At 46.6% G+C, this 135,444-nt stretch overlaps 10 protein-coding genes across 27 annotated transcripts; 3 read left to right on the forward strand and 7 right to left on the reverse strand.

The window, feature by feature from the left end:
- Positions 1-9,922: 9,922 nt before the first annotated feature.
- On the reverse strand, positions 9,923-61,290 carry kif21b (kinesin family member 21B). Of its 9 annotated transcripts, none has more exons than XM_076014161.1 (35): positions 60,461-61,290; positions 37,955-38,177; positions 37,455-37,637; positions 36,444-36,593; positions 35,172-35,306; positions 34,404-34,583; positions 34,151-34,266; positions 33,476-33,671; positions 32,295-32,484; positions 32,070-32,133; positions 30,608-30,838; positions 29,887-30,025; positions 29,649-29,793; positions 29,261-29,449; positions 28,984-29,183; positions 28,794-28,901; positions 28,385-28,701; positions 27,603-27,786; positions 27,232-27,435; positions 27,021-27,122; positions 26,563-26,728; positions 26,386-26,446; positions 26,238-26,286; positions 25,625-25,869; positions 24,941-25,009; positions 24,650-24,760; positions 21,611-21,649; positions 18,292-18,428; positions 17,483-17,663; positions 17,080-17,244; positions 16,606-16,723; positions 16,353-16,523; positions 11,415-11,614; positions 10,738-10,878; positions 9,923-10,037 (listed from the first exon to the last, which is right to left on the reverse strand). In XM_076014161.1, exons 1-34 carry the CDS (start codon positions 60,499-60,501, stop codon positions 10,779-10,781), a joined length of 5,109 nt encoding a protein of 1,702 aa, XP_075870276.1. In that variant the 5' UTR covers positions 60,502-61,290; the 3' UTR covers positions 9,923-10,037; positions 10,738-10,778. The 9 variants fall into 9 exon arrangements, with proteins under 9 accessions (XP_075870276.1, XP_075870274.1, XP_075870275.1 ...); XM_076014159.1 differs by having other exon boundaries at positions 27,603-27,816; XM_076014160.1 differs by having other exon boundaries at positions 34,404-34,586; positions 60,461-61,289.
- A 6,310-nt stretch (positions 61,291-67,600) lies between these two features.
- On the forward strand, positions 67,601-70,347 carry lhfpl5a (LHFPL tetraspan subfamily member 5a). Its single transcript, XM_076014184.1, has 3 exons — positions 67,601-68,042; positions 69,055-69,291; positions 69,998-70,347. The coding sequence occupies exons 1-3, from the start codon at positions 67,640-67,642 to the stop codon at positions 70,006-70,008; spliced, it is 651 nt and encodes a 216-aa protein (XP_075870299.1). The 5' UTR covers positions 67,601-67,639; the 3' UTR covers positions 70,009-70,347.
- A 123-nt stretch (positions 70,348-70,470) lies between these two features.
- On the reverse strand, positions 70,471-87,761 carry srpk1b (SRSF protein kinase 1b). Of its 9 annotated transcripts, none has more exons than XM_076014170.1 (17): positions 87,410-87,761; positions 87,140-87,206; positions 85,691-85,745; positions 78,101-78,228; positions 77,485-77,593; positions 77,177-77,264; positions 76,991-77,078; positions 76,079-76,185; positions 75,537-75,702; positions 74,974-74,999; positions 74,629-74,878; positions 73,714-74,220; positions 73,197-73,291; positions 72,986-73,093; positions 72,683-72,752; positions 72,286-72,378; positions 70,471-71,870 (listed from the first exon to the last, which is right to left on the reverse strand). In XM_076014170.1, exons 2-17 carry the CDS (start codon positions 87,150-87,152, stop codon positions 71,686-71,688), a joined length of 2,088 nt encoding a protein of 695 aa, XP_075870285.1. In that variant the 5' UTR covers positions 87,153-87,206; positions 87,410-87,761; the 3' UTR covers positions 70,471-71,685. The 9 variants fall into 9 exon arrangements, with proteins under 9 accessions (XP_075870285.1, XP_075870294.1, XP_075870289.1 ...); XM_076014179.1 differs by having other exon boundaries at positions 73,714-73,987; positions 74,036-74,220; positions 87,140-87,761; XM_076014174.1 differs by having other exon boundaries at positions 73,714-73,996; positions 74,036-74,220; positions 87,140-87,761.
- Positions 87,762-88,219: 458 nt separating this feature from the next.
- mapk14b (mitogen-activated protein kinase 14b) lies at positions 88,220-103,764 on the reverse strand. Of its 2 annotated transcripts, none has more exons than XM_076014180.1 (12): positions 103,634-103,764; positions 98,500-98,629; positions 95,535-95,593; positions 94,314-94,425; positions 94,152-94,181; positions 93,609-93,656; positions 93,406-93,520; positions 92,870-92,941; positions 91,232-91,311; positions 90,689-90,767; positions 90,259-90,432; positions 88,220-90,179 (listed from the first exon to the last, which is right to left on the reverse strand). In XM_076014180.1, the coding sequence occupies exons 1-12, from the start codon at positions 103,750-103,752 to the stop codon at positions 90,133-90,135; spliced, it is 1,065 nt and encodes a 354-aa protein (XP_075870295.1). In that variant the 5' UTR covers positions 103,753-103,764; the 3' UTR covers positions 88,220-90,132. The 2 variants fall into 2 exon arrangements, with proteins under 2 accessions (XP_075870295.1, XP_075870296.1); XM_076014181.1 differs by lacking the exon at positions 91,232-91,311 and adding an exon at positions 91,702-91,781.
- Positions 103,765-103,873: 109 nt separating this feature from the next.
- tmem167b (transmembrane protein 167B) lies at positions 103,874-107,782 on the reverse strand. Its single transcript, XM_076014187.1, has 3 exons — positions 107,629-107,782; positions 106,854-106,985; positions 103,874-106,105 (listed from the first exon to the last, which is right to left on the reverse strand). The coding sequence occupies exons 1-3, from the start codon at positions 107,636-107,638 to the stop codon at positions 106,023-106,025; spliced, it is 225 nt and encodes a 74-aa protein (XP_075870302.1). The 5' UTR covers positions 107,639-107,782; the 3' UTR covers positions 103,874-106,022.
- Positions 107,783-107,908: 126 nt separating this feature from the next.
- LOC142880338 (protein FAM107B) lies at positions 107,909-110,982 on the forward strand. The gene is made up of 6 exons (XM_076014185.1): positions 107,909-108,026; positions 108,899-109,094; positions 109,541-109,574; positions 109,772-109,916; positions 110,461-110,605; positions 110,719-110,982. The coding sequence occupies exons 1-6, from the start codon at positions 108,022-108,024 to the stop codon at positions 110,815-110,817; spliced, it is 624 nt and encodes a 207-aa protein (XP_075870300.1). The 5' UTR covers positions 107,909-108,021; the 3' UTR covers positions 110,818-110,982.
- Positions 110,983-112,211: 1,229 nt separating this feature from the next.
- b3galt6 (UDP-Gal:betaGal beta 1,3-galactosyltransferase polypeptide 6) lies at positions 112,212-114,428 on the reverse strand. Its single transcript, XM_076014182.1, has 2 exons — positions 114,141-114,428; positions 112,212-113,747 (listed from the first exon to the last, which is right to left on the reverse strand). Exon 2 carries the CDS (start codon positions 113,735-113,737, stop codon positions 112,721-112,723), a length of 1,017 nt encoding a protein of 338 aa, XP_075870297.1. The 5' UTR covers positions 113,738-113,747; positions 114,141-114,428; the 3' UTR covers positions 112,212-112,720.
- Positions 114,429-114,531: 103 nt separating this feature from the next.
- Positions 114,532-121,372, forward strand: dnajc16l (DnaJ (Hsp40) homolog, subfamily C, member 16 like). Its single transcript, XM_076014168.1, has 15 exons — positions 114,532-115,263; positions 115,418-115,484; positions 115,626-115,771; positions 116,296-116,471; positions 116,720-116,904; positions 117,141-117,245; positions 117,396-117,554; positions 117,641-117,771; positions 117,915-118,092; positions 118,278-118,460; positions 118,567-118,643; positions 118,724-118,804; positions 118,948-119,037; positions 119,228-119,398; positions 119,826-121,372. Exons 1-15 carry the CDS (start codon positions 115,079-115,081, stop codon positions 120,286-120,288), a joined length of 2,397 nt encoding a protein of 798 aa, XP_075870283.1. The 5' UTR covers positions 114,532-115,078; the 3' UTR covers positions 120,289-121,372.
- A 355-nt stretch (positions 121,373-121,727) lies between these two features.
- On the reverse strand, positions 121,728-124,706 carry LOC142880340 (cytidine deaminase-like). The gene is made up of 4 exons (XM_076014186.1): positions 124,463-124,706; positions 123,654-123,765; positions 122,699-122,756; positions 121,728-122,147 (listed from the first exon to the last, which is right to left on the reverse strand). Exons 1-4 carry the CDS (start codon positions 124,635-124,637, stop codon positions 122,016-122,018), a joined length of 477 nt encoding a protein of 158 aa, XP_075870301.1. The 5' UTR covers positions 124,638-124,706; the 3' UTR covers positions 121,728-122,015.
- Positions 124,707-124,891: 185 nt separating this feature from the next.
- Positions 124,892-128,143, reverse strand: LOC142880336 (anionic trypsin-like). Its single transcript, XM_076014183.1, has 6 exons — positions 128,042-128,143; positions 127,553-127,612; positions 127,275-127,425; positions 126,596-126,737; positions 125,421-125,678; positions 124,892-125,305 (listed from the first exon to the last, which is right to left on the reverse strand). The coding sequence occupies exons 2-6, from the start codon at positions 127,602-127,604 to the stop codon at positions 125,156-125,158; spliced, it is 753 nt and encodes a 250-aa protein (XP_075870298.1). The 5' UTR covers positions 127,605-127,612; positions 128,042-128,143; the 3' UTR covers positions 124,892-125,155.
- Positions 128,144-135,444: the final 7,301 nt, after the last annotated feature.

The following is a 135,444-nucleotide window of genomic DNA, read 5'->3' on the forward strand; positions in this document are numbered from 1 at the left end:
GTGAATGGCTGCTCCCAGGTCGCCAAACACACAGACAGAAGGAGCCACATCGAGGAAAACAACACCCACATTCATGCCATTATGTGTGGGGGAGCGACGGCGACACGGGTGGCTGATTGACTGGCTGACGGCCTGTTGCTCGCTCGGCGTGCACGCCAACGGTGGGTTCGCTCGAATAGGTGGGCGGTGGATTAAAGTGCGCTGCGAAAACACCGGCACACGTTGGGCGGATACTAACTTCGAAGTTAAAAAGGGGGGGGGCGGTGTGGGAGACAATAAAAATGTAAAATGAACTCTTTTTATCAATGTCTTCCAGGACTGTCGAGACATTCTGTGCAGAGATTGCATGTACTTCCCATGTAGGTTTCCTCCAGACTCTCCAGCTTCCTCCCACAGGCCACAGGAAGGCGCATCAAGTGAAACGGCAACTGTGAATTGTCAATGAGAGTGTGTGTGTGTGTGTGTGTGTGTGTGGTTGTCTGTGTTGGCCCTCCGCTGAAGTGGTGATTTCTCCACGCTGTAACCCAGCTTTCACCCCAAGACAGCTGGGATAGTAGGCTCTAGTGTAATGCTAGAAAATGAGTGGGTGGGTGGATAGGTGGATGGATGGATGACACCTGAGCGCCCCAGAAATCTATCAACTCTTCACCTCTATTGCATCATCCACATTTCAAAAAGCTCAAGCAAAAACGCACAACTCTGGATGTCACCCCTCTGTGACATCACAGAGCGACCGCGTTCTGAACCCTTTGTGTGTGTGTTTGCACGCATACCTTACCGTTCGCCCACAGGGAGGCTCAGATTCAGCAGCTGAGGTTCAGGCGGATGTAACGTGGCTCCGCCCACGTTCACACGATCCTTGGTGCTCTGCAAGAGAAGGTGGAATTCTGCTGAACCACTCTGGTACTTCACAAGTCAGGTGGTGCTCCGGTCCTCTGATGCCGAACTCATATTTTTTTCTTTTCCTTCAAAACATGTCCAAAGGTCCAACAAAGCATCGGTTTTAGCAGGAGGCTCCAAACAGAGGGTGGTTATATGTTTCTTGCTGCTCATCAGCACAAAGTGTTGGCTCCTATAAAGCAGAGAGAGAAAAAAAAAAAAAGCTTTGGTCAGGGGGCGTGTCTGTTTCGCCATCAAGTGCAGAAGATGAGAGTGAGGAGCAGGAGGAGAAGGCAAAGTTTCCATCAAGGACATTTTAAAGAAGCCAAGAGACGCTGTTCCGCTCACTGGCCATTATTTCACCTCCTAAAGCCGCTTTGATACCAACTCCATAAAATTTATCTTGGTTAAGTGCTGCCCATAAATGCTGCGGGCACTTTCCAGTTACACCAACTCAGGGAACAACAAAAGGCGTGAAAGGCCTCCAGTCGTAGAAACACGGCAACAGACTAAAAGGTGTCCGAGTCGCCAGGAGGAAGCGGGAGCGCCGCAGTGGATTTAAGAAGTCAGGAAGCCATGAAAACTGGCAGACCGACTGGAAGTGGAGCAGATGCTGGCGAAACGGGGAACACAGGTGGTGGAGACGGTGAATCGGTGAAGCAGCAGACGGTGATAGCGGCAGCAGCCGGCCAGATGTTCCCTCCTCACAGCTCGCACGCAGAGCTGGGGCTCGACTGCACGGCAGAACCTGCAGTACAGACACACAACTCAGCTCAGCTCAACTCAAGTTCGATACTTGGCCATTTGTTGAAGGGTGTACATTGCAATTACTGTTATTTTGTTATGATTAAAACACACAGCCGTTTAAGTGCAGTACGCTGATTCACTTGTTCGTCCTTCTTTAGCTGAGCTCAGGTCTGAGCAGACAACATTTTGTTGTTTCTTGTTTGAAAGCTATTCCATCCGATTGTGCCTTTACATTTCCTTTCCTCTCGTTCCTCTTTATCATCTTATAGTTGCTTTAAGAAAAACTTTTTGTCTCACAACACTCCACCTATTACGAGCTGGATAATGTTTGACAGGGCGGCTGTGATAACGGCTCGAAAGTCCAACCGCATGCGTTTCTTTCTTGTCTGATCAACCTTCACACCTCACACACCTGCTCCTCACTGTGAGTCACGCTGACTGCGGACGTCTTAAAATAATCTCCCTCTGCTCCGTCTGGGGAGCCTTCTCTTTCTTTGAATCCATGCTCCAACACGTGCGCCGGGAGGCTTCAGAGGGCATCTAGCGAGTGCGTGGAGGCTCCCTGGTGTGCCGCATCATGGCGGAACTGGCCGTCTACCCGGCCGTGGCCCTGCTCTACTTTTTCGGAGTGTCCAAAGCCTCGCGGGACGACCTGGTGGAGCTGGACGACCGGGCGTCGCTCAACGTCTTCTGCCTGTTCGTGCTGGCTCAGCCGCTGTGCCTGGTGATCGGAGGATACACCGGCATGGCCACGTACACTCTCACAGCTTTGGTCTCCTTCTACTTCCTGCCTTGGAAGAAGGCAACGCAGCAGCCCGACAAGGAAAAGGACTCAAAGAAGAAGAAGAAGAAGAAGTCGGAATAATTGACTGCCGACTATTGTGTGTGTGGAAGAGATGAGGCGTCACACTGAAGCTCTGCGGGGTTTCTCCTCCAGCGGTCGGAAGCAACAATCAGTCACTCACCCAGGACCCTCAGCGCCAGAAGTGAAAGATTTCACAAAGCAGTTACGAGGTTTAGTAAAAACTGGCAGATTTCTCTTTATATTAATGTACAACAGCCCAAAGATTATGTACTGAAGATGCATCTTTGTAAAGTTGTTTTGTCATTAATCTCTGTGTTTTTCTGCAATGCAAATGATCTCAGAAGAAGTGAAATTCAGTGAAATTTGAGGATTTGTGGAAACAAATTTAGTATATTCCGCCTATCCATAAGTCGATCCCGCTATGTTTAAAGCATGACGAACAAAACAAGGGGGGGGATGTTTTCTTGGCTGAACTTGGCCGTCACTTCCTGGAGCCTGTTTGTGCTCACTGGCAACTTCACAGCGAAGACGAGGACTCAGGAAGAGTCCTAATGTGTTTACCGGAGGGGCTGCCATGCAGACTTTGACTCCTGCGGACGACAGACTCTTGGCGATAAGCTAATCGGCTTTAGCAGCACGTGCACACACACCTACTCGGTGGACAAACGTGTGTGTGTGCGTGTGTGTGTTCTCGGTGTCAGTCCTCTGGCGGAAATAAGCTGGGGAGACAATAAATGAAAAAAATAATAATGTGCAGCTGCTCCTTTAAAATTCAAACCTGATCTGATCAAAGATCTGGATCGACTGTTTCTGCGCTAGTATGAAATTAAATGAAATGAAATGATTTCTCTCCAGTCTTGAGTCTAAGCTCAGGTAAAGTGCTGCTGCAACATCTCTCACCCATGTGCAGAGCCGCAACAGTCATTAAGGAGTCATTAATGCCTGAAAACAACACAGGAAAGCGACTGATCTTCACATGAATGAAAGAGTCCTCAACATCCAGGAATCAAACTACCCACTGCTGCCCAGGAACCAAAATACGATGAAAGCAATGTGAGGTCGGGGAAAAAACAAAACAGCAGTGTGTGTGTGTGTGTGTGTGTGTGTGTGTGTGTGTGTGTGTGTTTTAATTATCCGTCCTTTACATGAATGATGTGTCCCTGTGATGAGGCTCAGTGTAGCAATGCTGCATTTGTCTGTGTGTGTGTGTGTGTGTGTGTGTGTGTGAAAGACAGAGAAAGACAGAGAAAGAGAGAGAAAGAGAGAGAGAGCTGTGCAAAATGGAACTCATAGACAAAAGTGTGTGTAACATGGGATTAGCTCGGGCTGTTTAACTGATCTTCTGAAGGCTTTGTTCAGTTGTGGTGCAGACACTCACAGAGAGGATCTGACAGACAGCAAACGCTTTGTTTTCAGACTAATTAATTTCTTTTCTCCACATCTCACTGCTCAACCTGAAATTGGATGTACGCAGGCCTTTTTTTTTTTTTTTTTTTTTTTGTACTAGAGACTGAGCCCAGCAGAAGGCTGGTTCGAATGAATATCTAATCAGCCAATCACAATGGCTGCATCGTCGCCTCATGAAGTGTGAGCCTGTGTTGGTAGAAAGCGTCAGACCCCGCCCACTGACATATTGATCTCCTGATGCTCTCAGTTTTAACCTGTTGGAGTGATAAATATGAGAAATCTCTCCCTGCGCAGGAAGTTCAGCTTGATTTTACACTCACACGATGACTGGTGCATAAAAAATAAAAATAAAAAAACAAATTGATGGACCAGCGAGTGACTCAGTGGAGGGTTGCAGTGGAATGAGACAGAAACAGTCATTATATGTGCTTGTACTGTATTTATACACTGAGCGAGCTGATGGATAACATAGAGCCAGGACGTAATGGGGCTTGTGAAAGTTTTGTTTCCGAATGGCATTTCCAAAAGCCAGAGGTTTTTTTTTTCTTCCCACCTCGCACGTCTCCCCTCCTGCGAGACGTTAATGGCAGTCGTACATCACAGTTCCGCCATCTCTTGTCGCTGCCGGGACGAGCGCAGCCTAACACGAGTTAATGATCGGGGGTTTGCAAAGGAAATGAAGATGTACGACTTTTCCAGTGTGCCTCTGCAGCCCTGGAGTGGAGAGTAATGCATCTGGATGAAAAAGTGGCCTTCCCACCCCGATGTCTGCATTTATAATCCCCTAAAACCTGTTGGACTCCACGTCCCAAGTGATCAATAAACTGCTCGACCCTCTGCTGAACTGGATCTGGGTTGGGGTTTTTTTTTCTCCTCAGCCGCTTGTGCGGAACGGAGGGGAAAAAAGAAAAAGAAAATGTATGTTGGAAAATCTCAATTATTCTCGGAGTGTTAAAAGGCCAAAATAAAGGTTCATTAAGCACAAAAAAGACAAATTACAGAACATGAAAAAGATCAGCAGCAACAAGACGGCAATGTTTTCACCTCGTTTATTTCTTTGAGGGAAAGTTGCTTCATTAAATAATTATTTACAGTATTTACAATAAGAAATTTTACATGGCTTGGTCACATGCACATTGTCGTTTTTGTTTTGTTTTTTTCTAAAAAAAAAAAAAAAGAAGAAGAAAAAGAAAAAGAAAAGTATATACACACATTTACACTCGTCAAAGAAGAGGGACTAGTCTGTGCAATGGAAGGCACGCCTGACCTTTGACCCTGTTTTTTTTCTTCTTCTTCTTCTTTTGCTTCTTCATTTAAATGTCCCCATGGTACGTAGCTGACTGTCACGTGGTCTTTTGCGAGGTGACAACACACACCTGGAGGGGGAAAAAAAAGACGATACGATGCGACGCGAGCAGCTGCGTGGGAGGACGAGAAAGCTGTCGGTGCGCGGCGGCGATCTTGGAAAAGCACCGCAACTGTGTTTGTGAGTCAATGTGACTGGAAACACAACGCACGGCAACGACGACGAGCGGCGTCCTCGGCGGGGGCAGACATTCGTTACTTCATTCGAGCTGTTAAGGCCTGTTGGCTGAGGCACGAGGCTAATAAAGCGGAAAGACGGGCCGTCCCATTGGCCGCGGCGTGTTAAGGGGCGGGGCCTACAAACGCTACAGCAGCCGCTGAACGCCGACAGGTTTTGATTGTCTGCGGAAAAAAACCCAGGCCGCTGAAAGTCTCCCTTGTTTTAGCCACCTGCTGGAGGCAGAGTTTCCCGAACAGCTTTTAAAAAGGCTTTTTACTCGACGAAAAGCGCAGAGGTGGAGAAGGAATTCATCTGCAGCCGTGAGCGTGCGTGCGTGGCAGAGGGAGGGAGGGAGGGAGAGGGAGGAGGAAGACTTTACAATCTAAACAGGGTTTCTTTAATCAATTAAGGGAGCGTCGCGCGCCACAGCTAAATCTGAATTCACTGGTAATCAATCTGCCGCGTCTCCCGCCGGCCCTGCTTTTGTTATTCCGCGGTGCCGACGGGAGGACGCTTTGTTTCGCCCGCTTCCCATCGATTGGTTTCATTGTGAAAGCGCATAAGTTACGCAGCGCACGAGTGAAAGTGAACGTGTGGCTTTCAGCTTGATGCTCTCTCTCTCTCTCTCTCTCTCTCTCTCTCTCTCTCTCTCTCTCTCTCTCTCTCTCTCTCTCTCTCTCTCTCTCTCTCTCTCTCTCTCTCTCTCTCTCTCTCTCTCTCTCTCTCTCTCTCTCTCTCTCTCTCTCTCTCTCTCTCTCTCTCTCTCTCTCTCTCTCTCTCATCAGCTGTGTCGGTACGGCTTTAGCTTTCAGCGAACAGCTTTCCACTTTCAACCAGATGCCACTATACTGAGCTGCGAGGACATGGAATCCATTTTTTTTTCTTAATATTTCCATGTTTGCCAACAAAACATTGCCACCATCTGGTGCGCCGTCTCGAGAAACGATCAGACGCCGCCAGCGAGATTCCTACTGGTGCGTTTAGCCTCAAAACATCCATTTTTTGACTTGGGATTTTTCTTGAGCTGATTATTTCAAATGATGATCAAAAGTTTATACATTGTTCATCTGCGCGGTTGATGGATTCTTTCAAGCTGGTTTCGTGCAACGGGAACTTGCCAAGCTCACGAGGATTAGCCAGTGAAAAACAAATCCGACCGTCAAGTCTCCCAAACACATGGATGACAACATACAAATAGGATGAAGACATGTCACGTCTTTGCTATTTTTGGGGGGTTTCTTTATTTTCCTCTGTGAAAGTCTAGAATGAGCTTCCATTGACGAGAGAGGTGAGAAACACCAGTTTTGGGTGGACTATGACCTATGACCTGTTAATGGTGAGCAGACGAGTCAGTGAAGTTTGAGCTAAATCTGCAAGCGTCCTGCTGAACAGGTCTTGCTCTATATCGCTAGTTTCATACTGTATTGCACAAACACTGGTTTCTACACCTACCATCAGACAGCTGTATATTTTTCTTGCTTTAATTTAAGTAGTTGAGCCTCTTTTTGGAAGCAGACTGCCTCATTTTTTTTTCAAACCCTCTTTGTCTAAAACTAGGCTAAATACACATCTAGAACACAGCTCGCAGAGTATTCCCAGCGGGCTTCATTATCCAAAGTGCAAGTAAAAGTCTAACCTGCAGATTGTAGTTTAAGGTCAGCTGAGGAGAAGGAGCCGTTACCCCACATTTCTAATATTAAAAAAGGGACTATTTACACATCATCAGTGGTGATGCAGCGCAGGAATTTTGCGGAACTGGGTTGTCGGTGGCGGCTGACCTGAGGCCACGCGAGCTCCTATTTGGCAGCGACAAATCCTGCAGGCAAACGTGTCTTTTGTAAAGCTGCTCAACGTTAACGCGCCGACGCTTCAAGGTTACAACAAGAGGCTTTTGTTTGAAAAGCCAAATCTCCAGACTGACGACACAAGGAAACACTGGGGAGCCCTGTTGTTGTGGGGATCTTCAACGAACCGACTAGCACCGCTATCGTCATGCATTCTTCGGTGAATCTACAAGTGCAGCACCTACAAGAGCACCTACAGCTACAATCAACTACTAGGCAGAAAGCTTGGAAGTCTGAAGAAAGTTAAAGAAAAGGAAAAGAATACAGGCCGCTCAGTCTTTTCCACTTGGTGGCGTTGTTATCGCATGGAAGACGCCCTGGGGCCGAGTCCCTCTGGCCAATTAGCGCAGATAAATGTACTGCGTACAGTGAGGAAGGGGGGGGGCTCGGCGAAGTGGGCCAAAAAGGTCAGTGTGTTTAACCCACTTGTGCCGTGGAGGCTAATTTCCCTCCAGAGAGCGCATTTCGTACCGATGACGGCAGTTCCACAAACACCATGTTTTAAAGAAGCAGTAAAGGTGAAAAATCAGTGCGCAAGTTGCAAGACACCCAGCTTTGGCCAGTTTGAGATTCTTCTTTCGTTTTGATAAGATGTGTACATTTCACACAGTCATTAAAGGGAATAACACAAAAAAATAAAGATGGAAATGAGACATGTACAAAAGGAAACATAGAACTCCGTCCCACAAGGCATTTGGTCGACTTCAAGGAGCTACGTAAAAAATGGTCAAGTAATGACTAAGGTATGACTTATTATTCTCAAATTTTACCTGAGTTTCTAAGCAGTGAAAATATTTAAACCAACAAAAGCTTAAACAAACCATTATCCACACACTCCGACCCCACACCCGCCTCCAAAGTTAAGCCCCATGTGATTGCTTTTGTTGCTTTTCGAGAGTGAGCAGCTTGGAACTCGTGTTGGCAAGACATACATTCCTCTCAGAGGACAATCAACCGGTTCTAGCACCGACGGCTTTAAAACTACATGGTTCTGGGTCTGCTTCTTTTTTTTTTTTTGACATGAAAGTGCACAAAAGACCAGGCTCTGTGTTTTAGCAGAGGAAATGCTTCTCTTTTTTTTCCTTCATTTTAAAGCTGTAAAATAAACCAAGGCTAGTGGGAAAAAAACAGGCTACTTGTTTGGTTTTTCCAAATTAAAGGCTGAATAATATTTAAGACGAGCATTATTACTGCCGCTATCTGGAGTGAGTGAGTGAGTGTGCGCACTTGTGTGTGTGCAAGCGCTGCGGCTCTCAATCTGTTCCACTAAAATCAACAGCGTGGGATGCCAGGACCTGTCAGGCAAGACGGATGACAACCACTGAAATCCCGTTTGTCTGCGTCTAATATTTGTGCATAAGTGTGAGTGATGCCCACACTCTCTCTCTCTCTCTCTCTCTCTCTCTCTCCAAAAAAAACAACAACAACACATAAATAGATTTATAAATCAGTGCACTGGTACTGGAGGCTTCTTCTCTCCCCGTTTTTTTTTTTTTCCTTAAAAATGTAGCAGCAAAAAAGTGGGAGGAAGAAGAAAATTGGGACTTTAATAAGAAATCCCATCTCAGTTATGACCTACTTTCACCCAAAGTAATCTTGCCTGAAAAGCAGCCGGTGGAGCTGCGAGACCTTTAATTAAATTGGCTTTAGACAGGGTGGTGTGGGTGGAGGGGGGAGTAAAGTTTGATGGGTGGAGGGGGGAGGACGCGGCGAGGCTGGTCGCACGGACGCAGTCGCTTGACTTGAAGACACTGGGGAGGGAGGGCACACTTTTTTTTGGTGAGATGATAACAATCAGGCATCTTGGCCCCCGTGGAGCCCCCTGGGGGCCCTCCAGGAGCGCCGCCTGCCGCTGCGATGCATTTCCCATGTTTTGCGTTGGCCGCCGGCTCTTTGCAAAGGGGAACGACGCAACAATCCAGCCAGGATCCCGCAGGTGCTGCAGCGGCGGTGCACAAACTGGACGTGGGCCTTTTCTCTTTTTTTGGCGCTTACTTTGCAAGGTCAGCAGGAGCAGCAGCAGCAAGGTGATGGTCCGGCGCCTCCCGTGGACGCATCTGCAGAGATGCTGAGATCCTTGCGTTCAATAACAACGCTGCCATTATGTCCAGCACCACATATTTGTGCACAGAGAGCCGTAAAAAATAAAATAAAAAGGGGGGGGAACGAAAAAAAAACTTTCCTCCCACCTCGCATCAAAGTTCAGGAAGAACTGAGGTAGGGAAAAATAATAAATCAGTGTCAGTCAGTAAAAAGGGGAACAAAACAGCGGCTGGAGGGGAAACTTCACGTTCCCGGCATTTACACGAGAATGTTTTATGGTTGGGGTTTTTTTGTTTGTTTTTTGGAAGATTTACCAGTCGTGTCCACCTGGGCAGGAGTCGAGTGATAGACAATCAACTAGATGATCAACTTTGGCTCTTCAATGTGTCGAAGGAGAACTCAGCTTCCAGTCGCTCGTTGAGTCCCGGGTGTTAAACTAACAGACATAAAGTTTGTTTTCCATATACAGTAGAAGGTGTGGTTGTTTGACATTTAGGGCGAAGAAATGTTCAGCCTCGAGTGTCTCCACTGAGGCAAATCTTTTTCTTTTATTTTTTTTTGGTCCATGTAGTTTCACACTTGTATGGCACTTCTAAACAGACCCAACACAAGGTTTTTGACAAAGAAGGGGGGGGAAAGTGCCTCAATCGCTTTGGAGACTTGTGTTTTATGAAGCCGTCTTTAGGGAAGCGGGTCGCACATCAGTCGGGCCGGCGAGGGGGAGCTTCACTTCAGTCGTCACCTCTTCCTCCACACCTTTGACAGCCAGATCTTCACCGTCTTGTCGCTAGAAAAGGTTGGAAACGAGCAAGGTGGCGGGGGGAGGGGGGGGGGGGTGAGGGCAGGTGAAGGGGGCGGGGCCCAGAGAGAGACAACAAAGAGAGAGAGAGAGAACATGAGGAGATCAATCAGGCCGCCTCCCCTTTTCAAAACAACCCATTGTACATCAGACACACAGACGCGAACTTCAAAGTGAGCTTTGCACACACACACACACACACACACACACACACACACACACACACACACACACACACACACACACACACACACACACACACACACACACACACACACACACACCATTACAGAATGAAAACCTCTTCAAGTGCCTAGAAAAGTGCAGATGGAGTCGTGTGTTTGCAACAAGTGAATCCTAAAAAATCCAATTCTGATCTTAACTTTACTCTCCTGTACGCATCCATGCATGCCTTTATGCTAAGCTAACAGGTAGGAAGCAGCAGTGCCTAAAGAGTTCTTGATCTTAACAGCAGCACTAGGCTGGACACCTGCAAAAAAAAAAAAACAATGACAGAACGAGCGCTACCAAAAAAGAAAGTGGCTGAGTAATTGGAAAAGAGCCGGCAAGACCAGGAAATGAAAAAAAAGAGAAAAAAGAAAGGAAGCACAAAAGAAAAAAGCACAACGGGTGACGGGGAAAAAAGAAGAAGAAGAAGAAGAAGGTTGGAATCAAGTTAATGGAGTACCAGAGGAGGAGGAAGAGGGTTGGTGAGCGGAGAGGAAGCAATCACGGAAGGCTGGTGGCTCGGCCTTTGATGGCCAGCACCCGTCGAGGGAGACACGGGGTCAGACCAGGCACATAGCTCCACAGCTTCACCCTGCAGTCACTGGGGGATGGGGAGGGAGGGAGGATCCACCAGGGCGGAATGGAGGGAAGCACAGGAGAAAGAAGAGGAGGAGGATAGTCAGTGACCCGACCGCAGAGAACAGCCAGAGGTCACGTGACACAGGACGCACTGGCGTTTGAGGAGAGCAGAGGAGGAGACGGAGAGGAGCGGGTGAGGTGCGAGCCGAGGAGGAGGAGGAGGAGGAGGAGAAGACAGCGGCTAAAACGCTCCAAGCGCACGGTGACGCGGCTGAGAGCTCAAAAAGAAAAAACAGGAAGGGGTATTGACCCTTTTACATCAGCAAGTGAGGTCAATCATCAGCAATTTCACCGTTTCAGGGAAAAGGTATTTAGGAAGGCAGGTATATTCTCTCTCTCCTTTTAGGTTGAAAATGAAATGAAACATGTCCGTGCAGGTTCTCTGCCTCCAAACACAAGGAGCTGCCCCGCCGAGAGCCGACACAATTCAACACAACAGAGACAAGAGAACAAGCTTCATCCCCCGCCGTAGGCCCACTGCGCTGGCTCCTCCTTTACCTGGACGCAGTGAAGATCTGCCTGGAGTTGGTGCAGATGGCGTTGATGGGGCTGTCGTGACCTCTGACCTCTCCGATGGGGGTGAAGTTGTCCACGTTCCACACCTTCAGCATGCCGCCGCGGCAGGCGCTCAGCAGCATGGGCCGTCCCGGGACGTAGGCCAGCGCGCACACCCAGTCCTTGTGGGCGTTGGGGATTTGCTGCAGAGTCGGGACACGCAGGGGGTGGGGGGGGGGGGGGGTGACACGTGTTTACGACTAAAGACATCCCGACCGAGTGCATGAGTACTGAAAGAAACTGGATCTCCATCCTTGCGCTTATATTGTGCTTTTCTTTTTTTAAACGCCAGCACATTTCTGCTGTGAGGACTGAAGGTGGCAGCTGCTCTGCATTCATATAAGTGAAGTCCGAGCCGCGAGCGTGTGACCTTTTGGATGTGCGGCGGAGCACCCGAGCGCAAATCTGGCTCGATCCCCTCTGGGGCATTTAAATAATTGATCATTTTTACACAGCTTTGCCTCAGAGAATTTCTTAAACGAGGGGGGGTTTGAGAATGGCCGGCTCGCAGTCCTCGCTCTACATGGATTTCCATGTCAACCCATAATGCATATGAATATGGTTACGGTGGAATATGCAGAAAGAGCTGCGCCGCCGAGCACGAGCTGGGGAAAAGCCCCGACAGGCCTGACACCGTTGAGAAGCTCATTTGCGCTGAAAAAAAACGAGGAAGAAAAAAAAAAACCTAACAGCTGCGAAACAATCGGAAGATGAAATTTTAATTTCACTGATTCGCTTGGCTTTGTTGTCACACATGAAGCTCCCGCTATTCTTTTTTTTTTTTCATCCCGTTTATCTCAAACCAAATGTCAGCGTATTAATTTTGCATAATTGAGGCCTGGATTTATTCCGCATGCATTCACTCACTTCTGTTGTCAGGTGTTTTCACTGCTGCAAACTGGGACTGAAAATAAACCTCCTCAGAGTTTCTCGCAATGATTTGTTTCCGTCAATTGTTTGGAAAAAGGCATTGTTGTAAGTATTTTTTGACAAAGAAAAATTAGCATGCTGAGAATAAAACCACTCACCTGGTCTTTTTTTTTTTTTTTTTTTGCTGTGAACCACAGTCATTATTTTCCGGTAAACAATGTTCTCTTATTTTTTTTTAAATTCCGATGATTCAAAGGTTCTGGTGAATCTCCAGAGCATAAAAGTACAGACCACACATTTTCCAACAACTGTCTCTCATTCTGAGACTAAAACCCACAAAGCGGTGCGACAAATCAACACAGGGCTGCCTTACAATACACAGACAGGAGCAGAGGACAGCAAGTGTGGGTGTGTTTTGTCGTCGTTGTTGTTGTTGTTGTTGTTGTTGTTGTTGTTGTCGTTGCAAACTCATAAAAGGTCCCTTGTCGCACAAAATCTATTTCATGAATATTTTTGCAACAGCATGTGTCTCCAGCCAGCCGGTGAATTCATTAGAAAGGTCTAATTCTTTTTTTTTATTACTCCTTTTGCTTTCTCCAATTTCAGAGAGCGAGTGCTCAAACACAGCTCTGGAAATCAGCCCTTTATGATGTCACAAAAGGGGTCAGGTCAGTCTGGTGTTGGCAGCAGTAGCTTTCTGCTTTTGCTCCAACGAGAAGGGGGCTGATACTCAACAAGACCAACATGCACGGAAAGAAAAGGCTTAAAACTGAAGCCTGGCGAGTCTGCGGCGCAGCCAAAGCTCCCGAACCCCATAAAGCTAAAATTGTTCCGGGAAGGTATGCTGAATTATAATGATAACATCAAGAGGCGATCTCATAACAGCGGCGTGGAGCAATTACAAAATAAATTGCTTCACGTTGCCTCTCATCGCACTCTGGAGCGTATGCGTTTCAACAGCGGGGCCGTAGCAGAAGAGCTTACGGCAGCCACCCGGCGGTCTCTGCCATATATTCTATTATACCCACAGCCCCAATTTCATCCTATTACATAATGGGGGTGTGGGGGGTTGGGGGTGGGGGGGGGGGAACATTCGGGGTGAGTCGAGCTGTGAAATGGGCCGGGGTGGCTGCTCGACAAATGAGGTTAAGTTTGTCTGCGGCAGGACACAGCAGGAGTCCATGACACAAACCTCTTTGGGTCGCCCACTGTTCACGAGACGGCCGCCTGTCAGCGCCAAGCACCCGAGATTCAATATGGAGGCCCAATTATTTCAATGCAGTTGCTCGGCCAGCACATAGAGTGAAAAAGTTTTTGTTTTTCACATTATGCGGCCCATAGAGCCTGCACACTTCACACCATGCCTCTGCAACTCCTATGACGCATCAGGAGGCATCAGGAGGCATCAGCCAATCACAACGAGCTGAGCCACAGCACGTAAACGTTTCTGGCGATTTGTTTTGGATCTGAAACATGAAACAAAAAAATGTTACAAACGTTTGCTTGAAAAAGGTCTGCAGATGTTGGAAGATTTTTGCCTTTTTGGTCTGAAACCTTAAAAGTCAATGACTTCCATCAACCACGTTTCAGGTCAGAGACAGTTTGTTTCTGTATTGCAGTCTAAGGGACAAAATGCTTCCAGAGCTATAAGGGGCGTTTGGCTGCAGTATCTGGAGTGGCCACTAGATAATAATCGCCACGCCACCATATTGCCAGTCCGGTATCCAGAACTTATAATACATCCACAGGCGGGGGGCTGTGAGCCAAATGGAGCTGGTGGTGTGAACAGCCGGAGAACTCGCTACTTAATATGCGTGCGAACGCAGGCGGGCGTGAGTGCGAGTGACTTGGACCCGTCCGCCCACGCGCTGCATTCCAATGCATTATTTACATCCGGAGGAGGATGACGCTCGGGGGGGCGACGCGCCCGCGTGGAGAAAAAGGAAAAAAAAAAAAAAAAAAAATCACCCTCGTCGACTGTGCTCGTCGTACCTGTGGCTGCTGCGGTGCACGCGAGACGCGGCGCAGCACTCTGATGTTGACACAATGCTTTTTCCCGCCAACATTAAACGCCACGACTCTCTTCTCACAGAGTGTCTCCACGGAGCGAGGCAGAGACATGAAGGGAGCGAGTATCCAGAGCACGAGCGCTCAGCTGGGAGAGGAATGAGGCTCGGCGCGAAACCAGCACAATACCATGCGTCCGTGTGTGAGTGTGTGCGTGTGTGTGTCAGCAGCGCGCCTTTAACAAGGATGAAGCCGAAGCTTAAACTCAAGCTAGTTTTTTTATTTTCTGTAAGGGCCTGGGAATAAAGCACGCCATGGCAGAGCAGAGCGTAGGAGGGCAAGACAATACTGTTTAAAAATGAAGGAAGAAAACTACTAAACAACAATCATACTTTTGTTTGCATGCATTAAAGCAGTGCGCTTGTGTGCAGCGTCAATATCAGCGTGGGAGGTGCCCCCAATTATGCACTAGTGACAACAGATTTCCAGAACCGACTCTTTTACCTCTTGTCACAACAGCAAAGTGCAAAACGGAAGATAATGTGTGGCACATAAACCCCCGTTGGAAGGCGCTAACATTAGCTAGCATGCTTGTTCCGTTACATGCTACACAGTTGGTTGGGTAAGGGGAAATCTTGCTTGTGACGCTACATTTCTGAACCATGACGGACTTATGAGGACAGCACACTGCTCTTGTGCACATTTAAAATAGTAGTTATTGAAAGTGTACTAAAGTAATTCACTGCTCCAGCGATGTCAGACTTTAAATGCGAGTTCAGGTTAGCAGAAACGCTGCAGTTAAAGTGGCGGACATCAGCGGGTGCCAAGCAGAAGCTAAATACAGCCTGGTGGAGCTGCCAACACGGCTGTCGCCTCTCAGGCACGTTCCCTTGATCAAAATCTCTCTCTTCCATATTGGAGTCGGAGCAGCAACGATGATTCTCCCACAAGTAGCTCCCCGAGCCGTTTTAATACTGTGTTAGCAGCGCACGCAGAGCCAAGGGCGGCAGCACTCGAGCACAGGAGAGGCTTTAAACTTTGATGTGTGAAATCTACATTCCCATGAATAATAAATCATTCCGACTCTGGTTTTACAGGCAGGCGTCATTGTGGAAGAGTGCGAATTGTGCGGTCGTCTCTCAGACTGCATATCACTGCCTTATCATTGTGATTATTATTAATATTATTATTATGATTATGATTAATACCATCTCATACTACACTGTTTTTTTTTGTGTGCTCATACATGCAGTAGATTGCACAAATATGGGTTGGGAGACCTGGTAAAAAAAAATCAAATGCTCATCGATCTTTCCAGGTCTGAAGGCTAAACAAAGCACATGCCTCCTGTCTTCATGTCCCGTGCCAGATTTCATGATTAAAACTGAAAAAATCTGCATGTTTACGACTAAAAACCGTCCGAGCTGGTGAGGTTGAGCCCTCCTAGTAAACACATTTCCATGATGGCTTCCACTGTCTGATATTTTGCACGTAGGCGGCATGTTTACACCAATTTTTGAAATGGTGTGTGGAAAATACACGTCTTGGAAACACGTCAGATTTGGAAAGAAAAAAACAACAGGCAAGCCGTTTCGAATAAAGGGTCATTGCGCAAAACTGCGATCGGAACGCATTTACGGGATTAATTCACATTTACAGGAGCCGTGACGCATTGATCAGCAGGTACCGGCTCTTGCAGGGGTCATCCTGACTTTTGCTGCCATCTCTTCACAGACATCCCTCTTGCCTGGCCTCAAAAGTACTCCTGCCCTGATACAGTCAGTGCCAAACACACACTTTGTCAGAACAACTTCGCCCCAACGACAACGCAAGCCCTTCAACAACTGTGGTTCATGGACCACAATTTCTATTTGCTGTAAATTGGCAGCAGAAACCCTGTTGGCTGGTGACTTTCCCTTCTGGGCGGTGTCAGACGTGACCTTAGATGTTTTATGCTTTGATGTCAATTTCAACGCGGCCAATTTTTCTGTTTCTGACACATACCTGAGTGAGCTCGCACTGCTCCAAATCCCACTTTTTGATGCCGTTGTCCCTCGAGCCGCTGAACAGCACGTCGCCCTGCACGGCCAGACCCTCCAGGCCGTCGTAGTGTGGCGGCTCAAAGTTGTGGGCGGGGCCTACGTTACCCATAGTTCCCTCGGCCACGTCAAACACCTTGGGAGAAAGAGACAGCGGTCACCGCTGCTGGCACTGCTTTGCACTTGAACTTGAGTAGTTGTGCAGGGGGCGCTGCTACCTTGACATAGTGATCCTTGGAGCCAGTTATAACTTGGTCTTTGCCCAGCAGGGACTGTCGCACTGTCAAGCACATGACTGAGCCAATGTGGCCGGTCAGCTTCCCCATTCCTTGCATCCTACACACACACACACACACACACACACACACACACACACATTCATCAAGGCATGAGGAAAAAAGATCTGTTCATTACTGGCAAGGAATTCGATTTCTGAGGTGTTACTTTCACAGGCTGTCTCGAGTGTAATGTAAAAACTGCTGAGAAACGGCAAGAAAACGCTTTAATACATTATCTTCTCCATTCCTGCATCATTATTTTTTTATTTCTTTTTTTTTTTTGGAGCCTCTCAGCACAAACCGCCTGCTCTAATCCGGTAATTACTCGTCTTCAGAAGCATGAGAAAATTGGGCGGCTAAGGATTTTCTGAGGGACGTGCAGCGAGCGGGCGAGGGACAACGTCGCAGTCGTACCTGTTGAGGTCCCACATGCGGACGGTGTTGCCGGCGGCAGCGTACAGCACCGACCCGGACGGGTTGAGGGCGATCTGGTTGATCTGACACTCGCCCTGCGCAAAGGTGATGGTGCGGGTGGTGGTGCCTGCACACGCGTCACCCGACACCACCTGTCCAGAGGAGCTGATAGAGGGGGAAAAGAAATCGTGAATACGCCGGGGAGACAACACGGAGCTGGCAGGTTCCCCTGTCAGGATCTCTGCCACTTTTCCTGCAGGTTGAAGCTGAGGAGCATCCACAGACGTTGGCAGTCAGGAAGGGCGTCGGCTTGAAGGGATTGTGCACATCTGAACACGTCTAGCGAAGGGAATACAGCGACATTCTTTTGCCCATGTAAAGATTCGACTGGCTGGACACTCACGTCAACGTGCGGACACACTTGGCCGAGTCACGGATGTCCCACACCTTGATGTAGGAGGTGGAGACGGAGAAGAGCAGGCAGGAGGACGGGGAGTATTTGACGGACACCACGTTGTTTGGGTGACCCTTCAGCGTGATGATCTCCTGGCCCGTCACCAGGTTCCACATCTTACAGGTGCGATCTGGAGGAGGGACACGCAAACACATTAGTCCGTTACGTCAACCGAAACAACTCATTCCACGACTACAACTTAATTGCCCAGCAGTGGGAGTACTTCCTCATTAGCCAAGTTTGCCACAAAAGGAAAGAGACGTTTGGAGCCAGGATATAAAAAAAATCTCATTTCTTTAAGCAGGTGTTTATTTTGGCCGAGCAAGGATAAATGCTGGCGCAGTGGGAGAGCAAAGTGAGGTGACACATTTTTTTTTTCACCCTCTTTATTTCTGGAATTGAAATGAATTGGTTTTTTTTTAACGCTTGGTTTAAAAGATAAGCAAGCCTTTTTTTTCTTTTCTATGTTATTTTTCTGAAGGTGAGTTTCACTTCTTTTCCCTTTTCTTGCCGCGGTGCGTAAACGCTGATTTCTTTGGACTTTTATACTGTCATCCGAGCCATCAATCAGCATCTGCAAAGACCAGGCGAGCATGCAGCAGCAGATGCGACGTCAAGCGAGTCCTCGGCAGCAGCAGCAGCAGCAGCAGCAGCGGCAGCAGCAGCAGCAGCAGCAGCTTGACAGGCTTCTTTCTGTGAGTTCTGTGTCTGTGTGTGTCTGTGTGCGTCTGTGTGCGTCTGTGTGCGCCGCCCCGTACCCTTGGATCCGGTGAACAGCAGCTCGTCTGTGGCGTCCACGCACAGCACCGGCTTGGAGTGGCCCTCGGCGACGGAGACGCACTGCAGCGGCGCCGTCCGACCTCCTTTCACGCCGCCGATGGGATTGATCACACCCCTGGAGATCACACACGTCCAGAGTCAAGAGTGGGTCGGCGCTTCTCAAGTAACTTCAGCTGTCTGTCTACATGTGCGCAGGCAGATCACAGCGCATGCACGCAGTGAGGTTTTTTCTGACCACAGTGGAAACACACGTACACACACTTTGTGAGTGTTTTCTACCGTGTGTCTATTTCGCTTTGGCTTTGTCTCTGCGGCCCGAACTTCACTTTCCAAGCCCCTGCTTCCTTTTAGCAGTTTGAACCATCCAATTAAATCACTGGGTGCTCCCACTTTATTCTCCTTGTCTAAGCCCCCGCCCCACACACACACACACACACACACACACACGACACACAAACACACAAAACTGCACACAAGCACCCAAAGCCTGTGTCTCTCTGGCCGAACCTCTTCCTCAAACAGGCCTAAATCTGTGTCCCGCTGACAGGCCGGAGTCCCGGAGCGCCTGGAGAGCAGTCAGCAGAGTGAGACAGAGCAGGCAGAGGGTGAGAGGAAGAGGGAGGAATGTGGGAAAATTGGTCCCTGGAGGGCTTCCTAATAACACCAGTGGTGGTTGGACAGTGTGTGTGTGTGTGTGTGTGAGGGATGTGGGTAGTAAAACATGGAGAGGGCGACAGCCTGAGGACGTGAAGCTGAAGAGAATCTGTGATTACACATAAAACTGGGCTACAGTGTGAGGGAAATACAGATGGGTGCGCGGGGAGATGTGGCCTCGTGCTCTTCTGCTGCCTCCACCTGATCTCCGTGAGAGTCAACACACGCACGCACACACACACGTGCACACACAACACATTGAGCGACAGCCATCCACACGTGTGCATCTGCTTTTGCAAATATTGGAGTAAAAAAAACAAAACAAAAAGAAAACACCAGCAACCCAAATTCCAAAGCCATCAACCGTCATCTGGTGAATAAAGGAAAAATGTTGCATGCACGTCAGATTCCGAATGCTGTGAAAACACAAGAAAAAGTTGCACAAAATAAGATTCAGACAATGATAAAAGGAAAAAAGAAAGAAAAAAGAAAGAAGCCACAACTGGGAATAGCAGCCGGCAACTTAAAAATAAACCACAAGACGACATCCAGAGATGTTTCCTGTCTCCACATGCAGCGTCGGTTCTCAGCTGGAGGCCCCCCCCCCACTACCGTCCCTGCTCAGCAAGCAGGCGAGTCAGATGCAGGTGTTTTTTCAGGGCTTAACCCTCGTAATACCAGCAGCTGCACAGCGAAGGAGCACTCTGCCTTCCTGGTTCCCCGCATATCAAAATTACCCACCGTCATCACCACAGCAACATGCAATCAGTACCTTCAGCTGGCAGGGTTTTTTTTTTGACAACCTACGCTCACCGAGCATTTTATAAGATACAATGTCATCTAACCGGCCAATCACAAGGCAGCGCCTCAACGCATTTAGCGCGGCGACGCCGACTCGCTGAGGTTCAAAGCGAACATCAGAGTGGGGAAGAAAGAGCATTGAAGTGACTTTGAACATGGTGAACATGGTCGGGCTGCTGGTCTGGTCGGCTGAGTGTCTCACAAAGTGCTGATCTACTGGGATTTCCACACGCCACCACCTCCGCCAGTCAGGGCTCTGTCATGTTTATCGAAGGTGCCGCAGCCTTGCTTGCAGCACCGTCATCTGCTGAAAGAGTTAACACACAGCAGAGTTCTTTTAATTGAACAAAGAGAAGTCTCAGCACGTGGGCTGCTTTGAAACCAACTCAGGGCTGAGATAACTCATAAAAAAAATAATAGGGCAACAACTGAGCGTGTCATTTTTATTAAAACCAAGAGCTGAGTCGCCCTGCAGATCTTCTCAGCTCCCTGTTGTGGCTCTCACAGTTCTGATGCAAAAGCAGGGGCAAATTTTACCCTGAAAAGATGTTGATTTTTTTCCGTATTTTTAGACGTAACAATATACACCAGCCGAAGTCTTGGGAGTCACGCGCCGCACGGCCTCGACACGAGCCCTGATGGGAAACCTTTCAACGGCTCCCTCTTTAGAAAGCATCTCACAGCCGCTCTGTTTGTCTCCGGGAGAGTACAAGGGGGCTCGCCGCATATGCGATGGCTCACAATGCGGCACTCCACCGGTCTGAGCGCTGTGCCTGGCTGTTCTATCAGCACCTGTGGAAGATATCGAGGGAGCGCCGTGTTCTGCACTATATAAAGGCCGCTAATGGACGTGGCAGGGCTGAACAACGTGATAGCAGGCAGACTAATGAAAACAAGCAGGGAGGCCGCTGTGTGCTCTCTGCAAAAAAATAATGAAACGAACGAGACACACTGTGTGTGTGCGTGTGTGTGAGTGTGACTTAGATAAATAAATAAACGAAGGAATAAAGATAATTTTTAATATCATCATGTTATGATGTAATTGTAATTTTTTTTTTTTTAATGTTGTTCTAACAGAAACTGAAAGTTGATTATTTTCTTGGTGGGTTTTTTTTTTATATTTTGAGGTCACTCAGTTCTGGGGATTCTGGGTAAAACATTCAGAGTCTCTGGTGCTTTCTGGGAAATTTTGCAGGGATTGGTAAACATCTTCGGCCGGAGGGGGGGACTTTTAAACCGGTGGATTTTAAAATCGACAATTTGCGGCACTTTCGTGGGTTTCATTGGAATATACAGATTAGTTTGATTGACATTCAATCAGTTTGTTTCCAGTTTTGAAGCTACTCTATGCAAACAGGACTTTAGCAATGCAATAAGCAATAAAAACAAGATTATTTACTCCCGTTTATTCTCTCCAAACAATTTCAGAAATACCTCTGGGGGGTGGGGGGGAAGCCAATCACACCCATCCTACTGGTAATTTTCCTTAATAACTCATTGCAACTCAAACTTGGTGGTCCTTGTTTCTATATTTCAAACGAGGACACCCTGGTCCTGTCCACAGCCTTTTGAAAAGCAGCGAGGTTCATTTCAGAAGCACCACACAGACACAAAGAAATGCCAGTCAGGTCAACAAATCTGATTAAAACATCACAGCGAGCTCGCTGCCAGGGAAGGGAAAAAAACAAGGAGGGCTTGGGGGAGGGGGTGGGGGGGGCAGAGAGGCCGGAGAACCGAGAGAGCCGAGTGCAGACGAGATGACACCAGGTGAGTTAACAAACAGGCAAATGGGGGGAAAAAAAAACGAGAGAAGATGGAGAACAGCAGACACAGTTCCTCTACCTGAGCACCTCGGAGAGCGAGGAGTCGCTGTCATCCGACCTGGAGGCAGAAGGGCAGCAGGAGAGGGGGAGGGTGGGGAGAGGAGACGGGGTTAAGCACACTCACAGGAGGGTTACAGGACAAGGGTTAAAGGTTCCAAGGAGCGACCGGAGAAACATTTTCTTAAGATATCAGGCAGGTGAGCAAACAGGAAGGAAGAACCGGGCCAGTCACACAAAGCAGCTTGTCCAGAAGCAGTTTGCTTAGAAAAATGATTTACAAACAGAAAAAGGGAAAGATGCTGCTGGACATGCAGGATTCTGTGACTGGGGGTCTGCAGAGGTTTACTGTAGGTGCACCCAACAGAACATCTAGCATGTTTGGAGGACAGTCTTTCCTTGGAAAGGTCTCTTCTCCAAGCCGCTGATGTTTCAGAAGCGCTTGTTAGCGACAGCTGAACCCACAGTAATAACAGTTAGCTTGGTGGCTAACACCCCGGGTTGAAAAGCAAGGTGAAAGGTTAGCCACATTTTGAGTTTTCCGTGACAAGAACAGGTCAGACTAGGATTACTGGTGAGAAACACTGACACCACATGAGAGCCGTAAAGTGATGGCAGCAAGACCCCAAATACCCAAAAGATGTACGACTCCTGTGATGCCAGTGTCCACACCACAAAGCTATTAGCAGCTCAGTTCAGGATTCAGGTGTGGGGAAATAAATACGAGGGATTACAGAAAGGTGGAAGGGTTGACGGAAGGAAAAAAAAACCCCGGGATGGACAGTCAGTCAAACTCACTGGCGAGCCCGCACAGAGCCGTAGAGGGGAAAAGACCCCGAGCACACCGACACAGCAGCCCTGAAGTAACTCAGAGGGAAAGGCTATTGGGTATAACAGCACGATAAAAGTGTTATTATACTGTAAATATTTTATAGCCTCAGGTTTGTCACAGCGGAAGCCTGCGCTGTACAAATGGCGAAGAGGAAATGATAAAAATAAAATGATTGTGGCAGCGTCTGCGGGGCCACAGCGGTGCTAAAAGGTGATGCAAATACCGCAATTCTTTTGATATTTATTGCCGCCGCCGTGGCCGTTAGCATAATAGCGTCCATTCTTCTTCTGCACTCGTTCTTTTGAAAGCTTTGGAAATTTACTGCCGGTTCAGAGGGAAGCAAATCCCTGGCAGTAATTATAAAAATGGAACAGGGGTTTAAATTGCGAGAGCAAAGTATTGAATCAAGTTGACATATTTTGGGGTTTTGTTGAATATGGGTCACCGATTTTTTTTCATTTCATCAATGTCTGAATTGAGTGCGAGGCAATTAAATATGAAGATTCTTGGAAACTAAGAAAGAGAATGCAGATGCAGGCACAATAACTTCTCTGTGAATTTTAACCAAAAAAATACATATTTTACATCATACATGATGGATTTTCTATCTCAAACTTTCAAAAATCTTCTGTGGAGCATCTCTTTTCCTTTCGCATTACATACTGCTTTTGAAGCTGCTTTATCAATACTTAAACTCCACTCAGGCTTTAAAAAAAAGACTTGGGATAGCATTTAAACTATATAAAAAAGCTTTTATGTGAATGAAAAATAAAACAACAAAAGAACAAAACAGCTAAAGGGTTTAACTCATGACCACAACTCAATCCAATTAAAAGGATTTACGCCACCCACCCAACACTTGACCAAATCATGCTTACTCTGAGCAAACTGCCCATCGCAAAAACCTTGAGAGTAAAATTACGCTTTGTTGAACTGAAAAACAAAACAAAGAGCAGCAGCCTCCTCCTCCTCCTCCTGCAATGAAACATGAAAACAGCTTCCACGCCTGTCGCCAAAAACGCCCGGCGACGGCAGCTGCATGGAGGGACGCCGGGGGTCGACTCATCAACCGACCACTGCTCCAGATGGTGAATACACACGCGCGCACACGGTCAAAACAAAAGAGAAAAAAAAAAACATCCCGGCTAACAACTGCGGATCAATAGAAGTGAAGAAGCAGATTATTCAGAACGCAGAAGTGAAGAACGGCGGAGCGGCGCATCAAGTCGCCTGCTGACATTTGTCTTCCTGGGAAAAGCGGGAATTGACCGTGAGCAGGCAGGCGAAACCGTGTCTGTATAATCGGCTTCTGAAACACCGGACGTCCTGGGGCCTCGTTTGTCAAGGAAAGGTTCCAGGATTCAGTCTCTAATGACGGGATTCGCTGATGAATCCAAAACTGCAACAAAACATTTCTGGGAACACTCGGTGGAGGTTGAATGAACTCAAAAATGTCTTTTCAGTGTGGGATTAATAATGGCATCTTCTCCTTCTTCTTCTTCAAAAATGGGGATGTTCTGATTGTGTACACGGTGAATAACACGGCCCCTGGTCCGCAACGTGCACTGATCAGCAAGTGTTTTGTTCTGTCATTAAATTCTAACAGAAAAAGAGTGTGGAAGACTCAGCACCGTAGCACGGCTACAAAAGCTCCCATTAACCTGAATGAAACTCTCTGACAGAGTTTTCTTTTATAAAAAAAAAAGGATGGAATTCTGCGTGATGAGATTTATTGCTCAGGTATTTTATCGGATCGCGCTACAAATTGCAGCAATGGTTTCATTCTGGCAACCGCTGGTGGCCAGCTACGCATCTTCTATCGGCCAGCGGCTTCACAGCAGCGGACCCGAGACTCCGACCAGCGCCGAGATCTATTGAACAGCTGGACTTTGCGAACAATCGGCTCCTGCCGGAGACGAGCGGCTGTCGATGGCAAAGCCCCCTTTTGTCTCCGAGCGCCAGGAATCCATTTGAGATAAACACCTGGAATATCGTCAATCAAACGGCCACTTCCTCCTGCAAAGGCTTGACCTTTAGCCTATTGACGGGGGGGCGGAGACCTCCGGAGCCAATAAAGGCAGGAGACATAACGAAGGAGAAGGTTCATTCAGCCACAGCGAGTGACTGAATTGATAAAATGAGAGGAGGGTGCAAAACAAAAGGGACAAAAGCTCAGTGTGTGTGCTTGTGTGTGCACTTGTGTGTGCTTGTGTGTGTGTAAACGCTCACTTGTCCAGAGCTGAACCTTGGGTCTGGTTGCTGGTGAGCCTGGAGAAGACGTTCCGGTCGTTCCTGGTCCTCAGCGGAGGAGAGGAAGGCGGAGTGTAGCCATCGGTGGGTCTGGAATCCCAGGGGTGGGTGGAGGAGGAGGTGGGGGAGCAGGGGTGGGGAGGTGAAACGGTGGAGATGGGAGATGAGACGGTTAAAATGCACAGACGGAGACGAGGGAATGAGACCAAAAATGACATTACGTGACGGGCCTGCAGAGAGTGCGACCGCAGCGTCAGTGCGAGTGAGTACCTGTAGGCGCGGTCGTAAGATTTCCTTCTGGTTAGAGGGGAGGTTTCATAGCCACGGGACTGCCTGGGACTGACGCACACAAACACACGCACACACAAAGCATATCTTTGAGGGATACTGAGGGGAATCTGCAAGCGGCTCAGGCTTCCAGCACAGCTAGCAGGGTAAAGCAACATCCAGCTTCCTGCCCCGGGGGAGGGGAGGCAAAAAAAAGAAAATGAGACACATTTCTACTTTTCTCTCCCTGAAGCACCTTTAGGGCCTGGACGATGATGACAGGTGTGCAGCAGACATTTCATTTTACTGAAGAAGTGGAAGACAGTTTGTTGATTCAAGCGATCAAATGTGAGTTATATGGAAAAAACAATTAATAATTGACGAAGGAAGATAATGGCCACATTGGATAATGAGCTTGATGATTATCTCATGATAGTGGATATTAGGCTAGTAGTTATGTAGTACAGAGACACATAGTGATCGGTTAACTAAAATGAATGAAGAAGGGGTTAATTAAAAATAACAATCAGAAAGCCAGTCCAGTAAAGTGGTTTGTAGTGTCAATGGTTAAGTGACCTGATGCATAAACAATTAAACTGCTCCGCCTGGTGAGTTCACCTGGCGGCTCCCCTCCTTCACCTCTCTAACCAGTCCCACTCAAGTCTGTCCTGTAGAGGCTTCACTTACAACGTGTGGCCCCTGACAGGGAGGCTGATGGTGCGTGATGCCCGCTCCCTGTGGTAGGGGTCCCGCAGGGCCAGGCTCAGCCCCAGGCTGGCGGTGGCCAGGCTCAGGCCGTCCTCCTTGATGTCTGTCAGCGACGCCAGAGACTTGGTGATGTGCTGCTGCTTGGCGCTGGCTGACGGGTCCAGGATGGGACCCAGGCACTCGGCCGACACGGCCTTCATCTGAGCTGACAGCCGAGGCTCCATCTGGGGCGTTGGGGAGGAGACGGGAGGGGGATACGGGGGGGGGGGGGCAGTTAGTTCCATGAGAAGAAGCGAGGGCGGGTACAGATATAGAAAATCAAACTGGAGGAGGAAATAATGAAATGAGTGCACGTCATAAAAAGTACAATGTCTGGGACAAAGGGTGAAGGTGACAGAAATACGGCCAATAAAACAATATTGCACAGAGATTCAAAGTAGCAGCTCAAAATCCATAAAAAGCACTGTGAAGGTGAAAGAACAGATTTAACGAGACCCTTTTTAAAAGCTGGGCTGTATTTCACTTTTGTGCTCTTGCTGCCATCTTGTGGCTGGAGTGAGGAGGAGCCATTGCAACTGAAAATGATGCCTACCTTCATTTTGAAATCCTCCTGGCTGTTGGATTCTTTCATGTGAGACACGCTGAAAAGCCAAGGGTGAAGATATGTTTCAGCAGATGTTATTTCAGGGTGAAAACAGGAAACAGTGTTGGGGGGGGGGGGGGGCAGCGTGTCGCCTCACCTGCAGTCAGAGGCCTGGCTGAACTCAGACGGCTCCTCGTCTGTGCTGGTATAGCCATTTTCTGGAAGATCACACCAAAGGTGTGGTGACAACTTCAATACGATGTATTATTTGATCACCGGCCTCTCGTGCAGCATTAAATAGTTCATTCCCTGCTGACAGAAACAGGTGCCACACCTTGTTGTACATTGTGGATGAGAGCCTGCAGCTCTGGGATGTATTCCGCCTTCTCCCGCAGAGCATCGAGGATCATGTGATTGTGGGACGAGCCAATCACGTCCGTCTGCCTCAGCTGGCCCTCCAGGAGGCGGATCTGAGCCTCCTTCTGCGCTACGTGTAGACTCTGTGCACACAGACACACAGAGTCAAACAACTAACAGGAACACATTAAAGGGCCTACATGGGGCCGATTTTCTAAACTTGAGCAAGCTAAAGAAGTAAGAGAGAGGCTTTTCCCAGTTCTAGATAGTTCTCTAAAAGACTGGGGACACATTTCAAGAAAATAAAATGACTGAATTAAGACATCTCAGCACTTTAACACCAGACTTTAAAGTGAATTAAATCTCCCAGAAAGCATTGTGTTTATAGAATCTTTAGTATTCACGTGGGGGGGGGGGTGTTGTGATCAAACTTACTTTATCAATGGAAGCTTTCAGGAAGTGGTCCAGCAGGTGGCGTGCTTCAGCCAGAGAACAGGAGCTGATCACTACTGAGGTGTCAACAGAGTCCAGCTCGTCCTGCAGGGAAATGCAGGAAGTTTGCGTTCAAATCACACGGGTCTTTATTTAGTGTGTGTGTGTGTGTGTGTGGGTGTGTGTGTGCGTGCATGTGTGTGTGTGTTCCTACCTTGGTCTCCTCTATCTGGACGATGGTGGCCTGGCAGTCCGACAGGCTGTCATTGATGTAATCTATGTTGGCGTTCAGCACCTCGATCTCCTCGTTGATTTCCAGGAGGAGGCGGTCCTCTGCCTCTGGCCCCTCCCCATCAGCCATCAGGACCTCCCGCTTGTGCGACAGCGACTCCTGCTGGACGGTCAGCTCCTCTCTTTTCTGGGCTCAGCAAGCACAAAAAATCATTTGAGAAAAATGCATCATTTTATTTCGATTTCCAAAGAACTTTCGGGTCGGAAAATGAAAGTGAAAGTTATTACTGTAGAGAAAAATGCAAAACTTCAAACAGCAATTTCCCCCAAAAAAGGTCAGACGGCCATGCCCACCTTGATGAGGCGATCCATGTCTGCCTCCACATTGGATATGGTCATCCTCTGCATGACGATGTCCATGACGCGGCGCTCCAGGGTCTGCCACTTCTGCCGGGCCGACTTGGAGAAGCTGCTGGTCCTGGCTGCCACTCCCGTGGTGCCCAGGCCGGCCGCCTTACGCTGCAGCTTCTTCCTGTTGCTGGGAAGAGGGGAGGAGAGCGGCGAGCGGCTTTAGGGTGAAGCAGAGCAGAGTCAAGCAGAGTGGAGAGCAGCATGAAGAGCAAGCGTAGTGCGCGGTAAAGCAGAGAGGAGAACACGTTTTAGCCACTAGGGGGCGGCAAATCACCAATTTCTAGCACCACCGCTGCTGAGTCATCTTTTTCACAGATGGAGAATAAATACAGGAAAGGTTGGGATGCTGTTAGTGTTGAACATCAACCACTGCTGCTAAATCCTCCATTGGATCTGAAGTGCCATCAAGAAAGACCTTATGATGAATTCAATATTCAGGTTTTGAATTAAAAATAGCACAGGACTAGCACAAAGGTGAACGCCCAAAAACAACCGCTTGCATTACACAGACTAACCACTAGAGGGCAGTGGGGTAAAGCAAATTTTAATGCTGCAACCTTTTGTGTTGTTGACTGTTTTTAATGTAACTGTGCTGCTGCCCTCTTGGCCAGGTCTCCCTTGTAAAAGAGATCTTTGACCTCAACGGCACTAACTGGTTAAATAAAGGTTAAATAAATAAAAAACTGTGTGGATTTTACTTCAAGTGCACAAGCTGCTCTCCTCACCCGATGACCCGGGTTCCGTCCATGCTGCCCTCGCTCTCCCCCATGTAGCCGAGGCCGTTGTTCTTGTTGTTCCACTGCCTCACCAGGCCGCTCACCGTCCGGCCCGTCTCCGGCTCCGAGCTGCTGGCCGTCGTGCTGGCCGACAGCTCGGCTCCGGAGTCGGTGACAGACGACAGCTGGTTCCATCGGGCCACCCGGCCGGCCACCCGGTCCGACATGGGCTTGGTGAGGCGCCGCAGGGCCGATACCTCCTGCGTCTTCCGCCGCAGCACCAGCTCCTGCTGCCGCTTCTGGGACTCCAGCGCCCGGATCTGGAACTGATGGACCAGAATATGTTTGGCTTTATTGGCTTCATTTTAATTGTCACCGTCAGTGCGAAGCTACAAGCGAGTTTCCCACTGGGTCTGACCTCCTGACGCCGCTGCTCCTTCTTGAGCTGTGCGATCTCTCGGTTCCTCTTGGCTTCCACCATTCTCCTCCTCTGCTGCTCCTCCTTCATCTGCTTCATCAGCGCAACCTGGGAGACAAGAGGACAAGAAGCTTGGTCCTCTGGCTCTTCCTGCAAAAAGAAATTCAATCTTCTAATCCCTTCCCCTTACCTTGGCTTTCTTCATATCGTTGACTTCCAGCTGGAGCTTCTTCAGCTCCCGCTCGTACCTCCCCTGGTTCTTCAGCAGACGGGCGTGCTCCTTCTGCGCCGCCTGCAGCTTCTGCAGGTCTCTGTTCATCTCCTTGAGACGCTTCTCGTACTCCTGCTTGATGCGGTTGGCCTTCTCCTCCGAGAAGTTCTCCATGGACACTGTGCCGGGCCACAAGAAACACCGTCAGACTCGACACCTTTTGTCGACAGCCCTCCCACCCCCCGCGGTGACTCACTGAGGTTCTGCAGGACACGGTCGCGCTCCAGTTGGGTGTCCCGGATCTTGTTCTGAAGCAGGATGAGCTTCTCCTCGTACTGCAGCTTGAGCATCATCAGCCGCCGCTGGCTGTTCTCCAGCTCGTCGATCAGCTTCTGCTTGATCTCAATCTCGCACGTCAGGTCTGCCAAGTCGGCCTGGAAGTTTGCTGGAAGCAGAAGAGTCAAAATAACATTTTGGATTTCTCCTCATTCCATAAAAAAAGTGAACGCATTCATATGCCAAATATTTTTGATAAAGTGATTTAAAAACAGAATCAGCAAACAAAAGACTGACAGTCAGAGGAATCCTGTGATATTTCTGGCTTGATTTCAGCTCCAAGTCACGTCAGCGCGCCACAAACACACCTTTCTCATCAGAGTCGGAGTCGGAGTCCACCAGGCTCTCGTCACTGTCAAACCCCGCCTCCTCCTCCTCCTCCCGGCTCTCTTCCTCATCCTCCCCCTCATCTTCCTCACAGCCGCTCTCCTCCTGCAGCGGGGACATGATGTCCTGCACGCAAGAAGAAAACAAAAATCCCTCAGACCTGTTTGGAATGTGTTTCTAAAGACCCACACCCTCCCTCAATGGCTGATCTCTTCTCACCTCTGTGTAATTGTCGTCTGAATCGAGGTCCTCGTTCTGCGCGTGCTGCCCGTTTTCCCGACTCGCCGTCTGGCCGTTCTCGCCGTTCTCATACGCGTGCAGCTTGACTCGCTTCTTCAGACCTTTCTCCAACTCTGGGCTGCACAGCAGGAAGGTGAAGGTGCAAATTATTGGAAAAAAGGCAATGTAAGAAAAAAAAAAGAAGAATAAAGGATTTGTTTTGCATAATTTCCGACAGTAACTCCCTAACTGTGGATTTCCAACACCGATCTAGCATCGGGGCTGCAGCAGAGCTGCCAAATATTGAACAATCACATCATTAAAATCGTCTACTTTCCCTTTCCGTTGCCCTTTCATCCTTAATGGCATCTTTATCCTTCACCATTTATTTACCATTACATCTCCAACTTTCCATCAGCCACCATCTCCGGCCCATTCCACATAAATTAGCCTGCAAGGGTTCATCAGACTTGACCCCCAGGCTGACAGAATTGTTGCCGTGATGGTGTCAGAGACCACGTTAGCGCTCGCCGCATCATTACATCTAAATGCTAATGGACTCCGGAAGCCTCGGTAGCTCTTCAGTTGGAGGAAATGACAAAGGTAAGAGCAGCATAAGAGGCAACAATGGGCTTAACAGCTGCATCGCGAATGAAAGAGGAGCGAAACATTCAATCTGAATGAAGCCGAGACGTTGAAATCCTCTGAATCTCCTCCGTACCTCATCCTCCTCTGCCTCCTCTCCTTCTTCTTGAGCCTCTCGATGTCCATCTTGGCCCGCCGGAGGACGTCCGTCATCTCGGCCTCCATGGACATGGGGCTCGGCGAGGAGCCGAGGGGGTGGCCGGGGGCGGGGCTGGCGGCGGAGGCCAGGAAGGGCGAACGGGAGGAGAGGCGGGTCACCTGCCGTCGCAGTGACTCGTTCATGGCCTCGCTCTCCAAGAGTTTGGTTCTGGAAAAAAGCGACAGTTCACCCAAGATGTCGTTTTTTTCTGTTTCTACTCATCACGTTGTGGAAGCTGTGGAGACGTTTTCAAATTCCAGCAGCCGTTCTGTGGTTTCATGAGCTGGAAAGAACTCCTGCCAATGAGTAAAAAATTTCAAGGACTACTTTAAAACAAATGTGTATTTCTGGTGTTAAAATATGGAATCCATAAACAATGGAAGAGAAGAGATGTACAAATATTTTTCAGTTATATAAGAGTTATATAAAAGCATGTGATGAAATCACGATTTATGGATTTTGGCTTTGTTTGTTTGTTTATACGTTTCCTTCACCCTGCTCTTTTCCAATCACTTGATTGGAACGAATAAATTAATTTAAAAAAAATCATCATCAACAAAAGGAGGACACGTCTCCACGCTGCTCCTGTGGTGTTATCCAAGTATCCCGGAGACTTGGATGACTGCATGTTTCTCAGCCAAAGTCTCCACTGTAGCCTTATGACCAGAGGTGCGTGCACACCACAAGCTGAGGATCAGCGCACCACAACACAGCTGCCTGTGTTTACACGCTGCCAGAGGTGCTGCGCACCGGCTGCCACAGGGGTCGTCATACAGAGCTGCTTGTGTAACGCCGGAAAATAAGTTCATGCAGGAGGATTCCAACACTGTGGAGGGAAGCCCGCAGCCTGATTAGAGCTGGGGGAGAGGAGTAAAATATAGAGGAGGTTTCCGCAAGTCAAATTGTACTGCGGAGGCGGAGAAGTATGGAAACATGATGTAATCTGCGGCCGTCGGATTTGGGACATCGGGTGGAATTGTGTCCAAGCAGGAGAATCCAAAAGAAATGCCCTCGCAGATTAGGAACTGTTACCAGAATAGACCAAGCGGTGAGGGATGAATTTGTGGAATGAAGGGATGGAGCACAAAACGGGTGACACGAGGAGAAGACAGGAAGTCACATTTTCATAAACGTGTGAACGCATGACTCTGCATCTTTTTCCTGCAAGGTGAACAAACTGATGATATCCACCTTCTAGTTACTTTTTTTTGAAAAGGTTTCGCTGAGCTACGTCCAAGTGAGATCAGTTGAATCTGTGCAGATTCAATTGGCTGGACATTTTTCTCATCACAGCTAAAACCAGCTGAGCTACGCACTAACGCTCACAGCAATTTATATTAATGCAGAGAACAGCCTGAAACTGAGCAATACATCAGAGAGCACGGTCTGCCGCTTTTACCTGAGTTCCTCCACCTCTCGGATGTACTTCTGGATCAAACAGCCGATCTCCTGATTGCCTTCACCTGCACACCGGAGACAGACAGGCAGACAGACAGACAGACAGGCAGACAGACAGGCAGGCAGACAGACAGACAGACAGACGCTTGTTAGAGACAGGAACGGCAAAAATAGTCCGCCGCAAACAAAAGCCAACCTTTCCTGGTGGGGAAGGAGATCCACGTACTTGACTTGGTCAGCAGCGCGCTGACCTCGTTGGCCAGCAGGTGCGTGACACGCGTGTTGAGGTGGTCGATGGTTTCCTGCATGGCTTTGACCCGCAGGCGCAGCGTGTCGTTCTCCCGCTGCAGCATGGCGTTCTCCTGGTACAGGTCGCTGAAGCCCTCCGAGCCGTCCTCGCAGGCCACCCGCTTCCCCTGCAGTCACAGTCATAATGAGATTTAAAAAACAAAACAAAAAAAAAAAGGGGGGGGGGGCGCTATTGTCACTACCCGGGTGATCAACACAGAAGGAATCTTATTGTGTAAGTCTGGGAAACAGAAGGTCTCTTTGTTTTCCCGCTCGCAGCCCAGCCGGACTTTATCACCTCCGGACGCCTCGATGCAGTCGCATCACATCTTTTAAAAAGGCACGTCGGGGTCACTTTGCTGCCCCCTCCTCCCCCGGTAACTCTCTCATCATCATCGTAAAAACTTCCTGCCGCCGCACAGGAGGTCAAGAGGAGCGAGGAGGAAAAAAAAGTGAAGGCTCTCTCTCTCTTACTCTCTCTCTCTATTATATATCTATCTATCTATCTATCTATCTATCTCTATGCATTAGACCTGTCTCACCTCCTCGCCCTGCCTGACTGCCGCCTCACGGTTAATGCATCGTGACCCGTAGCAGGTAAATCACGTTACCCACAATCCATCTTGGCAGTCCGTTCAGCCACCAGATTCATTTACGTCGGCTTTCCTTTATGAAAATGCAGACGTGGCAACAAGCGGGTCTGTGTGTACATGCAGTGTCTGCTCCACGACAGAGGTCTAATTTGATATAGTGATTAGCCGCCGGCTGCATTTAAACAACAAGGCGAGCTGGTGCAGCGGCCGCAGTACCGCCGGCTCCCTTGTGGCCATTAGTCTTCTGGGTTGTTGTTTTTTTTTAGTTCTACCTCAGCTCAGTCACTATTCTCAATTTCATCCATCAAGTCGCCCCCTTCGCTCGTCTCCCTTTCAGCCTCATTGCATCACTTCAACTGACAGCCGTGTGTTCGCTCTCAGCCGCGACCTGCCACTTTTCATTCCACATCCCGCCCTCATTGTGGTTTCACCTCCCGCATCTTCCTTCCTGCTCATCATCTCCCTCACATTTCTCATCATCATCACCATCCTCTTCCTCCTCCTCCTCCACCCCTGCGTCTCTCACCGCCTTGTACTCCATCAGCTCCATCTGCAGCCGCGCTATCTCGGCGCGCAGGGCGCTGATCTGCTGGCTGGTCTTGTCCTGGTTCACCACCACTTTGTTCTTGATGTTGCGGGCGCGGTTGGCGTACTTGAGGGTGTTCAGCGTCTCCATGAAGTCCCGGTCGGACGGACTGATGCAGGCGATCATCACCGTGCGGCTGCGTTGAAGGGGAGAGAGAGGGAGACAGAAAGAGGAAGAGAAGAAAACATGCCTTTTACTTTGACTGGAGAGCAATCAAGCAGACTGTTTTTCAGTAAGTCCTCAGTTATCAGGGAGGTAAAGGTATTGAGAGAAGGAAGATCCTCAAGAGACTTGTTTATTAATCAAACAGGCTCGTAATTCCTTAGTGGACTAATATCTTTTAGCTCCAGGTAGATTTATTGATTCTTTTTCACCACTGATTCACCTTCAAACATTTCCAACACTCAAAGAATTATGGTCAACAATAAAATGTTTTAATTAATGCATTAACCACAGTTGAAAAATAATAAAAAAGCAAAATATTTGAATAAATGTGTGGAGATTGCGACCTGATCTGCGCTGGTATTTAGAGGGCCGAGGAACGTGTGTGTTTTCTCACAACATGCCGGATGATTCGTCCTGTGTTGGACCTGCATCGTGTCTGTTTGTTTCTACCTGTTCCCCCCCAGCGAGTCCTGCAGCAGGCGGGTGAGTTTGGAGTCTCTGTAGGGGACGTGTCCTCCCTTCTTGGCCTGGTCTCCCAAAGCGCTGATCACGTTTCCCAGCGCCAACTGTGGAGCGAGCACACACACAGCACAGAGTTCACAGAGTAGCTTCATGTCTTTCTGCTATTTTCTTTAGGTATAAAAAGTGTACTGGTTAAGCATAACAGACAGACAGACAGACACACACACACACACACACTGACCAGTCCACAGTTGATGGAGATTCCCTCTCGGGCTCTCTCTCCAGTGGCTCCAGTTCGTTTCAGCCTCTCAGAACCGGCCAGGTCAACGAAATGGAACTTGGCCATCAGCGTCTCGAACTCGGGCTGAGCGATGGGGTCGGCGTGCTCGCCGTTCAGCGCCTCACTCTCTCCTCCTCCGTTCTGCTGATGGGGCCGAGAGTTGAGACTGAGGTTAACGTTCCGACTTGACAAAAGAGCAGCACATCGGGAAGATGTTGTGACTGTGTTGAACTGTGTCAAGCTGTGATAACGTTGCCCTGCGAGTGCCCTGCGAGTGCCCTGCGAGTGCCCTGCGAGTGCCCTGCGAGTGCCCTGCGTCCCCACTGAGGAAACATCTTGAGCCTCAAAATGCTGCCCATCGCTCTGAGCCCCTGAAGGGAAACTGAGTTCTGCTGAGATGCACTTGGGCACAGGGCGAATGTCTGCGTTCACTGAAATATTTGTCCTCCATTCTTGAAGCGTGCGAGCGTGAAAGTATGTGTGTGCCTGCGTGTGCATGCAGGCACAAGCACACACAGGGAGAGGCAGATAAGGAAGAAGTTTGCAGGTTTTTTTCATGAGGTGGTGTTTTGTCATTTGGGCCGACAAGATGATTAGATACGTCTGACTGAGCCACTGTTTGAACAAGTAAGTTTGAATTTGAGAGATGAATTTCAGTATGAATGTTGGCCTTTGACCCGGTAGTCTCGAGTACTCGACTGCGACTCTAGTCCCCGAGAACCTCCTTACCAGCCGCGGCTGCTGACACACCCTCATCTGGCAGAGGTGGATGGTGAAGATGGCGTGTGAGCGGGAGCTCTGAGCGTTCATCTGGGTGCTGGCGGTGGTCCGCGACAGAGCGCCCAGCTTCAGGCACTGGAGCAGCTGCACAACACACACACACACACACACACACACACACGGAGACACACACACACATCAGAGTCAGAAATAACATTATTATCTGTCGTAACAGAAAATTGTCTTTGACGTGGCCCACATAAAACCAGAGAGGCATCGAGTATAAGATTTAAACTCTGTAACTTTACCATCAAGCTGCCGTGTTTAAAATGTTAACGGCAATGGGTATGAATGAATCCTTGCGGATGTTTCTCCAGGACAGGGGGACTTTGTATCGACACATAGAAGGTGTGACAACAAACAAGCTGATTATTGTTTCACAAACACAACCTCTATCTCACTTCTAAGTCTGATTATGAACTCATCAATCGCTTATCTTCCTTCCGACATTTCCCCACTTGTGCTTCCTCTGCTGGTTCGTGTTCATCCCTTCTTTTTTTTTTTTACGCTCTTCATCCTTTGATGCGCCATCGCCTCCTCACTTCCATCTCCTCCCCCGCACCGTGTTTTGCCTCTTCCTTCCTTCCTTCCTTCCTTCCTTCCTTCCCTCCCAGCAGACAGCCATCTCATCTCTCTCTTTGCCCTCTGAAGTTTTGCGAAGTCTCATGCGCGAGTAAACCCGCGGCTCACTTTCCGTTTCTGCGACCTTTCCTTTGTGCCCCGCCACCGCCACCTCTGTTAACCTCGCTTCTCGCCTCCTTGTCACATCACCACCAGGGGGTTGTCCCTGCTGCCCCGCCGACCCCATCGAGCCCACCTTCCTCGGCTCGTGCCGCCGCCACCACGGCTCTGTTCCAGACAGCTGTGAGTCACGACTCATGTCTGCCAACGGCACTCGCACAATAAGACACCCTGACCTTTGAAAGCGGCACGTCGGAGCGGGGCTTTGATTTCTTCCCTCCATTTGTTGCTGAAGTTGGCGACAGAATATATATTATATTCCCGATCTATTTCTGGTCTGAAACTGACGATGCATTCATGATGGGACGTCCACTGTTTTGATGAGTGTCCAGTATCATTTCTTTGAAATGTTTTCCCTCAGTTTAAAGGCAGAATGAAAATGCATTGATAAATACAGAATACTTTTTCATGTTATACCTGATTTTTCATCAGTTTTCATCCTGAACTTCGGGGCAGCAGAATCACACACACGTTACCCACCTCCTCCTCCGAGTGCACCAGCCTGGATGTGACCCCCGTGGTGTAGATGCTGCCGCTGGCGTCCTCGTGGATCTTGATGTTTGACTTCCTGCCGCGACTCTCCAGGTCTCGGGCTCCGTCGAACAAGTCCAGGATCTCCTCGTTGTACAGCTGCCGTCAAACAGAGGAGACCCGGGCATCATTCCTCCATTTGTAAGAATGCCAATCAAATCAAATGCCAATTACAATTAAAAACGACAAAGGATGACTCCTGAGTTCTGCCCTCTGCCCGCAGCTGTCCGGCTTATTTACACACAGGTCGAAAGAGCGACCTCTTAGAGACAGATGAGGGTCGGGGGTCGCTGAGGTCAGCTCGAAGGCTCAGCTGTTCCCACCTACTGCCACACACACATGCACACACACACACACATCTGTTTAGCATCAGCAAAGATAACCGTTTGACCCGGGAGCGTTGAAAAAGAGCAAACAGGACAGGCAGGAATAAAGCAAGAAAATGTTACACAAGAAAAATGACTTTCTGGATTGTTTCAACACAATAATTATTAGTATAGTAACCAGGGCAAACACACACACACACACACACACACACACACACACACACACACACACACACACACACACACACACACACACACACACAGTCCACCTACGGACAACCTAAACATTTGCCTGACAAAAATGATTACTCGTCACGTTATCTTATTACTCCAACACTGGAGTCCCTACCCACCTGGTGTCCAGGCTGGGACCTGCACTGATGAGAACTAATGACCAACATTAATCAGAGAAAACCCAAGAGACACACACACACACACACACACACACACACACACACACAAGGTTGCTCTCAGTCATTGCTTTGTTTCTCCCTGTTGACAGACAGCAGGCTGATTATGTCTGTTCAGAGTTCATATGGACCAGTATTTATCTACACACACGCATGCACGCACGCACACACACACACACACACACACACACACACACACACACACACACACACTTGCAGCCCACCTCCAGGAACTGGGCGCTGACTTTAAACTCGGGCGGTGGGGTTCCGGCCTCCTGGGCCTGGCTCCTCCGGCTCTGGATGCCCTGGAACAGCTGGTGAACGGCCCGCGGGATGATGCCCTGCTCCGGTTGGCTCAGGCTGACGTCGAAGCCCGTCCCCATGGTGTAGGTCTTTCCCGAACCCGTCTGAAAACAAATTGAAAATAAAAATTACAAATTAAAGTGTGACAATGTATTGACAGAAAAAGAAATTTAAAATTTTTAGATGGTTTCCCCCCAAATGACATCCTCATGGTTGATTTCAAAAAGGGGGAAAGGAGTTAATTATACACTGCAGTACAGAATGGTTTACCATCCATCCTTTAGTTGAGGTTTAAAAATAATAAAAAGGCTGCCTTTCATTCTTACTATTAGTTGTTTTCACTTCAATCTGACAAAGCATCTCATAAAAACATTTTTTTTTGACAAAGCCGAGGAGATCTTCATCTTTGGTGGCTTCGTACCTGACCGTAGGCGAACACGGTGGCGTTGTAGCCCTCGAGGCAGCCCTCGATCAGCTTGTACACACACGCCTGGTAGATGTTCTGCTGCTCCGAGTCCACGTCGAACACAAAGTCGTAGGTGAAGGCCTTGTCCTTCCCCAGCAGCACCTGCGGCTCTCCAGGTGACACCAGCGTGCACACGTGGCAGCCCTCGATCTTCTCCTTGGCCATCTGAGGCCGGATCCTGGCGGGACAAGTGAGGAGAAGTGTTATCAGGACACTCTGGAGAGAGCACTGAACTGATGTCCAGTCAATAGCAAAGACAAACACACGCTTTTCTCTGCTTGGACGTTTTGGGATCATCGGTGGGTGTTTGTCAACTCTGCTGATGTAGAATCTAATTCCATCTCATCCTCCGTGTACTGGTCACGTGACCCCGTGTGTACGCCACTTCCGCTGACGTGCAAATGCGAAAAAAGTGTTTGCGTGACGCTTTAGCGATTAACCTCCGTATCAATACATCTGAAAAAAACCACCTGATGAGAGCGCAAAAACCTTTCAGCCATATTTGAGAGGTTTTTCAAAGTTTAGGTGTTCCACGACCAGTTCTTTATTGCGATATTTAAACACAGTGAGAGTTTATTGTCAATGTGCACTTTAATGCAGCATAGAATTTCTTTTAAGGAGGATCAAGCAGCTTTCAAATTCCCACATGCAGGCCTGGAGTTTGACACATGAGCTCTTGGAGGTCATTTGGTGGTCAAACGCACATTTTATTTCCTCCGTTAACCATCGCATCAACATCTGTCAGAATGGTTTCAGGAGGGGAACCACGCTGTGAGATCTCACCAATAAAAGAAATCACATCGCCTTTCTTTTTGAGAAAATGAGAACAAAGCACGTCTATAGTCAGGACTCTGACAGTTTTTGAAGAAGAAGAAAAGTTAAGTGAGTGGAATGATAGAAACAGAAAGTCCTGGCAGGAAGCGGCCTGTGCTGAGCCAGTGATAACAATAATCCAGACTTTCCCCCCCCCCCTGGGTAAATCGTTATTAAATCTGCCGCTAATCCCGTCGCCCAGGACCCTGCACGTGCCGACAGGAAGTTCACTGCGGTTAATTGCTTTCACCTGCCGTCCTCACACACTCACACACGCACACCCGGCAATCCCAGACTGGAGGAGTCAAAAAAGTACAGCGGCAACAATGAACAGTTAGTGACAGAATGAGGTCCAACTGTTTAAAATTAGCATTTTTGTTTTTTTTTTTAACTTGGAGCCAAACATCAGAGAGGAGCCTGCGCCGCTCCTGATAAGGTGTTTCTATCAGCAGTGAGAAAACCTCGCCGCAGCAGCTTCAGACGGATGATCCGTCACGCCGTTTGTTCAGAGTTTGCCGGGAACGCTGAAGGTGACGCCGCCCAACGCTCTCTGAAACCGAGCCAGCGATACCGGAGCTCTGCGTCCACCTCGACACACGACAACAACCACAACCACAGGGGCAATAATCTGCTCACACACGCACTGACGCAGCAGCAGCAGCAGCAATCGCACTGGGACGCTGCGACAAGGACACACACACACACACACACACACACACACACACACACACACACACACACACACACACACACACACACACACACACACACACACACAGATGCTGTACTAATACAAATACAGTAGAAATACAGTAGGGATCAAACTGTAGGAACAAAGTAACACACAAAGTTCTAAAGGCTCCCTGTCGACCTTGTTCATGTCATCTTTGGAAGGTTCCCAAAATCAAAGTCAATGTGGTTTTAGGACTTGTTACCACATGTAATAGTCACCTGAAACGGAAACTTTGCTTTTTCTGCACTAATGTGTGTCTGTGTTCAGCCCAGAAATGAGGGAAAATCCATCTTTGGTGCTTGAGCACAATGATCTTGTATTGTAATCAGCTCTTTGTGATGTCACGAGGGGCCCAGACACTACTGCTAAATTCATAAGGTATTGATTTCTGTCTCCTTCTAGAGACGTGGATGGCAGTTTTTGCAGAAAAATAGAAACCCAAATGTTTCTTTCGCAGTAGGCCACAAACAGAGGGTTAATTTCCTGGTTCCAAGAGATTATAAAAGTGTTCTTTTTGCATCATTAATCATGCAAGGCTGCTCAACTGGAATACAGGCTTGGATCCAGATCTGATGACCTTAAAGTCTAAACAAAAATCCACAATAACTCTTTCAGTGGCATCTAAGTGGTTGATTAAATGAAAGATTAGATTTATATCTGCTGTCTTCTTGAGATCAACAGAGTTTTTAAGGATAACTCACTGTTCAAAGCAGCTGCACAGAAATACTGCATGGAAAAATACTGATCTGAAGGTGGTTGCAACGGGAGACTTTTGAAGGTACAGTGGACTGTCTTAAATTCACACACGGGGGCATACAAAAGGGCCCCACCCACTGTGAACACTCACAATAATCCCCACACTACACACACACACACACGCACACGCACACGCAAACACACAGCTGACAGCAGCACTTTCCAAGCCTCTCTCTCTCTTGCTCAGGTCCTGAGGGGTCCTGGAAGAGGGTCTTGAAGGGAGGAATTAAAGGCATTAAACGCAGCGATTCAGCAGCAAGAGCAGCCGCAGTGACACAGGAAGCCGCTCGCAGACAGAAGAGTCGGTTTTATTACTGCAGGTGACCCCGGCCCCGGAGTTAATGTATCTTAAAGAGCAGAGCGAGTGCGAGTGCAAAAGAGCCAATTATCATCATAAAGTGCAGATAGCAGACAGCGGCTCTGGTTCTGTGCAGAGGACATGGCTGGTGTGTGTGTGTGTGTGATAGAGAGAGAGAGAGAGAGAGAGAGAGATACTTGTGTCATGAGAGGACAGATGTGTTTTTCTCTGCTTAATTGGGATAATTGTCAATTTCCATCACCACTTCTGAACAAAGAACGGCACTAACTGCTCGGCACATTGACACAAACAGCAAAACAGAAAAATCTAAATCAAAATCCGCAAGCGCGTCATCATCTGGATGATATTTAGCCAAATGCAGCTGACTTGAAGCGGTATTTCATCGTGAATGAAAGGTCCGATTCATTCCGACCTGTATAGCTTTTAGTCATACGTGTCTGAATAAGTGGATAATCCATTCTCTTGTCAGAATGGATTATCCAGTGATTCAAAGACGAAAGAAGGGGCGGTGCGCGCTGCCTGGTAGCTTAATGACAGAGAAGCCAGCCCAAAACAAAATAAAGCGTGTAACAACAAGACGCAAGTCAGATTTATTGGTTTAAAAAGAAAAACAAGTTTAGGAGGATCATCAGCACACAAACACTGTGAACGACGGCCAAGATGGTGGCATCATCACTGACAAACATTACAATTCTAAACACAAAACTGCTTCTGCCACCTTTAAATGATTCCTTTATTTTAGGAAACGCCAAGAAAGTGAAACAATCACAACGCAGCAATCATCACTCCAACTGGCTCCTGATTTTCAAGGCAAAACCTGCTGAAAAAGGACTTTCTCCTCCAGCTGTAGCCGCCAACACAGGCGTCAGGCACTTTTATCCATCGGACTGCAGAAAGTGTGGAAGGCCACACGAGCCAGAGAGTCGCCGCTCTTGCTGGCGACATCTGGACTGGAGCCCACAGACTTTCCCCCGTCCTCCGTCTGGAATGTTTCTGAGACAAAGCCGAGGCAGACCACCCTGCTGTGGCGGCCTGGTTAGAAATTAGAAGCCGACAGCGACTGCCTGAGCGGTCGGGAGTCGACGTTGCTGAGGCCGCAGCAGCAGCAGCAGTTATCCAGCGACTCACGGGGCAGGAACAGAAACGCAGGAAACAAGCTGAACGGAGGTTCAGGGAGTTTCTACTGGTGAGGTTGGAAGGAGGATGGAGAATTAATAACTGGGAAATCTTGCTTCTTCCAATGACACAATTACCAGCCAGTGAGTTAGTTAGAAATGGTTATAGTTTATGTGGAGAAAAAAATCTTATGTCTGATGAATTTCCTCAACAGCTGCGACACAAAGAGCAAAAATATTCTGCCAGTCATGGGATGTTCGATCGATTTTCTTGCTGGTTTTTTTTTTTACATTTTTTTTTTTCAACACAGCCAACAAACAATTTACCTAAAATAACAAGAAACAGAAATAATGTTGTTTTTTTTATATATTGATGCTCCAAACGCCTCCACTGCGTTTCTCCACAATTATGTCCATCACAGGAGGAATGAATCATCCGCAGCCGGCCCAGGAGCATGAACACACACACCGACAGACAACACTGACAGCTTTTCAGAACTGCTATGAATAATCAATACAAATTCAAAGGCACACACACACACACACACACACACACACACACACACACACACACACCATGGACAGCTGCGGCAACAAAAGATGGGATCCATATCATTGATTGGTAAACATTGCGCGAGCACAGACACTTTTAGAATACACACAGAGCGTGAACACGCGCACGTGTGCACACACACACACACACACACACAGAGAGACACCCGCAAGTGCGCGAGGACATTTCACAGATTAAAATAACAGCAAACACTTCCACCAAGTGTCATCAAGACGGGAGCGTGCAGAGCGACACAGAGCAGCAGATCTCTGATGCAGCAAATTAGAGCCTCTCGCTTTACATACTAATGGGAGAATGGTTTAAAGACTCTGGGGAGCAAACAGTGTCACTGCGAGGCCCCCCCCCCCCCCCCCCACACACACACACACTTTTATCAGACAAGAGCCTGGAACCAAGTTCTGTGCTAATTTGGATCTGACTGAAAGCACAGAAACAAACACACACACACACACACACACACACACACACAATACACACAAGCACACACACCGTCTCGCTATTCCAAACTTTGATAACGACATAATTCATCGATGTGTGACGGGCGAGTGAAATCAGCAGCGGCGTGAGGGTGATACCAACTCTCTGAAAACGCTGCACAAAATTTGCTGTTTACTTCATCATCCGTCAGGTTCCTGCTTTGGGAAAGTGACCGAATATTGGTGTTGAACTTGAGTCAGAAACACCGTGATGCAGTTTGGGATCTGGGATCTGACGTTGGACCGTCGGCAACATTGAACACGCAGGTAGGGAAACACAGAGAGCGCAAGTCGATGTAATTCCAACATAGATTAGGGAATAAAACATTGAAATATATGCTGCTTCCTTCAGGAAAGATTATGTTCTGGAATGTAACAGTCAAACAAGAGGAGCTCGTTAGAACGTCCTATTTCCTATTTTTTTTGCTCTCCCTGCTCTTGGATTCATTTCTTCTCCGGCTTTTCAAAGTGGACAGTCAAACACCCTGCGAATGCAGAATTAGCTTTCTTTCCTCTCGGCTGGCACGCTTTGGGAGGGTCCGGTTTCCTTGGGAACAGCACCGGAAGCCGAGGGGACGCCAAAAAAAGCAAAGCCGAGCGGATCCAAAGATTCTTTTTTTTTTTGGCCTCATAGAGGGGGGGGGGGGAAAGATAATACCTTGCAAGCATGAGCGTGCTAACCCATGAAACAACAACAGAAGCTCGCCGGCACCAAATGCCAAATCTTTGTTACCAAAAAGCCCGGAGCACCACACAAAATAGGACAGCGTGGCCGCTGCCAATAACCATGAGAGAGAGAGAGAGAGAGAGAGAGAGAGGGAGAGAGAGAGAGAGAGAGGGAGAGCGAGGGAGAGCGAGAGCGAGAGCGAGAGCGAGAGAGAGAGAGAGAGAGAGAATGTGTGTGTTCTCATTCAGGCCCAGCCCAGTGATACCCACAGAGCTCATTTCCTTAATGTAAACACTTGAGTAAAAAAAGCGCACTCACACCAACACACACCGACCCATAAAGAGACAGAGTTAATGGTATTCTCCTGAGTCGAGAGTGTGTCAGCGCGGCCGTGCCTCCAGTCTGGCACCCAGCCAGCGCTGTTTCCCTTTAACGCTGCGCCCGGTCATCATAGCAGAGCATCTCATCTCAACTTCCCTCAATCAAGGACTTTATCTTTTTATCTTTTCAGCCCGCCGCCATCGTCAGGGAAATGCATTTCGGTTCATCTTTTGTCCTCCTCCTCCTCCTCCTCCTCCTCCTCCTCCTCCTCCTCCTCCTCTTCCTCCTCCTCCTCCTCCTCCCCCCCCCACCCTGTGCTGGCAGAGAAAACGGCCAATCAAGACAAAAGCTTGAATGGTGCAGGGAGGCGGCGGGGCTTGTTCCATTTCCTCTTCCTCTTTGATTAACCGGCGAAAAGAAAACTGCTACTGCTGCAGACTTTCCCCCTGGACGTCTATCTGTACCTCTGTCCTTGAGGGAATCGTAGTAGAGGGGGAAGACAAACAAGAAAAAAACCCACTGAGTGTGATGTGCAACACACTGTGTCTGTTGCCTGACAACTGTTTTAAATGCAAACACACAGCGGACTCCCTCCCCCTCCCTGCTTCACCTGCTCCCTTCACACAGAACGCCCAATGGCTGTTGACAGATGAGTGAAAGGCCCGTGGATCCACCCAGGGAAGGTTCGGGGGTGTTACAGGTAGGAAAAGAAACGGCTATATTTGTACAGCGCGCGTGTCTATCTGCATCCAACCATTCACCCATTTATCATCCGAAGTTCAGCGGGAGAAAGACGGAGGGTTTGCCACACATTCCTCTTCCCACCAACACTCCTGCGCTGGTCCTTGGGGATCCAGAGGCATTCCTTAGACAGATGGGACATGTAATCTCTCTGGCAAGTTCCTTCAGACCGCTGCAGTAGAATCTTCCCCAAGGTGAACATGTCCAGGACATCTCAGGAGGGAGCCATCTAGGAGGCGCTGCTGTCGGTTATCCCCGACACCTCCTCAGCTGACTCCTCCTGAGGCTGAGGCCAAAGCTTCTTAAGTCTGTCTTCAAGGCTCAGGCTGGGTGGGTGCAGCCCAAATCCAGAGTGGCTCCAAAAGCCAATAAGGTCACGCAGCAGGAGCTTTTTTTTAATTTAATTTTTTTTGCTTTATTAGCCTAACGCAACCCATTGCGGAAAGTTGAGACTTGTGTATTTCATCGTGTTGTGTTTGGGTCAGATTAGCAAAAGCTAAAAAACGGATGTAGCAGTGTGACGTGTTGACTGTGGGTTGACACAAACGATGAGCAGGGATCAACTTGGGCCGCTGTGATTGTTGTCACAACAGCATCAGAAACAAATTGTTAATGCCAATCATTCTAGGTCTGAATGAAGAAAAACAGCAAACACTGCACTCTCACCATCAGCACCAGACTTGGTACTCAGCGTGAGGCTACTCTACAAAGTAAAATAATCACGGTATCTTTGGGTTCATTGCATTGTTCAATCAATCAGACGTCGCTCAACAGACCAGACAGAACAGCCAATCATGCACAGCTGTACGGAAGCATTGAATATTTTAAATAAAGATCCAAACATATTCCATAAACATAAATATCCATATTTCATCCACGCTATGCAAGTGATAAATCATCTTATTTCTGAAATAAATAAAAAAAGATTCCTTTGTTTCATACTACGTCCAAGGTCTTCAGTTGTCCTGGAACTCATTCCATCTTGTTACTTGGACTACGTACAACTACATCGCAACAGGTGTGTGTGCGATTTAATCAAACTGTTTACCTCCTCCAAAGCAGAGAATGGAACTCTCTTCCTGCTCTACGCCACAAAGTAGGAAGTGGTGAGATGAAACATGGCCGGGTTATCATCGGCCTCAGTACAACTCACTCAGACAAGACAAAGAGGCAGTTATTGAACAAGTGTTGTCGCATCCTTTGTTGCTCCCTCCGCTTCCCTCACTGCTTGATACAACACTGTCCAACAACACCGTATTCAACCCAGGGTCTGGGAATGAGGCGTTGGCAGTAAAGTAAGGAGGAAATCTCGTACGCTGCACGTTCTCCATTAAAGGAGTGGGACGCCATCCAAGGCGCACTGCATCGAGGTGCGAAAAAGTGCGGGTCAAATCCATCTTTAATTACTCCTCCAAAGAACATTAACTCTGCTGAAAGGTGTCGCCCTCGTACACCAAGCCTGTCGGAGACGGCTAAGTGGTTTTTCAAACTACTTAAGGATCATCCCTGCTGACTTCAACACAACACGGAGCAAACACACTGCCGGAGCTCATTGACGCACATCTACACAAACAAAGAGAATAGCAGCATTTTGCTACTTGGCAGTGTCTGTTACGATTAGAATCTTGACTCAAATTCAGATAAACTCGTTGGTTTGGGTCCAACCATGGGATTAGAAAGTGAACTTGCAACCTGAAAATAACCCTGGAGACAATCACCGTCTGATAGAATTATTTATCACGCAAGACCGTTTTATCCAATACAGATTAACTTCACGCAGGCGGCCCAACAGAGATTACATAAACAGGCGCGCAGCGTCTGCATCTGGTTCTGTTCTGTCGGCTTGTACCTCGGCTCCGAGCGGCAATTTGCCATTGTCAGAGCCTCAGATTAGGATTAACCTCAGTGGTTAAGCAGCGTGCACGCTTGTGGCAGGGTCATTCATGACACTCGTAGTTATAGGAACATGTTTTTTGATCGACGGAGAGATAGAATATGAATCTGAAAAAAATAATAATAAATTTAGCCAAGTATGAGAACATTTTAGAAAAACACTGATGTGTATAATAGCTGAGAAGTCGCCTCAGCAATTTGCACCAACAAACTGAGCTAAACATCTGGCATGTTTTGTCCCCTCAGCGGGCGTCAGCAGCTTTTGTCAACGCCAGTGTGAGAACGTTGGGAACGTGATCCCCAGAAAAACTAGTGCATGATAAGTCCGATAATAGTGGGAAAATAGGCAGAATACTAGCAGAGAGAAAAAGCTCTAACTGATATTCTTGTTTTCCAATTTGAAAAAAGGTTGAGACTCGGACAACACCACACAGCACAGCACAGCACGTGACAACAGTCTTCTTCAGAGTAAAACTCATGACTGCCGATGCTACCGATGATCTTTAGACTCACTACTGTCACTGTATCAGATTCCTTTATTCTCAAGGTTTAGCACAAAACGAGCCACGAAGGGAGAGCGTGAAGAAGAAAAGGCGCAGGCACAGTAGAGGAGGGACAAAAGGGCAATTCATGAAGATTGTGTGTTTGACATGAAAAAGCCCTGAGAACTCAGGAAATTGGTTTGGCCTATTTTTGGGTTTGGCGCTCTGGGGCATATCGGTGACGACAGGATGAAACGGGAGAGGCCCAGTGCGGCGATTGATGGTGGGGAAGAGGACGAGTGGCTGCTGGGGTCAAACAGGAAAGAGGAAAACATTTGAAGAAGATAAGTATCACAGGAGTGGGTGTGAGAAAGTGGATTTGCTTTACCGTCAATTAGCACGACAGGGAATACAGTGAGTGAAGGCTTTTCATACTATTCTGTTCTTCAGTAGACTGGAGACAGGCTTTCTGTCTTCCAATAGGAAATGTTCTTGGTAACAACTGGTTTGTGTCGGCATGATGTGGACCTGCCGGTCTAAATAAAGTTAACGGTGGCTTCAGGAAAGCATGAGGCCTGAAACCATTGGACACACTGTGATCATTCTGCTGCAGGAGTGCACCAGAAGGCCAAACAGTGGACATTTCTTTCAGGTGTTCTGTTGAGCAATTTCAAGCGTCCTTCCAAACAGTGCCACACAAATGAATCAACGGATAAAATAAATGTCATTGATGGAAGCAAGTAAAGAGCCACGGGTATTAAAGTGCTTTCATTAGTTAATGCAGTATTGTTGAGGACTGCAATGCCAGCACAGGGCGGCGTGGCCTCTTATTCCACCGAAGCTTTCACTAATTAAAAGTCCACTCGCAGCAGCACTGTCCCTCCTTTATGAGGAATGTGCGCAGCGCAGCTAAAAGGCATCATTTTTTATTATTAGCTACAGTCGGCATTTCAGCCCATTTAATTATACCTCCATTGATTCCCTGGATCAGCTGTTTGGAATCTGCACATTAGAGCGTCAACTGTCTGTTCGGCCCCATCCGTCTGCGGAGCCGCCACCACCGCAGGACTTTCTTTCCAGCGATGCCCGAGTTGTGCCTCCGACACTGGGCCGTCGTTGTTTGTGGGTGAAATAACAGCACGTTCTCACATTGCGGCTTGTGGAGGGAGGCCATTCTGTCCGGAAAACGTCTCTTTCATTGGTCTCGACTCGTCTGCATGGGCCTCACATCACAGCAGGACCACAGGCTGGCGGCCAAACACACACACACACACACACAGACACACAGACCACCACCACCACTGCCATTATACACATCAGACTAACTATGAAATAATGTGCATGACCAGTGCTGAACTGTGTAGGTGGATGCAGTGGCCAAGTTATGAGCCAGCCCACAGTTAGCGAGCGACGAGTTAAAACAAAGGAAGTGGAGGGTTCAGACAGGAAGTGGCTGGTTCAGGTGGTTCAGGTCAAAAGTTTGCTTGTGAAAGTGCAAATACTAAATGCTACGTGGCTAAAGGAAGAAGCAGAGACAAAAAAAAGGAAGCTAAAGAATGGAAAGAGGATTTCAACACAGTTGGAAATTATCTTGTAGGTCAGCTACCATTGGCCATGGGTCAGAGTCTATTCTGCAAACCTGTTTCCATCCAACAATTGGCATCCGAGCTTTGTTTTAGCTCCAATTAAAGTTCAGAAGCTGCTGTTTCCGTCAACTTTCTAATGCGATATTCCCGCGAAATGCACAATTAACTGCATTCCATCGAGCCAGGGCTGAGAAGACAAAACAGAAAATACCACAGAAATTCAGTGCGACTGCCTGTATGCAGTCAAAAGATGCAGCAGGTCACTGAACAGTGAGTCAGTTGACAAGACTTGGGTGGGATAGAAAATAAGTGGTTCCAATGATCGGATCGACTACGTGTCACGGTAAAAAGAAAAAAGAAAAAAAAAGAGAGGAAGAAAAAGTTGAGCAAACAGAACTGCTCAGTGTTTGATGTCTACACAGTGGGCTGAGCTCTTAAGCTCTTTTAGAAGATGTTGAACCAATCTCAGCTACTTAGGAACGTAAAGGAGAAGCCAAGAAGCACAGAAACACGAATCAGAGGCTTTGGTCATTTTGAACTGAAATCAATCAAATGAATAATTCAAATCCAGGCGTTGGCGGAGCAAAACAACATCAGTCAGAAGCTCGACGTGGCGTCAGCTGGTGCCAGAACCACACCAGAACCTTTTGTGTTCATTTAAGGAAACCAAATCAACTTCAATCGATTCTTTTAACTCAGGTGGACGGAAAACACAAAACCGTGAAAACCTTTCATGTAGCAGTTCCTAAAAACAGTCCACAAACATCCCGTGTATCAATCATCCATTGTCACCACAGGCAGCTATACATGCAATCCACTGCTCACGGCCTTTCAACTACATCTATAGAGCCGAGCTCGTAGAGCGGCGAGCCCGTAGCCTCGGGCGCAGCTGCCAATTGGTAGCCGGTGATAAGCAAAGGCAGCGCACACACACACATACACACACACACACAGACGCACACACACACCCACTGCTCATCGGGTTGACTGCTTGTGTTGGCGTGCTGCGCTGCACACTGGAGCGCAAAAACCGGGGAACTGGTTCACGGACGTTAGCGTGGACGGGTTCCTTTGAGCGAGACAGACTTCAAGGACGGGACTGTCCTACATTGTGTGGAAAGAACTTGGTCGACCGTCGGGGGGGGGGGGACAGATCCAACTGGACGGTGATCGCTCAGCATCACATCAGGCCTCCGTTCCCCAGAAAGACAGAGACGGCCACGGGTGCGACACTATGCTAGACTTTCATGGTTGTTGTTGTTTTTTTGTCAAATTGTATTTGTATGGAGCAGGATGAAAATCTACCCAGGGCCAGGAGTTTTCAATGTTCTCCCCAAGTCTGCGTGGGTTTTCTTTGGGTTCTCAGCCCAAACAATGAGTCGGATAAGAGGGGGATTTTAAGGTCCGAGTCAGAGTCCACCGGGCCAGGACCAGTTGAAGACCAGGGTAAGGAAGATAGTAACTAGTCCAGAGGATGTCTGTCACTCTGAATATATTCTGGACGGACTGATGATGAAGCCATTTGAGATAAAAGAAAAGGCATAAATAAAACCCGTCTGTCAACAGTGAGATGACTCAGTCGTCTTTGAAGAGCAATCTCAGCAGCGGCATGGCCTCAATGCTGAAAGTGAATGTCACAGACTGAATATGTGACTCACTTGGCCCTGTAACTGAACTCAACTCCAACAAAAGAAAAATCAGCATTGCGCCCAATTTTCTAAGTTTAGAGAACAAAATACTCCATGAAATTTTCTCAAGGGCCAATTTATTGCCAGTTTTGGTGTTTGTGCAGGGGGCCGTGAGATTTATTAATCCATTTCCACCGCCATTTCCCTGCTCTACTGAATAATTACTTCTTTTTTTTTTTTACAAGCAGTCATTTTATTAATTCATTCATTTTATCTTTATCCTTTCATTTGCCGTGACAAGACCGCAAACATCTTTCTTGTCGACGCACAGCCAAAACAAAGGCAAGTTCTTCTTTTCCGAGTGCACATCTCACATAATTACCAGCGGAGTCATGTGATGCAGCGTGGTGGTCCGCCACATTTTTCCCCATCTCATGACAGGCGCCACTTAAACACAGCGTTAGGGACTCGCCTGGGCGCTTGACCAGCCACTCGCTAAGAGGCGGTGAGAACCAACTACTGGGCCTCCACAACACACTAATCGTCCACACACAGAGCTCATCCCACGCTGGTTCTGTTTCAGATGAGCATTTCTAATCGTTAGTCGGGGGGGTTGAGGGGATGCAGGGGGACGGGGGGGGGGGAGAGAGGGGGCAGTGGGGGGGGAGGGGCCATATCAGTGTGCATCATCGGAGCTGATTCTGGGTCAATCCCCTTCCCCACTTCCTCTTCCCGCCCTCCCCGTTTCCCCTTTCCCTCCCCCTTCCCCCCTCCCCCTGTCTGCTGCTCTGTCTGCTGCTCCGCGGGGGGAGGTGGCAGCACATGGGGGGGGGGGGGGGGGGAGAGAGAATCAAATTAGCCTCTTTTACAACATTTCCTCTCGCCGGCCCCGTCAAGGTCAGGGGAGGCGCGGCAAACAGCGAGTGCGCTGCGCTAATTAACTTTGAGCGGCCTTGAGGAGAAGCTTTGGATGGATGCGGCGACGGCTTGAGCCGCTTCCTCAGCGCCGTGGCGGCGTGGAATTGTAATGTAGGCCACCGTGTGGGCGCCCCGAACGCAGCAGCCACGCTCAGAGATACGGCAGATTGGAAAATATGCCGTCACGCTAATCAACCGTGACAGGAGTCTTATCACGGCAGCTTCTGAGAGATCGGCCAACTTCTCTGAGAGGCGGGATTTGAAAAGCAGCAGGAGGAGGCGCTGGCGCTGTTTCTGTGTTGCAAGGTTGCTGAAACCTGCACTTGAATGCAGGGGGTTTGTTTGTTGTCTGTTTTCTAAGGTTCTGATCGCTTCCAAGTCGTCTCTCCGTCTCCCTGGAGGGCCAGTTAGCAGCATCACCTCCAGCTGAGCCTCCCAGTCCGGCAGACTGCGCACGTGCTCACCGCCACCATGTCTGTCTGTCTGTCTGTCTGTCTGTCTGTCTGTCTGCAGTGAACCCAGACCGCGGCTTCACACCCTCCGACATCCCTTTGTGAAAGATGTGGGTTATGCCTCCATAATAATGCTAATGATCATACAGAGGATGATGAGCCGTTGCAATTTGGCTCGTGCTCATTTTTTTATGAGGAAGCCCCGCGCCGCTAAACCCGAGCTGCAACCGCGTCAGAGGCAACACCTCTGGGTTTCTGGAGGTTCCAGAGCACTTGAGGCACTCAGCATCTTTTATTCTTACGTTAGCACAAGACCATCACAGGCAAATCCTGCCGGGAGGATTTTTCGGGGAACAGAAAAAAACACTTACAGCATTTTATTTCACATTTCTCCGAGTTGTATCTGAGAATCAGTCTCTGAAATCAAGGGCACATAAAAAAAAACCCAGCTTAAACTTTAACCAGGATTCTTTGCTTCTAGTGTAAATGCACAAGGCGGGGTTCTGAAGTTAATGAGAAAAGTGGTGATTATATGCAGATAATACTGTAAACCAGTAAAACGAAATCTGCCGTTGGCTTCTGCAAGTGCATGGAATCTGGAAACAAACTATGCAGTGGCAGTGCAAGTTTCAGTTTTGTTTTGCGTTACTGCTGAAGTCAGCAGGTTGGAGGCATCTGGTTGCAGTCGCTCGTCCCTTCATAACAACAAGACAAAAACACTCGTCTCAAACTCCAGCCATGATTAAGCTACTTAGCACCCAAGGTGATTATGGGCCAGCTGGTCACAAACACAAACACACACATACACACACACACACAAACATCATCCTCTCATACATTGACAGCAGCTCTATTTAGGCGCGCACTGAAAAGCACGCAGCCTGGACTTACACACTCAGAAATCTTCCCGGCCTTTTGTCTCGCTCCACAATATTCACGCTGGATAACAGAAATAAATACATTTGCACACAAGGCCAAAAATAATCTGCTTTACTAGAACAATGTGGCCACACAGGCAGACAGACAGACAGACAGACAGACAGACAGACGCAGAGTTCAGGGTCTGCAACTGTGTGGAGAAGATTACAAACCTCGTGTGTGTGTGTGTGTGTGTGTGTGTGTGTGTGTGTGTGTGTGTGTGTGTGTGTGTGTGTGCGTGACGGAGAGGATCCATTTTAATATCACATCTCTTGTTTACCATTGGTTCAGACTGCGTTTGTCTTCATCAGATTGAGGAAGCAGAATATCAGGTGTGAGTGAATTCACTCTATTGTGGGTCTAGACACACAACCTGAGGGCCTCGCCGCCGCTGCTGCTGCTGCCACCACGCTCCCTCAGTCCAGCATGGGAACATGTCAAACACGTGCATCTGGCCCAAATTATTCATACCACGCTGATACGCACGCACGCACACACACACACACACAAGCTGGCACACGCCGCCAAGAGCCCCCGTTAGCACGCTACACTGGACCTTTTGACAGCGAGAGACACACGTCCTTCTTTTTCCAGTCGGCCGCACCCCCCCTCCCCCACATTGACCCCCCCCCCCCCTTCCCCCCACCCGCCTTTATCCCCAGCCTTTATTTTTCTCTCTCTCTCTCTTTGTATTGGTTTGGTTGAATTGCAGGAAGCGTTGCTCTTTTTTTTCTCCTCCTTTTTTTAGACTCACGAGAGCGCTTGATAAAAAACAAAGACGCCACCGAAAAAATTGACTCCGCCGAACCTCTTTCTGTTGCCGCTTCCTGCCCTTTATTCCTCTCCATTCACCTCCGGAGTCGTGCGCGCGCTCAGCGTGTCTTTATCCGAGCGTGTCAGAGTGTGCGTGCTCGTGCATGTGCGCGTGTGGATGTGTGTGCAAACTCAGCAACGCGGAGCACAAAGACCTGCAGTGACATCACACTCATTCACAGTGCGTCCTCTGTGCACGAGAGGTGCTCTGTTTTCAGAGACCCTCCGCTCGCTCACTGGCCCACACACACACACACACACACACACACACACACACACACACACACACACACACACACACACACACACACACACACACACACACACACACACACACACACACAGTGATTACTAAGTGACCTCAGCAACATCAACTCGCACAGGCCCTAATCAAAATATGCAGACCACAGAAATGTATTGAACTCTCGCTGAAGACGCAAGAGAATGAGGGAGGAAAAAGAAAAACACAATTATTTTCAGTTCGTTCCGACGTACAAAAGCTCTCCTTGTGCTGAAGAGGCATAAATAACTGTAGTGGGAACAGTTTAGCGGCACAGCAAGAGCAGCTGACAAAACGAGACGACGACAAAGCACAAGAAAAACATGCAAATGTTGAGACTGGAGATTCTTTCATCGGGCCTTTTTAATTCATATGGATTCAAATGAAGGCAGATCTGTGTTGGCTGATGCGAGCGTGTGTGTGTGTGTGCGTGCAGTGGAGGTTGCGGGTGGAAGGACGAGGGCGACTTGGTGAGGCTCCAGTGCGACGGTGGCAGACCGAGCCGTCACTGCGCTCAGGCCTTTGAAAATGGGGAAGTTGAGAGACGACGCGACAGCGCAGCACTTTTCCCAACGTTTCCCCCCCGCCAGAAGCGGTGAAACCTGTGAGGCCGCGCTGCAGCGGCTCATTCCGTCGCAGAGACATTCCTAGAAGGTAGAAGAATAAAAGGCCCTGGAGGACGAACTTCTGGTCCGTTTCCTTTCAGCCGAGGATTCCAACTCGGTGTCGGCGGCCTCATCGAGCGGCTCGTCGAGCAGGAAGTGAACAGGAAGTTGCGGAGAGCCCGGCGGCCGCCTCGCAGGAAGTCGTTCTGCAGCAGCGAAAAAAAAAGTGCTGATGCTCCCAACGAGGGGGGAGAAGTTCATCAGCAGACCGCTTGTGCAATTCACTCCGGTGCCCGTGTGCTTTGTCGTATGACAGAGCGACTCGGGCGCCACTTCCCTCTGGAGCACGAGAGGCAGCGCCGGGAGATTTGGTGTTTTTGGGTTTGTCTCAGCGACGCCTCAGACATCTTTGCGCTGCAAAACGTTTTCCGGTTTCTCCCCCACTGGTGACGCATGCGCACGGTGCAGAGTGGAACCTGGAGTGAGCGAGTGAAGCAGTTCTCGGCCGGTGGCGTCTTTAGCACCTCTTGCACTTTCTCACAGCACTGACGTGAAGTTCAAAGGCCCCACGTTGGAACCACTTTCACATGTTGAGTTTTCAAAGCTCAGACTCCAGGAGAAGAGCCGCCACTGGTTTGTTTTCCATGGCACTCCACAAAGCCAGAATTATTAGCAGAACAAATATGACACTTTGAAGGAACCTTCAACTTGCTTTGGAAGAGAAGAGAATCCAGCAGATCTCAAGAGTGGTTTCGGGTAAAATACCAAAGCCAGGAGCCGTATTACAGCCCCTTGTGACATCACAAAGGGTTGAAATCTTCAAATTTGTGTGTTTTTAAATCAGACTTCCTGAAAAGCAGAGTAAAGAAGCTGAAGATGGACTTTTCCGACAGAACAGAGACGCAGTTTACCGTTGGAAAACATTGATTCGTCTGATTTAATCTCGACTTTGAGACTTGTGAAGTGGGACAACATGCGCGGAGACCATGTGACCTGCAGGAGGAAGTGATGCACAGCTGTGGACGGACAGTTTGGGTGTGTGCCCCGTCACGTTTCCTGCCGCTAGTCCCTCCGACTGCGGGCAAAACTGCTGATTGAAAACCTGCCTCGGCCTCCACTCTGCCGCATGGAGCTGGGCAGCTTTGACTTTTCTGCTCCCAGTCGATCCAAAGACAGGAGGGAAGGAGGGAAGGAGGGAAGGAGGGAAGGAGGAGGAATGTGGAGAGCGAGTGTCAGAATCCAGAGGGGAAGATTTAGGCTGCGGCTTCAGTAGGAAGCGGAGGCCGGTATCTGACGAGAGAAAAACAAAGCAGCAGAGTTTCCCACCAGAGTCGAGCCGTTTAAAAGGCGACCCCCCGCCTCCCCCACTGCCCCGCCCCCTCTCTCCTCCCCCCCATCAGCCCCCCTCAGGGAGCAGCGTGAGCCAGACTGGGGCCTGTGTGGCAAACTGTGAACACACACACAGGAAACAGGCCAGACTGGTAGCCGACACAGGACATACGTCCAACGGCTAAGCAGCGGCGTTTTGTTTTTTAACTGCCATTTAAAGCCTTTGTGTATCAGAGTTGCGAGGGGCGGGTGCGGGGGGGCAGCGCTCCTGTTTTGTTTTGTGTCGCCTCCTGTTTTTTTGGGGTTTTTTTCCTCGTAAAGCGACGGGTCCTCTTGTGAAAGACGTGATTAGAAGTGGACTCGGACTCTGCAGCCAATCCAATTTTGGAGCAGATAACAACTTGAAAGGCAGCTGAGCCTCTTTCTGCCCTTTAACCAAAACAACCTGCGTCACAGCTGCCCGAAAAGTCAGCCGCTGGTCCACGTGTGGCATCCCAGAGAACACCGAGCATTGTGGGTTGGGTTTTTTTTTTATTCCAATTCCGCTGGTGTCATCATGCAAAAGCATTAAAAAAAAAAAAACAACAAGAAATAATCCAAATCGCTGAATCATTCTGCTGGTTCTGAAAAGGCATCTTTCTCTTTTCTCGTTTGCCTTTTCTTTTTTGTTCCTGCTCTGTGGTAACAGTAATCAGATCCAGCAGAGAGACAGAGAGAGGGACATAGACGCCTCCAGGGGAGAAGAGGTGAGAACATCATGATGAGGGCCACAGCGTCCAAAAAAGCACGACAACAGCACCGAACAGGCAAGACTTTGTGTACACACACACACACACAAAGGTCTGGTGGCTCGCCGCTCTGAACTGAGTCAGCGGATGACGCATGTGGCTTCGCTGTCAACTCACAGTGAATGTAAAATGCATCCAAACAACAAGAGAGACAAACTCAAGATGTTTTGATTTTTGACTCGAGGTGGAATCACCGATCGGTCACCAAATCAACTGGGCACATTTTGGCATTTTGAGATATTACCTGTGATGCCAATTAAGAAGAGGGAAACAACATCGGGCCTGACGTGAGAAGTCTGCCAGTATTTCCACTTCATTTTCAGAAAATATTGCACTCTTTTTGGTAAACTGTCAAACAAACAACTTAATAGCGACATGATGGACTGGCCATCAGCCATCAGCCATCACACTGCTCTCGAGATATTGGCACCAGTGTTAAAAAAAAAAAAAAAAAAGGAATTAGAAATAGAAACCATCAAAGTGGAGCTGCTAACTGTGGGACTCATGAATGCTGATTATTAGAGAGCGAAAACACAACATTTATTTTTAGCCACTTCATCTGACTGACGACATTCCATCACTTCACAATAGATAGAATGTTGCACACTTGGCCTCTAGAACAGAGCTGAACAAGAGGAGGATTAGAAGGAGGTGACCTCCTCCTCCTCCTCCTCCTCCTCCTCCTCCTCTTGTTGTTCAGTTTTAGAGGAGGCTTCGCCCATGTGCACCGAAACTTGCAAGTCTGAAAGTTTGTGTCAAAGTGAGTGTGTGAGTGTGTGAGAGAGCGAGAGAAACTGTGGGAGTAGCCTTATTCACACATCCCGCTTGCATTCGACCGAGCTCGTCCTGCAGCTGCACGATAAAGCAGCCGAGCCAGATGCAATTTAGCAGCGGCCACTCGGCGAGGAGTGACAGCGCCTTGCATAGCCTCCAGTTGGCTGTGCAGTTGCGCAGCGATGTAGTGTGTGTGTGTGTGTGTGTGTGTGTGTGTGTGTGTGTGTGAGGGAGTGGGAATGTAGGGTTGTAGGTCATGTAACCGGCTACAGACATTGTTTTTGGGAGCAGTGTTGCAGACATTCAGGAAATGGACTCCGCCGATGCAGATTGTGTGTGTGTGTGTGTGTGCGCGCGCCGGCCACACACAACAACCTCATTGCCCTCCAAGTGTACGCATACACGGCGACCGACTCCAGAGCCCGAGGGTTTGCGCAACGTGGGAGCAATTAAACACCATCCTCCTCTTTTATCAGCGCACGACTTTCTTCGGGGGGGGAATTAAAGGGGAATGAAGAAGAAAAAAAGTGGTCGCTCGCTGCTCGTTTGTAAAAGTGTCACTTATGCGGCAGGAAGTTATCCATCTCCGAGTGTTTATTTGCGGGGTTCCCATTTCCTGTAAAAAAGAAGTAAAAAAAAAAAGCACTCGCTTACACGTCCACACTCACTTCTCAGGCCACATGTAAATACACACACAGAGTGCATGTGATGAAAAGGAGCGCCAGCGGCTCGGCCCACCAGGAGACTGCAGCAGTGATTACAACACCAGTAGCTAATAAAACTCTATTTTAAAAAAAAAAAAGGTGCCTCTGTCCCTCTTTCTTTGAGGACACGTCCAGGCTGCAAGCGTTGGGACTCCGTTCTGAGTTCTTTGATACATCTGATATTAATTCCTGCCGTCATCTTCTAAAAGAATTCAACTCCAGCCCCGAAGCGGTCGCAGCCCTGGCGTGACCCCAAGGTCATAGAAATGCAGGGAGTGGACACCGTATTTCATTGTCGCATGATTACACAAGCATGTGACGAGGAGAAGGACGAAGACAAGGGGGAGAGTATAACGCTGCGGCCGAGGCTCCGTGAGGAGGAGAGCGTGATGGAGAGGAGTTGGAACCAGGACTGGAGGACTGGAGGACTGGGGGACTGGGGGACTGGAGGACTGGAGGACTGGAGGACTGGGGGACTGGAGGACTGGAGGGAGATGTGAGTGGCCACAAAATATGAAGATTTTCTTTGGCAGATATTTCGGCCTTTTCCTCATGTTTTAATGAAAAAAAAAAAAAAAAACTAATTTGATTTGTATTTGACTTAGAAACACACAAAACAGTGCATTCACAACATAATGGTTCATGTGACCAAATATCTGTTTCCCTCCTGCTCAGGGAGCACAGAAGGGATCCGTGACATGAATGTATGAGCAGGAAAAAGCCTGAGAATTCACCTCCAACACTCAGAGAAGTTGAATATCTGATAATACATCCAGACCGACCAGCTGTTCTCTGGCATCGCCACTCATGTCATTGGAAAATGCAGATTGCTGCTTCAGACTGCCAGGGTTTAAACTGCTCAAACCAGCCGTGACGCCTTAACACTGTGGAAGGCCGCCGCTGCTTTACTCGTGTGGTGGTTGGTGGCCATATCACATCTACACGTGCACTTTGTTCCAGTTGTACGCACACTTCAAGATACAGCTACTTGTAACAGTCACGTCAGTCAAAAAAGTACATCGAGGCGACCAATTGTAACGAGGCGTTGAGACCTGAGGTGCAAACCGGGATTAAATCTCCCTACATCGGCTGTGAGAAGGTCAGGTTTGATTCAAGGTATTTTGTGCTGTTCACATCGCCAATTAACACTGAGATCACATTCGCCCTGACCGACTGCGATCGAAACCTTCGTCCGCAGCGGATGTCGACCACGACGCACGAAAAGGTTGCATGCACACAGGACGAGTGTTGTGTTGCGTGTCTGTCACCTTCACTCAGCCCTACAACTCGCCGGCCAGGCGTCAGATCAATACGCCGAGCTGAGTTGAGCGGCGGCCACCAGCTGCAGGCTTCTCTTTACGCTGCTTTTTTTTTTTTTTTGATTTTCAAATTTGTAGCCGCGTGGTTTGTTTGTTTTTTTTCTTCCTGTCAACGCCACCCATCCCCACTTCCTGTTACAGTTTTCCGCTGTGAAAGAGCACAAAAGGAGATCCACTCAGCAGCAGCAGCAGCAGCAGCAGCAGCAGCGCCTGATTGACAAGTGGCTCTGAAACCTCCCCCGGGGAGGAAAACAGGGGCATCAGTGGTCTGTGGTGGGGGGTGGGACGGTCCTGCTGCCTCGACTACAACCCCCCCGCCCTCCTCCCACCTCCACCCTGCCCCACACACACACACACAGGGTTCAATCAATGGGCGGAGGACACCCTGCTCACATTCTGCCATTTCATTTATCACAACCACAGCCAGGACCGTCCGTCCGTCCGTCCGTCCGTCCACACATCCATCCTGCTGCCCTCTGCTCAGCACACTGTGGCCGAGGGTCTGCACGAGGGGTCTGCGGACCAACGTGGTAGAACAAACCGGATCTCACACACACACACACACACACACACACACACACACACACACACACACACACACACACACACACACGCTCTTTATGCACCCAAAGCATGGCCAGACGCAGCGTGCAGGCACGTGCAAATCCATATGATCTGCTTCAAATGAAGATTTCCCACCGTGCAGCCATCAATGGGGCTGCCTGTATGACCGGAGCTGCTGCTGCTGCTGCTGCTGCTGCTGCTGCACCCACCCTGCTTTTTTTATTATTATTTTTTTAAGTGGGTGCATAGCCAAACAAAGGCAGGGAGAAGATGCCAAAGCTGCAGAGGAGAATCTGTCTTTGTGACCAGGGGGGGGGGGGATTAAAAAATAATTTCCAGAAGGTAACATGACCATGCAAAAACACACACACACACACACACACACACACATTGAGATCCTCCTCCTGAATCAGACACAGATGAGGTGCTGAGGTATCAGGTCCACTGCCTGGTTCCGCCAGACAGACACACCCATTCTGGTTCCCCTCTCCTGCACCTGGCTGGATGGAACAGTGCGGTCCTTGTCACTCCAGCCACACACACACACACACACACACACACACACACACACACACACACACACACACACACACACACACACACACACACACAAAACCCTGAACGCATCACACAGACTGGCAACAATCACAGGGCGATCGCGTGGTCCGTGTGCCTGCAGCCTTATCAATAGCGCGCGGAGCACCACCCATGTGCTATCCACAGAACAAGGTGTAGAGTACTCGCGCACCGTGCAACCAACCAACGACCCCTCCCCGCACACAACAATGACCGGAGGGCTCGTCGTGCTCGTCGTGCGGTGCTGCGTTGAATTGCTGACCGCAGACACAATGTGGTGGCTGTCCAGACACAGGCGGGAGAGAGGCGTCCCTTACCTCAACGCAACCTTCACGCAGCAGTCGCCCTGGTTCGCCATGATCGGTGGCCAAGGTTCGCCGGCGGGACGTGAAGAAGGCGGGCAGTGAACGCCACAGGAGGGCAGGTTCCGGTGCGGCTGCAGGCGGTGGCGGCGGCCGAGCGTCTCGGGTCAGCGGCGGGGCGGTGGGGGGGGGGGTCTGGGGGGTGGAGGTGGTGGGTGAGGGGGAGCAGCCCGTCAGGACCTGCCGACGCTGAGGTGCCTCATCCGGACTCCTCCTGTCTTCGTCTTCTTCTTCTTCTCGTCCTCCGCCGCCGCGGCACTCATGTCTTGGCCCCGGGGTCTCTGCTCTCTTGTCACATTGCAGAGTTAGGAGCGTTCTTTCTTCTCCTCCTTCTCCTCCTTCTTCTTCTCCTTCTTCTTCTTCTTCTTGTTTCCGAGCTCCGCCGCACTACATCCTGTTTAAAGTGCGTACGCGGGGCGAAGCGTGTGTGCGTGCGTATGCGCGCTCCTTCGGGGCTCCGCTGACTGATCACGTTGAAGCGGCGCTCACACACCGTCAGCTGGAAGAGGCGCTGCTGCGTTCACTGGCCGTTGGACATTCGACCATTTTAGTTTACGGCGGTCCAGAACTCAACACTGTCCCATTAGAAATGTACAAGAGGGATTTGCAAGCACGTACCGAATACCCCACACGCGACAATTATATTCACACCTTTCAAGAGATGGCTGTCCATCCAACCCAAATGATTGAATATGTCGTTTTATTTCATTGACTATAAAGGGATGCCAGTGACATTCCTGGAACTCAATGGACATTTTGGTGGGAGGAAAATGGATACATCCTTAGAGAGGATACACTAACTTCTTTTTTTTCTTCTTCCAGCAAACATATTTAGATCAAGCGACGGGGCAAGGAGAACACTAAAAATCACAAAAGACATTTTAGAACACTTCTTCGATTATCATTCTACGATCAGTACAAGGCTTTTCCTTTTCCTTTTTACTTGTGTTCTTTCTTTTTTTTTTGGCAAATACCGAATGCTGTATTGTCATTTATTCCTGAGTTCATCAGAATTTTGTCTGGCTTTTCTATAACAGACTTCCACAGCATCCTTCCTTTATTGTTTTACAAAGTGTGTAAAAAATGTCTGGGAAAGAATTGAAATAGAAAACTGGAGTACCCGGAAGATAAAGTTGCAATTCCATCAGCTTTTAGTTTTGCAAAATCAACGTTGTAGTTAAGTGTGTAGAAGATAATACACGAATAATACACGGAACACCATAGAAACTTCATCTTAGCACACAGTAGTTAGTAGCTGTTAAAGGCTTTGGAGCACCAGAAACAATGTGCAGTGTATCAACACCTAAAGGATGTGAGGTCTACTGGCGTTTAGCGAAGCTCACACTACTTCACTTCAGCCGCTGGAACCAAACGCAGCGCAGAGACACGAGGGCCCCTTGAACGCATCATCCGCCGCATTTGATGGACAAACAATGGGGCAAACCTCTGAGTTTTACCCGCCTTTGTTGAAGGCAAAGGTCCAATCAGAACGCACCTAGCGGGCCCTCTGAGCTCCACCCACAAACACACCCACACCGGGCGGTGCGGATTAAAACGCTACAGCCGAGCTCAGCCAGAGCCTGCGGCCACATCTGAGCCGCGTTAACGGACCATAAACAGAGAGGAACTGTTCTCAGGCAGTGCAAGAGGAGAGGCCCTGCGACTCGCACACCTAGGGGTCAAAGGTCGAAATGCAGGCCGAGGTTTATAAGTTACAGAAGGGGCCGGTGAGAAGTTGACGCGCCGCTGACTTCTGCTTCTGAGTGAGGCGTTGATTCCATGTTGATTCAAAAAGGGAAACCGGAACCTTTCTCCGTCTGACTCAACCTGGCTTTTACTCTGCGTCCCCTCTCACTTCCTCACACTCTCGACCAGGCCACGGCTGAATGGTTAACGCAAAATTATTTTTATTTTTTTGTTTGTTTCTTATTACGAGGGTGATTTTTCCTGATTCTGTACAAGAAACTCAACCAAAATATGCTCTGTTGAGTAAGAATCACAGTCTGAGTACAGAAAAGACTCTCAGAATTGCTTTTATGTAATGGGGCACATCCGTGAATGGCCTCTAAACCCATTCTGTGTGCTCAGAGGAGCTTATGACTCCAGCCATGCGGGTGTGTGTGCGCGTGCGTGTGCGTGTGTGTGTGTGTGTGTGTTGTCCTCAGGTGGCAACACAAGCACAGCGCAAGGCTACGTTCCCGGGTAAGCGGCGCTGGATTCCATGCGAGATTAAAATCCAGTTATGAGGATAAAACGCCAATCCCTCCCAGCACCGTCAGGCACCGGCCAGCGCGGTGACTGCAGACAAACACACACGCTCACACGCTCACACTCAAGATGAAAGTGCATGCGCGCACAATCATCTTATGCTGGCGTCTGGTGAACTTTTAAGGCCGACTTTTTGGAGCAGTTACATAATTAGGTTGCACCGTGTTTGTAAGCACGTTAAGTCCCTTTCATTGCTCTCCAGGCGTGTTTGGCGGGTCTCGAAATCCACTCTGACAAATTCCTACCCTAAATGCCACCTCCTTCCTCCTCCTTCTCCTCCTCAGTCCAGCTCCACAATATACAACGGCATATTTCATAACTGCACTGTGTGGGGAAAAGCCCTTAAGATGTTTCAATATTGCAAGTTCCAAACTGTAACGTAATCCTTGCTGGAGTTGCATAATGTGTGAAAAATAAGCAGGCACCCTAATTACACAAGAAGCATTAAATGACTAAATTATTTGAGCGATTGTTCAGGTTTCGCCAGGCACCGTCATGTTAATTTAATCTCCCTTTTTTGAAATGTGGCTCTTGGACTCCACCAGTAACGTACACTTAGACACACACACACACAATCGCTCACAATGTATCCCTTGCGATTCATTTTATTGTCTAAGTCTCAGTCTTTCCTGAGCTCAAAATAAGCAAGTGACTCATGTCTTTAAATGCACCACGACATGTCTTTCCATGGTCTAGCTCAGCATTAGGGCTGTTTTTCCCATCAAACCCAGATAAGAGAACTCACAACAGGCAAAACAGAGATCCTCCTGTGCTAAATTTCCGAAACAAGGCGTCACATTTGGCGTAACTAACAGCATAAGGTATTAAATGAAGCATGGGGGGGGGGGGGGGTAGGAAAATCCCGCAAAGCGTTAAATGCGAGTCTCAATGTTCTTTTTCAGCGCTCCAATCTTGCACGCCGCTGCCTCCCCCAGTGAGAGAGGCGAGAAACAGGCCGTCAGAGCGCGAGATGGAAGATGACGCCACTCCGTAATGTATTCTCCATCCTTCTTTGATGTATCTATAATCCCTCACATGCGTTTCTCTATATTTGGCTTTGAAGCTCCATAACCTAATCCCCCCCCATTCTTCACCGTAACAAAATCATCGGAACTGGCCGAGATTATGCAAACGCACAATTTGACGACTCACTCGGCTGGCAGGCAGGAGAGGGAAGAGGTGCGTCTCTGGAATGGAAAGTCAGTCGGTCCAGTTATTCACAGCGTCCTCTCAAGTTTTTGTCTTTTTTGTGTTTTCTTTCCAGATGTCTGATGTTTGCAGCGAAGGACCTGCTCATGATTATTAGATGACGTGTCACCTGTGGTGACAGAAGGCAGGGCAGGTCTGTGCCACAGATCCCCACCAGTGGCTCTCGCTAAAAAAAAAAAAAGAAGCGCTCTTCATGCCCATACATAAGTTAATCAAGATACTGCAAACATTTCTCGGAGAACCGCACAGCAAACAGCTGCAGGCATTCAGTTTTTCGGGGTTTTTAGCAGTAACCCATTTTTTTTCCCAGAAAAAAAGGGATGGGCTTTACTTATCTTCAGTTGCACTAGAACTTTGGCCTTGTCGAGAAGTCAGATTTGAACCTTGGAATGAAGCCTCAGAACCATCTCATCTGCTGGCATGAGGGACATGATGTATCATCACCTCATGGCAAGTTACAATGTGCTTTTTCTTTTTTGGTTAAGGCAGGCAGGAGAACACTTATCCACTGAGAAACACCTTCAGCGCTACAAAGGTCCACCTAATGTGCTGGTGAAGATCTGGATCTGCGGCCCAGAAGCGGAAGAGTCGAGTGAAAAACACAGATTTCACCATCTGGTACCAGTGAAGAATAATCTTCTCCCTCTCCTACCTTCCACATCCAGCTGTAGGCTGGCAGTCAATTCTCCCGTTTCCTTTTTGTCTTCTTATGAGTTTTTGGGGGCATCTGCAGCAGCAGACGCTGCAGACTGAGAGGAGGCAGATTGCTCTCCGAATGCCGGCTAAAGATGCCTCAGATTGTGTCTTGGCGAGATAAGTCAGACGTGCGAGATCTGAGATGTGACAGCGCAGCAATCCGGCTACATTGCAAGGATGGACTCCTGCGTGGGCCTCCTTCACTGCAGCCGCTAAGATTTTTCTTTCACTGAATCATCCAGTTGATAAGCAAATCCAAACGGTTCATCAGGTGCTGATTCCTGGTTTGCACCGTTAATATCATTGTTTGTTAACCAGTGGGAGGCCACTCGGAGGCTGCACACACCCCGTAGAGGGTGAATGAGTGTGCAATGCATGTACTCACAGGTCGCACACTAGTAACCCGTGGATGTACTGATGGTGAGTGATCAGTCCTGCAGACCCCGCCTCCAGCCTCGCTCCACCCGGGAGGCACTGGCTGACCCACACTTGTGCTCCACTTCTGCCCAGGCTTCCCGTCGCTCCCGCTGGGGTTGGGACTTGGTGGCTGGCTGGGATTGATGCTGGAGGACGAGTCGCAGAGGCGGCTCAAGCCTCGGGCTGTTACAGACAGGAAGTGACACTCATCGACTGAGTTACTGCTGCATCACAGGGCAGGAGGCCAGCGTGGAAGACCGTGCCTGGTCCCCTGCCCCGAGCCCACTCACTCACTCACAAATTCACAGAGGACTAATGGACTCCATCTGTGTACTTGTGTGTGTGTGTGTGTGTGAGAGAGAGAGAGAGAGTGTGTGTGTGTGTGTGTGTGTTGCATCAAATGACTTCCACCTGAGTTGAAACAGAAGAGATATGAAGCAGAGGAAGCAGAAGTCTGAGCTTAATGGAAATAAAAATATTTTTTATTTCAATATTGTGTTACGTACATCACTGCTCTGCTTGCCCTAAAACACACCAGCCACAAACTCATTTCAATACACTTGTCATGCATTAAATGCCTCAGAAGCCACCGAGACACGGCGTCTGTGTGATGCACAAGCATCCTAAAATGGCACACGCACACACAAGCCACCCTCCGTCACATGCACAGACAAACATGTGAAATCTCACTTCATTCTCTGTATGAAAATTCAATTGCTGCTCCTGTATAACTCGATGATACACAGCCTCCCTCTCACTCTGGGGCAGCATCACTTAATAAAGCTAAGTGCGCTGGCACACGTGTGTTAGCGCACACACTCTCCCTCTCCATCTCTCTTTCTCACACACACGCACACGCACGCACACACACACACGCTGCCAAGGCTGATTTATTAGATGGAGGTCTACTGGATCAGAATCATTCGGCGATGAATTGATGGATTCCAGGTCAGAAATCAGGAGACAGAGTGCTGTTGGCACGGAGCGTTTCAAAGGCGACCGGATCGGATTTGATTCACTGTGGGGTCGGCTGTGTCTGTGCCGACCATGTGAGAAGGGCTTAATTCACTAAAGCTTTGTTTCATCGCAGGCCAACCGTCCGAGCAGGAGCATGGAAATGCGCGACGACCACACACACGTTACAACGCAGCTGCTGTTAGGAAAGTTTGCCAATGACTGAATGAAATAATTCTCCTGGTTTGGTCACCTGGACGCTGCTGAGGACGTTGCTTTGTGTTTGAGGGACGTTGTGCTTTCATGATCAGTCAGCAAAGAGGAAACTCTGCCAAAGAACAGTGAACTTCTTCAGTTTGAGGTTTTGACGGTCATACTGCGCTCTGTTTAAACAATGACTGCAGCTATGTTTTTAAATATCCATCTCAGGCTGCATCCAAATCTGTAAAACAGAAAAAAAAAAACAAGAGTTTGACTCAAAACATGGTGAATCTTCACAAACCCTTCTTGACAGCTTCAGAACTTTTCCATATCAAATTCTGTAACATGATATAAAGTATAAAAATACATCAACCCTTTTCTTTCCTCCAGCTGAGAATTGACAGGCGACACCAAAAGAGATGGGGGGGGGGGGGGGGGGGGAGGAGGAAGAAAGAGACGCTTTTACAATTTCATGAGCTGACTACAGCTTTGTAGCACCATCTAGCGTTCAACTGCATTACTGAAAAAGTTAAGGGGCCACACTCAATTAAACCTGACAAGCAAACAAGGAAATTGTTCAAAGCCTTATATTCAATTTCTCCTTTTGAGAATAATCTGAGAGATTGGAGAGAAGAAGACTGAAGGAAATTAAATAAATAATGCCTGGACACTGGTGACGCGCTGGGATGTGTGTCTAAACTCTTGCCGAAGTCACTCGGGGGCACAGAAAAGGCCTGAATGATGTTCTTTTAATCAGGAAGTGTTTTCCAGGTCCTAACGAACTTTCCACGATGCAGAATCGACACTACGCTCTAGCTCTGCCATTACTGACACCTTTGTATAGTCAGCGCTCGAAATCAACCTTTTGTGATGTCACACAGGGCAGCAATACCTCCCCAAGGTTTGCAGCAACATCACTGAGTTTTTCAGGATGATGGATTACGCAAGGTCGCTGCACTGGACTTCAGTAGTTTTGGTTTTTGTTTGTTTTAATTCTTAAAGTGGGGAGAAATGATCTGTATAGATCTGTCTAGATATCGGAAAAGATATATATATATAAAAAAAAAATTATACTCAAGAGAAAGAAATCAGGCTGGGCAGCATAGAAGAGTGGGGAACTAAAAAGGGAATAGCTTAAATTAGGAACTCATTGCACCTGTTGAATTTGTGCACATGTCCCATTAAAAAAAAAGAGAGAAACGCAATGACTGAAAGTGAAAGCGGGACGGCCCTGCAGGCCACCTGCTGCTGTGAGGATCATTTGGCCATTAAACATTCATCCTGCGGGGCCCGCAGGTCGCAGCAGGCTCCATCTGCACTCTCCACTCTCCAGTGCTGCCACGAGGCCCAGACACTCGGCATCACCGTGATTACGACACTGTGCAAGCCATGATACCCGCTCAGGAGGCGGCCAAAATCTACCACACCAACTACGTGCGCAATGCGCGCGCCGTGGGCGTGCTGTGGACGGTGTTCACCATCACCTTCGCCGTCATCACCGTGGTGGTCTTCATCCAGCCCTACTGGATCGGCGACAGCGTACACACGCCGCAGGCCGGCTACTTCGGCCTCTTCCACTACTGCATCGGGAACGCGCTCACCTCGGAGCTCACCTGCAAGGGGAGCGCGCTGGACTTCGGCTCCATCCCGTCGGGCGCCTTCAAGACGGCGATGTTCTTCGTGGGCATCTCCATGCTGCTCGTGGTGGGCAGCATCGTCTGCTTCAGCCTCTTCTTCTTCTGCAGCGCCGCCAGCGTCTACAAGATCTGCGCCTGGATGCAGCTGGCCTCCAGTGAGGGCAGCGCCTGTGTGCGTGTGCGTGTGTGTGTGTGTGTGTGTGTGTGTGTGTGTGTGTGTGTGCTGCAAAGAAAACATTGGATGACAAACGCAAGTGTTCAAAGTGAAGCATGAACGCAAGAAGCCAATCAGACATTTTTCGTGTGTGTGTGCGCGCGTGCGCGTGCGTGGGGCTGGCATGACTCAACACTCGCAGGCCTGCTGCGCCGATGTGATGTGAGCCTATTATAAATGCGGGTTGGACGCTGGAGTTGGAGTTGCCTGGCAACTCACCTGCATGTCCTGGTAAAGAAGGCACCGCAGGCCTCGCTAAGTAACTTTTCAAACGTATTGAAGCAGGAGCTACTTTGTCATTCCAAAGCATGCTTCACACACAAAAAACTATGGCCAACTTTTGAAAGTGTTGAAATTAAAACGACTGCGCCGCCTGGTGGCAGGTTGCGGATTTGAATTTATGGTTTAAATCTGTCAAATAGTAAAATATAGGAGGATAGACTTAAGTTATTTGGGCTCATTTTTCATATTGTTAAGTAGAGTTGTTGTTTTTTTTTTTACTTTGATTCACAGTATATGAAAAATAAAACTTCACTACAAACAACAGAGCAGTGCTCCACTGAAGTGATGTGGGTGGCTGTATTGAATAGTTTCTACATGGTGACTCGTTACAGGAGGGGGGGGGAAATACATTTTTGCCATAAGCTGGAGACAAATGTTTTTGTTAGCTTTGTTGAGTTTTTCCAGGTTTCCATGTACTTAGAAGACAGATGATGCTATATGAGAGGGAACACTATCCTCAATTTAATCAGATCTGGATAGCTTCTCAAATTGTTCAATTGATTGATTGATTGATTGACTGATTGTAGATTACGAACACTGAAAGTGAACTTTTTGCCTGCTGTCGTCTGCCAGCCACATGTTGTTTAACTGCGTCGCAAGACCTTGCTGTAGCAGTGTCCAGGACTACTGACCTGGATGAAGAACACAGCCTGTGCCTCTCCTTCCTTCAGGCACGTGCATGGTGATTGGCTGCATGATCTACCCAGACGGCTGGGACTCGGACGAGGTGAAGCGCATGTGCGGCCAGCGGACGGACAAGTACACGCTGGGCAACTGCACGGTGCGCTGGGCCTACATCCTGGCCATCATCAGCATCATGGACTCGCTCATCCTGTCCTTGGTGGCCTTCAGCCTGGGCAGCAGGCAGGACAAGCTGCTGCCTGAAGACTTCCAGGTGGAGGAGAAAGGTGGGAGTGAAGGGACGGAACTGGCGTTGCCCTGTTCCCATTTGCATATTTACACATACAGCATATTTAGCCCTCTGTTTACAGCCTCCCACCAAAGAGTTTCAGCTTGAAACGAATACCGACGCTTTAATTCCACTTTTGGAAGGCAGCCACGAGGGAAGTGCTGGAGGTCAGAACAAACACCTGGCAGGGGTTGTTGTCACTAACCTGGCAGAGGTGTTGACGAGGTGTTACTGTCCTTTCTGACATCACAAAGGGCAGATTTCCAGAACTGAGAGTTTAAGCGCACACTTTTTGAAAAGCAGAGTAATTCAGATAGATGTCTGTCATTTCCAAGGGGGTTCAAATGCAAATAGAGAGCAGCAAGTAGAATGGAGTCAGATTGGTTAGAACAACCATAACCACGCAAACCATCAGCATTCTTCTACACGACAGATCAACAAACCTACTTTTCACTTTCCTGCCCTCGATCTCCAACCTATTTGAATATACTGTCATGTTAAGACATCCTTCATGACTGATGAGCCAAACCTAGGTTTTAATAGGTACATCAAAAACAGTCGCTCCTGCGCAGGCCAAACGCTGGCGTCCTGCTTTATCGCTGATTTTTATGTGAAAATCCTGCTGAGTCACGGAGACGATTAGCTGACCCGGCGCTTCCATCCCATTTTCTCATTTCAGTCACGTACTTTCTCTTGACTTACAGATAACGCCTAGTCTCCTTACGGACCAGAGGAGGAGACGAGACTTGGAGAGGGGCGCCCAAGACCGGAGGGCTCGGGTCTGTTCAGTGGCTCCAGGAGATTCAAGCCTAATTACCGACTAAAAATAACTCGGGGGGGGGGCCTTCCCTCAAATCCTGGCAGCTCATTAACCGTCCACCTCCAGTTCGGACCGCACACTTTTAGATAAACCAAGTCTTTCTGCATTTGGCTGCAAAATAACAGAACATCTGGTTTTGTTAAAATGACTCCGAGCGCCTTGTTAGCTCGGTGGAAAACACACTCCAAACATTATTTTGTATCAAATGACATCCACGAAAATAAAAGCTCAAATATTTAATGTTGCCTTTTGGGTGATGCAGGTGGGGGAAAAAAGTGTGCAAATAAGGATTTTTGCATGTGAACATTGGTGAGGAGTGTTTTTCTCTGAGCGTTAATGAAGCAATGACAATCTAGATAGAATTATTCATCTTTATTCGCTACTGAAAAAATAACCAAATTAGGAGGGAAGACATGGAGAGAAGACTCGTAGAAAAAAAACAAGCAAAATGATGATTAGGAAGGAATTCAACGCATTATTAATACAGCATTTTTTTCTTCTTCAGCGCATTACTCTTTTTTTTAAAAAACCTAAAAGTTTCAAGTGCAGTGCACTTTAAACAAAGCATTTACTCTTACAGAGCCAATAGTCGGCGGCAGAACATTCTTCTTCTGGGCCTCATCAGCTGACACCTTCACACAACACCAGTGATTCTGCCGAGACTGATGAGACTGGAGGCCAGACCTTTGGTGCACCTGACTGTAAATTCAGTTTGATTAGTCTGAACGTGTCCAAAGGTCCTGGTGGTAGTTTATTCACATTAAACTTCACTGTGGGTTTTTTTTGTTTGTTTATTTTTTTTGTAAGACAGCGATGAGGTTGACTGCAACACAAGCACTTGGAAACTCTCAGATCTTCCTGTAAAAGTGTAACTTAAATTGTTTTTTGTTTTGTTGGCTTTTCTTCCTGAAACATTTCTTCCTTATTTTAGAAAACTGGAAAAGATCTTTTTTTTTTTTTTAAGATAAAGCTAACAGTACCATTAAATCACCTCCATGCCTGTTAGCATCACAGTTAAAATTTCTCAGCACTTTGCACATTTTTGACTGCTCACGAGAAAACAGCAGCTGACGTGACGACCAGCAAACTCAGGACATATTTGGCTTTTGGGTTCACTTTGCAGTAAATGTAACTTTCAATGTCTGTTTTTGACCAGCATTTGAAGTATGAAGTCCTCTTCAACTCAGGAATTAGTACTTAATTCTAAAGCTAGAATACAGAATACTGCAGAAAAAAAATGTTGCAGTAAGATAAAGGGGACCCTAAACAACCAGTACAAAAAAAAAAGATGAGTGAGTCAGGTTTATAAATACGAGGAGAAGAGCAGGAGTTCCTTCGATCGCCAGTGTAATCCAGATCAGGACAAAGACTCATCGGCGGTCTGGGACTTTATTTTGTTCTCCAAGCGCGTGTGTGTGTGAATCCTTGGAGAGCCACAGAGTGAAACGCAGGCGTGATGCGGTCGCAGGGGTCTCAGACATGACGCGTTTTGCTCAAAGCATGACTTCCAGCCCCGGAGATCTTTAGAACCTGACGGACTGGCTGAAGACAAGGGTTGGTCGGGGGGGCCGTCTAGGATGTGAGCCAGGCGTGGGAGAGGCAGTGGGCGGCCGTGGCTCTCCGCTCGGGCACCAGGTCCAGCATGGGTAGCAGGAAGCTGCTGAAGCAGTGCGCCTCGTCTTTGGACCACTCGTACTTATCCACCAGGACGTCGAACAAACCCCACGGCTTCAGCTTGGTGATGTGACGCAGGTCACCTGGGACAGCAGACAGAATTCGCCACACGTTGAGTATGTGAAATTTTGTAATGTTATTTTTAATTTTAAAATGCTAAATTATAGCTTTACATAGAATAATTCAATCTGACATTTTATAGAGATGCCACGTAGTTTTCCTCCCTTAAATATTTGAGGTACTGAGTTCCAATTTTGACACCAACTAACCTGAAGACTGCAAAACTACAATGCTTTAGAAATATTCAATTCCAGAGCTCGGATGTATTTCAGCACTCAAGACAGAACAGATGGCTGCCCCACCCCTGGCAATCAGCGGCTCGCTCTAAATTAGTGACTTTCACAGAATAAATAATCATATTTTGAGAGGAGCCGTTAGCAGACAGCTGGTAGCGGGGTGGGCTGGGGTGGGCTGGGGTGGGGTTCTGTGGCTGTTTACCTTTCTTGGTGAAAAACTCCTTGGAGTATTTTCCTGCCAAGACCAACTTGCGAGGAACTTTACCCAGCAGCTCGATGATGAGAGCGATGTGGTCTGCAAGGAGGGAAGAAAGACACAAACTGGTGACGAGCACAGACAACACAGCTTTACATGAATGGCTGTAGGACTCGGCTCTACTCAAAGTGTAGCGATACACTTTAAAAGGTCCCATATCAGACAAAATCCACGGTTTTCTATTATTATTTTTTTAATTTTATCTTTGGCCTGGATACTGGTTCCATTTTCCGAAGATCACACTACGTTTTTCCTGCATTCTGTGGTGATTTGGGGATGACAGAACATCCAGGGTGGAAAAGACCTAAAAATGGGACCTTTAAGGAAGTCTGCACTCACGCACCTTCATCCCTGGAGTAGTCGTCTCCAGAGTGGGGTTCAAACAGATAATCTCCTGTGGCAAGCTCGAAGGCCTGAGGGGAAAATGAGCAAACAAAATTGCAACAAAAGGTGAGACACGGAAAACGATGGATGACGTTTGTTGCTCCTCTGGCATGTGCAAATGTCAAATTCCATTAAAACGTTCCATATTTTTATCTTCGTCATGGGGGTTGTTAATATTTTCCCTCCACCGCATCGTGTTACAGTTGCAGGCTGAAGACACTGTATCACCAAGGAGTCAATCTCAGCTCGGCTTTGTGTTTACCATGCAGGCTGTGCTCCAGATGTCGGCTGGTGTGCTGTAACCGGAACCTATAAGCACCTCGAGAGAGCGGTACTGTCGGGTCTGGATGTCGTCGGTGAAATGTTTGTGCTGCCAGAAGGAGGGAAGCAGAAATGCAGCAGTGCTAAATTTTAAACATGGCCACACGTTAAAGCACAGCCTCAATGAAGTCGCTGTGTATATTTGCACTTACCACCCAGCAGGCGTTGCCCAAGTCAGCAATCTTCACCAGCAGCTTGTCAGCGTTTGCAGGCTCCAGTGGGTTTACAAGCAGGTTTCCTGTCGCTCCTGATAAACACAGAGGGCAGAAAAATGAGAAATGAGATTTGAAGAAAGGTGGAAAACAGTGGAGGGGATTAAAAAAAAAAAAAAAGGGAAGACAGTCGGTGAAGACAGAAAATTGAAGACAGCAGGAGGCTGAGAACTGCTGCGGCTCGTCAGAGCAAGTCTGACTCATGACGTTAAAAGTGCATTTTAAATCAGGAAGTGGTTCATAATAAATTGCATGCACTTTAACATGGCTTTGATAATCTCATGGTGTTAATGCTGCGGTTGCACTGGGTGGGAAACACGTACATAGCAGATTTGTCATCCAACACTTGTACAGACGTCAGAAGGCTGCAGCAAAGCTCTGGAACTTTAACACCGTTTCATCTCACATGGTTATTGTGGTTTATGAAAAAAAGGTGTCAACTAGTTGCCCAGGTTACCTTTCTCTTTATCCTCCCTCTTGGAGTCGCCTCCGCAGAACATCTGTTCGTCCGTTGCCTCCCCCTCTCCCTTCCCCTCCTTGATCTCCACAGAAACAGAATCTGGGCTGACGGCGGTGGGAGGAGCCTGCAGGTGGCCATCCTGGGCCGAACCGTTACAGGTCTGGTGCTCTGTGTCGTTACTTAGCGCCTCCCTGGTCTCCGAGCTGCTGTCTGGTTGGTTTGCGTTCTGTTGGTCCTCCTGCTGCTGCTGCTGCTGCTGCTGCTGCTTCTGCTGCTGCTTCTGCTGCTGCTGCTTCTGCTCCTCCTCCTCCTCCTCCACCGCCGCTGCTGCCGTTGAATGCTCCGCCCCCTGCGCCTCTGCGTTGCTCTCGCTCTGTTGTGCGGACGTGGCGGTGAGACCGTTGCAGTTCACCTCCATCCTGGTGTTGCTGCTGCCCACGCTGGTGTCCCCTTTGTCCTCGTTGACCTCGGACAGCTGCTCGGGCTGCTCGTCTGGAGTCAAGTCTGTGGGTTTAGGACACGCTGTTCAAAGAACCAACTAAAACCTCATATCAAGTTGTGAGCAAACCATTAAATAAAATAAAAAAAACAGCTGGGATTGCATACTTCTCTAAATAACTTTTGCACATTTGTGAATTGTGTTGACACCTCATGCAAAGATGGAGTGTAATAATGACTAAAACTAGGGGCTGCACAATTCTGGAAAAATATTTTTTTTTACGTATAACTATACAATATTTATGACACCTATTGTCCATAACAAAAGAACAGAACAGAAAAATGTAATAGTGCTTCATGCAAAATTGCAATCGCAATTCTAGGAGTAACGGAAACGCAGTTACTATCTTACAAAGAGCGTTGTGCACTGTAGTGTGTGTGTGTGTGTGTGTGTGTGTGTGTGAGACGGTTCACCTCCGAGGCCGTGGCTGGCGATGTCCTGCAGCGTGGCAGACAGCGAGACGGTCGTCGATGAGGTTGTGTCTTCTGTGCTTTCTGTCGTGGTGGTGGTCACCTCCTCCTCCTCCTCGTCCTCGTCCTCCTCCCCGCCCTCTGGTAGGAGAGCCTCCCCCTCCATTTCCTGGATCCTCTTCTCCAGCAGCTCGGCCTGCTTCTTCTGCTTCTTCTTCATCTTCTTCTTTTTGTTCTTGGACATTTTAGCTGTCTAGAGGTACAAAGAGAGAAGAATCTTGAATCAACCGCTCATGAAGCTGCGCTTTGTCTTTCACGTGGCTGGATTGGACTGCATCTTGAACTTACCGATTTGGGTGCCGGTGCTGTGCTCACTGTGGGAGGAAGCAGAAGTCACAGGGTTACGTTGGCACGTTAGAAATGCGCCTCTTTATAATTGCTATTCCATTCAGGGCGTCTGAGTTGATTCACACCAAGCCAGGCTAATGAACCATGGCTCCGGCGGCAGCGCCGTCGCATGCAATGCGAGCTGGTAATTAATTTCTATAGCAATTCCAGCGGTGACTCATTCCACAACACGGCAAAGCAAAGCTTCGATTTCACTGGAGGCTTCTGCGTGTTCTCCAGCATGCCGAGGACACGCCACAGCAGTGGGAAGCCTGTCAACTCCCCACTGATCTCATTCTGTCCCTATCGGTGCAATTACAATGTAGAACAGAGATGTTTTTTGTAAGATATGCAGCATATGCTTAAGATCTAAAGCAGCAAACAGAGAGAGAGTGAGACTCTGGAGCTGCAAACATCTTGGCTCTCCGTCAGCAACATGCCGGTCAAACTACGCAAGGAGAAAAAAAAGAAAGATGCTGAGCCAAGTGCTGAGAGGAAAGAAAAAGAAAATCAAAGGTGGTGACCTGCAGAGCCGGAGGGAGGTGCAGCGCCAGCCTTCTGCCACTGCGTCGCCTCTGCAGCCATTTTCTTGATGTACGGCTCGTTGACCGTCAGCAGAATGTTCTCTGGTTTGATGTCCGTGTGGATGATCTTGCACTTGGTGTGGAGGTAGTCGAGACCCTGCAGGACCTGCACACAGGAGAGAGGGGCGGGGAAACACGCATCATCCCCCAGCTAAAGCTCTCGTAGTATCGTAGTATGCCTGCTTTCATACAATCTTTTGTTATACTCCCACTCCCTCTTCTAAAACAGCACATTTAGCCCTCTGTTTGCGGCCTTCAGTTAAACTCCGGCATTTTGCGCCCTTGCTTCTTGCACATTTGGAAGTGGGGAAACACAACGAGGCCTATGGTCGTCTCAGAAGGGACTGACATGTGTAGACGCCATATCCCTTTGTGACATCACAGAGGGCTATTTTCCCCAATTTGTGTTTCAGCACACACTTGAGAAGTAAAGGAAACAAAATAGAACGAATATGTCCTAACTCATATTCTAAATGTTTTACCTGCCGTATGATGCTTTTCACGCAGGGCTGTGGCAGGCCTTGGTAGTTGGACTTGATGATCCACTTCAGCAGGTGATACCCCAGCACCTCGAACACCATACACACGTCTGAGGAAACGAGGGGTCAAGGACTCAAAGGAACACAGGTGGCTTGTGACCTCTATAGGAAGAAGACCCGAGCCGGTAAACGTGCAAGTTTTCCGTCAACTCTGAACTCAAGTTCCTGAATGGATGCCAAGTGGACCGATATCCATTATATCTGACAGACAGCGGACTCAAACGTGTAAAATAGGATATTTCAGCTATGCCTGCCTCCAGGCACATCCTTCCTCCTGCAGGATGTTACATAACTCACTAAGCTATATGGTCTGTGGTTTGTATTATCAGCGTGTCCAATTCATCACACTGGGACTGCAGCAGCGACCACTCAATGGGTGTAAAGTAATCTGGTACTGGCCTTTTGAAAAAAAATGCTCCAATTCTAACCAATTCACCCTTTTCCAATTAGCAGGATGTCCTACTGGGACAGCACACACTTCATGCACGCCCTCTGTCACAGTGCTGCACTGTGACAGGATTGCAGAGAGGCAGAGGAACAGGAACTGTCCCAATGAGAAAATTAATCTGACCCAGGGCGTGCTGGCAGAGACAACGCTAACTGCACACTGCAATAGCTCATATTGCTGCAGGAAACATCTTTATATGAACAAGGTATTACAGTGAAACCATAGACTTGTAAACACAAGTTATACAAACAAAGAAAAGTAAAAATTAAATAAAAATACTAAATACAAGGCTGGCTGTGACAATTCTGACTGTGTTGGATGTTAATTTCTAAGGTGTGCTGAGTGTAAGTGTACAGGCTGAACATGGTTTAAATTGAACAGGAAATGTTTTTCCCAATAGAGGATACGAGTCCCATTCATGCCGGAAATTTTGAAGTCGTCCAGCAGCTGCACCACCTTCTCTCTGCTGGGGTCATTGGGATCACTGTTCCTCACCTACAACACAGACAGACACAGCAGGCAATCTCGCTGATGTAAAAAGGTGTAACGCAGACTCATTAGCTACAATATGACTTTGAGTCAAAACAACTTACAGATTTGAGCAGCTTGATCTCATCCAGGGCCGTCTCTGTGTAATGTTCTGCACTTTTCACAACCTTCATGGCCACAAAGCGCTTCTCCCTGAACAACAGCAACCACAAAAAGCAGTTACAAAACCAATCGGAATCACATGAGTGTGGTGCACAAACACAGCTGTGTGATCACACACACACAAAAACACACTGGCTTTTTGTTAAGAGCTGCGCCTTTGATTAGATCTTCTCATGAAATTGTGCAAATGGATGCAGAAATAGGCGCTAAAAAAAATAAATAAACAAACAAACAAACAAACAAAACTTACTGTATGTCCCAGGCCAGCCACACAGTGGAGAAGTGTCCCCAGCCCAGCTTACGGATCACATGATACCTCCCATTGAACAGGTCTCCAATCTTCACATGGTGATATCCACCTGCCCCGAGAAAAACAGAGTCTTGGTTACGACAACAAATTTCGCACAATTTGAAGACCTGCTGTGAATGATCTCAAGATAAACGCACAATAATTCTTAGACGAGCAACAAGTATGAAATTCTTTGGAATATTTTACACTGTCGCTGAAAATAAAATGAATTCAGAAAATAACCCAAACAAGCTCTTAGAAAATTTGGAAAGTGTACATTTGACAGTGTCAAACGGAAGTGCAGTGTAATACACAGTTTTCAATTGTGTTTGTATTTCCACATTGGTACCAGTTTCAACAATAATTTGGATGCAGCTCAACAGGTGGCGCAAGGTCCAAAACAGGAGGGACACAGGCTCAACTACTGCATGTTGGAAGGATTTCAGGGAATCGCACGCAGGCGCACACACGGACGGCAAACATATTGGTTTCATTAAACGGGAGGCCGTCTATACTGTCACTGACACGCCCAGAGGTCTGATCTCTGAGAGGGCGGCGGACCGGAGAGATGCTACACCTTTGCAGTAGTCGTTGGGATCTTCCTGCTCGTCGTCATCGGAGCCCAGGATCTCTTCATCCTGCTCAGGGAGTGGCGAGTCTGCCTGGCTCGGCTGAGAGCCACCACCTCGACTGTGTGGCTCCGGCCTGTTGGGGGAGGGGGGCAAACACAAACAGGAGAGAAAGGTGAGGAAAATTACATGTCTGTCTGTCTGTCTGTCTGTCCAGGACAGACAGAATAGCCTACAGCCAGTGTTTGTGCGGGTTGAACCTGATCACTGAGCTGATAGGTGATAAAACCAGAGATTTTTACTCATAAACGACCAGAAAACCTTCAACAAAACACTGCACACCTTCCAGTGAGAGGCACATTCAATGACTTGAAGCTGCCTGAGTGTCTGCCATTTGGTTATTGCCCACAAAACATAGACTACAAGATAACGAATGCCCCATACAAGCAACACACTCACAGTTTATAGCTGAGGATCAAGTGGAACAAGAGCAGATGTGCGTGATTTACCGTCTCCCAGCTCCAACTCGGAGCCGCAGCCTCACCACTAGACAGTATTAAGCTTCTTCAACCAATGCCTAACGTCATTAAAGATTCATTTTATTGTCCAATAGATGACGGCGATTACATGATGCCTAAACGAGCATGCTGTGTTGTGTGAAGCAAACACGGTGGGATGAATTATTAAAACCAAAAATTGGCTGCTCGCTACAGGACAGATTCAGGGGGAGCGGGGGGGGTCGGAGCACCAGGTCTACAGCAAAACAACTACAACGGGGTGCACTAGAGGACAGTGTCCATATGACTAAGGACACCATGCATGGTACTGTGCAGACCCTTGTCGAAAACCACTGGTTATTTGAGTTCCTGTTGCTTTTCTATCGTCCTCGACCCAGTTAGTCCATTCTGACCTCTGACCCCTGACATCAACAAGGCACACAACAGTCATTAGGATATTTTCTCTTCTTGGGGACCACTCTTTGGAAACCCTGGACATGGTTGTGTGCCAAAGCCCCAGTGGATCAGCGGTTTATGAAAGACCCAGAGCAGCACCCAGACTTGCTGCCTCACGATTGGCTGGGTCACTATTTGCATCAACAAGCGATTGAACACTAAATTGAACACTGTACCTAATAAAGTGGCCGGTTAGTGTATATTACTGGTTAGTGATACAGTGAGAACAACCTTGATAATGCCTTGCATAGATCTCAGAGCCTTTCACAGAATGTGCCATCAAACCTCCACAGATCTCGTATAAACTCGAACCAACTTGGAACAATTTGAAGGTGATTAAAAGTTGTAAACATTAGATTTATAGACTTCGCTTCTTCAATTGGAATTTCACAGTGGCAGCCAAAATACGCGTGTGATTGGCCCGGGCGAGGGTGTTGTGATCTGCTTGCAAGCCGTGTCCTGGAGTCAGTGGGATCAGCGTGCTTGACTAATCAGTTCATCATCTTAAGAGGCGAGCTGGAGGAGAAGGTGCTTACGGAGCTGTGTCACCCTCAAGGAGTTGTATCACTCGACGTTATTTTTATTTTTTTTCCACAGTTCCACACTGCCGAAGGACGACATTAAAGTAAGAAGACATGAATCAAAACATTGTTTTTTTTTCTCCTTCACTCTTTTATGGAACCGCTAATGCAGGCATTAAGCATCATTGGAGACTAGAAATACGTGAAAGCCAGTGAGCTGGATGAACTGCAGACACATCTCTTCAGTCTAATTCTACCCTACAGATGCATAAGTAAAAATCTGGCTCATCTTTCTGATAATCATTTACTCTGTGACCATTATGCTTCCTCTTCAGCCATCTGCTGTGAGATTTTCCCTCACTTCTTCAAGAGAAATGTCGAGCCTCTACTTCGGCAACAGCACCGTCAGCCCACACACGCTGTGCGACTAACGCAGTGCAACTCCTTCTTCATTTTGTATTCAGACTCAGGCGCAAGCAGTATTAGAGGAGGGAATTAAAGTGGGAGTTTGGTGCTGTTGACAAGCTGAAATTCATAGGGGTAGCTCTGCATATTCCAGCATTGCCCCCAAAAATAACCACATTTCAATTTCAATGCACTGCGGCCACTGTTGTATGGAAGGCATCGCTGGCCTCGTTTTCATGCCCCTGTTTTAAGGTGCATACTGGAGTTCTGCATCAGGAGAGGTTGACGAGAGCGCAAAAAGAAGACGCAAAATGTTTTGATGCTTGAGGCATTTTTTTTTTTTTTTTATCGGGATGGACACTAAATGCAACATTTTGGGCAAGGAGACTCATTTGCCAATTGAGTCATCACATAACGACCACGGAACTCGCGATGGCTGTTGCCGCTGATGGTGTCTTAACAATTAACCCATAATGCATAGCAACATGAACATAAAAAAAATATATATATATATACTGTTTTGACCGATAATGACCAACACACTCTTTTGTCCAATCCATACATATTAAAACCCCTAAGATCCACTGGCCAAGTCATAAACTGCCACATATCTGGTTTGTACAGTAACAACTCCATTCTATTACAGCCATGTTATTGTAGGTCTAATATACTGCCAACTAGCATTAAGATTACTGCAGTTCATCTCTTTCAACCACCGGATGGAAATGCACTTGGTTTTTTGGAGGGTGAATTTTCAAGTTGTTGGGTTTTTTTTTTTTCGGTTTTACATTGATGGATGAAACAAGCTCATTGGCGAGCTACTGCAGCTAGCGCAACCTGAAGCTACCCCATCTGGTCTTGGACAATTAGACTTTTCTTCAGTTGGGAGAAGGTATGGGCCGGGCTGAACGAAACACACAGCGACACACACCACTGCCCTTCAAATACCCATGAAACCCTTCGTCGGGAAGAGGACAAGGACTTAGTGTTCGCAGTTATTCATATATACTCGAGCACAAATGGCCAAGTGAAGATCCTTTTCGAAAAAGCTTTGATCCCAGGAGGAGGAGGATGAAGTCTAAATATAGCGGCCAAATGAAGACCATTCTCAGACAGAGGGCAGGGAAAGAGAAACGGGACGTGGCTCCAGAGTCTATAGGGGGGTATTTACCATTTCGCGGCCAATTGACCATCAATAATGAATGAAACACACGTTTTAAAACGCTCTATTAGCACTTAAGGGGTGTGATAACGACGGTGGAGCACAGAAGCTTAAACCATCTCTATCTTTTCCAGACACTACTTTGATCACACAACTAAATAATTTTTGGGGAGATTGTGAACACCAGGGAGTTTTGATGAAGGATCCTGTGGAAGGGTTTAATCATCTTCCAGAGAGTTAAAACGTTTTCGTTGGTTAACACTTGAATGTTTAACCTCAACACTTTTTGCACCGTGACTTATTTTAAAGGTGAAGTTTGTCCGCCTCCGTATCCTTTGCTTACAGTCCTAATCTGAGAGACGACTGCAGAGCTGGAAAACCATCCTAAAAATAAATGCACCTTATACAAAAAATTAAATAAAGCAACCGTAATGCATGGAAGAGAGCAGACGATTGCGTCTGATCCTCACTGCCGTCTGGACAGTCAGACACAGAAACTTCTGCAACAACCCAAACACCTCGAGCTGTCTCAATGCAAATCTCTGAGTGCGCACGCTCGTCACATCTGCCCACTCTCTCACACACATACACAGACACACACACACATGCGCGCACGCACACGCACACGCACATGCACTTCTAGCTCATACCTGCAAGATGCTCGGATGCCCATGAGAGGCGACGCAGGGGAAATCGACAGTAGAGACCCGAGTGTTTAGGGAAAGAAGGAAAAAAAACGCCTCACTCCATCCGCAAGGAGAAAAACATCAGCAGGCAGAGGTTTAAATGGAGGGAAAGACGGTGAGTGGAAAGTAGAAAGGAGGGTGGTGGTGATTAATGAAAAGTGAGATCAGAGGGAGGAGGAATCCTAGAGGGATGGAGAGAGTGAAGGGGAGGAGAAGGAGGAGGAGGAGGAGGAGTAGAGTCTCTGCGGCAGCTCTGGAAGCACAACTGCTTCTCTCGCCGACTCTCCGGCTCACTTTTTCTCTCGCTCTCTCTCTCTCTCTCGCTATCTCTCTCTCTCGCTATCTCACACTCTCCGTCTGACCGACAACTCTCCTTGGCTGCCGTCAGCCCGTGACCCCACCCCCTCCAGTGGCAGCGGGCGAATGATTGGCCGGTGCGGCATAGCACTGCATTGCAGGTGAGGGCCGCCCTCCCTCTCTCCCTCCCTCCCTCCCTCCTTCCCTCCCTCCGTCCCTCTCTCTGCACCTCCACCTCCGCGTCGAACCAAAACAACGCTCTTCTCTCCTCCCTGGCCATCGGCAGCCTCTGCTGCTCGCACCACGCTCGTTCTGATCACTGTGCACGTATGACATTCAGCCCTCTGCAGGGTTGAGTCATGACGCCACAAAGTGTTGGGCTGCAATTGTGGCCTGTGCCTGCATCTTCGCTGCGGGTGGATTAGACAGGAGATATGACGGCGCAATTAAAAACCACTTTGACTACAGACGTCCAGATCAATAAAGCCGACGTTTGCCTTTCAGTCTGCGTGTTATATAGCATCAAAACCTAAAAAAAAAAAGATATGTGTCTGATTACATAAGGCAGTAAATTCCAAAACCAACTAGTGATGATCTTGACCAATTATGTAACTGGATTCATAACTGATTCAAAGCACACACAAAAAAAGGATTAAAAAGCTGATGGTCATTTTTCTACTTAAACAAGAGTTGCCCATTTCACAATATTTGTAAGCATCACATTCGGCCACTGTGATCACTTCTACACATTTCTACAGGCACTTTGTTGATGCTGCAGCTCTCTGCTACACATGAGGGATATAATTCAGCAACATGTCATGAGATGATGAATGGGATATAAATAGACCGAAAGGAGAAAATGATTTATACGCGCGAGAAGCATGTTTCCACCGCTGATTTATTAGTGAAAAATCTATCTAACGACGGTATGACGCTTTCAATTTCCCTCAGTGGGTCACAGCTGTTTTCCAAGAAAATCAATTAAAATGGTGAATGGTAAATGGCCTGCGCTTTCCAGCACCTTCACGGTACCCCAAAGTGCTTTACGGTGGCTTCTCATTCACCCATTCCCTCACACACTCATACACCAATCTAGGGTTCAGTGTCTTGCCCAAGGACACTTCAACATATGGACAGTTGGAGCCGGGATTTAAACTGCACACCTTTCTATCATGAATTCACGGTCTGCTCTACCAACTGAGCCACAGCTGTCCCAATTAGTAATTATTTTTTTCTTTTGTTTCCAAAGGAACACAAACATACTTTCAATATAAATAACTTCCCTTCAAGTTGTCATCAAAAAACATCTTTCAGGAAGAGCATAGTTTTTGCACGTTGGAAAATGTACCCCCAAAAACGACTATGAGGTAAAGTTCATTGAACGCATTTGTTTTCCCAAGCCCTAACCCTGTGATATCACCTTGCCAACTCAACACAAGCAGTTCAGACGGCCCTGACACACCAACGGGTCAAACTTTTAAACGTCTTCGATCCACTTTGTGTTTCCGTCGACGCCGTCTTGCGCACAAACGGAGCCAAGCGCTGTGCCGCAGCCCAGGCCGCGCTCCCCCAAGGGAGAAGCCAATGCCAACGAGAGCAGAATTCAAACATGGGAGGCCCAACCTCTTGGCGTCTCCATCACTCCTGTGAACACATCTGACTTGACAGTGTGTCAGGGTCTCCTGGTTTCTCCTGGCTGTATTGTTTCCACCCATCCAGGCCCATCACATCTCTGCAACTAAACAAACAAGGGCACAGACGAGGACGGGCAGCTCTTGGGGGATGTGGGGTTTAAAAAGTTTGTGCCCTCCGCTGCTGCCAACAGATAACAATCAAAATCAAAATGCCCGAGCGGGACGGATGGAGCAGCGCTGAGCCACTGTATTGCTGGCTGCAGCAGTACACCTAATGTGCAAACAAGTTTGTGGAAAAGCAGCCGCAGAACTTGCACAAACGAAAACACCACAATTTTCACTTTCCTTCCCACATGTTGTTGAGTAAACATTGAGCTTTTTAAAAACAAAAACAAAAAAAACAACATTATTTATTCATATTTTAGTTGGACTGGAACTATTTAATTGTGGAAAAGGACTTCTGAGAAGGAGTGTGTGGATAAAAACAGAAGACACACAGCAACTTTGTTCGCACAAAATTCCCCGTGAACCAAGTGGCTATGCTAGAAACAAACATCCATTCACAAAATCTTGTAAACATCGTAATGACCTGAAACAAGCTGCCTCCACCCACCCAAACAACCACCTCACTCAAAGATATGCATGATCATACAGAGGGGCTGGGGAATGAACTCAAGAGATGTAGTGGGCTGAAGATGATGGGAGATTTGACAGTTTATGTAATACTGGAACTGTGGCAGCATGGGAAAAAAAGATAAAAAAGCTAAGAGGACAACAGAGAGCAACTTTGATGGGGGGGGGGAATTGGCAACGCTAATCAAGTCTCTTGCATCTCGTGAGCGCACGTCGACGAACGCACACCTGAGGTGCCGAAAGATGGAGGAAAAACAAATCAATTAAGTGTGATACTGTAATTAAGAAACATGCTGCAAAATCCACAGAAGATCACACAGCCGCCCGCCCACACCGACCAACGCAAAGCAAGTAGCACCTTTCAGATCAGTCGGTATCTGCAGCAAGTCCATAAAGGCAGACAGTCACAGACAAACTAATATATACTTTTTTTTTCTCTCGCCATCTTTTTTCATGTTGGTTTTTATGGTGAAGGAGTAAAAATAAATCATACAGGTTTTAATAAATTCAACAAATCGGCAAAAAAAGCTTATAATTAAATACATTGTATCATGTACTAACAACAGGATTTCATTGTGGTAAGGTGTTGACACAGGAAGCGCAACTAGCAAGATCACTGGAAAAAGAGCAGCTCTGCGAACAAGCAGTGCATTGTGTTGTGACCTTGAAGATTTGCTCTTTTTTTGGTGAATGACTGACTTTCTACAGCAGCAGCGTAATGATGAAGCTGTAGAGCTGCTACTCAGAATAAGCCCTCGCTGCATTGCAATCTAAATTATCTCTCTGGAAAGACAAAACGAGGAGACCAACAATTATTTTTGTTGTCGACTAATCTATCGATTATTTTTTCAATTAGTCAAATTGTCACGAATATCTTCTTTATTTTCACCACCTATTTTGGACTTCTGTTCAACCAAACTTACTTAAATCTTCACACCTGTGTTTTATTGTTGTACGCTGACGGCATATGTATTTAAACAAACATATCAGATTAATTACACACAAGGCTGTGACATAGTTGTTATATTTGATATAATGTCAAACACGCTCTGGTACACTTTAAAAACAAAAAAAACAAACAAAAAAAAAAACCGACTGACAGCATTTTGTAAAATGCATTTTCAAAAAGAAAAATTAGGAGAATTGCTTCAAAACTTTCAACAAGCAAATGTGAACCTAGTGTCCAGAACTTAAGAGTCTTTGAGTTAACAAGCAACACACAGTAGAGGTAACTCTTTTGATGTAACTTGTGGAAGGCAAGTGCAAAGCATACACCAAACTAGAAGATTTGTTGTGAATACACTTACTTTTTCCCTTGTTTCCTCGGCTTAGTCCTCTTTTTCCTTGCCTGCATCGCGAGAACTAAAGAGGTAGAGAGGAAAACAGCTCAGCTCTATGAAAAGTGACAACAGACACTGAGTGATGGACACAGTAACTATTTAAATTTGTGGGAATCTTTCTTAAGTACAAGCAAAGAGCCAACTGGCATTGCCCTTGTACACCCAGTGAGTAAACATAGGCTAAGTGATTTTTTTTTTTTTCCTAAAGAAAAGAACAAAAGCCTGGTTGGTCGTTAATCATTTAAGAGTCAAAGAAGGGTGACCAATCCTGATTATACAATATGTACAAAGAATTTTATCAATGCAATTGGGGAAACGCCAGTCAAACTAAAATTGTGACATTAAATCCAAGGCGGTTGACAAGAGTCGAAGCACCTGTGAAAACAAATACAATCCAAACAAGATAAGCTAACCAGACAAACAAGATGTTGGCATTCTTGTTACAGGCACATCATCCTGGTTTCTAGTCAAATGGGATTTTTGTTAAAAGTGTTGTTATAATATGATTCCTTACAGAGTTATGTACTCCAATTAATACCATTAAACACTACAGATGCTTAACTCTAACTTGACTGAAAGGACAACCAAACCGGCATGGAGGAAACGAAAGCAAAACGCAATTGGACGTGTGAGTCCGTGTGTACACGAATTCAAGACTTTTATTATCGTAACTCATATTTGGGCGATTATTAGCTGCAGGTCTACCATGACGATCCATCACTAGCAGTCACCAACTAAAAAAGGCGGATAGAAAACGGCTCACGGTGACACGTTTTACTTATCGTGTATGTTTTTTTTCCCGAGAGGTTAGTGGCCGGTGGGGGCGAACAACTGCAGAGTCCAAAGTGAAGCTGCAGGTGTGGACCTGCCATAGCAGCAGGTAGGACTAGATTCCCGCGGACCCACGAAATCAAGATTCCTGAAATGAGCTCACAAGTCACCCGGCCTGCCCGGTGCGCAGCCCGGTTTAGGCAAGGTGGCACTTTAAGTTAGCCGCTAACAGTAACGGCGGCGCCCTGAGCAACGAAAAAATAAACACCCCAAAATCTAAACTGGGCAGAAAATTGAGCGGGGCATACTGTTTGGTTTTGTTTTAAAGAAGCTGTAGCTCGTTTTTGCTGCGTACTACCAAACCAGGGGGAAAGTTTTGGACGCAGAGTCTGGCTGATGCTAGTTTTGATGGCTACGGTTAGCATACCGGCGGTACTCGCACGCACATACACACAGAGAACCGAGCGAGCGAGCGAGCGCATGGTCTGACGTTCACTTCATCCACTCTTCCTCACCTCGTTGCACGTATTGAGGCCACTAAAACGAGTCACGTAACACCGCAGTGAATAAAGGAAAAATTAAGCTTGAGTCGGCCCACGTGTGCGTTGTATTAAAAACGCATTTTGGGAGAAGTTGCTACCTTACCTTTTCGCTCCATGCTGAATAACCGGGAGAGATGCGGTGCGTTCAAGACCCGTCGAAAATGTTCACACTTTCCAGACAGCCCAAGCAAGTTGGAGGTGTAGACAGGGGCGGAGTACAAAAGAAACCATCGTTGTTATGCGTGTCGTTGCTTTCGAATGGTACACAAAGTGCAACTGCGTTTTATTATATCGGTGTGCAGATCTGAAACGCATTTGTCTTTGATTATCCCAATCCCCACCGCTGTTTTCTGCACATGATGTACCCCTTTACCTTATGTACAGATGCAGGGCCAGATTTCCCCCCGCCCTGAAAACATGCAAGCTACTGTGACTGTATTATGGAAAATCTGAAGATAAACACCACTTTTTTGTTTTATGGGAAATGCAAGAGCAAAATGTATCCGTGTCCACACGGGATATACATTTTACTACCAGATCTGCATTTAATTTCGAAGCCAAAAACCTTTGAGCTTATTTGAGACCGCCAAATGATTTTCTAGTAATTGCAAGCAACAAACGGCCCAGGTCAATGTGGAATAAGATATATTTATCTGCAGTATGACGTGCAGAACGCCACACAACAGGGCTTTAGTAGCAACAGAGCTTCCTAAACTGGTAGGACACAATGTAGATTTCACAGTGTGCCGGAGCCCCCTTTCTTAGCTGCGTTTTATTGCAGTCGGAGCTTTGATCTCTGTTAATTTCCCAAGGGGGCTTTAATAATAAACACCCAAACCAAGTTAGTGGATGCAGTCCACTTATCATCGTCGGGGATAATTACAGACCGCATGAAAAACTGCCATCAAGACTTCTCAGGTAAATAGTGTTGGTGTTGCGACGCGAAAATAACTCCTCAATCACAGGATTCCGCCTGTTGAAGACTAGATATCCCGGACATTAAATCTGGTGACATGCGATTAATTAAGTCAGCCACAGTTTGCGCGTATTAGTTTGTTTATGACCAGTTTTGGGGCATCATAAATGGCTTTTCTCTTTTGCACCCTGCTGCCATCTAGTGGAAGTTTTCCAAAAGCTGCAACTAAACGCACCCTTTCAAACACACTGCGCATTGTTACAGACGTGAAAAATAATAGGCTTTATTTTCCAGTGGGAGTGGTATTTACAGGTGCTGTGAAAATGTGTTTAAGGGCATAGTAAAAAAAAAAAAAAAAAAACACACAGGCGAGGAAAGCCAAACTCAAAGTGACTACGGACAGTGGGGGTATAAGGACAAGATAAATAATCGAATTTATACAAATCTTTCTTTAGAAATCTACAAAGAATGAGGCATCAGCATTGCCCTGAAAAATCCAGTGAGTAAACGTACACTCTGACAATCATGTGCCCTGCTTAATTAAACAAATTACAAAAAACATAGTTCCCACATTACTCAAAAACATGTAAGAATCACATGATGACAAATGATGATTTTACACACAAAAGAATAAACTAATACACCGGGAAAAAACCCACTATCCAAAACTTAAACTGTTATATTGATGTGGTTCGCTTGACTAGAGCCAAATTCACTTTAAATCTGGCCCCTTTCTCAAATGCATGCTAATTCAACATGTTGACATCCTTGTAACACACTTAATGTTGATTTCTGAACATTTTCCATGTAAACTCTGGAAAAAGATATACTTATAAAATTTGCAAAAGATAAATAAATGTTCCCAAGGTACATCCTACTGGTTAAAACCTACAGAACTAACAACGTTGGCTCCGACTGCAGTCACCACGGCTGGACTGGGGTTTGAGTTTATTGTCAATGCATCTTGTTAGCAATGAAGAAATCTCTATAAATAATAATTATAGTAATAATAATAATAATAATAATAATAATAATAATAATAATAATAATAATAATAATAAAAAAACTTAATTCTGACAAATACTATTTTTTACATCGAAATACAAACAACAAAAGATCATAAATACGGGTCAGACTGGCATTCCCAACATTCAGTAAACATCAAAAGTACTGTTGTGATATATATATGCAGTATGATTTAACTATGTTGGTGTTGTGGTTCAGTGAACTGGTGGAACATAACTGGTCCCATCATGCACTTTGTGACGCTATTGGCTGCGGCTGAGACATTCACTTGAAACATGTGATCAGAAGGACTTAGGAACAAACGGACATGGAGGAAAAGAAGGAAAACTAAAGGTGTGTAAAGTGGGCGGGGAGATACATTTGCCAGGTCCTCTTGTATCAACACTTAGAATTGGGTGATTATAAGACGTAATGAGCCTTCCAGATTCAAGTCTTCAAAACACAAAGCTGCAAATTTGTGAATAATTTACAAATTTCTAGCCTATCCCGTACATATTAAATGACATATCTAGTATTATTTGGCTTATCTCAAGTCTCTGCTAAGGTTTGACTCAGAATTTTACACATATACAGTGGTCTGGCTGAGGAGCCTCTGTACAAATACTGTTGTGTTGTATTTATGCTGTGACGTCTGCTGACAGAAATAAAATATAATATCAATGGGTGGAGACTGAAACACTGCAGGTGAAACTTTCCTAACGTCCGTCATACGATATTCATCAATTACTGCAAAGTACTCATTTCATAAAACAGTTCAACGTCTCTCATTTACTTTTCAAACATACTGACAAGTATCTTTCGGTTGATGGAGTCAAACAGCTTGGTTTCAAATGGTAAACGTTGGGACAAAAAGACTTAACAATGAGGGAATTTTGCACTGCGTTACAGGAACAGCAAAGTGTTGGTGGACGGAAGGAACAGGATGTCAAGTTTGATCCCTGATATCGCGGCGTCCTCCCGATGGGCTGAATGGTGGCAGGCACTTGAATGTCGAGGTTGTGAGATGAGTGTGCGAGCAAAAGTGGTGGACAGCCATGTGAGGCTGATTAGCCATAAAGAGTGTCCCTTGGAAATCAAACAACGGAGGAAACATTGCCCCTCACCCACCCCATCCATCCGTCCCTCCTCCTCACGATTCCATCTCATCACTGCTGTCAAATGGGTGGAGGGACGAAGCTGAGGACCTCCTCATAGGTTAACCCTAAGAAACAACACATGGTTGTTGGATTATTTCTGAATCAAACGGCTCTGCATACAGCCGTGGCATGTGCAAGTCTTACTTTTCCATTCCTCGATTTCCAGCTCGCGGCTCTCAAAGCTTTGGTCATAGGGCTCGGCCTCAGGCTCGTCATCTGGGTCGTGGTACTGTGAGAAGTACGGGTGGGCCAGGGCTTCGGACGCCGTTATCCGCTTGTCTGTGTCCAGCACAAGCATTTTCTCAAGCAGGTCCACCGCTGGGACATGAAGAGAGAAGAAAGACAAGAAGCAAGTCAAAAATCACACCAAAAACAAGATCAACCTTTTTTTTTTTTTTTTTAAAGTTACTTTAAATAGTATAATGTAAAATTCAGCATCTGTGACTGGGAGTGAGAAAATCTTTTCAAAGTGAGGCAATCTTCTAGAAAAACGCAGAATCGCATGGTTGTGTCTTTATGTCACCACTAGAGGGACTCAGTGCGCAGGCAACTTGAGGCGCCAGACAGAACTTACCCAGCGGGTTGGCGCCTAGGAACACATCAGCAAAGTTCCTCTTGGGCATTTGAGGAAGAGAGTTTATGTAGTTCCTCGCCTGTGGGGGACAATTGATAAAATTTGTCTTTTGCACTGGGTTTGCCAGTGAGTTATGCCATTGCTTTAAATAAGGCTTTTTTGTGATGGAAACATATATTTATCTGGTGCTTGAAATAATAAACTGAAAACCAATCAGTATGGGTACTTGGACCATTGCCCAAAACATGATGCCCTCATTTTTAGAATCAAGGTTTCCACAGGAGAGAAAGGAAGGGAAAAAACTGAAACACACCAACAAAGCACCCTGGGAAGTCTGGCTGAGCAAAACACAGCGAGTCAGAAAGAGGAGAAGAACAGAGGGCAAGTGGTGTCAGAGCAGAAGCTGGTGAACGGCATCAGATGATAAAGGAAAAACCTGATTGAAAATGACACTAATCCAGCGGCTGCAGGTATGTCTAGCTGGGGTGGTGGTGGGGTTACATGGAATGGGCTGGGGGAGTGGGAGGAGGCCGGTTGTCTCACCTCATGGCTGGGCATCCTGCTTATGAGGGAAGCTGGGGGCGTCCCCGTCAGGCGCATTATCTGCTGCAGTTGGTTTATGTCTACGGCTTCAGTCAAGGGGTGTTCAAAAAAAAAGGCTGACAGGAAGTGGGGGAGACAGTTCCCGCACAATGACACATTCACCCCAGCTACAAGTCACAGTGAATTGATTTAGTTATGGACTCTGTAGCTCAGCGCTGCGCTACACAGAGAGTATAAAAAAAAGAAGCCTTTTTGCTGCGTGATAAGAAAAGATTGGAAACGGTTTTATGCCCGAGTGAAGTGGAAACTAGAGCCCAGGAGCAAATTCAAGAAAGTGCACATAGGTGACGGAGCGTAAGAGGCAGTGAATAAGTCAGACCCGGTCCAGGCCAAAAACAGAGGGAGCACAGACACAGGTAGCAGAGGCAGCAGAGCCGAGCAGTTTTGTTTTTCCTTTTTTTGACACTCACTGACTCCGAGGAGATTTTCAGGAAAAGCTCGGGCCCCGGCGTTCCGACCACACGCAAAATACACTGCAACTGATCAATGTCTACCACAATCACATGAAGGAAAACAGGATGGAGGAGAGAGGACTGAGAGAGGCCCTGCCTAAAAAAATGTTGATGAGTTTATTCAGAAGTTTAAGAAACAGAGTCAAAAATTAAAAATAAATAAATAAATAGATACAATTTTAAAAAAAGACTCCACCTGGGGATTACAGATTTTCCTCAATGTTATTTTTCAGCTTCTTTAGCATTAATACAGCATATAAATGCTTGGAATCAGTCACAATAATAACGTTAAATGTTTGTTTTTTAAAAAAAACAAATGTCCAATGAAAACTTAATTGTATAGTACTTAGTAATGGACTAGGAAAGGAAAATAAACAAAAGAAAATGAAAAAAGACAAGTCTACAACATACAGAAAAAAATCAACCTCCTCAGCGGGAGCACAGACAACTAGTGCTGTGCTCAGCTTGTGCCATTCAGTGCATGTTTGGTTTGTGTTCCGTGCTGAAACACTCTGCCAGGCTCTGCTGCCGCTGCGCATGGCAAGACTTGTGGGAGGGAAACAGGAAGGGGCGCTGTATTCTCGAGGATCAGAGGAGAACGGTGGGCAGCGATGAGTCACAGACCTCGGGGGACTCCGATCGCATCTCACATGCACATGCATGCACACGCACAGGCCCGCTCTTCCTGGACTGCTGTGGCATGCGGCCCACCGACACTCAATTATGATTTGTTTTCATCTGCATCTTGTTGTGTCAATGGTTAGTTTCAATGACATCACTTCGATCTGGACACTGCTGATTAATACCAATTAATAAGTGTAAAGTAATCTGTTCACAAGTTAGTTGAGTACGTTGTCGTGCTGAATGCTGCATGGTCACCGTATAATATCACAGCAATTTCAGTCGGGAGTTTGCAAACACGAGTAACTCAAGGCGGCGGCTTAACCAGCATGTGAAAGGGCTTCCGCAGTCATCAATAACTGAATTCACGCGTGTACTGCAGTTAACAGCAAGGACAGCATAAATACAGAGGACCTGTGTGCATCTGTGCGCTTCATCTGTACCCAAGACTGACTGCACACTGCACTTGTGCAACACACAGGAAGCTGTGGCTGTGGAAGGATACGGTCGGTTCCGGGGAAGAGTGGCTTTCCAGTGAGGAGCTCGGCCATGATGCAGCCCACCGACCAGATATCCACTGTTGCAGATTGTAAAGAAATACAAAGAACAGAGTGAAGCCCACATAAGATAAGTGCCACACAGGATCTGACATACAGCTGCCCAAAGGGACTTCGAAGAAGAAAACAGAGGCTTATTTTCACAGTCTGACATGAGTTTAATATGTGGCTGTGGCATGAGTGAAGACTTTGTGGAAGCTCCATCCGGTTTATTTCAAATGTTTTTGCTCCAAGTCTGCCAAAAAACCACAGTTTCATTTCAGAATTTTGCACTTACTATACATAGTAATCAGAGAATAAAGAGGCCCTCTGTTGACCGCCTTGGTGGTACAGCGTGAGCACAGACTGGCCTGGCCTGTCTGGCCTCATTTCTCTTTAAACTGCCTTCACTGTTTTTTCTTCCCCAACCAAGAACAGCTTGAGACATAAAAGCCACATTGCAAAGGTCTACAGTATATCGGCCTGCATATGTGCACGTACATACCTGTCATGTTGTAGTGCATCCAGTTGAGCATGATCTCAGGGGCTCTGTACCACCGTGTGGCTACATATCCCGTCATTTCATCATCTGTGTGCCGCGCCAGACCGAAGTCCAGGATCTGGGGCAGGAAGCAGAAACCAGGTGGTTCAGCCAACAGGTTTTTGCCAATCAGACAACAGGAACCTCATTTTTAAAATCAGTCCCACCTTTAGCTCACAGTCTTCATTCACAGCCAGGTTACTGGGCTTCAGGTCCTGGAGACAAAGATACAGAGGAAGAAATGAGGCAAACAGAGGCATTCTGCAACTAGATTTCTAGTTGTGTGTAAACCAAATCGTTTTTAAGAATTGCAAGGGTGTTATTCACCGCTCTAACCATTTGATAAAAGGTGAGGTCTCTGTAACGATCCAGTAGTTGAATCATCATTATGCTATGATTTCAGGGCTACATTTTGTACAAGTGCCACATTAAAAAAAGAAAATTTGCTCTGTATCTTGTTAATGAACTTTGCAGGAATGGAAAAAAAAGTCCATCCTGTGATGTTTCTGGCCTTTTGCAATATCACTTCTGACATCTTCTAAACATGTGCATGGTCCAGCAATGCATCGGTTTAAGCAGGGAGCTACAACCCGATGTTTTCTGAGGCTATAAATGAAGGGTTAAAATGCTACATTAGAGTCTGAAATCCGACCTAAACCAAGACCTGAAAACTGCTTTATTGTGGGAGACGGGTAGAAATAAAAACTTACTCTGTGGATGATGTCTGCAGAATGGATGTACTGTGGGACAAAAAAGAGAGATGTTAGCATGGTTGAGTGGGCCTTTCTTCAATTATTCACAATATTGCTTTCAGGTTGGTAGGACGTGTTAGGTGGTTCAGTGGACTTGTGCGTTTTCAGAGCTCCACCGACCTTTAAGCCTCTGAGAATCTGGTAGATTAGGAACTGGACGTGGTCGTCAGTCAGCTTCTGACACTTGATGATGTTATTGAGGTCGGCTCCCATTAGATGGGTCACCAAGTACCTGCAAAAGAGAGCCAGTGGTTCTCAAGCACTTGGAAATAAAAGCGCGAACCATGAAATGGGAGAGAAGTGCACGGCAGGGTTGAAATTACGTAACATTGTCATTGTGTTGTGACTGGGCCTGCTTGGATAACTGAAGGCTTGAAAAACAGGAGCAACAGACAAATAAATTATGGGGGGGGGAAAAAAAAGACCTACTCATGGCCTCTGCACACAAGAATAGTTCAGTGTCAGTGTAAAATGTAAGAGTCGTAAAGTTTTATAGCTTAATAAGCTTTTCACAGCCGGTAATTTATTTCCTCACTTAAATATAATTCAGCTGCGAAACAAAAAGCTGACTCAGTCACAGCACAGCACAGCCGGTGGTGAGAGGACACCAGTGCAGGAGGGCCGCATTCACAAAACCAGACAAAGCAAGGGTATCATTGTCAGACCGAACGCAACACAACTCGAGTCTCATCTCAGTTATCTTTCTTTCATCATAACTGGGGGCACCAAATGAAACCCAACTGCATTAATGAGTCACGCGCCGGATTGCTAATCCTGTCTGCGTCTGATTGGTCCCGGCAGACAGAGACGATACGCTCTTGGCTTGTGAACAGCATCTGCTGTGTCTGTATTACAACAGCAGGTGACTTTGGGCACGTTTCTCCTTCTTTCCATCTTCACACACACTCACAGAAAAAAACCCCTCCATCGGTAAACTTCCTCACATGCTCGCAACCTTGTAAGCACGCTGCTGCTGCTGCTGCTGCTGCTGCTGCTGCTGCTGCTGCTGCCATGTGGAGAATTCAAGGGCACTGATTGAATATTCTGCGCACACATACTTCTCCAGAGACCGCCAGATGGCTGTTACCATGGAGATTAGCTGGGATGTGTACAGCGCACGTGTCACCTTGCATTCATATGGATATAAAAAAAACAGGCCACCTGCAGGACATGAATGAGCTACAGCCGGTCGCGTGTCTCTAACTTTAGACTCTGCACTGTGTGTCGTCATTACCAGTCGCCGACAGGGAGGGGCAGGACTTTAGCCGGGTGACGAGGAGGGAACAAATTGAGGACAGAGAGGGGGAAGAATGCAGAAGATGTGACTGATGGGAGACTTACACATCATTGAAGCCCTCTAAAGTGGTCGCCGGTGTGAAAACATCTAACAGACCAATGACCTGAAAGAAAGAAAAAAAAAGATTTCATCAGTCAAGGACAATTTCAAATAAGTGAGTGGTGAGTGATGCTCTGCTCTTGAACTGGTAAGAAAAAAAAATAATGTCAACTGTCTGGCATGTGGTCTTTTGAAATGAACGTGCTTGAAAACACCTCATCTCACCATCTTTCAAAAAAAGTGAGCAAAAATGTTTTGCCTTTGTAACATTTTCGTACTTTCAAGGACGACAGTTTTTTTTTTAATCTGCAGTTTAAAAGATAGAAAAAAAAATGCCACAAGGTCTCAAGTGTGCTCGGCTCCAGTGAGGAAACAACTGAAAATCTCATCTGCAGGGCAAATGGAAACCACAGCGGATGTGCTCTGATAGAAAGCACCAACATTTATCTGATGAAGTTTGTGCATCATGATGACTAGATTGACAGCAGTCACGTTGAAGTTGTGTCTACAGGGTGAGAATCAAGTTTTTACTCATCAGGTAATCATTTAGTTTACTTGAAAGAAAAAAACAAAAAAAAACGACAGTCATCTCAGTTCCATTAGCTCAAAAAATTTAAAATCCAACTGCAGTTTGTAGGTTTGAACCGAGAACAGAAAGCAAAGGCAGAAAACACATTAAAGGATAACGACATGCGCAGGTCTGTGTATCTATAGCACGCAGTGCACGGCGAGCATGCACACACAAGCTCGCACCCTCCCCTCGGAAACAGGCAGAGCTGTGGCGGTAGCAGCAGCTTACAGGCGGCAAAAGCTTGCGGCTGATTGGTCGACAGGCGCCACAACAAACAGCCGATTGGGCCGCTCTTGTTTTCCAAAAAATCCAAACCTACCGAGTCTCCTGGCAACAGCAAAACACACAGTTCCCTCTCGGTGTCGAGCAAAGGTAGGTGTTAAAGCACTTTGGTGATTTGAGGACTAAAAAGGGACGGCTTTATGCAACGTTTCCTGGTATGATGAAACACGACCTGGCTCATTAAATATCACAAACTGAACACACGTCCTCTTTACATAAGCTGCTGCACATTCCAATCCCAAAAAAATAGAAGAGGAAAATCTACATCCTGCATCCAGTGCAGAGATAATAGCATTGGTTCTACAGTATATAATCCTTGTTTTTGAAATAAATGCACTGGAGTGTTTCACCAGCTGGACCAGTTCATCCTGCAGCACTAATCCACACTCAACAACTTTATGCAGCTCTGCTTGAAACAATGGCCTTTGCAGAAAACAGGATCCAAGAGGGGATTTTTATTTATTTATTTATTTTTTTGCAAAAAAACCCACAACTGAAGTTCAAGTGGGGAGAAATTCTGCTGCTGGTGGGCTTCCCCCTCTGAGACTTGCAAAACTTGGAGCTGAAAGTAACTGAAAGCAACAGAGACAGCAGGATTTTTTTTTTTTAATCACATTTAGACCCTGTCCACACACACAGGATGCAGAAGCTCGTCACTTTGGCTTGAAGGAATCAGAACCGCTGCCGTTACGTAACGAGAGGATTCACACTCCGCAGTCAAGTGTTTGCTCGTCGCAGCAGCAGCCCACAGTCACAAACTAGGAACTGTTTCTATGTCGAAAAAAAAAAAAAAAGAAGAAAAAAAAAAGACAACAAAACAAAAACCAAAAAAAGACTTTGCGGCCTGAAAATTCTGCACTGCACCCTTCTTTCCTATGTCACAATAATATGTGTCTTAATTGAATTGGGAAACAGAATTGGGAAAAGTCAATCCTTCTCTTGATTAAACCCCTTTGTGACATCACTCGGGGCATTGATGTCTCTTCCAGGTGAGTGATAACACCCCTGCCCGTCTTCTGCCCACTGAATTTTTTTTCTCCCATGTCTTCCACGTGAAACGTCAAACAACAGTGGAACGATAATCCAGTGCTTTTGCCGAAGGCTGCAAACTGAGGCCTAACATGCTGCTCGCAGGACATCTGTAGCGTGATAAAAGAGGAATAGCAATGGGTTTTAAAGGGTGCCTTTGAATTTTGAGTTTCCTCAAATTCACTTCTTGCAAACATTACCTCCTGTTCCAACTGAATGTGATTCAAACCTCTATACATCCCTGCAAAGGCAAAAGTAAAACCGCACCTGAACTGTTCCAATGACACTGGTCTTGGCCGAGCTGACTAAGTGGCAAAAGATTCAAAAGATAGTTTTAGACAGGAAGCGATACAAAGCCGACGTCTTTGTCGCCTTCAGCTGCTGTTTCCACAGAGAATGGTGTTGGCTGGCTAAGCCGCGACGGACCAGAAATGTTTTGCACATTTTCAATGTGGTATTTCAATTTGCGTCAAAATCTACACAACCAAATATTGAAAAGTGTTGTGGCATGTAAGTCAGTGACAGTGGCTTTCCTCTCTATCCAGGTGAGTGAATGTCATAGTTAGCAGCAATGAAATCAGGCCATTTCAAGTGTGAGAGGAAATAGCACTGCAGAACACCGTTTGTAGACTAAATGAACAGCGTACAGGCATTAAATTGAAACATGGACGCTGAACTCTTTGGTTCAGCTTTCCCAAGATGCGTAAAGAGTTTTGAGGTCGTGCTCAAACAAAAGCTCTCCGGCGGCAGGTCGGCGTGGTGCGCCCGCCACTCTGTGACGTTGTCACTTTGACGGTTGGAATTTGCACGCCGTGGCACCGTCACACTATACAGGCGCTGGAAAGTTTCTGTTTCGAGTGTTTGCTTCCAATCAGCGATGTAGGTCACGTGATTTTCCCGTCGCGACAGCTCAAGCAAAGATCCGAGAAGAGAAGTAACAACAGAGCCTGTTTCTACAAGTTCCAGGTCAGTCTTCTGTACACGTATCTGCACTTCTGCAACGTAAAGGCAAAGCTTGCTCAAGAGCTTAACTGGGGAGGGAAAAAAAAGGCAGTCCCACACAGTTTCAGCGCCCTGAGGCAACTTACGTTCTCGTGCTTCATGTGTTTGAGCAGCCGCAGCTCTCTGTAGGTTCTCTTGGCGTGGATGATGGACTGGAAGGGTCTGGACAGCTTTTTCACCGCCACCTTCTGGTAGGACTTCATGTCCATCACTGAGCTGCAAAAGACATCAAAAAGTGCTTTAAGCCACCAGTTCCCTCACTTGCGTTACAATGAATAAAGATCCGAATTCTGATGTGTTTTGGCTGTGAACAATGAAAATATTAAAACAATGCCGTGTCTTTAGGGGAAAGGACGTCTTTACTAGATAGCGTAGGCGGCCTTGAGGCAGTAAACAAGCAGAAAAAAATTGCATAACACAAGTACAAAAGTACAGTTTCATTTCTTAATGGACTGAGCAGCCTGACGCTGAACGGTAGAACATGACTGAGCCTGTTGTCTAATATCAGCTCCACTGCACAAACCAACAGGGTTCAAACCTATTTTTAACAGAAATAAATAGAGCAGGCTGAAAGTATTAACGTAACTGTTGATCTGAAAGAGTTGAAGATGGCTTTCTAAAAAGGTCCCTTATTGTGAAAGTTTCACTGCAACAATTTCACTGAAAAGCCCTGTGCGTCTCTACCATGGTAACCAGCGTAACAGAAATGGAAGGGGGAAAAATCCACTATTTACTCCTTCTTTCTCTCCAACAAAACAAAACGTTTGACACAGTTCTGGAAGTCAGCCCTTTGTGATGTCACACGGTGCACTAGCCCCAGGGTTAGTGGCAACACCCCAAGTTAGGCATTCACCCCTGTGAGAAACCCGCTTTTAATCCCCCGTCAAACATCCGGAAGGTCCATCAAAATATCACTTTGAGTAGGAAACTAAAAGTAAACATGCTGTTTAAAGGTGATCACTGGTGTATGTGCTGTGTATCTTAAGATCTTGAGATCTTAAGTTAACTCTGTGTCAAGTTCCGCTGCTGACTAAATCAAGAAAGAAGCGACTGAAATCGAGATATCGCAGATTCATTTTGCAAAGTTTCACTTTCAGCAGACTGAGGTGCGACCAGACCAATCAGTCACAAATGCAGGCAGGGTGTGGCTGCGACAAAAAAAACAAAAAGATACTTTAGCACAAATGATGCAAATTTATCATTTCCTTCTTTTAGCACTTTAGCTAAATACTTAAATCAGAAAATAATCAAGCACAAAAGAATCTTGCAAAGAAATAAACTATAAATTTTCTCTCCTTTGTTCTTGCATGTACGCAGGAACTAAAGCGACAGACAATTAACCACGTTCCTTACAGAGGGGTCACGTCAGGTGGACGACCCGTTACGACCCGTAGCAGGAACAACTTTGTTTCCTCTCGCCAGATTGTAAAGGTTGCTTTGCAGACTACCACAATGAGAACAGCTGAGGGGAAAAGAAAGGGAAATGGCACAAACTCGTAAAAAAAAAAGTTGTGAAATGTCCGCGATCTGAACGCCTGACCCAGTCTTGGGTTTCACTGCGGCTCTTCAGCATTGTGAACGGAGTTCAAGGCCGTGTCTGAGATGAAACGCTTGAACCTTCAGCCGCGCAAACTCCCGCTCGTGTTGCAACCCAACCAATAGCTGATGATTCATCGATCGCACGTCACGTGCGGCACCCAATCCTGCGGGCGTCACACGTCCACACCACCAGGATCACCTGAGATAGCTGGCACGTTGTTTTCCAGCAGATCAAAGACAACCCTCCGCACCCATCGTACTCTGTGTACAGGTCTTGCAGGACAACCTGTTGGTGCGTCGGCGGCGATGAGGCAAGTCAAGCACGAGACTTTAGCAAAGGGCCGAGGGACAAAACATTCATGAGTTTTGTGTGATTAGAGACAATGGGAGATCAGTCTGTTGCAAATGGAGGAGTGCAAATGAAACACGTTTTGTGGGCTGGAGCAGCACTGCACAGTCAGACAGGCAGTGCTGGCTAAACAGCAGGGCAACGGGGAAACTGGAGCTTTGGCCTCGATGGAATGTGGAGATTTAAGGAACCTCGAGTCCTTTTTTTAAACGCTGCATCAATGGTGTTGCCACTTGGGTTCTGGTAAATCATTACTGGCTGTGGGGAATCCATCCATTTTCTATACCCGCTTCCTCCTGTACTCAGGGTTGTGGGGGCCTGCTGGAGCCTATCCCAGCTGTCATGTGGCAAAGGCAGGGTACGTCCATGGATGTATTATAAGAACTGGATACCGGACTGGCAATATGGTGGCGTGCCGATTTTTCCCAGTGGCTACTCGAGGTACTGAAGCAAAAAAAAAATCAGACCGCAATACAAAAATAAAATCAAGCTGAATTGCTTGAGTATACCCATCAATGCAAGTTGGACGGTTAAATGCAAAACACAAGAGGAACCTTGAACCTCTTCCCATAAATTCCTGCATTATTAAAAAGGAACAGTCATCAAGCCTTGTTGTTCATTGAACAGTGACAGGCGTCATCGAGCTGTGATGGTGAACACTGTGTGCACAAAAGAATGACAAATGGAAAAAAGAACAAGTTTTTGTTTACTCTGCCCACAAGACAAACACGGCTCTTTATTAATCCGGCTCACTGCAATTACAACCCCGCCGCCACAGTTTCAACTAGCTTGCTTTAGCTGTTTACACGGAAGCAGCAATAATAGCAGCTCATTTGTGCAGCGCAGATTTAATCAAACTATCGAGAGGTATGAACACAGACATTTTCCGAAGGGCTCTGTTGCAAGAGGTGATGACGAAACAGGACCACTCCCTCCCTCCCCTCCCCTGCACAGAGGAAACAGGTTCCCCAGTCTGTCTGATCAGAGAATCAAGTTTGGTACGCTCTACAAGCATTCATTTTTAACAAGCTCCCTTTTTTTTATGGACTTACATGCAGAGGATAAACAAAGAGAATGATAAACAGAAGACAAACTGAAAACAGAATTGCAGAGCATCTGCATGAAATTATTTTTGTCAACTTCTCCAATTGAGTATTTTAACTACACCGTTTCCTGGTCCTGTTTGTCGGCACTTTTACTTTGAGATTTAAAGAAAATATTATATTTGCCGCCCATCTTTCGCCATTCATGATGCCTGTATAACAGGGATCTACATCTTTAACCACAGTGATAGCCCAAAATTGATGTTTTTACCCGTCTGACATCATAACTCACATGACTTCACCTACCAAGACTAAATACAATAAGCTCCGGGAGTGAGTACAATTGCTAGTTTTGAGCGCGAGTCTCCTGCCGGCATGTCACTTGCAAGTTTCTTGCTGAGCCTACAATCAAGTGCATTAAACAGATCTTTCAGAGTTGCTCATTTGAAATGCATACATTCCCCCCTAACTGAGTAACACAAGACACTCTGCAAACAGTCCACACTGGGATCCCGAGCCTGCAGCATTCACTGCGAATACTGACTTTCCACACAAACCACACCACACCAACAGTGCACCGGCACCATCTGAAAAAGCTTGCAGAGTACATTACTTGTTTTTTCATGGCAAGGTGACCTATTCTAGGGTCTAGTACGCCTGCTCCTTATTCTGGTTGAAGGTGTTGAGAAATTTAGGTAGAAAACTAAAATATCTCATGAAAGAATTGACCGAACTTTGAACTTTAACTGCCTCATAATATTAATAAGCCTCTGGACAACGAGTTTCAGTTTAAATCCAAACACGTCTCTGTGTTGCAATTGCTATTGTGCAACAGTTTTTTGGTTTTTTTTGCATGGGTGGGAATTTTTGGGAATCCTGCAGAAGGAGCTCAAAATCTGGGAGGACGGAAAATAAAAGGTTGTATAATTCCCACTTTTGTGCAAGGCTAGCACAAAATAACACATGCATACAGTTAAGAACAACTAGAACAAACTGAACCAAGAGGAAAACATGAGGGAAAGTGTTAACTATTTAGTGACAATCAAAAAGTGAAATTTATGTGAGGTTAATACGAGATGTCAAAAAGCAATGGCAGTTCACCATTTCAAATGAGCAATGCAAATAATCATTTTAATGACTGAAGTATTTTGACCTTTATGTTGGATGTATTGTTATGAACATGAAAAAAAAAGAATGAAATAGTAAAACAATGTTCAAATGCAATGTATATCTAATCTCTTCAGAACTAATTTCATGCAATTCCAACCAGTATTAGGGCCAACAGTTACTACCCTGAACTGCCATAAAGACATATCGCAGCTGGTGTGTACTGAATGCTATTGTGCCCACTGCTGCAGCTATAGATGTAGGATGAGGGATGGTCGGCCTCACAAAGTGACAAACTTTGAGTACGACGATGTGATGACTAACCCACGAGTGAGACCACTACCTAACCTCGGGACCGTGAGTCATGGGTGTACCACAACGGGAACGAAGGGGTGACATCATTCTAGAGTCATCATCCTCGTCAGACGGGATCTATGGAAAGCTCTAGCGATGCACGAGGGGGGCCTACTTTCTCGGGGGGGAGAAAACCACGTGACCTTCTGGCAGTCTGCAGGCTGCACCCGATTAGGACACAAAAAAAATGCATAATGGAGGTGACGGCTGCAGGAGCACAATAGTGTGTGTTGCCACGGAAGGAGAGCGTGTTCTCTGCTTGTTGGCCGGACACAGATCGTATCGGTACAAGAGGCACCACTCTGGCAGGTGATGCAAGCACGGGCATGCAGCCGATCAGCCCTGTTTTGAGAGGCTGATGAGCCATTCCAAAAAACACAAGAAGCAGCAAGAAAAAAGAAAAAAAAACTTCGTTTGGCACAGTTGAGTAATAATAATCGTACGAAACACGGGGTTTGAGCAAAAAAAAAAAAAAAAAAGAGGAACACGATTAAAGCAGCAGAGTTTTTTTGTTTTTTTTTCCCTCGAGACAGCCGGAAAAAACAGCATGAAAAATTGTGCACGAAAACAACAATAATCCCCACCCACTGAAGAAATGCGAGCCACAGCGAGAAGAGTGCACGACGTGCCACCAAATTCAAAGGGGATAAAGTGTCCCAGACAAGCAAACAGTATGACCCTGTCACTAATTCTTCCGAACACATCGGCGAAGCAGCCCGCCGGGAGGAAGCCCTGCGGTCGGTGGAAACCCACTCGACCGCCCTGCGATGCAATGCAATGCAACGCAACGCAACCAACAGTCCCCTTGCAACACCGCTCGCTGCTTACCACACGGATCCGTAAGCGCCGGAGCCAACGGGGGATAAGTGCTGGTACCGCTCCGGTACCTCCCACACGGTTTTGTTGAGCTCCTCTCGATAGAACGTGGGTCTCTCCTTCTGCGACATCCTTGTTGCGTATTTACTCGCAGAGCGGGCGACACAAACAAGGCAAGCAGCGGAAACTTCTGCCCTCTCACTCTCCGTGCGGCACGACGTGGTGTTCTGTTGTTGTTTTTGCTGCTGCCGCTGCTGCTGTTGCTGTTGCTGTTGCTGTCTCCCCTCCTTCTTGCTTCCTTGAAAAAGGGCGAAGCTGGAACGCTCATTAATGTCGCGGAACTTCAGCCGCCCACTTCGGCAGAATTTCTCCCCGCCGCCGCAGCTTGTACGCTGCAGATAACTTCCTCCCTGAAGACTGCTGGCTGCGGGCAGGTAGCAGCAGGGTAGCAGCAGGGTAGCAGCGCTAGCAGTTGGTAGCAGTGCTTCGGCGTGTCTCTCTCTCTCTCTCTCTCTCTCTCTCTCTCTCTCTCTCGCGCTCGCTCTGAAATTTCTCCCCCCCCCCGTTCTGCTGCTGCTGCTGCTTGTTCGGCCTCTTTCCCGGAGCGCGCGGCCGGGAACGTGCACTTTCTCGAACGTGTACGTGTTGTGGGGGGGGGGGGGGGGGGGGGGGCGCTCCTGTCAGACGTCTACTAAATTTCTCGCGAGAATTCCGCGGCGTTCGGGAAACCGGGGAGGACGTTCCCGTCACCTCCCTCCCTGTCGCCGTCAACCGGTGGGAATCTCCCACCGTCAGCTGCTAAAACTCGTCGGACCGGTTTGCGTGTACTTGCGATGGTTTCGCATGAGACATGCTTTCATTCGCAAAACATGCGTTGTCATGAGAGAATTGAACACTTTGTAAATCCAACTGTCCATAACATGTAAATATCTTGTTTATTTTTCCTTTTATACCCTACAAACATTTTTATTGCCGTATTTAATATACATTTAAATAATAATATAAATAATATAGGCCTATAAAGGCCTTCTATTTTATTTTCCCCGACAAGTCAACAAGCTGGACAGAAATAAGTAATATCGCAAGTGTTAATGTGCAGATTTTATGTGGCCAATAAGTCAGACACACGTTGTGATACCTAACAGTTGGCCAGTCATTATAAGCTGCATGGCATCAAAATGGAAGTCATAGTTTAGCAATTTAAAAGTTGTTTTGTTTTTTTATCTCCATGGCTTCATCGCAGGTCCACATGGAGACACCCCCCCCACACACACACACACACACACACACACGCGCAAACTCCACACAAAAAGGGAATCGCACCGACAACCTTCTTGCTGTGAGGAACCACTGCACCACTGTGTCGTCTATTGCTTTTCAAATATGTAAATACATATTGAGTGTGCAGAACCTTTACCAGAACCCTACTAAAAAAAAAAAACAAGCATTTAAAAAATAAACTAAGACAGAGACAGTGTGCTTAATATTTTACTCAAAATTCAATGTCATTCCCGCCCAAACAATTTCTTCTTATAAAAAATAAGGTGAACATCAGAATATCATTATTTAAATTAGTAATGATGGCATGAGAAGCACCATCTCTATTTGGCATTGCATTTAAATCTCCCGGCAAGTTGGATGCCGAATAACCACAACATATTACAAATGTGATGGAATTTTTTTTGACAGCTGTGGAATTTCCAGTTTAATGTGAATGTAAAAAAAAAAACCCACTAATATTACGAGATGCTAAAGGAAATACAACATACTACACCTTAGTAAAATGTATATTTCCAAATTTAAACTGAACAGCACTGTTAAAAGAGAAAAAACATAACGTAAAATATAATCGTACATAGCAACATCTTTATATATTAGCTTTGTATATCCTTCCCGCCACCACTGACAGAGGAATTGGTGCAGAAAAAACAGCATAGTTGGGAGCAAAAGGTGATCATTAATATATCTGTTAACACATCACCACTGGTGGATTTTTGTTGGTCATCAATTGTTTCCAAATATATACAGCTAAGCTATTTTTCCACGTTGTACACATGTATATGGTGTAATGCACAAACAACTTCCCTTCCATCTTCTGCATCCTTCAGCAAAAAGACAAACAACCGTATTCGTGAACAGGAAGATTCCATGAGTTTCTCCTGTGTGGCACAGATTCTGGATGCCCTTCATGTCTGTAGCGCATACACTGAAAGAAAGAGATGCTGTACTCAATCACCAGAAGGGGGCAGCACAGGCCCAGTCTTTATCACGGGTCCACAGGGCTTCATCAGTTGTGCAATCCTGTAGATGTCCCACCACATGGATCAGTAACAACAACCAGACAGATGAGTACGTGCCCAGCCTGTGGCCATCCAGTCTTTTGCAGTCTCGGATGACTTCATCATTTCAAAAAGACTATGTAGAAAGCCATGGCCAAACAGGAAAGTGCCACGGGAATGTGAAGCCGTGTTCCAATCACTGCAGCTGAGAAGAGGAAAACATAGGGAAGAGGTTAAGCAGGTATAAACAACACAGGTTCACATTTTGATTTTACTTGGTAATTTCATGCTATACAAACTCCAAGATTTTTCTTTTCCATTCCAGACTCCAAAAGAGCAGCCCTACACAATATTTCCAGTATACTTCATTTTAGTAGGTCACTAAATAAATGTTTAAAACTATCAACATGTAGGTTGGTAACAACAACCACGGCCTAGTGTTTATTCTGCCCACTGAGACCACATCGTTGCTGCCCTGTTTTTGTCCCCTTTCAATCATGTGGAAGGTCCAACATGCATCAATTTTGGCATGAAGCAATACTGACTGTTTTGTAGGAGGACGTAAACAGAGGGTGAAGTATGAATTGTAAATAAAACCCTTTAACCAGTTTGTGTGGAATGACACAATTTCAAAGTCCACTTGTTGTGTCTGGTTGTGTGTGCAACTAAAGCCGAAGCCAAACATACAATTAAAATTATGCTGCAAAAGCACAGCACAAATCAGGCAAAGGACTACGTAAAAAAAAAAAAAAGTCGACTGAAGTCTTTTAAGAACAGATAGAGAGGATCTGATCCATTAATACTCATATTTAAATCTACCAACGACTGATAAAAAAAAAAACAAAAAAACAAAACAGGGGGCAAACAAAATAAATTCTAAAGATGAAGATGTCCACGTTGTGGCATACAAATTAGGCCAAAGTGTCTGTATGTTCCATGGATTAATGGGTCACCTTTGTAGAAGACGCCCCACACTCCTTTCTTCTCAGACAGCAGCCAGCTGTTGAGGCGAGGTACCTTTTTGAGGTATGCACAGGTGCAGATGAACAGCACCCCAAACACCAGGATGCCATCAAATGAATACACTAAGGAAAGAACAACTTAGTGGTTATTTTCGGCGCAACCCGTACACAGTTTAAAATAAATATACAACAAAACCAAATGTGCGGAAACCTGAGCGTCAAACAGAACAACGCGCGATCTTCGCTGACACAGCGCTATTCATTTGAATTCATAAACAAGGCACTCTAGACTTTACGTCGATAAGTTAAGGAGCAGCCCGTTTATGATCCAACTAAAGGGAGTCGCTAATTAAGTTTACGTGCAAACAACACTCGCGTTTTCACAAATTCAATGCCTTTTTAAATCCCCGATGAAGTTTTACCGAGGCTGTCCCGAATAACTGACGATAAGCAACAGATCCCCTTGTGTCAACCGAGGCTAGTTAGCAGGACGGCTCGTAGCACGAAAACACGGTACCACAAACTAACGTCACGCCTAGATATTGTCAGGAAGGGGAGGTTGGCTAAACGTAAACATTGCATCAAGAAGGTTGCAATTCCAAAGAAAAAAACGCGCCGGCATCAATTCGTGAGCTGTATATCTGGGCCACGTATACAGCTAAGCTATCTTCCCACTAGCCGTTCCCCCCATAGTGGCTTAGCTTCAATCACACGTCCTGCTCTGTTACAGAAAGTTCTGGAATTGATGCCACCGAAGCAAACTTACCATTTGTCATATTCGCGGGTTCTCGTTGACGACGTTATAGGACTGTAGGCACCGCAGTGTTAAATCAGAACACCATCATGGAAAAGATATTGCTAGATATCCTGCACTGTCTACTGGTTCACTTCGCAATCACTCGCTTGACATTTCCGGTTTCGCTGGCTCACAGTCTTCTTTTACGTTTAATTTGCGGATTCCCGTGCAACACCACACTGCCATCTACTGGGAATTTGCTGTATCGCTTATTTGCGCACAAACAACCGCGAGAAATAGCAATAAACACCGTGTGGAAAGGAGGAGACAAATACACCGGGGTCGTACATGCTGCTAATATTTTAGAAGGTGTGACTGACACGGCGCATTCCGCCATTTTATGGCCAGAATAATGGCACCTGAATGAGGTAAGTGGGTGCGATAAACAGTGATGAAAAGTGCTGCCTCTGATCCAGGGCTGCTCATAGATACACCCGTGGGCAGAGAAGCGGGAACAGCAGGGATCAAACATCGTTTTCACACGCACCGAAATGGGCTGACACCAGCACATAACCACCTCCACTTCCTCTCTAGAGGTCCATTATTAGGCTATTTAAACTTCTACTTCTTTTTCTTTTTTAAAAGTAATTCCAAAATGTGTTTCTGCCTAAATAGCTTCCGTCTCCATCAGCTCTGAGGGTCCTGGGTGTCAGCATGTCAGTGTACGCAAACTGCATTTGAGACACATTTGCATACTTGGCATTATGAGCAGCGGGCTGCCACTATTTTTTGCAAATCCTCTCTCGTCATCATTTGCACTTTGCTTAAGCTTAATCCCTGCGTCTCTTGTTAATATGCTGCAGCAGCAAAGCTGACAATGGGTCACTGGTCTGATTTTGGACCAGGACAACATAATAGTTCTGTTTCAATCTAAAAATTTCAACAATAAATTGAACATGAATTGTCAAGAGACTTTGCATTGAGCCATTTTTGGGATCTTTTACCCTGCCTGCAACTTTGAGTTCTATAAAACTGGGTGTCACCACAACCAAAACACTGTGCTGTGCATCAATTTTTACTTTCACACCAAGTGGAAAGAACTTTTTTGTGGGAACAGTATAGATCAAAGGATTTGGGCTATAGATTTAGGCTTTTTCAGCGGGAATCTTGACAACCCTCAGCTCAATAGCCACACTCAACAACAGCCCTATTTGTTTACGTTCTGCTTGAACTTGACGTCGCGTCATCCTCATATTAACTTAACATTAATCCCTCCCCTCCATATGTTGTTCCTGCTTAGGACGGCAACATATGTGTCTGTCCTGAAGGAAACAAGGTTGGAACAAAGGCTTGGAAGACACTTAATAAGATTTGATCTCAGGACACATGTTCAGATAAAGGTTTGCAGCGTGGAGGCGAGTTGCTGCTGCTCCGCCTTCCCCTTCTTAGAGAACACATTTCACGCTTCAGGAATGCGGCTCTACCACAACACACAGGTAAGAATGGATTTTAGAATTGTGTAATTTGTGTAAGGTTGTCAAATTTTCAGTGGAATAGCAGATCGATTCTTGATGAAGAAGGGCTGAAAATGCCAGTGTTGCTTTATATTATAAATATTTATAACGAATCAAGTAAACATACACATTTCTTTCCACATTAATACTTGTTTAGTAGTATTAATTGAAAAAAAAAAAAAAAAAAGTACTTAAGACTTTTAGTTGTGACACACCTCTCCTCATTTTGGGGAGAAAAAAACATGCAAAACCACCCTAAATTTAAACGTGTTCAGTAATGAAACCCATAACTGTCTTCAATGATTTCAATATGCCATGCGTATTAATATTTTTCAGTACTTTAGTTATTTTAAAAATAAGTCCTCATATTTAAATGCAAAAGCCTTTTACCAGCCAACTGACCTGCTCACTCACTTCTGTTCATTTAGCAAACGCAAAAAGCGGCTCTTCGAGTCACAACAGGTATGGTGACGTGTGTTTACCTAAGAAATAAATCTCATTGATTATTGTTTTAATGTAATAAGACAATAATAACGTTAGTAATTATTGCATTGTTATTATTGTATTATTGTTATTATAATATTGATGAGAAGTTGTGACGCTGCATCATGTACACCACTAAGTAAGAGCTGAGGAAAGCCCGTTATTATGTGTGACAGAGGGACTCGGGCTCTGCCGGATGGTACCTGAAAGTCAACAACAGGTGGGTGGCGACCTAGTCAAACCGCAGAAGCTGCCAAATCCCATCATAGCCTCTCAGCAGCACAGAGCCCTGCACCAAGAGCTGCTCCTCTGCCACAGATGGTGAGTGAACATGCAGCTCTGTGGCCGCTCCAAGTGAAAAGTTCACCTAATGCATTTGCTCATTTGCAGTTATGTAATCCTGAGATGTGTCCGTCTGTGCAGTTGGTTCAGGTTGTGAAAATAAATGCGTTGCTCACTAAAGAGAACATACAAGTCTGAATTATTGCAGGGGCATAGGCATGCATTATATTTCACTGAAAGAAGGCAACAATGAATAATTATACATTTGCGTCTCTTCTTCATGAGTATTAATTAAAAATATATGAATATTTTGCTCAGACCAGTGGCGAGTGTGGATGGCACTGGCCACGTCCAGAACCATCAATGTATCTAAGTAGCAGAAAAGAAGACAATATAAACTCCACAGAATCTGCTGATTTTTCTTCAGTTATTGAAGACACCTACAAATCATATCTACTAAACAGACCCCATTAGCGCAAACAGAAAACAATTCACAACACAACCTCGATATAAAAAAAAGCACTTCTAGTTTCAACATCATGCATTCATCCATTCAATCATATAGGCTAATCTGTGTCCTCAGGGGTCTGCTGCCCAGAAGAAAGCCAGAGCTGCAGTGTGTGCTGGAGCAAAAATGGAGGGAGAGACAGAAGCAGAGGGAGCTTCTCCTCTCCGCCTCCTCTGATCTGGAGGTGAAACTACGTCAGAGGCGGCAGAAAATACAAGCTGTGAGTAGTGCGTACACCAAGCAATATAGAGTGACGCGTTACATTCTTGGGCATCTTCAGGGTAAGACTGATCTGTGTGTAGAAATGTATTGCAAATATTTGCTGTTTTGCAGCTGGAGTTGGAGCAGAAGAGGAAGAGCGAGGGACTGCAGAACGTGCCTGAGTTTGTCCACGTGAGAGGAACCCTGAGACGCGTTCAAACGTTCTCATAGTGAGTGTCACCCTCAAAGGGACGTTAAAAAAAACACACCGACGAAAGATGAATTGAACTGTGCCGTGCTGTAAAACGTGATTCATCCCTGAGCCACAGTTGCACAGCTGTCAGATTGGAGAGCCCCGACCCGACGTAGCAAATGTTCATCAAACCAAACTCTGTTCTTACTCAGGTTTCATCCCTGGTTATATGTAAAATGACATGAGAGCACTTTTGATCGTTGCAAAGAGATTACTCCAAACTGTCTTGGTAGAAATGTTCGCATGCAGAGAGATTCAGAACATATTTTGTCGGACAACAATGAGAGGAATTAATTTGAACCTTTTTAATAAAACATCCAGGAAAGTTGATCGTACGTAACAAAACAAACACAAAAACTATCAGGTGCGATGTGACAGAATCTGTCAGTAAAAGAAAATTCTCCTATGATGGTTCACAGAAATCTTGACGTGGTTCATAAACAATGGGTTTGAAATTGGATGTGGCTAATGCAGCAATCGTCTGCTGCTGATGCTGTAACATATCGTACCGTGTAAACCAAAACTCCACACATTTCACAAGGTTTGGCTCAAAGCTACTGACGTCACGCTAGCTTGCAGAGTTGAACAGCGGAATAAAAAGTTACAACATGAAGACCTGTTTCACTTTAAAAGTGTTTGGGATTAAAAACATAACAAAACGGAAGTGACCAAGTACCTGCTTGTAGTCTATCAGACAAGTTTAGCAATCTTTATCAGTGACGTGCTACAAACATTCACCTGAAGAACCTGCACTGTAGTGAGCTGACTGAACTGAGCTGGTTACTGGAGTAAAATAGCTAATAATTTAACTTTATTCCATAATTGTCCACATGTCCAGGTTTGGCATTTCGGTGATGACTACATATTTTTCTCCATATCTTTGCCGCGCAGGAAAGCATGACTCAAACATTTCTATATTAGGAACAGCTGCTTAATGCTGTGTGAATGCTTATAATCTCATTTCACCTTTAAATTCAGGTTAAGTAATGACAAGGCCTTCTGAATATGACACATTCATTATTCTTTGCACCTCATGGCTATTTTAAAACCTTGTGTATCCTCCGGAAAAAAGCTGCACATTTCAGCCCCCATGAACTAGTAAATTAATGCAAAGTTGCTGTTTTCCCCACTAGACAAAAATATAAAAATAAAATGTCTCCTTAGTCACAACAGCCACTGAGGTTCAGTGTTAACATATAGTGTGATAGTCAGCTGAAAAATAAATAAAACAATAAATAAAATGACCAAAAATTGCTTTTTAGAAAAAAGACAAAACACTGCAGTGTAAGAACGTGCCATCTGTGTTTGCACTTTGCAATACACTAAATTAACCTTTAAACATATATTATAGGTTTTTTTTTTTTAATATATATATATATTTAGTGATCCATACAGCAGAAGTAACGGGGAGACATAGGAAGGGAGTACCGAAAAAAAACATGGGCACAAATTTCAAGGCTTTCAGCGAGAAGAACACGAGTCAATAAAAGACACCACAGTGATGGCAGCTTTTCTTTGAGATGCAAAAGGGTAAAAACGACATTAGCTAAGCCAATCTCCATTGAGACACCAGTTGACAAACATATATAGATGAAGTAAAGGTGGATTATTCCATCTATAAGGCGCTCCAACAAAACATATATTTTTTTTATTGTTCTTAAATGATCTTTTTTTTAAGAAATAGAAGGCAGAATTGCATTTTTGATTTGGGTTTTGGTTGGAAATAATTGCGTGTTACAAAATTTTAAGTGGTGTTCCAATGGAAACTTGGATCAAAGGAACTATCCCTCGACTGCCCAACTTCGGCGATGTAAATCGGAGGCAGACTTTCAGCTTGCAGAAAGGAAAAGAAAAAGGAAGAAACAAACAAAAAAAAAAACCTCAAGGGACGCCATCCTTCCTCTGACAGCACTGCGACGGCGGCACGCCCCAGTCATACACGTACGACAGTCGCAGCTTGACTTCCTCCTTGCAGAGCCTGCCGTGGCGCTGCAGGGTCTGGTGTTTCTCCAGCATGTCCTCCAGGCTCTGCTTGTGCGTCACCAAGTACTTGTTGTTGCAACCGCGCGACTTGTACTCCGTGTCAAACCGCGGGTCGTGCGTCCGACGGACGTCCACCGGTGCCAACCACGCACCCAGAGACACGTCCTCACTCTGCCACGTCTTCAAGTAGGCCCTGTTGAGATGCACGAAGCGTACCAGGTCAGCTGACAGGATGTAGCCGCCGCCCAGTGCGTAGGGCAGGTAGTAGTCACAAAGATCCCACAAACTCTCCCTCCACTTCCCAGCTGATTTCACTCGTCCCCTGCCAGAGAAGAAGCCCCAGTAGAGCCGAGTCGGTTCTTTCCCCTTCAGCTCCTCCTTGAGCAGGTCCAGGCGAGCGAAGGTGTCGTCGTCCGCCTTGAAAACAAACTTGAAATCCACATTCTGGTCCAGCCAGGAATACATGTGCAGCAGCTTAATTGTCAAGTTCTCGTACGAATCTCGCAAGTCGGGCAACAACAGCAGATCTTTGTGGCGCCCTTGCTCTGTGTTGAGGTTCTGAAGGTCCTCGTTGGAAAGCCCATGGGTTCCCACGACAAACTTGGCCAGAACATCCGAATCCCGCTTGGCCAGCCAAGTGCTGCGGATGATGCTCCTCCGCTCTGTGTACTTCGGTCCAGTTGTGATGAGGATCACCAGGAATGCCGAGTGATCCTTGCGTGCTGGAGGATTATTGTGCTCCAATCGGGACTGCAGCGCATTTGGGTGAGGGGCCAGGCCCGGGGGGTCCTGCTGGTCCTGTTTTAAAGTTTCAGAGGTACATTTGGCTAAAAAGACCAAAACTGCTGCAAAACCGCAGATAGCGCCAATGACCAATGCGGTTTTGTGCCGGCACACCAGGCGCAGGAGATTCATGGTGACGCCTCTGGGGTTTAAATAAAGAAAAGGAGAAAGAAAGAAACATTCAATAGTGTGTCGAGTCACATATCACATATTTCCAGTTCGACTTAATCCCAATCAAATTTGTCTCTTATTATGAAGTGCATATAACCCTACCTGAAGTTAAAAACAACCACATATTAAAAAAAAAAACTGCATGCATTCAAACAACATTGAAAAAATGTTTGCATTCAAATAAAGAAATCTCCTGGCGTCAGATGCATCTGACAGTGAGGTGTCTTGTCCCCATCTGTGCTTCTGTACCACCAGCACCCCTCTACCTTATTTGGACAGCGTTTCAAATTATATTTGAATTTTTTGTTGTTGTTGTTGTTGCAGTCTTGCAACTTGCGCCTGTTAAACAATTTGTTCAAGTTACCTGAGCTCGTGTAGTTGTACCTTTCCGGTGAGTGACAGTCGGCCGAGGGCCCAGACTCTCGGGGCTAACGCTAGCTACCGAGATAAGACCCTCTGCGCACTTTCCGAGATCACCCGACACAATGAAAACACGCACTGCCCGCTCATATTGCTGTGCGCGCAGGATGAACAACGTCAGCCGAGACCTGTTCGGTAAATTGGCACGGGCAGGTTAATCTTTCTGAGAATGACTCAGTTGCAGGCGCGTTCAATTTCTCGTTCATTGTAAAACAAAAATCAGTTGTGTATTCGTGTGGCGGCGGTGACGAACAGGAAGCGGAAGTTGTGTTTCCCCTCCACCTCCAGCTATGCGTAGCAAGAGAAAAGCATTAAAACACAAATGTGTCTCTTACGTTTACAAATATGTTTCAATATCCGTAATTAAATATTTTTTGGAGGGGGGTCTCAAAAGTACATTTACATGAAAAAAGGAATAAAATCCTCGAAAGTCGTTGGATAACGTCTGCGCCTGCGCGTTTGCTAGAAATCAGTCACAATCTTTGGAGTTCAATCGATTAATGAGTGCTACGTTAAAACCTGTTTTCAAAATAAAGCCCCCTTTGCAACGATTCAGTCTCTTGCTTCATCATCGTACATTCCCACACGGTCCAGAAGGGTTTTTTATTGTGAAACCTACAACCGGAAGCTCCATCTTTTTCATGAGTGGGCATAATGATGCTGGTCGTTTTGCATTAGCTAGTAGCGTTTTATTCGTCATATCACATTGACGCTGTGTCCTCTGCGGGTGTCAAAAAAAATTAAATCATGTAACGTCAACTCAATACTTTTCTTTTGATAAATCGGTCCGTTTCCGGCCCGCTTTTTGACGCTAGTTCAGCGAACAGGCCCCGGTAGCTGTAAGTGTGGTCAGCGCTTGGACGAGGATAGCAGCTAGCGGTGATGGACAGGAGAAGCAGGGTTAAACCAAGGATGTCCCGTGTGACGCTTGCCGTCTTTTTGTTCGTACTGAGTTTGCAGTTGGCTGATACCACTACCGAAAATGACCCTTACTCAATCCTTGGTGTCCGTCGCACCGCGAGTCAGGCGGAAATCAAAAGGGCATACAAGAATCTGGCCAAAGAGTGGTGAGTGGTGCGGTGACACACTCAAACACCCCCATTAGCATCATATCTCAGCTGCACTTGCAGCTCCTCGCTGGATCCGCTGTGTTCAGTAACGATATTGTTCAACCTGTTGAAAACCTTAAATTGACTTTTGGTCTTCCTCACCTTTTTAAAGGCACCCGGATAAAAACAAGGACCCGAACGCTGAGGACATGTTTATCAAGATATCCAAGTCATACGAGGTGATTTGACAGGCATCGCATCCTTTTTATGATGTGACGAAACGATATATACAAGTAGAGGTGATTCGGTCTGCAAAGTGTCATTCCCAGTAACATGAGATTGAGAAAAGTACAACCTCCATTTCCTGTCATCCTTTTCAGATTTTGTCCAACGAGGAGCGAAGGTCCAACTTTGACCGCTACGGACAGATGGACGAAAAGCAAACCGCCGGCCATTCACACCACCACGGTTTCAATGGCTTCCATAACAGCTTTTACTTTGATGAGTCTTTTTTCCATTTTCCGAGGTAATTGCATGTAGAGCCCCCCCCCCCCCCCCTATACGATTAGTTTAGTGTCAGTCAACACACAGTTAATTCACAAACTGCTCTCACACACTGCTGCCATGACTAGCACCAACTGACGGTTTTTGGTCTAACAGGAAGGTTTACTATATACTATTGGTGTATACCCTTGGAACATAGTGTTAATGCTGAACACATTGATTTGGCAATTGTCTTTTACTGGGCGTTGAATTATGAACATCCACACACAGACAATCTCTGTGTGTAAATTCTTGACACAGTGGGCAGAGTAGAGTGTGTGCTTCCGCTGAGGATGTGCACCAACGCCAAGAATGAGTATCTATATTGGAGTTTTCTCCTGGGCTGTGTCCTAAAAGGCTGGCATAACCGAGTCGGGAATGGATTAAAAAAAAAAAAAAAAGATTCAAGGGTGAATCCCAATTCCTTCCTTAACCCTGAATTTTAATCCTCAGTATCAAAAATGCACGTTGTTGTCAAGTGTTACCCACCGCCCTCCCCTTCTTCAGGTCTAGGGATTTTACAGACAGCAAGTACCTGCTTCACTACACACAGTTTCTCAGCGACATCCTTCCAGACAGCCACAAAAGGCCATACCTCATCAAAGTGACGTCTGAGTGGTGCTTCGCCTGCATCCACATTGAGCCCGTGTGGAAGGAGGTGGTGCAGGAGCTGGAACCACTTGGTAAGACTGCCCTCTCACCCTCCAGACAGCGCTACTTCGAGTGTCCCACACCATCCCAACTTAAAGTGAATTTTGATCGTTTTGAATATTGTATAATACAAACATAAATATTTGAGAATTTGAATATGATTTTTCTTGCTTCACTTAGTTACAGGTTAGTTTTCAATCGTAAAAACAGAAAACAATTTTGTTTTACTGAAGTACTTTTCTAGTGTCATAGCAATTTTCTGATATGACCATTGCACCAGGTGTTGGGATCGGCATCGTGGACCTGGGGAGTGAGCGGCGCCTGTCCAGCCACCTGGGAGCCCACCGAGCTCCCTCCATCATCGGGCTGCTGAACGGCCGCGTGACTTTCTTCCATCAGGCTGTTGTTCGGGAGTACCTGCGACAATTTATTGAAGACCTGCTGCCAACAAAACTGGTGGAAAAGGTGAATGCGACAGACTAGAATGCACTACCACATGTACATGTACATGTTCATTTCTCACACTACTTTTAATTTTATAATTTATTTTTGTCCAACAGTTTTATTGTCTTCATTTGCCTGTTGCACAGTGTCTATTCTGCTACCAATAATAATAATATTACCAGCGTTAAATGAAACCAGATTGCTCTTATTTAATTTGCAAGAATTTATTTTTGAGCTTTATTCCAATGTTGCTTCAGATCACAGACGACAACTACGTGGAATTTCTGGCTGGTTGGCAGATTGAAAATAAGCCCAACGTTCTCTTGTTTGACCAAGTTCCACAAGTTCCTCTCATATATAAAGTAAGTCATTTATCTAAACACACAGCAGATGCACAAATTAGACTGTTTGCATACAAAGTAGGAAGTCTTCGACTCCAGTATCATATCTACTGCACCCGTGTCTTTGAATGCACTGTTTTGTTTTAAAGCTCTCATCTGCCCACTCTCTAGTTGACAGCATTCACCTTCAGAGCTTACGTGCGCTTTGGCTTCGTGGACCAGGGTCACAAACGCAGTGCTCAGCTACTCCGGCAGTTCAGCGTCAACACGTACGCCCCCAGCATGCTGCTGTTCAAGGAGAACACCAACAAGCCCGTCGATATCATCCAGGTACCAGCAAACTTGCAAAGATTTCAAAGGTTTTTTTCTTTCGACTCCTCACACTTTGCGCACACCTTTTCTACTTATCGCTGCAGGCGAGGGGGATGAAGCGACAGATCATGGACGAGTTTGTCTCAAACAACAAGTTCCTGCAGGTGCCGCGTCTCGTCAACCAGCAGCTTTTTGATGAGCTGTGTCCTGTCAAGCAGTTCCACAGGCGAAGAAAGTAAGACATTTTTATTTAATGGTAATTTAAGAAGAGAAGAAGGAGTCAGAAGAGTGAGATCAGTAGGGTCCATCGTTACGGAGATGACACAGAGGCGTTCCGTTTGGACGTGTGCAGCAGGTGATATTGCGGCTGTCTTGCAGGTACTGCGTGCTGCTGATCACAGGCGAGGAGCAGGACTTCATTGCAGGCAACAAAGCCTTCTTGGAGTTTGCATCTGCGAACACGAAGGACGTTCTGCGCTTTGCGTACGTCTACCAGCGTCACCAGCAGCCTCTCTGTCAGGCTCTGCTGCCTAATCAAGCTGCACTCTCTCCTCAGGTCAGTGCAGAAGACACATGCATCAGTACCTAGACTCACCACAAGGCTCCCACAGTGTGCTCGTCAATAGAAATTGAGCTACCTGAAAGTGAACTGGATTTTTCTGCATGCAAGAATATGCAGAGTGCTTTCCGCAAGTCATATTCTGTCTTTGTACTGAAGGTGCTTATTTTCATGGCTCTCAGGTGGTGATCCTTGAGAGGCGGAGCCAAGCCGGCAAGGTCTTGTTCCGTTCCATGAGCAGCGGCTGGAACGGCAGCGAAGAGGATAAACACAGGCTTCATGAACAGCTGGAGCTGCTCCAGAATGACCCCGCCTACCTCACCTCTGACGCCACGCTGCCGGAGCTCAACAACGAGATGGCCCCTGTAAGGCCGCCGTGGCCGGCTGAGAATCTCAAGGATGATGAAATATTGACCAGAGCGTCAGTCGCTTTGCTCAAATTGTGACATTTGCTTTCTCCCGATCTTGCAGATGCTGCTTATTCAGTGGATGTACGCTGCATATGATTACATCCTTAAAATATATGATGACCTTCTCTACTCAAACTGGTGAGAGATGGGGCGACCTCTGCATGCGACCTGAGACGACCACTAGGAGGCGTCACGCTCACATATTTTCTCTCCTCTAGGCGTGAGATGATGCCCATTCTGTCGCTTATCTTCTCCGCCCTCTTCATCCTTTTTGGCACCGTCATCATTCAGGCTTTCAGGTCAGGGGGTCACCACCTCGTTTAGTTTGAGATATTTTAATTGCGTTCATAGCCACTTTTGTGATCTCAGAGATCGTTGCAGTATCTGTACTCACTGATGGATTTTCTCTCTGTGGTGTTTTTTTTGTATTTTTTGTTTTCAGTGAGCCAGCTGAGAACAAACCCAGGAAGCCAAAGCCAAAGGAGCAGCCCCAAGCTGAGGCTGATGCTTCGAGCAGAGCAAGCACTTCAAGGTAGTGTCAGATGGATTCCCTCATCCGTTAGAGCAGACAGCATCCTAAGAACTCTACTTCCCACGGTGCTAGTTTCCATGAAAGGTTACAGCTCCTCACCTTGTTCCAGGAGCTGCTGTGGCGCTTAAATTAGGGCCAGCTCCAGCTTTTCCTTCCAGTCGATTTAACTTGTCGCTCTATTCATCCGCAGCCGTCCTCCAAGAAAGGACTTTGTGGAAGTGACCGAGCTGACGGACATCACGTACACCAGCAACCTGGTCAAGCTGCGACCGGGTCACATCAACGTGGTGCTGGTGCTCACCAACGCCTCCAAGACGGCCCTGCTCAGGAAATATGCCAAAGAGGTTTTTTCTTTTTCCGGGTGAGCCTGAGTCTGAGCGCCACACAAATATTGTAGTTCCTTCTTACTTTTCTGTTCTTTTCTTTTTTTCTGTTGGTGTTGACATGAAATTAATTGAAAAAAAGTGCTATTTTATCACAATTTCGCACCTTTTAAGCATGAGAGGCCCATTACAGGCAATATTATTGTGATGGATAATTATATATCTCACCTATGTCACCTGCCGAATATAGTTGGTCATACCCTTTGTTAAGACAAGGTGTTTTTTTTTCTCTTTATTTTTTAACTGATATTGCTTTAGCCTGCTTTCAAGGAGTATCCAAAATTGAACAGACCCAATGTTCTTTTTTTCCCTTTTTTTCTTTTTGCATGGGCTTGGTCCTCTTACTTTCCTCTTTTGCCTGTCTACTGTGTTCACTCACTACCGCCAACCATTCCGTCGCTGCAGGACTCAGACGCTTCACTTCTCCTTCCTGAATGCCGACAAGCACCGCCACTGGATGCCCTCGCTCGTCCGCTCGGCCTACGAGGCCGCGCAGGGCGAAGGCCACTCGGACGACGACGAGGAGTCCGCCGACTACAGCGGCCACGTGCTCGCCCTCAACGGCCACAAGAAGTACTTTTGCCTCTTCAGGCCCGTCTTCACAGGGGACGACTCCTCGTCCGAGGCGTCTTCCTCCAGCAGCAGCAGGAGGAAGTCCCGCTCCAGGTCCAGGTCCAGCTCACACTCCAGGTCCCGCTCCCATTCCAGGGAGGACGGAGCCGTACCCAAGAAAAGCTCCAGCAGGGCCACCAGCATAGAGGTTCATCACAAGCTGGACAGGCTGGGACTGTGGATGGAGAGGCTGATGGAGGGAACCCTGCCCAGACTACGGGTGCCTGCTTGGCCCTCTCTCTGCACGGAGAGCTGAGCTCGAGGCCACAGCAGGTGGATCGATGGTGCACTCACTTTGTGGTCTTGCCTTCCTGTTTTTCTCTGTAGAAATATGCACAGCGATGCATCGGCTGTTAATTTCAAGCATTTTTTTTTTTTGCCAGAGTTTGACGCCACACTGAGGGTCTGTCTGCTGAGCACATCGTCTAAAAGTGGAGGAGCTGGTGAGAGTTGATGATCCGTGATGAGTTGGTGTCAGTGACCCTTTAGACGATCAAAGTTCTTAGGATGCCACTTTATGTTCTATTTTGCAGCGTTTTGTATTACTGTAACACACCCACGCACACACAGATTCATGACGAGTTGGTAACTGCACCTGAGGACCTAACGAGTCATAATGTCCTAAAACACAGCACGTGAAAAGGCTTCATTTGATGAGTTTGTTGCTTTGATTGCTGCTTCTGACCTCTGCGCTGCCTGCAACCATCATGCTGCTGGTAAAAGTTGTGGCCAGCCATGCATGTGTGTGTGTTACAGACACACTAGTACTGTCTGGATTTCTTTTGTCTCCGTGTTCTTTTCTCTCTGCATTCTTCAGAATGTTTTCAGTTATACAGCACAGGACAGATGCACTTCATTTTGCCTTTCTTTCACTTGTGTTCAAATACATCTCAACAGTTTGCAGAAGTTTCTGACCATTTCCTGCTGTTGGAACTTGCCTTTTTTGCCTGTAGCTTTTACTCATCCTTTGTGTTTATTTTTTAATTCAGGGGGAAAAAGAATCGATAAATTGTGCGACCTTTCGCTTGCTGTTTTTCTGGCCGTTTGCTTTTGAACCACTGTGTACGTTAATGCATGGAGTAAGTAGATCTGAAATCACTGATGTTAAATGGTAAAGGGAATTTGCACTGAACGTCTCACCCCTCATCCCCTCCTTGAAATAATGTGTTATGGAATAGTTTGCTGCTTTGTGAATAACTCATGTGCCCATTACTCATGATTGTCTTTTTCGTCCTGAACTTAATTTATGTCCATGTCCACGTTTGTCCATGTGTTTAAAATGTAAATTATTAAAAGAAAACCATTTTAAAACAGTTTATTTATTAAAATGATCAAACTACCCTGGCCCCCTCTGGTATTTGCCCTGGTTTGTTTGCCTTATACACATTACGTCCTGCTCCTTTTGGTTGCTTTAACAACTAGACTAACAGTCGTGGAGGGACACAAGTTCAACTGGATTGTGCTGCTGAAGAAAAAACAAATAACTAAAGCTCCATTTCTGCATCTGCAGGGCAGGCAAAATGATGCTTGATGGTGCTTGAAGTAATGTACTGCAGTCAGCAGCCTGAACGACTTCACACATTGCTTTCTTGCAGTTTAAGAACAGACGCAGAAGCGAGAAAACTTGGACCATTTGGTTGTTCAACAGCTCTCCCGTGGCCTTCAGCCTCATAGTCAAAACATAGTCAAAGTACATTTTTTGTCATAATGTGTATCAAGTATTTATTAGATCTTTCTCACATTTGCTTCACGCCGACTTCCACATTCCGACAGTTTTTAAATAATTAAGCACACTTATTAATAGCTCAGTTTACATCTATCCATCCATCTATCTATCTATCTTTGATTAAAGCACACGCAGTTCATTTTCAGCCAACCGTCTTACAAATAACATATATAATAAATATATGTAGTTCTACTATTTGACAATACAACTGCTGTCCCATGCAGTCACACATTAATCTCTGCCGTACACACTGGTGGTCATGGTGGCTCAGTCACTTTGATCATGAACAGATCCTCCGGGCCAAAGGAGTTTGGCAGCAGCTCCCTCACCGTCATCTTCTTGCACACACCATCAGTTTTCGTCAGGTACACGTCCCAGTTTGGACCAAACTGAAATTGATGTTTTATAATTATAAAAAAAAAATAAAGCCGTGGTAAATACAAAGGTCAAGCAGGCCTAAAAATAACAACCTATTGTAACTGATTTGGTCCAGCGTGTTGTAAATACACACTTGCAATCATTTAGTGGGCATTTAGAAACAGCATAGAGACACATAAGATGTGAGATTAAGTGATTTTTTTCAGCACGTTATAAGACCTTTGATGTCTACAACATACATAGGATAGAATATGTAACATAACAACATGAATGAACCCGTTCAGGGTTCCCAGTTTGACTCAGACAACAAAAAAGGCCTCAGTCGAATAAATTCAAGGTCATTGCGTCAACAGCTGTTAAAAGCAAACAGAAAAGTATTATTTGGGATGGGATCAAGGTTCACAACCTCATGTTAAACACGAGCCGATGGCCATATTTGGGAACATCCACTGGTCAGACCGTTCCCATATCAGCCTGCCTTCATTGACTTTCTTCTCTATGTTGTCTGGTCAGCACTTTGAGGGACATAAACCAGGCAGAGATTCAATCGGGACAGCGTTACCTCTCTCATGAACTGCCTGCAGCCGCCACACGGGGAGATGAAGTGATCCTTCAGGTCACTGCAGAGAAGCAAGGAAACAACAGTGTGTGAGGGAACGCTCCAGCTTTCGCACCATTCTGGACTTTGCTGTGGAGCGTCAGCATGTCAAGACGAGAACATTGCCCCAGGCCAGGAGGTCACGGGGGGTATTTAGGTGGAAAAACACAAACACACAATAGCATCTTCGGACACCTGGAGACGCGACATGAGCAGCATGGAGACGTGTTGTTTATTAAATTCATGTCACAGACTTCTTGTTATGTTGTCGCCCCTTTCAAATTCTGCCCCCTTCCCAGCTGAGGTCATTTACAATCCCCTGATGCATATTTTAGGAGGTGGAGACAATCAAGTGTAGAGCTGTAGAGCCAAAACTTACAAAAGTACACACCTGTTTTACATACTACACTAACGTTTTTCTTTTGTGTTGCTGACTGTCTTGTTTCATTGCTAAAGATTAAACCGCTGTCTTCCAGTGTTTGACTCTTGCGTTCCCTAACCGTTGTTTTCTGTTAACTTCGTCATCCATGAAACACCTCAGTTGGCGTCACTTCCTCCCATGAAACTCCAGAATGGTGTTACGGATTTATCAATATGTCACCAGAGGGTGGAGTTCCAGCTTCTTTACATGGCTGTCAGCGTTCTCTGAGATTATTGGAAGAGAGTGTCCCATCTGGTCCTCACCCAATCACTTTGTCACCTCTTTAATACCTTCCCTGCACTTTCGAGAGGCTTTAAATGCAACGGAGGACTTTTAAAATGTTTGTGTCATCCTAGGAAGACGTGCACGACGTGAGTCTGTCGTGGTTGGGCAACACAGGAACCTTGCTTGTTTGTGCAAGGGCCACTAGATTGCTCACCCTTTACAGTTCAAATGGTCAACAAATAGGTCATTGACGCAAGTAGATGTGAAAGTTACCTGGCAATTGCAATGGCTCTGAAGCTCCTGTGTCCCTCAGACACCGCTTTGGACATGGCGTTCCTCTCGGCACACATTCCCAGGTTGTAGCACGCATTCTCCACATTGCAGCCTGCCAAAGGCAGGGGAGAGGTCAGGCGACCGTTCATGCTAATCAAGTGGGTGGGGTATTGAAATAACGGTCATTAAACCACCAGACTGGGCTGTCTGTTGACTTCTGGCATCCTGGTCCAAAAGTTACTCAACAGGCCCTGTCAGCTGTGCCTGAGGCGCACGTAACTGAGCCTGAGGCTTGAGCAAAGTGGACACAGCGAGAAATGTTGTTTGTGCATCACTCTTGACAGCCGTGTAACACTGGCGGACGCTGGTCTGTTGACCGTAAGGACGCTTCAGTAACGTGGTTCGGACACCTGACTTTAATGACATCCAAAGGCTCTGAGACGACGATGCGACGGGACACATGTTGAAATGCAACCTCTAAAAGTTGAACTTTAATCATCTCGTCTCGTCGCTGTTTCCGTGCGTGTAATCATTAACATTGTAAAACAGAATCATATAACAATCACAGAGAAGGTAACTTTAATTGCATGCCTAAATCTTTGAAAATGCATCTTATTGCATTGAAATCCCTACAAATCAGCAGCAGCGGTTGTTATTTGAGTCTATTTGCTAAAAAAAACAAACACAAAAGAGACATTTATATAAAAAGTAATTCAAAAAATATGTTAAATTACAGGTTGGAACTTCTTAAATACAAAATATAACCCCCCAAAACCAGCCAAGTTTGCACAAGTTTGACAGCCAGTTACCTGTGTACACACAGCCGTCAGCAGTCAGCAGAGCAGCTCCCACTCGGAACTTGCTGTAGACACAGTACGCGTGCTTCTTCGCCTCCACGGACTTCTGGATCAGCATCTGGACGGTGTCGTGGGACAAGTGAGTGGAGTTGTGAGTGGGCTCCTGGTCGACCGCGTCGTGCTGCATGCTGACTCTCAGCAGGGGGGTTTCTGTGAGATGTGTGAATGAGTCTTTTCTGGAACAGCTTTGAATGCTTCGCGCAACGGTGTTGGGGGAGGAGAGGAGAGGGAGGGGGTGGGAAGTGGTCAAAGCCAATCACTTGGTTTGAAGTCAGCGACTAGGCAATAACAACTTTGTTGTGTTGCCTGGTGTTTGGGGAAGTTGTCCCCTTGTGCAACTGCTGATTGTTAGGGGTGATTAATAATGCGGCAAACACTTTGAGAAAATATGCATCTTTATTTCGTAGACTTTTCACCTGTGTGGAGAAACTGGGGATCCGTATCGCTGAGCCCATCCCTAAAATGGGATTGACGGCAGTTCCAGAAGGCACCAAAGCACATGAGAAGTATCTAAAAACAATAAAGTACCGTTAGCTGTACTTGTACATGGCTTGACCTGATTTGGTTTTCACTCTCAGACAACATGAAAGTCTTCTCGGTGGCATGTTGTTTGGAAAGTCAGTCACAAAACAGCGGAATCCTTCTTCAGCGGCTCTGGGTGACCCAGTTGATCCACCCGATGTAGTTCTTAACCTTGGTGTAAACGCCAGGGTAGTAGGCGTAGGCGCAGCCGATGCCCCAGGACACGATTCCCTCAAATTTACCATTGCATACCAGAGGTCCTCCAGAGTCGCCCTGATGAGTTCAAAGTGAAAAAAATAAATAAATAAATAAGTGTTGTGTTTTAGTTGAGTGGGCGCCCACTGCTACTGCTGCTGCTGCTACTCTCATTCACCTCGTTGCTCCTCACCTGACAAGAGTCCTTTCCTCCCTGGAGGGAGCCGGCGCAGATCATGTTCTGGGTGATCCTGAAGTAGTAGTAGTACCAGCAGTTGGGGAAGATGTTCACGTCCACGGACCTCAGCACGGGCGACAGGCTGTAGCTGTTGAGCCAGGTCACGCCCCAGCCGCTCACTGTGCACCGCGTCAGCTCGGCCAGCGGCGGCGAGTCGGCCTCGGGCAGCGACACCGGCTCCACTCTGGCGTTGATGACGGCCGGACGGTCCAGCTGAGTCAGAGAGGAAATATGTCACCGGCAGTGTCATTTCAACTGTGACTGGGTGGAGGAGGGTTGGTTTTCCTCTACTATTTAACTCTACTATTGACTGATGACTCATGGGACAAAACACAGTGATAGTGAGACTAGATTAGAGATTAAATGGAGTGACAACAGTGACGATGAAGGTTTTCTTGCTTATAAAATGTGCGTAAACAAGGAGCGTTGAGTCCAGGCTCTCAGTTCCCGCAAGTGTCACTCTGAAGCTGGTTGGACAAGTCAAGTGGTCTGACTTGTGGTCTGCTCTCAGGTTTCTGGCCATTATCAGAACATTTCTCCCCCTTTCTTGCTGTATCTGAGTGCTCTTACAACCACTTCAAGATATTAAATAAAATCTGACTTTGGCGACTCAACCTATATAGACTTTTCCAAATGTAGCATGCAGGAAGTTGCAGAATTGCTTGTTTGTTCTGTGTAACGCCTTCTTTGTCCTTGTAATTCGTAACTTTTCGGGGACGTGATCATCTGTGACAATGTGTAAGTGTTTGTGTTACTTGAAAATGTTGAAGCAGGACGCAATGACGCACGCTCATAATCGAGAGACACACTAATCGTGCCTCTAACGTGCACGCAACTCAGGACAGTGGTAATAATGTTTGAATGTTATCGGGCGAGGGAGCAACTGTAACTGTAACTGTTACTGTAACCATCCGTAGCAATTCCAACCTTGTTCATGCTGAGAATGAAAGCAAAATAATCTGACTGAGAAAATCTGAGAGCATGAAGTAAAAAGATTCAACTGTTCATTGGCGGTGTGCCGTTCCAGGTTACATGATGTCATTGTGGCTCAGTTCGTCCAATGACATTTGGTCACGACAGTCAGGACCAGTCACAAAAAGCCACAGCTCTGTGTCACTTCCATCCATCACCTTGATCAGCATGATGTCGTTGTCAAACGACCAGTGTCTGTACTGGTAGTGCCTGATGACCAGGGAGACGTTGAACCTCTGCTCGAAGCCCTCCACCTTCACAATGCTGTGCTCCCCAAGGACCACCTGCATCATGTGACTCCTGCAGAAAGTAGAGGTGGAAAGAAAACCCAATGTAAGCGTTTGACAAATGTCGGAGATATTTGCCATTTTTGTTATGTTGAATTATTTAGTTTAGTTTTGGGTTGATCAATATCCCGTCAGTTTGATCATAATATTTAGCATTATTTGAGTTAATGTGAATACTTATTAATCCTTCTATTTTTAAGGTATTTTACAGCTTGGGCACAATAGGTGATCTATATACTATATTGATTTACCAGCAGCCATCGTTTCGTTTGCTAGAAATGGAAGAATAAATCAACAAAAAACTTCAATTCTTCGCCAAGACAATGGACTCTGTAAGTAGATTCCTTAGTGGCAGTTTGATTTGATTTTTATTAATCTGATGACGTTGGTTCAGTTTGGATACCAAGGACGAAAGCAGAGAAAATGACAAATGGCCACTACAACAAGGGAAGGGCAGCAGGGGAGCTCAGGGAGCTCATCCACGCTAAAGGAAGACAAGCCCGAGTCAGGCCTTCCGCGGTCACGTGACAGCGCGGGTGCAGCCACTCACGGTCTCCAGCAGTGGGCAGCAGACACCACCCACTGCGGGTGGATGAGGGTGCCGCCGCAGAAGTGGAAGTTCATGAAGAGGAGGGAGGCCTGGTGCTTGATGGAGTAGGGCTGCACCTCCCAGCCGCCGATGATTCTCTCCCCGGTCACCTCTGGGAGCCGTAGAGCAAAGATTAAAAACCATCAAAAGGCAACGCGATGCTGACTCACATTTTTTTCCCCGCTCGTTCCGTCGAGTCGTCCTGTGTGTTTTGTGCCAACAAGAGGGAAGAGACTCACCCGGCACCGCCAGCAGGAGAAGCAGACAGAGCTGGCAGCGTGGGGCTGGCATCCTAGCGGCTTCATGGCAGGAGAAAGCGGGAGAGGACGACGGAAACAAAAGAAGAAAGAGAGTGAAAAAAAAATATGATGAGGATCAAAGACGAAATGATCAATTTTGTTTGGAAATGATATGACTGACATGGAGGAGTAAGAGATGCTCACATTTATGCTGTGGGTCTTGAGACACCTTTTGTGTGTGTGTTTTTTTTGTTGTTGTTTTTTTTCTTTGTTTTACTTTTTTTTTACTATGCCCACGAAAAAAAAGCCAAATTAAAATAAATGAAATCTGAAATCACACACAGACATCTAAACGTCTTAATGCCTCAGTGCTCTTTACCTCCAAACTTCAGTAACAAGATTAACATTAAGATTAAGAAGTTTTAAGAGATTTTTTTTTTTCTTCGTCCATAATAATAAACAAACAAAAACTAAGGGTCAAAAACTCACCTTGTCAAGATTCAAGTGTGAAGGAAAACAAAAAAATGAGATAAAGTCCAGTGTCCACACACTGGCACGCGCTCTCACACACTCTGCTCATGCCGGGACGTTACGGTAAAAGCCTGAGACCTCTCCGACCTCCTTTATATCCTTTCACTATCCCACCGCTATTGTCGGCCCACGCCATTGTCAACTTTATCCAAGAGTCTCACACACATGGAAAGGAGGGCGTGTGACCTAGTACAAGACAAAAAAAAAAAAAAAAAAAGACAAAAAATGTTCTTTCAAAAATGTTGTCTCTCCGAAGCCTTTGTTCTCAAAGATTTGTTCTACCGTCTGCTGCCGAAGGGAAAGTGAATCTTCACGACAACAGGCCGACTTGTTGCTGACTTCTTGACTGACGGGTAGAAATATGAAACAGGAAGCTGTTGGATGAATTTTCTTCACAATGTTATTTCAGGGACCTAAAACTTCCATAATAAATCACAGTCATTCGAAAACAACTGTCCATCTTTGAATTGTAGCTCTCTCTTCACTTTTCATAAAGTCTGGTCTAAAACGCATCCCTCTAATTCAGCGCCTTGTGATGTCACAAAGGGCAGTCTTACCACATCATGTTGGTGAAGCCTAGTGAGGTGTTTCTTCTGTCCCGTTGTCCCCTATTGAACTCGCAGAATAGACAACAAAGTATACACTTTTAGCAGGAAGCTACCACTCAATTTATTTATTGAAGGCTGTTAACAGAGGGCTATTATCACGATATGAACCCTTTCAGTGACTAATACTCTCTCTAAACCCATCAAAGGAAACAGTGTCAGTCTTTCTTCTTCTTCACCTTCCATTTTACGTGTTTTGAGTCACGTTCAGGTTTTTGCTCTTGTCTCTGTTTTTTAATACGAGCCCTTTGGTTTTGCTGAGCCAATGCAGTCTTTCCTTGTGGAAAGGTGAAAGATGATAGGATGCTGCGTGTTCCCTCAGGTGCAAGGCTAAGATGACAACATGTTTTTGTGTGTATGTGTGTGAGTGTGAGAGTGTGAGAGTGTGACAGAGACTGATAAAGTAACACAGTCTCTTCCTGCACATGCAGTGTAGGTGTGTAAGCAGCATGTCTAAGACAGGCACGTGTTGCTATGATGCAGTCAGTGTATGTTGTGAAATTTGCTTAATCCATGATTTTTTTTTGTGCTAATATGTCAAGAGTGCTATTGTATAGAACTTAAAAAATATATGTTTGTAACCAGATTCATCTTAATGTGACGTATACAAATTATTTTGGCTTCAGCTCTTGCCTTTTCAGCCATTGGTTGTTTATTCTTGTTTTGTTTTTTTCCAGCTGCCTGTAGCCAATGTACATATTTTCTCCTGACCTTTGACCCAAAAAAAAAGACAATAAAATAATTATTTAAAAATGATGTTGTGCATCACGCAACATGAATAAATGCAAATCTCAGATGGTGCAGTGACTCAGACTAGGTGGTAAGAGTTATTTTTGCATCTTGAGAGCTATGACATCTCGAGGTCAGAGAAATCCTATTGCATATAAGGCCTTTAATTATTCCATATTTACATTGCATATTCTTGATGTGATTTGTGAGACGCTAAAACCTGTTGTGCCAGATGGAACGTTTCCTCAGCAGTTAAAGTGTCCATCTGTTACGAGCTGAAGTTGTTTTTAGAGGTGACTGGGAAAATTCTGTCACACATTCATCACATCACATTCACCTGCACCAGTCAGATCTGTTACTGGGGGTTTAAACATAGGCAGGTGTTACGGCCCTGCGAGTGTTTAACTGACTTTTTCAAAGCCAAAAGTAGGGAGACAAGTGAAAATGAGTCCCTGTCCATGTGCACCAGAGGAAAAGTCCTTTAAATCTGGGAAGAGAGAGGGTCAAGAATCACCAATCCATCCACTCAGGGGTGTGTTGGGGTCCATCCCAGCTATCATAGTGTGTTGGCGGGGTAAAACCAGTTCACGGTGAGGTCAGCACGCTCACACCTACAGACAATTTTAGAGTTGCCAGTCAGGCTCACGTGCATGTCTCTGGACTGTGGCAGCAGGGAGCCGCAGGACTCGGAGAGAAGCCCCACAGACAGAAGCCAGGGAGAACATGTAAACTCAACACAGAAAGGACCGAACCCAAACTGATAAAACCTTAACAGCCAATGAAAACTGAGTCCGATGGCGCTCCCCTTCAAATCTCTGAAACAGTAAACACATCCGCTTAGGGGAACTGACAAAATCCAGGTTGAAGCAGAAGCTAAAATATAATTTTGGCAGTGAGCGTGAGTCAAGTTTGCTCTGTGTTTTTCATTTCTTCTTTTTTTTCCTGTGAAACATAAAACCTCTATCTGTGGATCTCTGGTCCAGGAAACACCTGACAGCAAGAGGCCGGACAAAGGTGTCTTTCCCCTCCTGGCATGTGAGCCATCAATTATTCAGCCGCCTCTAAATGTGGGACAAGGGGAGGTCAGACGAGATTGTCCCCCGCTGCCACGAACGATGATGCTGACTCTCCAGAAGGCTGACGATTACCATAATAACGATGGTTATAATGATAATGATGATGATGATGATGATGATGACGACGACGATGACTTGGTGGATGAACACGAGCTGATATCACCGCAGACGTTCGGTTCAACGCCGGATGATTCAGGGTTGTACAGAGGATGGGCTGTGCTTTTCAGCGGCACCTCTGTGTTGCCATGACTCAACAAGAATCTCCCCTTCAACAAAGGGGACACACACACACACACACACACACAGACACACACACACACACACACAGGAGATAAGCCTGGGTGGTGACACGCGCGAAGCATGCTGATACAGTATAGATGAACCTTCTCGCCACAGTAACCCGTGTTGCCGTGGCAACAGAGACAGTGTTGTGCTCACGCTGCTGGGATGGCAGGCGAGGCGTTCGCTGGCAGTTTGTGTGAAGGTGAACTTGGAGCTCTCTTATTCTTTTCTATCGACGCTGCTGTGCCGGACCTTGGTTTGGTGCCACGTGTCATGACGATGAAGGACTACATTCAGAACTTTTTTTGTGTGCGTGGAAAAATAAGAGAATGTTTGAGATGGCTGTCTGTGTTTCAAGAGGAGGGTGGAGGCCCTGGTGAGGCCAGCAGACTGAAGCTCCTGTTACTGCTCCTGTCTGACTGCAGTGGTTCAGATGCTTCCATGGTGATTACATGGTCAGTTTTTGTTTTTTGCTGCTGACCCTTTTGATGGTCCACAGTGAGTAGATCTTAAAGACCTTAAGGAAAATGTTCAATAATGGGTCACTTGGCTGTTTTGTTTTGGTTGACTGGAGGCGAATAGGATGGGTGGAAGATGAAGGGATGGATGACTGGGTAGTTGGATGTCTGCTTATATCCACCTATCCAATTTGGCAGTGATGTAGGAAAACCTACGACATCTGAAGGACAAAAACCTTGAATCAGAAGGTGGTTGAAGGCGGCTGGTGAAGAAAATGCCAGCAGCTCTTTAAAATCATCAAAATCTTTGAATTTATTTCACAACTCCATTGTCCACAGAAAGGAAGGGAGAGGCAGAACCTCTCACTTCTGTGCAGCATTAGCTTGCTGTGGCTAGCTGCTATGCACTGCAGTGTTCAACTGAACTTTTGGCAAAGCTTGTCTTTATTAACACACAAGAATGTTCTCCTAGAAAAGCCATCAAGTTGTTGTTTTAATGTGAAAATGCCATCCAGGTCTGACAAAATTGCAACCACAAATGCATCAGTGCTAATGTTGCTAGCGCAAGCCCTTGTTTACACGTAGTAGCTTTGTGGTTGTCTTTTGCCAGCAGCTTGGAGCTGTGTGTGGACCAGTCTCCTGGTACTGGTACGTGCTGTATTTATATAGGATGGAGAGTGACTTTTAGTGGACTGCGATGAACTGTTTGTTTATTTTATTTTATTTTTTTATTGGAGGTTAGCAAGATAGCTCAGAGAGATTTTAGGGTTGATTATTTTTCACTTGGTCACTCAAATTTTAACACAACAACCAATGAATTTTTTTAATCCTTCATAAGACATATTACTATGAATTTTGATAGAGGTTTTGGTCTTAAATTGTTTTAACTCATTACGCTGCCAAATTGTCATTAGTTCAGCTTATGAATACCCTTTTACACACGTACAGAAAACACAGAGGATGTTGTGACTGTGTGAAACTGTAAATAATCCATCGGGCGCCTGTCATGCCTCTTACTGTATAACCTGGAGCCAATGTACAGCGATTACATAAGTCAGTAAAAGGGAGAGTCCCCCCCACACACTTTACAGTGACGCTAGAAGGTCAGGGTGTATAGGATTACTTCTTTTTACGCCGCCATCTCTCAGGTGACAGAAAACCGCTAATTGTTGAGCCTGGTCAATGGCCTTGAAGAGGGGATTAGGAGGGGCCTCTGTCTTTATGTTCCCGCCTTTGTTCAGCCAAGGCTGTCCATGTTTTATAAGACGGCGCATTTTAAATGTGTCTGAAATCCAAACCCTGTGGAGGAGGGGCGGTTGGTATTGTACAGTGGAGGACGTTATGGATCAGGGAATGCAGGAGATGAGATAAAAGCGCAGAGCTGCGATCTGGACATTAGGGACGTTCAGGGTGACAGCTTTTGTGTTTCTCAACTGTCATGTGACCCGATTTATTTTGTTTTCAATGCAGGCCGTGCAGGGCTCATATTTCTGGGAGGTCACACGGCTGTACCGAACTCCATCGGCTACATCACAGCCCTGTGGAGCACCAGGAGGCTGACGCTCCTGTGGCGAGTTCACAGGTACTGGCAGCAGAAACACCGGGCGAATCAGAACAGTCAAGAAGACAAGTGAGCCAAGTAATGATCGTTGGTGTCGTTCTGAGCTGGAAATGAAAACAAAAACCCTCGCTGTCACAATCTTCCCTTTTGGAAAATGAAGAAATACCAAAAATGTTTCTTTCCAATAGGCTACAATGCAGCACGGCTGTTTTGTTTGACTTCAAGATGAGGGATCAGACAGATTGAAACGTAAACATTTGCACAAAGTGACATTCTCCTGGCATTCTTTCAGTGGGAACTGTAGGAGCCACTGTGTAGAAACTAACTTGGCATGATTTCGTACTCGGAGCAGATGGTCCCACCAGATGCCTGAAAGCAAACATCCAGTCTGCGAGCAGGTAATGTCGGAACGGCTTTGCCTGAACGTGACGCAAAGTAAACCTGCGCACGGGCCACTGGGAAGTCAAACAGCACTGAGACTCGGCCGAGCCACATGACCTTGGCACACCAGCAGCAGCTGTGCATGCGTGTGTGTGTGTGTGTGTGTGTGTGTGTGTGTGTGCGTGCATCTGTGTGTGTGTGTGTGGATCCAGGAAACGGGCCATATTTCTGCTCTAATGCCCTGCTCTGCACACTGACCATTGCTCACAGGTTGACAAACGCTTCTGGCTTCACGGCAGCTCCTGGTTCTCACTCTGCAGCTCAACTGAATTCAGTTCGCATGCAGCTCAGAGATACTAGACTATGGAAACAATTTTATCAGCTAAATTACATGGAAATTCAATTAAATGCATGACATTAAAATTTGATAGGAATGATTTAGGAGTGTCACTATATGAGCAGGGCAACTGAATTGAAAAGATTTCAAGTCATTTTGCTCTCCAACATTTCTCTAAAATATTGGAAAGTAGCTACGAGGGAAGAACACGTAATATATAACATCAAACAAATGAAGTATCGGACCATCTGACTCTATATGTCTCCTGGTCAGCAGATCTACCTAATAATTGTTTTACCATCCACTTGAATTCCGCATCACATCTTCTTCTTCCATCCCAACGCTTCTTCTTCTTCTTCTCGGGCCCGGTCAGAGCTGCACGTGTTCAGCTCTCCACAGTGCCTGGAAAAAACACGAGCCCCTCGCTTCTCATTCAGTTCAATTACATTATTAATAACCCCGGCCATGAAATAGGCATCAGGCTTGGTGCTATGGTGCTTTTGTCACAAACCCCTTCATCATCGATCTGCCACTAAAATAAATAAGAATAACAAAAAAAGGTTTATCCAATTTACTTTTCCCAGAACATGACACTGTAAATTTGTTCCCCTCTGTTGCTCCTCCACTTGCAGGCCCCGATGGTGCTGAACGAACACGTCTCGCTGGCGCCTCCTGCCTGAACGCGGTGCAGAGCTGGACAGGGCTGACTGTGTCTGGTGTCTGGGTGGAGCTACGGCAGTGTGGAGGCGGGAGAGGTTGGCTTCATCCTGAGAACCGTCACCGTGCCATTTGTTTTCATCCTGGACTCACATCCAGCATTTGATATTTCAGTGATACCGTGGCCCAGCCTGCCTCATTTAGAAATCCCCAGTGTTTTGGTGGTGTGAGTTGGGTTAATGCAGAGATTTTCATTTTCAACACCCTATTAGGATTCTTCAACACTGAGGTCATAAAGAGTCTGGACGCTGCTCTCGTGCCTGTGAGCTCACTGGAGTCGAAACAAAATGTCATTTTTGTCTGACGTGGTTACCTGAGAACTGCTGTTTTAAGGCCAGAGTTAATGACACTATCACAATAATACTCAACATTGCAGGCTGACCAACTGATATGGCATCAGTTTGGACTTAGGCAGGATGGACGTGCATGAAATCTCAAATCTCATATGTATATATATATATATATATATATATATATATATATTTGTATTTTAATTCACAGTGCAAGTCGATGGTGTCACACTGTCACCTGCTGATACATATGCTAACGTGGATAAAGGGGAGCACCGACACATTTTTCCCTCGTAATTAATAACTTGATTCCGCCTTAACCTTTTTTTTTTTTTTATGTGAGTGGGAAATTACATGAAATTTCAACGTCTGCTCTACTAGTAGGCTGAATTCTGCCTTAGGTTATGAGCTGAATGACTAATTAAAATGTGCTATATTTAACCCAGCAGTAGGCAACATTGTGTGTTTCCAAGTGGGAGCAAGAGACTCTGTGAGTTCAGCCGTCCTGCCGGAGCACAGTCTTGTTTCTTGGTGTCTCCGCTGGGCTTCTCACTTGGACTTCTCTCCTGCTCACAAGGCAGGGTTTGGGTTCCTGGGTAGCGGAGCATCGCCTCACGTCGTGTCGTGTCGTGCCATTTCAACAGATTTAACGCTGAATACGTTGGGTTGCACCTTCCAACAGCATTTTGTGAATCAAAAATTCACATGTGGAGAGCACTGCTGAGGTTGTTTTTGTGACCACACTAACTGCTACTGAGAAGGTCCCATATGATGAAAGGTGAGCCGGTCTGTCCGTCCACGGGGACTGGGTGTGTCACGGCTGCCTCCGATATCTGAAAAGCTGACAGCAAATTGAAGTTGGCTTCGCTGCAAGCTCACATATCACTTTTCCTATTTTTTTGTTTGTTCATGTAATGATATTTGG

Source organism: Nelusetta ayraudi, unplaced genomic scaffold (genome assembly GCF_046127955.1).
Source record: "Nelusetta ayraudi isolate G7.1 ecotype Tasmania unplaced genomic scaffold, CSIRO-AGI_Nayr_v1 ptg000168l, whole genome shotgun sequence".
NCBI lineage: Eukaryota > Metazoa > Chordata > Actinopteri > Tetraodontiformes > Monacanthidae > Nelusetta > Nelusetta ayraudi.

Coding starts and splice junctions, on each gene's coding strand:
- kif21b (XM_076014158.1), bottom strand. CDS start 60,501: ATGGCGAACCAGGGCGACTGCTGCGTGAAGGTTGCGTTGAG. Junction 32,134..32,294: donor CGCGCTGCTGACCAAGTCAA/GTACGTGGATCT, acceptor TCCGGTGTGCAG/GTGAAGGCAATCAGGAGATC. Junction 25,870..26,237: donor AGGAGGATTTCAAAATGAAG/GTAGGCATCATT, acceptor CCAACGCCCCAG/ATGGAGCCTCGGCTGTCAGC.
- mapk14b (XM_076014180.1), bottom strand. CDS start 103,752: ATGTCGCAGAAGGAGAGACCCACGTTCTATCGAGAGGAGCTCAACAAA. Junction 95,594..98,499: donor AACACATGAAGCACGAGAAC/GTAAGTTGCCTC, acceptor TCTTTCTTTCAG/GTCATTGGTCTGTTAGATGT. Junction 94,182..94,313: donor AGATTCTCAGAGGCTTAAAG/GTCGGTGGAGCT, acceptor TTTGTCCCACAG/TACATCCATTCTGCAGACAT.
- LOC142880336 (XM_076014183.1), bottom strand. CDS start 127,604: ATGCCAGCCCCACGCTGCCAGCTCTGTCTGCTTCTCCTGCTGGCGGTG. Junction 127,426..127,552: donor TCTCCTGCTGGCGGTGCCGG/GTGAGTCTCTTC, acceptor TACGGCTCCCAG/AGGTGACCGGGGAGAGAATC. Junction 125,306..125,420: donor GAGGAAAGGACTCTTGTCAG/GTGAGGAGCAAC, acceptor TGAACTCATCAG/GGCGACTCTGGAGGACCTCT.
- b3galt6 (XM_076014182.1), bottom strand. CDS start 113,737: ATGAATCTCCTGCGCCTGGTGTGCCGGCACAAAACCGCATTGGTCATT.
- LOC142880338 (XM_076014185.1), top strand. Junction 109,095..109,540: donor GGCTCTACCACAACACACAG/GTAAGAATGGAT, acceptor CTGTTCATTTAG/CAAACGCAAAAAGCGGCTCT. Junction 109,575..109,771: donor GGCTCTTCGAGTCACAACAG/GTATGGTGACGT, acceptor TATGTGTGACAG/AGGGACTCGGGCTCTGCCGG.
- lhfpl5a (XM_076014184.1), top strand. CDS start 67,640: ATGATACCCGCTCAGGAGGCGGCCAAAATCTACCACACCAACTACGTG. Junction 68,043..69,054: donor CTGGATGCAGCTGGCCTCCA/GTGAGGGCAGCG, acceptor TCCTTCCTTCAG/GCACGTGCATGGTGATTGGC.
- dnajc16l (XM_076014168.1), top strand. CDS start 115,079: ATGGACAGGAGAAGCAGGGTTAAACCAAGGATGTCCCGTGTGACGCTT. Junction 118,093..118,277: donor AAGCTGCACTCTCTCCTCAG/GTCAGTGCAGAA, acceptor CATGGCTCTCAG/GTGGTGATCCTTGAGAGGCG. Junction 119,399..119,825: donor GAGGTTTTTTCTTTTTCCGG/GTGAGCCTGAGT, acceptor CCGTCGCTGCAG/GACTCAGACGCTTCACTTCT.
- srpk1b (XM_076014170.1), bottom strand. Junction 74,879..74,973: donor CAGCACCGGCACCCAAATCG/GTAAGTTCAAGA, acceptor TTGTACCTCTAG/ACAGCTAAAATGTCCAAGAA. Junction 73,292..73,713: donor GAGGGAGGATAAAGAGAAAG/GTAACCTGGGCA, acceptor TGTGTTTATCAG/GAGCGACAGGAAACCTGCTT.
- LOC142880340 (XM_076014186.1), bottom strand. CDS start 124,637: ATGCAGCACGACGCGGTCGACCAGGAGCCCACTCACAACTCCACTCAC. Junction 123,766..124,462: donor TGACGGCTGTGTGTACACAG/GTAACTGGCTGT, acceptor TGCCTTTGGCAG/GCTGCAATGTGGAGAATGCG. Junction 122,148..122,698: donor GCAGGCAGTTCATGAGAGAG/GTAACGCTGTCC, acceptor CATCAATTTCAG/TTTGGTCCAAACTGGGACGT.
- tmem167b (XM_076014187.1), bottom strand. Junction 106,106..106,853: donor GTGGGGCGTCTTCTACAAAG/GTGACCCATTAA, acceptor TCCTCTTCTCAG/CTGCAGTGATTGGAACACGG.